This window comes from Columba livia, chromosome 1 (assembly GCF_036013475.1).
Source record: "Columba livia isolate bColLiv1 breed racing homer chromosome 1, bColLiv1.pat.W.v2, whole genome shotgun sequence".
Lineage (NCBI taxonomy): Eukaryota > Metazoa > Chordata > Aves > Columbiformes > Columbidae > Columba > Columba livia.
In genome coordinates, this window is record NC_088602.1 from 16,030,288 (window position 1) to 16,174,466 (window position 144,179).

At 39.7% G+C, this 144,179-nt stretch overlaps 2 protein-coding genes across 11 annotated transcripts; both read left to right on the top strand.

The window, feature by feature from the left end:
• Positions 1–4,342: 4,342 nt before the first annotated feature.
• CFAP300 (cilia and flagella associated protein 300) lies at positions 4,343–27,414 on the top strand. 3 transcript variants are annotated; one of them, XM_065045981.1, is made up of 7 exons: positions 4,343–4,375; positions 5,956–6,037; positions 7,688–7,760; positions 13,532–13,698; positions 15,904–16,076; positions 22,627–22,693; positions 27,008–27,414. In XM_065045981.1, exons 2-7 carry the CDS (start codon positions 5,960–5,962, stop codon positions 27,137–27,139), a joined length of 690 nt encoding a protein of 229 aa, XP_064902053.1. In that variant the 5' UTR covers positions 4,343–4,375; positions 5,956–5,959; the 3' UTR covers positions 27,140–27,414. The 3 variants fall into 3 exon arrangements, with proteins under 3 accessions (XP_064902053.1, XP_064901906.1, XP_064901982.1); XM_065045834.1 differs by lacking the exon at positions 4,343–4,375 and adding an exon at positions 5,161–5,306; XM_065045910.1 differs by lacking the exon at positions 4,343–4,375 and adding an exon at positions 5,350–5,509.
• A 1,092-nt stretch (positions 27,415–28,506) lies between these two features.
• YAP1 (Yes1 associated transcriptional regulator) lies at positions 28,507–118,839 on the top strand. Of its 8 annotated transcripts, none has more exons than XM_065045616.1 (9): positions 28,507–28,824; positions 31,724–31,971; positions 76,716–76,831; positions 84,778–84,891; positions 97,463–97,656; positions 99,156–99,203; positions 109,676–109,806; positions 114,009–114,121; positions 114,753–118,839. In XM_065045616.1, exons 1-9 carry the CDS (start codon positions 28,507–28,509, stop codon positions 114,989–114,991), a joined length of 1,521 nt encoding a protein of 506 aa, XP_064901688.1. In that variant the 3' UTR covers positions 114,992–118,839. The 8 variants fall into 8 exon arrangements, with proteins under 8 accessions (XP_064901688.1, XP_064901354.1, XP_064901422.1 ...); XM_065045282.1 differs by having other exon boundaries at positions 97,463–97,644; XM_065045350.1 differs by lacking the exon at positions 99,156–99,203.
• Positions 118,840–144,179: the final 25,340 nt, after the last annotated feature.

Sequence of the window (144,179 nt, forward strand, 5' to 3'; positions counted from 1 at the left end):
GTTGACTCTAAAGACAGTACTGAGTTGGGACTCAATTCAGATGTCTGCATACAGCCACCTAGTTCCACCTGAGACAAAGCAGAGTCTCATCTTTATGGAGCTGGCAGATATATCATTATGTAGACCCAGCCTCTAGCTGCTGTTCCACAAAGTCAGAAAAGGGGTATCTGGGGCAATCTGAAAGGTACCTTGGGGGTCTGAACTGCCCCTCTGTGCAACTAAATTGAGATCTTGATCTCCCTGATGCTAATGGAAGCCTAGATGACCTGTAAACATCTACAGATAGACAGCTAAAATTAAGTCTCTCAAGCTGAAACACACGTCCAGGTCTTAGCTCTCATCTCCAGGTATAGTGTCATTTGAAATGCCCACCTGACCCCCAGCCATCAGTCTGGAGGAGCACAGGTGTCCTTTAGGTGTTGTGTCGTATCTGACAGCCCCATTAAGATGTTCCAGTCCCTTGAGGGATCTTAAATGGTAGAAAACACCAAGTTCAAGCATCTAGAACGTCAGTCACTCTTACAAATACCTTGACCACTGTCTAGAGAAAAACGGCCCATCCTGTAGCCTGGTGCTGCTGTACTCATGCACGTAGAAGGGAACGGAACCGTTACACTTCAAAGGAATTTGTTTTCAGCACAAGAGATGTGAGCATCAGAAATTAGTGAAGTCAAACACGTCTATAGGCAAAATTCAGTTCTGTGCTGGGTCACTAACAGAACACCTTGCAGTATGTCTACACAAGTGTCTATAAATAATAAGGAAAACAAACCCTCCCCCCCGCCATTAGTCAGAATCAATAAAAAACATTTAAAATTGGATTGCCGAAGCATTTGAATGCCTAAATCCAAGATTATTTCAATATTTCATATTAGGCAGGCAGTCACTGGATTAAAGTAATAAACAGTCTTTGGCACTTGAACAGACTCCAGAGTTGCCCCTTTCTCCTAAAGGCCCTAGCCAAGAAGTTATAGAAACAAATTCATGTTTATGTTCTCCAACTACTGTAGTAAAACTTTATTTTCTACAACAGAGAAACAGTTTCTGATATACGATTATCCAGATGCCTTGTAAGCTTTTGTATGTAAACCGTGTACGAGAGGTATGTATTACGTAAGCTGCGTGTTTTTGTATTGCAGTCTTAGAAGAAAGGGAGTATATTGCTGAACTCTCAAAGTGCAGGGTGAAATTGAAACTGGGCTTCCCAGTCACTACTAGTGTATATGAACAACACAGGTATTGCTTGGAGAGAGGAACAGCAGCTCAGTAACCTTTTTCTCCTGGATTTAAAAGAAACAGCAACCTATATCTAATTCAGAGAGAGGGTGTTTAGATACCAGCCTTCAAAGGAAAGATTTAAGGCAGTGAATCTCCAGGGAAATATGTAAATTGTAACAGAGAGGTGAGACTTAAGTGCACAAATCCTCTTTGTTTCCCTCTCAGATAGGCCTGGATGGTGTCAGAAATGCTGTGTTGAGTTTCCTGGGACTCATTCTAATTCTTACTGTGCATCTCCAGGCAGCTCATGTTTCTTTTTCGAGGACCAAAGAAAGTTTAAGCTTTGTAATACTTGTTTTGATGCCCAAACTCACTTTTAGTGTTTAACCTCACATACTTTCTTTACTACAAATCTCCAAATATTTTTTATTATTCAAATTGTAAATTATCTGTTTTGGAATCACTTTTTGAATAAAACCTCATAATAGGCTGTAGCTCACATATAAAGCCATATATGACACGTCCTTCAGAGGCAGAGGTTGTTAATGAAACAGTCACTCAGATATATTGAGTTGATTAAACTGAAACAGGCAACATGGACAAACCCAGCATAAACACAACTGTCTTTCTACCACACACCATGTGTCAGGCAGCAGCAAGTGGGGGGCTGCTCTGTAAGATGGGGTGAGCTGGGAGGCGAGGGTGACAGCCAGGAGACAGGGCAGTGGCCTCCCTGACACAGTCCCGTCCCACAGCACCCCAGCCAGAACAGCAGAACAGGTCTGGTGACAGCAACCACATTCAGCCACAAGTCCAGATCACCAGGTCAGTCTGCAGGGATGTGACAGGCTGAGTCTGAGGTCAGGCTCAGGATCGATGGAAGCCATGGCCAGGCACAGACATGTTGTCCACAGTGCTCCAGCTAGGAGCAGAGACAACAGCTGGGGCTCAAGTACAGCTCCCAAGCCAAGAGGATGAGGCTCCCACCGACGTGCCTTGCAGCTCTGTCCCACCCAGCTCTTCTCCTAGCTGCCTGATTTAAGGTCACAGCAGAGCAAGATCTGACTGCAGGAAGCCACATCACTGGGAAAAAGTATTTTCTGAGTCTCTACGGGGTCCTAACACCGTGATCCAGAAATAAGCTTGATGGAACACCGTTGGGTTAACTCAGGGGACATGACACCAGCCCTGGTGGTTGAGGCACTTTAGATGTAAAAGCTGTGAGCTTGGACTTTCTGATGCCAAAAGAGGCTATAATCCCAATCACCATCTTCCTGGGCTCAAGTTGCATGGTATGAAAGTGGCCATCATGAGCCCTTCAGTTGTGTTTTTAAATAAATCCTCTGGTAGTTCTCTGCAAGCAGAGGTGTTGATCCCTGTCTTTCCCTTAGGATCCAGAGCCCAGCTCCGGAGCAGACAAGGACTCCTGCCTTGCAGCCTTGGGTTACTGAAGGACAACACTTGCGGTGGGAGGGGAGAAAAAGGGGGAATTCAGATATGCCACACTCTTTCCTATTTACTAATTTAGAGATACTTTTAATTGGCTTCTAATTGGTTTCTGTCTCTCTCGCAGACGTGAACCTGAAGTCCTTTATCAGTGCAAGGGCCTAGAATTGGACATGGATACCCCGTAAATCATAAGTGGGATCTGAGTTTCACCATAGCATACAGAGCTTTCTGTCCTGGGAGGGTCTAGTCCTCATTACAGACAAGATGCAGGACCTTTAATTTACTCTCCATCAGACTTTTCCTACAGTATTTTAACACTGGAAAGACTAACTTATTTCACAGATGTATATGATAATTATACCTTTCCTCCTCCATTTGACTAATTCATATGGCTTAACTATCTCTCAGCAATGCTGAAGATCTCTGCAGGAGGGAGGGAGGAGCTGCTCTTCAGGTTCCCCCTTGGAACCGGCTGCTGCTCCCTCACTAGCTGACCTTTGCCTTAGAGACTGATGCACTTTGCAAAGGTGCAACAGGGCTGGTCCTCTGTAATTTAGTTTTTGTTTGCTATGGAAAGGCTGGTTTGTTTGCTCAGCACTTAAGGCCCACAATTTATTCAGGACTGTTAAACTCTTCAAAATCACATATAAGTAAATACATGAAAAACAAACAATGCTGAAAATTAGTCTGGTCAAAAGTGAGGGACTACTATTGCTTAATAATATGTACTTACCAGTCTTCATTCTGCTGCAGGAAAATATATTTTCCACCCTCTGAATATCTTCTGTGAGACCATAAAATCCTTAAAAGAGTACTGTGTTTAAAAGAGTACTGTGCCTGAATTTCTACTTCAGGCTGTTGTGAATGACATCAGTGGATAATGAGGTCAGTGTTTAAACTGAAAGTCCCAGTTTAACTTTTATTACTGTAAATTGCTTAAAACTGGAAATGTTGAATTATAAAACTCTGATAGGTAGATGGCACAACATTAAAGAAGTTAATTCCATAGTTAAGAGCTTCCTGTCCTGATCCTCCTGAGCCAGTCCTGAAGTCCTTACTCATTTCCTTACTCCTGATTCATCAAAGCATTTAAACGCTCTAGATTTCAATGGGATTTAAGCGCATGCTTGTTGATTCAACAGTTTTAATCAGAGAAAATCCTCACTGAAGTCAGTAGGAATTTTTGCTGCAAAAGACCTGAAGTTTCATTATTTTTTTTAATCCTGTATTTGAGTCCGCACAACTTGAAACTGAGAATTTATGTGTTTGTTAGTTGTTGCTACGCATCACTCCCTGCCCAAACCAGTTCTTTCACTCTGGCTATTTAATCTCTGGCTAGTAATACTAGTGGCAAGAGGAATTTAACAGATGGGGTAGTGCTGGAGTAGGTAGAGATGTGCTGAGAATAAGGGTGCAATAATTTGTTTCAGGTGTCTCCTTTTTAAATTGCATTTAAATACTAAGAAGAAAGGCACACTTTTTCTTTATCCTGTCTTGAACTGTCTCTACCATTCAAACATCTTGAAACGGTAGCGTAACTTTATTTTCTATTGTTGTTTAGGTGAAGGTAAAATTTTTGGACAAAAAATGGAAGTGTGTGGGAAAACACCTGGAGAAAACATAATGGAGAAGAAATAGGGGAACGGCTCCTCAAGTGTCACGTAGGTGCTACACAATAATCTGATCTGCTGAACTGCAGCCCACTGGTGTAAGAACTCTTTTAAAATATTTAGCGCGTATGTAGCGAGCAATGAATTCTACTGAAACTATGCTAAAACAGAGCTTCTTAACAGGCTCATGGTACCTATTTATTCTGGATTCCTTTGGTACCAGGCTGTTTGATGAACATGTCTGACAAGTTAAATCTGTAGGATGTCTTTCAGAGGCCGATGAGACCAAGGAGTGCAGGTCAGGTGCATGTCAGCACTTTCAGCTTTGCTCCCCACCGCCGTGGCACACTGTATCTTTCTATTCTGCTTTCTAATCAAACCAAATGTGATTCAGCTTATTTTTTGTTGTTGTTGGTTGGTTGGAGGGTTTTTGTAACTAGAAACAAACAAAACCACTGCTAAACTTCTTAGAAATGGGTCTGTGCTGTTTAGTCCAACCAGCAGATTAATGGGAAAATGACATTTTTGGATTTTCTCAGCAAAGTGAGAACTGGTTTTGGAGGAGGGGGTGGGTTGCTAAAGGATATAGCGTGAGATGTGTCGTGGCCTTCAAGTCTCATTGCTTTTCTTGCAAAGGGCAGGAAATTCCCCACATTTTGCAAGGTGTCTCTTGCTTTACTGGACTTTTAAAAATAACTTCCTTAAGTAACAATGTACTTCCCTTGAATTTTCCACTGGGAAAAGCCTGAAAGCAGGGCCTTGCTGCTCCCCAGTGGCTCAACACCCTGGGAAGCAAGAAGCAGCCCTGATTCGTTAGAGCTTCGTAATTCATAACTTTGTGCTTTTCATAAGTGGTTCTGGCATTACGTTATTCGAGGTGGTGTTGATTAAGCCAGCAATGGTGGTTGCTGCCTTTGGAGCCGGTCTGCTCGGCCCTCCTTTGACAAGCCTGGAAGAGTTTTCCTGCTGCAAAGACACGAGCAGAGGGGAGGGGGGCGAAGACCTGTGTATAATTAGGGGATTTTATAGGTAAAAAATCAAAGAAATCCCGTCAGAAAGGGGACGGGCGTGTCTTGCGGCCCGGCCCGCGCGGCCCCGTTTCCACGGCAACCGGCAGGGAAGATGTCCGCCGGGGACCGGCGCTGCGGCCAGGCCTTCGCTTTCCGCGCCTTGCCCCAGAAAACCTTTTCCTTTCTGGAGGACAGGGAGATCGGGGACCGACTCCTCAAATGGTGGGAGGGGGAGCCGGAGGGGTGGCGGGAGGGAGAGGCAGGCGGGGCGGGGGCCGGGGCCGGGGCCGTCACCGCCCTCAGGGCTCCGCTCGGGGCGGCCGCGGGCCCGCGTCTCTCTCCCCTCTCCCCCCGAGCCGTTAGCGGGAAGTCTCCTCAGTATTTCTGAGGCACGTAACCGCTTGTTGTGGGGTGCAAGGCGCTTATCCTTGTCTTCCAGAATTAGCCTGGATCCATTTCAGATTCGCAGCGTCGTTCTGATGCTGCTTGAGCAGCGGTTGTGCCATCCCCAGCCCTCCTTGGAGGCGGCTGAGGACAAAAAAAAAAAACAACAACAAAAACGTAGATCAGTCAGAAGAGAGCTTCATGTAGTGTACCTAGGCACATTTGCAGAGTTAATAAGTATCTAGTATGTCTGCAGAATATTTAATCTCATTTCTCCATTTCAGGTCCATGCAAGGCAGGATCACAGCACAAGCGTTCGGTTTTGACCAGCCGTTTAAGCCCTATCAAAAGGATGAATTTGTTATGGTAGTTCTAAGTCCTTTATATTTTAAGTTTATTTTTTTTCCATTAAATTGTAGCTATTGGAAAACTGCATGATGGCAAACTTCGTAGCAGTGTTAACATGCTATTTGCCTGCTCACTGTCTCTTTGAAAGTGGGTGATTTGGTTGTGGTGGTGAAGTCTTACTTTGTGAGTTAACTGCCAAGTAAAAATATTTTAATCTGTGCTAATGTTGCTCTTTTTTAAGAGGCAACAATTTAGTCAACCCAGGTTCCCAAGAATCGGAATCTGAACTGGATGCTGATCTTGGCCGCCACATTTAATGCTGGGAAGTCCACCCAAGGGGAGACTTCAAATGGTGTAAATGCAGCCAGTACCCTTGCCCACAGCTATTACTGCCTTGTCACAGTAAATACACCCAGCAATTAGACATGCATATGAACCACATATCTGAAAATTCAAGATTTAAAAATTAATTGAGTACCATTGCTTTATACAGCAATTGGGGGCTATCAGCTTTTTGAGACTCAGTTCTCTTACTTATTTTGTGTCCTTCGCTTTTGTTGTCTGCAAAGTCAAATCTGTTCATCTATTTGCAGACAGGAAAAAAAATAGTAATCTGTGGTTTTAAAAGCAGTGTGGTTTTTACATCTGTTGTTTTTAAAACAACTCTTTGATTTACTATATGTCTACTTTATATTGTTATCTGGATAAAGAATTCAGCCTCCTTGCGTTTTAAAGAAATTCACACAGAAATAAACCAATATTTCATTTCCTACTGATAAACATCTCAAATGATTGAAGTTTACAAGGTATGCATTTATCGTTTCAATGCTTGTCTCTTTTCAATTAAAAACAAAAATATGACGTTATGAACTCTGAGTAACTGTGAATTAATTGAGAACAAAGGGACCGTTACATTATATAGTCTGATCTCTCTGTATCCCAGAGAGGTGGTAAAAAGATTTGGTGACACCGATACTGAAAACCCATCATTTTCTTAGCAGCTTCTCCAATGATTATTGCCTCTTCTTGTATGCACATACATAAGTGTGGGTTTCCTTAATTGGCTTATCTACTTAAACTTGTCAGCTACCAACATTACTATGCATGTCTCCTTTTTCTTAATTCATAAATCAGTAAGATTGAATACTTCAAAACTTACTGTGGATCTTCTCCATCCCTTCAATAACCCATGGATTTCTTCTGTATCTGTTTAATGTTTTTTGTGTGTCTCTACACTTCTCCAAGCTTCAAATTTATTTACAAAATGTAAATTTTACAATCATACTTAGCATTTCATTTTTTACTTCAACAACATTGCATGCAGAGATAGAATTATTTCATATCTTCTTCCATTTTCTGTACCCCCAAGGTTTTAATGCAACTTTTTTTGTGTGTTCTTGATCTAAAAAGTGCTCTATGGTAAAACCTTAATACTGCCTGTATAAATATGTACATGAAGATATCTTGAATGTATAAAAGATACTTGCTACACAAACTTCCAAACCCCTGTATTTGGTGGTGCAATATTTAGCATCCAAACTGAAAGATCATACAGAAACTACTTACTAACTGGATCCTTATAATTTGCTTTGAAAGTATCCAAAGCACTATAAATGATGATTCCTATTTCATTTTGTTAACTTGTATTCTTTTATTTGAATATTACAGGCATTTTTTAATGATCAAAATGTGAACTCCAGTTTAAGGTTGCTCTCAGCTTCAGGACAATGGACTACATTGGGTAAATTTAGAATAAATTCATCTTAAATTTAAAAGTCTGTATTGTAACAATTTTAACCTAATTTACCATTTTGTAATAATGACAGTTCATATACATGTATCTTCATCTGGTGGAAATATCTTAAAGAATGACTTATTTTACTAAATAATAACAAAATATTCTTACCCAGTTTGTTATTAAATTGTCACATTTTGCACCTTTTTTTTTTTCCTTTGACCCCTGGATCGATCTATAAATCAAGGTACTAGAAGTGTTTTTAAATGGTCTGTGACATCAGGTTGACCTAGTCATGTGTCCGGACATAACCAACTGCATTAATTGTGGAATTACAATATTACCTTATGCAGATAATATCTGGAGTAAGACACTCTTCTGTAGGTGCAACCACTTTATTTAGGACAGGTCTGATTATTGCTGTGTTACAAATGCAAGTTGAGAGAGCAGAAGATGAGAAAGAGCACACCCCTGAGCTTGTGCGACTGTGCCATCTGCCCAGCAGAAGTGATTGGGGTGTAGAAAGAGCCATATGAGAGGTTGCTCCAGTTGCAGTCACCGCACAAGGTTGACTTCTACTTTGTTGACATATCTTTAACTCCTTATAACACCCCATTATGTCTGTAGATGGAGATAAAAGACTAAAAGCAAACAGCACATGATTTTATGGCACCACTTTGAAATTGTATTTTTGATTATGTAACTGACACACAAAATTTCATGGAAATTGCATGTGACAATGTAATGGGATTTTATGTATAATGTGAACTCTGATATTGCCAAAGTGATTTTCCTTAATAGGAATATTTTAAAATGGGGTAGCGGTAAGTCCTCAGTTCTTTTGGTTTGTCTGCAAGTACTTCACTTTGTATAAATATTTAATGGAGCTTTGGGAATTTTCTAACTTTTCCATTTCAACTCTCTGGAACTGGCATAGGTTTTCCCCACTATATACAATGACACTAGACATTACCACCTTTTTTGTCAGCAAAATCCATTTTCCAAACACTGTATCCAGCTATTAAAACAATTGAAATATATAACATGCAAAAAATATATCATGTTCCTCTTCAGGTACCTCTTTTTCACTCTGGCAAGCAAGAAGAAAATAAATATATTTCAAACCATGGGTAAGCCTTCTCCTGCTTTAGGCAAGAAATATTTTAGGCTATCTGTCTAGCCCATGACTTGCCAGTCCCTGTAGCGAAGGTCAGTAGGTTACATACCTCCTGTTAGGAGTGCAGGGTCACTCGCCAAGTATCCCAGCTTAGCTCCTGATTCTGCTCAATCGTCCACAGCACAGAAGCAACACATTTTGTTCTGAGGACTGGAAGGGTTCCTTTGCTAAATCCTGAACAGCTGGTATACCCCATTTGCTCTTAAAATTTCATCTTCCCATTCTTTGCCTATTTTTGGTGAGGAATGTTGGCACATTTTTCTATACTTAGTCTTCATGTGCATTTTTTGAAAATATAGTAAGAATTAGTTTTGTGTGGGAGGAGGTAAAAAATAATCTTCTAGTATTTTCTTCTTCAGACATGCCCATATATGAATCCAGATATACCATTTACTTGTCACTGTGGAGTAACTATTTTAGAAACAAGTTCCTGTTCTTAAGAGAAAATACTGGAAATGGGCTTACTTTGCTTTTTAGAAAATGACATAATCTGGGTTGATTCAAATACTGTATTTATTCCCTTGCAAACAAAAATGTAAGGGTTTTTTTGCAGGGGGGGAGATGTTTTTGGATGCATAATGTAAGTGGGTTTAGGTAGGTTCTTAGGAACCTCCCTTCTCCTCCTCACTGTGAGCTTGGGCAGAAAGTATTTACAGACCCACAGAAAGGTGTCAGCATTATATAAAACATCAACATAATATTACTTTACGAGAGTGTTTGTTTTCACAATCCTTTTGTCCTTTTCCAAGCTGTGGTCCCCTTTTATCTTCTCACTAAGAACTTTTTTTCTTTTTATTTCAATGGGTGTGGTTTCACTTTCATATTTATTTCTACCTCCCCTCTGTTACTCGTCTGTCTCCTTTTCCTAAAATCTGTTTCTAAAAGTTATTTGTTACTTTTTTTCTCCTGTGTCTAATCTCATTTTTTTCTTCTCTTGACTGCTTTTCGTCTGCACCTTAATGTTATCAGACCTTACAGTTTTCAGTCTCCATCTGTTAGATCAAAAGGTGGTATAAAACATGCGGTCCCCAAGGAATGCGACATGTTCCTCTCTCCCCAGCTCCCCCACTTGCTGGGATTCCTGGTAGAATCCCACAATAGTACATTGTCTCAAGGGCTTCAGCTTTAAAATTGGTTAAAATATAACATTTTAGGTAAATAATGCACAAGGTTATTCTCTAGTCTCCTTCATTTGATCAGACAGATACTTAACTACCTATTCTCACATCACTGACTTTTTTGTGTTGTCGTAGGGTTATTTTTTTCCTCTTTCCCTGGCTGCATGGCAGAGTACCTGATAGTTCTGACACATGCTTTAAGTCCTCTGTTCATCTCTTACTCTCATATTTCTTAACTAGAAGCAACAAAAGGAACAAGCTTGATGCATACCAACTTATGTCTTGAGTCTTGTATTTTCAAATAGCTGCATTGAAAGCTAAATAGTAGTTTTTCCTTGGACACATTGCTGGTTTTGCACCTGTCATCAGTCTTGGGGAAGCAGGAATATATCTGCTTAAGCTCAATTAACACTTGAAAAGTTATCTTCAAAGGGATAGGATTACTGTCTTTTTTTTGTAAATAAAAATTTAGCATATGCCTAAGAAAGACTTTTGACTTGCTGTATGTACATGAAGCTCTAACAATTGCTGTCTTTGGAATGGAGTTTTAAAATCTGGAAGGTAATCTTAACAATTTGTTAGGCTACTGTCACAGGTTATCATTTGAAAAAAATTTAGATATCATTTGAACCTATAAATCATCAGCTTGCACCTTTTATTTTTGAAATACCATCTTTTTAGTACAGAGCACTGAACTTGTATTATGTACATTATATATAAATTGTTTTGTAAACAGTTAGTTACAAGAGATTTCCCTGCGATAAAAATCTTTCTTAAACTTTGAAGGAATTCTAAATATACCTAAGCTGGGGCTTATGTGCCTCATAGTAGATATGCAAGGTTTTAATTTAAAAGTATATTGGCAGCACTTTATAGATATTCCAGAGCTGGCTGCTATAAGAAGCTTAATCTGCTTCAGTACTTCTCAGCTCCTTGTTTTCCAATTGCAGAGCTGTGAGGGCATTTCTTCTTCCTATTTTATTGCTCACTTTTACAGTGTTATTAAAACTGGTCACTCTTTTCCAGGAAATTCTGAATCTCCAATTTCAAATCTCACTACTCAAGTGGAGAATGGGAGCTTCCACTATATTTAAACTTTTCCATTTATAGTTTGGTTTTCTGAACTACTGAATAGATTACAAAGCTCTTGATTTCTTTTTCAGGATGAGAGTTTTCATAAAATCTTGCTTCAGAGCAGAAGTGTGTCTCCTTTCCTCCCCCTCCCACAATAAAATCCTAACAATTCAAAGGCCTATAAATAGCTCAATTTCTTACACTTTGAGCTCAATAACCAGGAAAATATAAGATGTCTCTTTTCTCTCCAGTCATTTGACATCTGATTTTTATTAGTCTGGACTCCGTTTTTGAATCATAGGTCTTTACAAAATCATTTCTACGTTAGAGGCTGATTTAGCTCTTTTTAAATCTCTTATGAAATAAAAATTGTGTCCCTTGGAAAGGAAGCTAGACAATTAGAAGAGTCTCATGACAGGGGGGCGGGCAGGAAACATTAATAAATAAAAATCAGTTGTAGGGTTTGGTTTTGTTCTGTTGTTTTTGGTTTTTGTTTCTTTGTTTTTTTTTTTTTTTTTTTTGTGAGGGGTTTTTTTATTTGTTTTTGTGATTGTTTTTTGTTTTGTTTTTTCCTTAGTTTACGAGGCTGTAAGTCATAGGTTTTTTTGACTTATGATTTTGGTTACATAATTTGATTATTCTTTTATAGTCACTATGTGGACAGGTAGAAGAATGTCCTTAGCCTTTTTTCTTTAATAAAAGGTACCCTTTTTTATAACCATATCTGTAGATGTGAAGCGAAGCAATTAAATGCCAGGATTTTCTTTATAGCTGATTTTCTTTACATCACATTGGCCCAATAAAATAATTATAAGATTTCATTCCAGTATTTTTAGCTTCCAAGCCATCAACTTGTAACTTCTCTTTAATTTTTTTATTAGTGTTGATTAGGTAGGTGGTACTGTTTCCATGGAGTTAGATACCAAAATGCCAATCCAAATTCACCTATGAATAAATAATCTCTGTGTAATAATATATGGGAGAAGTCCCAAAGACTTTTTGGAAGTGTGGCAGCAAGAGAAATTTTAGGTTATGCTATGCTTGCAAAGATTAGGATCAGAATGAACTGATAGGTGCTCTTGGAAGCATCATGGCTCATACATCCCTTTTTGGCATGTTTCTATTCCTGAAGTCCTGTCACCTAGAGTGAAATTTGGACATCTCCTAAATGCTAGTCTTCAGTGATCCTGTGGGTCAGTTTGTCAGGACACCACTTAATTTTATCTTTAATTGTGTGGGCAGAAGCCTTTTGATATTGTGATGTTGTTGACCAGTCTCCCATCAAGGGGAACCTGCAGAGGAGAAAAGATAAGAGTAAAGTCACGGGAAGCTGGAATGCTGAGAATATGATCTCTGCCGAGATGCTTTGCCCTGGTGTTGCTTATTCGCTCTGTTCATGCTCACTCGTGGCCTCCTCCCCTCTCTAGTTCAGAAGCACTTTGAAGGGTATTCAGGGGGACTTGGAGATGAGAACACGGTGTAACATTTGGTCTGAACACTTGGACTATAGAGAACAAACAGAACTGGACTGAGTCCAAAGCTTCTTAAACATGGATTCTAATGCTATTTGAGATGCCGTAAGTTATCTAACACCATGCATACAGATTTGTAGCTGTGACACTGTATAGAGAGAAGATATGTGCCCTTATGGAAAGATACCTCACTAAGTAAAATGCTGTAGGGTATCTCAAATGGCAATAGATGTCCATGAGCAACAGGATCATCTCTTGGATATATATATATATAAAGTGCACTTAATGATTACAGAGATAATACTTCTGATTCATACAGGAACTGCTGATAGTACCTTTTTCGTCTCCTGAAATAGCTGGTTAGTAAAGCTTACAGCTCCAAAATAATTTTTCAAGAACACCAGATATAATACTTAACAAAACAAAGATTTGTCTGGGCTGTGTTCAGTTTGGTTTTCACTTTGTGGGGTGCTGCTAGCAGCTATTGACTTTTGTACTTCATCATGCCAGATTTGGTCTTTGTCCGCAGACTCTTCAAGGCTTAAGCTGTGGAATATGATTTTCTAAGGGTGTGACCTAATGTGACTTTGAGTTTCACATGGTGTTTCATGTATTACTTGTTTCAACTGATAACATTGCCAACAGAGGGAGCAAACACATGAGCCTTTATAGAAGGTAGTATTCAGATGAATTTAATGTTTTCTTTGTGCTTGTTTCTTTCTTAACTTTCTTTTATTTTGAAGGGACCGTATGATTGAGTCATACTTATGTGATCTGTATTTTTTTAAAGAATATGCCTCACACAACCATTTAGAGAAGATGAATATTTCCACACTGTATCAAATTATGAATTATTGTAAAACCCTTAGTACATGGAAATACTCCTATTTTATTTATAGCAAGAGACTTGAAGTGAAGCCTTCCTATATATTCCAGGTTCCAAAGTGATAGATATTGAAGCTACAGTGGTTCCCTGTACACAGACTTCCATGTCATTTTTCGATCGCCTATACTCTGAAGGAGTTGTTAGAGAAACTGGAGACATTGTGAAATGTTATGATGACTGTTACGATGATATTCTCATCTCTGATGAATTAAGGAAGGTCAGTACAGCAATGAATAATTTCTTACCATAAAGACATATTTTTCATGGTTGGTTTGTTTGTTTGTTTGTTTCTGACAATGCATACTTTCCATGCTAAAAATGGGCATTGATAATCATGTGATAGAAAAGACCGAGGCACTGCAGTGCCTGAATGTGTGAAATCAATGGCTGTTTTCTAGGTGGATCCTCTTTCCCTTTTGGGTGGGAGAGAAAAGTAAAATATTCTTCTGCCCACTCTTGTCTCAAGCAGCTTGTGCTTGGGGGGGCAGGGGAAATACAGCTGCTCATTTGCCCAGGAGGGGAAGACAAGTGGTGCTAATGGACACATTCCACGAAACTCAGAGCTGTGGGTCCCCACAATCTTCCAGGTAGTGGATTAAATGGAATGTACTTGTAGCTACATCCTGAAGTGTTCCTGGCCGGAATGCTGACCGTATCATATGTGAAGGCGTTTAAGTAAAAGCATCCTCATAATTTTCACTGAAACGAAGGAGAGGAAACTATGAAAAGGGAAATTAATTTTCAGTGTAACACTGGAAAAGGACTAAATATAACTCCCAAACAGGCCTGCAAGGTAAAGACTGTTTGTTATACTCCAGTGGATGTGTTAGAGTGCAGATTATTCTGAAAAAGAATCTAACAGTGACACCTTCTTAGTCAACAGATGTCTTCACTGTGTTTCTTTTGACTTCATAACCTAAACAATTTTTTTTTTTTTTTACTTACGTTTGTTTAGCATTAGCATGGTGTGGGAGAACTGGATTTTGCTCTTCCTTGTGTATATAATCACCATAAGTACTTAATAATTATAGAGTTGCACTCATTTTCACTTGGCAAAGCCTTTGAAGGCAACGTATTTGAACCAGTGACACTGGTTACGGGATGTGGCCTGAAATACTGGTCTGTCTTGTAAAGTTCTGGGAAAAGGAGAGAACTCAAGCTCATGTTTGAATTTCAGCTGTGGTTTGTAGCCTAGCAATTCAAAATACTTTGTATTTATTTATAAGTCGGGTATGTGTGAAATGTTTTCTGAAAAGTAAGTATATTGGATGTAGGAAAGTTAGAGGCAACATTTAAAATAAGCTATCATTGGAGTTTCAATCTCTTTCCATTTTCCTTCCCTTGGAAGGGATGTGTGTGTCTGCATTTACTAGTTGAAGGATTCACATTTGTTTGAAATGAACGTGATTCCTACTTGTAAGACATAACATGGCAGAAAGAACGCAGAGTGAAAATCTTCCAGGAACTGACATTAAACCAGTCAGCGCCCAGGAGGGCAGTCTGTAGGGGGCAGCAAACTGCCTGTCTCCTGTTGTCAGGAGTGGCCTTCAACCTGCACAACTCCAGGTGTCTGCCCTACCTGCCACACCTTCACTTGCTTCAACCAAGAAGGGGATTGGGATCCATATTAGCAGCTGCTGCCCAGATCCTTCTTCACTCAGGTTGTGTAGTGATGTTATAAAGAGGGCCAGAGAGCAGGAAGCTCGTGTCTAGCTTTGCCCAGTTTGCCTGGGTTGGCAACTGCAGTTCGGCTGCTGTGACTCAAACATGTTGTAGCCATACTGAGTTATGATTCCTGTCCACCCTTACAGTGGGCAGTGTCGGGACTGACCAAGCAAGTCCTCTGTGTTCACATAATATGCTTGGAGGCAGCTGGATAGCACGTCTGGTTTATCCAGGCTACAGATAAATGCTCCCTAGCGTCTGCAGTGAAGAATGGTGTGACTTTGAGTGATCTTCTCTGGGAGATCCTTGGGATTCCTTCACTAATGTGAGATACCTGTGTAAACTTAGAGTAAAAAAAAGCAAATGTAGGCAAAGTTACCAAAGACAAACTAATTGGCATTGACTGACATACCAAATATAGCTAGATTATATTCAGATTATTGATTGTTTTGTAAGTGTGATGGGCAAGTAACCAGTGAATAACAAGACTCTTCAAAAATCTTCCCTTATGTCTTGTGGACACAGATCTGTCAGTGATTCTTCTTTATATAGTATCTATAAATTTTGTACATAATTGCATCATTGGAAGAAGGATTTAGAGAGAAGTACTTACTTATTTCCATCCCTAGTTCATGTATTTTATATGGACATAAACTCTGTGTGACATATAGCAAAGTAGTTGCACTGTTTGTAGACTTAATCTCAAATAAGATATTTTCCTCTATTTGACTACTTTGTCGTTTTCTTGTTCCACAAGGTCTTGCTTCTGGAAGATTCAGACCATTATGACTTATTCAGTCAACTGGATCGCCAGGAATTTCTGTTCTGTCTTTTTAAGCATCTTTGCATTGGAGGGACTCTTTGCCAGTTTGAGGATGTAGTTGACCCGTACTTAGAAACTACAAAAGCTTTATATAAAGACTTGGTGAGGTAAGCGATTTCTGTTTTATACAATTGTATATGTATGTGCTATGTATAGATACTTTGTGTCAATTTGTTTAAATTTATTGTGCATTATTGCTTCAAACATGGAGCTGTTATTTAATCAACCTACAAGCTTATTTGTGTTCAACTATCAAAAAAACAGGTAACAATGGAAGTAGTACAATAACAAAATATAGGTAATCTTAATAATATTTTAAAATATTACATATATGAACGTCGATGTTTTGTAATTCACTCCCATTTTAAAGATTTTTGTTTCTGTAATGGAAAACATGACATGGCACTGGAACCAGAATATGTTCCCATTGCCATTGACAAAATATAAACAATTAAGTGTTGGATGTATAGTCTTGGACTACTTTCAAGCTGCTTTTGGCTTAGGATTTAAAAACTGAAATATTTAATTTGACACACATTTTTTGACAGGTCTGCTGTATGGAATTGTTTGGAATTTTGTATTTTTCTTTTCTTGAGATTAGAGGTGATTGATCAGAGGTTCTAACTCAGAGAAAAAAAAAAAGGGGGGGCAATTTTTTTCCTGGTTTTGATATTTCCATATGCTGATTCTCTGATTGACAAAATTTCTTATTTCCTGGCCAGTGGGAAATGGAATGTAGTTGTTGGTTATGCAAAGACTCATTCCTAGCTAAACTAATGGGAATATGAAGATCATAAATGAGATTACTAAAATTTTATATTATATTACACTTTGCCACTAAGTATTTGTGGGATAGTATAAAGAACAATATTAACCTAAACAATGGAAAACAATTGCAGACCTCTGACATGTGAGCTCATACAAGAAATCTCATAGAGAAGATACTAAGTCATGCACCCGAATGTACACTAGAGAGGCTTCAAATTGCTTAGTGTACAGATTGGTATTTTTCTTCCTTCTCAGCTCTATTTGGAATGCTGTGATAGCCAACTGTTATTTCATCTCCTATTTTAAGATTATACAAAAGCATATTAGGAAAAAAGTCATGTAAGATGTATTTGCCATTAAGTCTGTTCTTAAAATATTTTTGGTTAAACTTAAGAGTAAAATTTATATATCTGAACAAAGATACAGTGAAAGGATTAGACCCAGTGATTCTTGATCACCTGAATATTTCTTCACTTCTGTAGCACTTGTGTATAGCTTGCTGTATTCAAACAAAATATTTCAAATATTTGGGGGATTTTTTGTGTTCTTTTTTAATACTTAACCAAAGAAGCTTACAAAACTTTAATAACTTCTAAGCAGCTTTCAGATTTCACAGTGGTCAGTACTTTTCAGGGTCCAAGTTGATTTAGTCATAGGCTGTTTCCCAGGTTCACCTAAAATATATTATTTAAATAGGAGTAAAACAGCTTATACTTTCAGAGAAAACACTGAAACAGAGAAATTGAGCATTATCAGTTTTCCAGTAAGTTTTTTTAGAAATAGCAAACTTGGATTGCTGTATTTATTAATTTGAATATTGTGGTTAGTCACCAAAGCTTTCCATTTAGTGTAATTAGTTCTGATATTTTCATATCATACATAGATGGAGATCAAGTGGGTTCTTTAGAAACAGAGTATGATGTAAAAGGTTCTATCAGTGCTTCAACTCTACCCTCCTCTTTTTTTTAAATCGTTCTCTCTGCACTTGGAGCAAGCTGTTTGCTACCCTAATCCTTGGCTTTAGCTGACTCTGCATTGATCACAGCTGCTTCTGCTCTTGTGTTATTGAACTGACTAGGACAAAGCACAAATCCAATCAGTTCCTTCACTTCATTGCTTCCCGTTGCTGTTGTTTTCTAACAGGTTCATGTTTTGTTCTAAGCCACTCCTTTTCTTTACCTTCCTGTCTCCTTAAACCTTTCCCCTTCTTTTTCCTTTTCCTGCTGTAAAACCTGATAAGGATGTCAAGTAGTTCTTGTTAATTTTTTTTTTTTAAAAAAAAAAAGCAGCTGCCAAAATCTTCCTCACAATTTCATCCTGCTTTCAAGGTTTGCTTTTTCTATACCCTCAACCTGTTCCCTATTGGCCCTTCATATATTTTTGTGATTTTTTTTCTCTTGTATGCTACTTCTTTCCTTTACACAATATCACAGAAAGCTTTTCAAATCCATTCCTTTGTTTTTTGGTGTTTGGGTGGGGGGTTTTTGTTTGTTGTTTTGTTTTTCCCGTTGACAGCTTGCTTTGTATCCTTCAAAGTTTTAAAGTACATCTACACAGTTCATGTGATATAACTGTTCCTCAATATTTATCTACCACATGTCTCTCAATTTCCATGCTATAAATGTCTGCTGGTTTCTCACTGCCAGTGGAGCTGGCATTAACACTGACTAGCAGCTGAAAAAGAAACTCATAATTTAACTAAATCTTTTATCTTGCTTCTTTGATATTAAGTTCTCTGTTGGTCCCATGAAAAAAGCTTTTGATCTTGACCTTTCAGACTTTCTCTCCTCCTTCACAATCATGGTTATCTCCTGCTTTGCCTCATTTCTCCCTGCCCCCAGTTTCTTGAAAATGATGTTGCTGTTTTATTGCCATCTTCTTAAGAGAGAAAAAGCCAGTGAAAGGATAAGCAATGCAGCTCTGAAGAGGGACACTCAGGTCACAGTCTTGACTTTATTTCAAATTCTAGTCCATATTGTACACTGTGTTACTCCATTTTTGCACAAATTGCACCAGAAAATAAAGCAATGAAAACTGTTTACCAAACAGTTCGCCTTCAAATTCCTGTTGAAAACCAACTATTATTTAAATTATTCTTTTCTAGACTCCTGTCCTCCATCTGGTTTCTTTTTGTCTTGGATTGCAATCTCATTGATACTTTCTACTCTTTATAACGTGATACTAAAAACGTTTTGTGGGATTAAAAATTCTGTAAATGTATTCTTCTTAAGCTTTCATTTTTATGTCTTGAGGGCTCAGAAAGCTGGGTGAAAAACAAATGATTAGTACATTAATTATTAACTGCTAGCTGATATGCATTGAAAAATTAGCCCCTACAGATGAACTTAGACAAATCATTATAGAATCACAGAATGTTAGGGATTGGAAAGGACCTTAAAAGATCATCTAGTCCAATCCCCTTGCCGGAGCAGGAACACCCAGATGAGGTTACACAGGAAAGCGTCCAGGCAGGTTTTGAATGTCTCCAGAGTAGGAGACTCCACAACCTCCCTGGGCAGCCTGTTCCAGTGCTCTGGCACCCTCACTGAGAAGAAGTTTCTTCTCATATTTAAGTGGAACCTCCTGTGTTCCAGTTTAGACCCATTGCCCCTTGTCCTACCATTGGTTGTCACCAAGAAGAGCCTGGCTCCATCCTCCTGACACTCACCCTTTACATATTTATAAACATTAATGAGGTCACCCCTCAGTCTCCTCCAAGCTAAAGAGCCCCAGCTCCCTCAGCCTTTCCTCATAAGGGAGATGCTCCACTCCCTTCATCATCTTTGTTGCCCTGCGCTGGACCCTCTCCAGCAGTTCCCTGTCCTTCTTGAACTGAGGGGCCCAGAACTGGACACAATATTCCAGATGCGGTCTCACCAGGGCAGAGTAGAGGGGAAGGAGAACCTCTCTCAACCTACTAACCACCCCCCTTGTAATACACCCCAGGATGCCATTGGCCTTCGTGGCCACAAGGGCACAGTGCTGGCTCATGGTCATCCTGCTGTTGACCAGGACGTGCTTGTAGAAATATAAATCACCACTGCTTGGTCCTGTAACAGTTTTTCTCATGGAAAAGAGCCTTGGCATGAAGAGTTACACAAAGTGTCTCTAGTGCCAGAGTGACAAACCTGTTATGAGCTTTTTCCCACTTCTCTTTCTTATAGCCTTTTTTGTAGCCTTTCCTGAGTTCTAGCTCCAGGGCATTGGCAGTCAAAGTAGTTCCAAATGGTTTGAGATTTCATTTTATTACAGCATTTCCATGTACATTGCTTTATGATGAGAGAATGCAATAATCTTTTGAAATTAACCACTCTAGATATTTTACAAGCACAACTAGGAAATTCCAAGTACAACTATTTAATGGCAGACATTTTCTCCTTTGTAGAAAAGATTAATAATTACTTCCTAATGAATTCATGTACAACTTGTTGTCTTTTACTAATCCAGCAGTAATTAGTCTGTGACCAGTTAAATCCATCCAAACTGTTAGCATTGCATCATGCTGTGTAATCCAAATAATTTCAAAATCCTTGTTGTAGAATTTTTGGTTCAGTTGAAGAATACATATAACTTCTCAATACATATAACCTCTGAATCTTTGTTGATAAATCTTGTCTGTACTTAACCCTGACAGTGTCTCTCCATGGCAACAGCCACTGTAGGCTCTTATAGTCATTGTTGTGTTCTTCCTTCTGTGACATCTCCATGACTTTTCCCCCATAATAAATGAATTTATATGAAAGCCCTGAATTGTTCTTTTAATGTTTGGAAAGATTAATAAAATATTGCTAGTAAGGTTAGGATATAAACAGAACCCAAAGTGAATTGAGAGATGATAAGAAACTTTGCTCTTCATAAAAAGTGAACAGATGCACATTAAAACGATGAAGGAACTACCATATTCAATAAACAGTTTAGAAGTTAACAGTTTGAAAGAAGAAAGGGGGGTATTAGGACTGTTTGTAAGGAAGTACTATCATCTTCAAGAAGACAAGGTAGTTTTCTTCTAAAACCTTTTTTTTGGGGGAAAAAAAAAAAGAGCAAATGAAATTGTCAAAGGCAAATTCCCGGTTTCTTTCAAGTCAGGAAGGGATGAATCCCATCTGATTTTGGCAGATATATTATTTTGCCTTAGAAATGAAGAAAAGTACTAGAAATAAACACTCTGAAAAATGGCTTACAGGAAGCTAAGGACAAGAGGAAAATTTCTGAAGGGAGTGGAATAAAGAGGAAGCTTTATTTTCTGTCACCCCTTACTTTGGTATCCTAGATCTAAATCACAGAAAAATTAAGAAACCAGAAATGAAAAGTTACTGTTTTCAGACACAGGGATGTGAAGCCAGAACACAACTGCAGCTTTTGAGGGTGTTGATGTAAGGTAGAAAGTGCTGCTCCCACTGACCTTCTCTGCCTTGTTCTGCAAGCTGTCACTCTTTCAGCAGAGACAGTTAAACAGTTCCTGAACTGCTGCAGTTTACAGCCTGGTACGTTACCATAAACCCACATCTAGTTTAGTTTATCTTAATGTGCTGGTCTGTAAACTGCAGTGGTGCAGGAGCTGAGTCATGAACCAGCTGAGCTGATCCCGGTTGCGAAGGCAGTCGTTTCCAGAGGGGTGGTGAAGCAGACAACTGGGGCCAACTGGGGTTTCAGCAATGCCGCCTTAATCCCCTGTTGAGTATATCAACATGTCAGTTCAAAAAAAAAATTCCAGGAAAGCCTCATTACTGACTCACCACAGGAAAGACCAACTTCACAGTATAGACTTAATTCATACACAACTGTGTCATTACTTTACAGATGAAATCAGTTAATTGGAGACTCAATTTCTTTTATTGGATGGAGAGATTGAATCAACAAAGAGAATGTTGAGTTGATTTGGGGTTTGTTCTTATAAAAAGAAGCTCTGCAAAAGCAGCAGTAATAGGGGCGTTGCTGTGACAGACAGCTTGGAGCTGGTGCAGTGCACAGCTGGGCTTGTTTTGGACACACATCTTCCAGCAAGCTGGCTACATTGGGACCCTTCCCGGGAACAGAACCTGTCTATGACAAGGCAGGTTTTGAGCTACGAATTTTGTGGAACTGTATGATTATGGGATTTATGAGGGTCAACGGCTCCTCAGTGAGTTAATGTAAATAGGAGTCTGTGAAATTACGTAAATTAATAGAAGTGACATGACCTAATTTATGAAGAGATGTAAGTATAACTTAAAGCAGACCTGAGGAAAAGTGATACTTCAAAAATACTTAGTGTTATTAGTAATTATAATGGAAGCAATGGCAGTCTTCACAACAAACACAGTCTACAAATACAAAAATCCAGAACTAATACCATCCTAAGTTGCATAGCTATCTATATATACAACGACCCAAAGGAGGAAAAATGAACCTGAACTGTAATTATATTAATTAAAAATGAGCTAAAGTCTGCATTTCTTTACCAGTACTGTTGCTGCTTCTTGTGGTCTGTATTAAGATGCAGTTCACTTCACAGTTTTTTTTCTCAAATAATATGTGAAAAGTTTTTTACAAAATGTTTAGCTGAATAACTTTTCATAGCTATCAAAATGCAAACTTTGTGTTGGAGTCATGTAGACCTGGGTAATATTGCTCTGATTTAGTAGCTGAAAACAGTGAAACCAACTCTCATGACTAGATACATTCAACAGTTTTCAGTACAATGTCTTAGTATTCATATTCTCTAACAATGGCCAACGTACCTTTACATGGTTAATGTGGTTGATTTCAGTTTTTAACTATTAATTTGAACTTGATAATATTTGAGTGAAAACATGGTGCTTCTGTTAAAAATTTGTTTATTAAATTAAGTATTCTTATAATCACTGCCTATTGTATGTATTAAGTATGTATTATTCCCTTGTATTTCAGTGTTCGAAAGGATCCTGAAACAAAAGAAGTACATATTATTTCTACAGTCTTCAGGGTGTCTGCATATGTAAGTATGAATATTTTTTTGGTACAGGAATTTATTGGAAGCAACATGAATAACATGAAAATAGTGAATTGACATTTACACAAAGAAAGCATAATATTCCATTTTAAAGGGTTATTTTTCTATAGTTGTTGCCATTTTTTAATATGAACTCTTTCCCTGATCTCATCCTTTCTTGTCCTCTTTACTAACTCTTCATCAGCAACCACCAACTAGAGTTGGCTCACTAACAACAGGTTTACTGGATTACACTGGAAATCATAGTAGTCATCTAGACACTAGTTTATGAAAAAGACATATGTATTTGGGTCTGAATAATTCTTGGGCTTGATCTACCTGAGTTAGCACAGAGGTTTAAGAATCCCCTCTTGACTTTGTATAGTTCTGTTTTCAGCAATGTTGCTGGAGCTTTCTAAACAGTTTGTATTGCATCTGTTTCTGTAAAGACTGCAAGAAGTTTAGTGCACAACGAGGCTGGGGGGTGAGATGACTGCTAGCTGCTTTTCCCCTCCCTTGCCAAGTATCACTCCTATCTGTTTCTCTTGCAAAATCATACATTTACCATCAAGATAAGTTCGAGAACTGTCTGCATGTTTATGAGATTCAGCATATCTGTCATTTAATTGTTAGAGTAGGATGAACTACTACAAATTCTTCTTGAGTAACCAGAATATGTAATAATTAAATGTCAGATAATGTTCCCGCTTTCAAAAGAACTGGCTGATGTCATTTCAGACTGCACAAACTTCCCTGTAGGTTGCCAATAGCTCTGTTGTTCATCTGTGGGTCATCATCTAAGTACTATGAGTGATTCATAAAAGGCTTTTGAAAGGTTTTGAAAATAAGCACTTTATGGGTGTATCAAAATTTACCTTTCTACGAGGCTGCAGACTGTAATAAAAATAAAATAGAAAAGCAAAAACCTGATAACTTGGTGTTCTTCTGTTATCGCTGTTTCCTCCCTGTCTCTAAATCAAATGTGTTGATGTGAGCTTTGCAGATTTCTGTGTTTAGGTAGATGCATGATATTTAACAACTCCCATCACTGTCTCTGCCACACATTTAATAACAAGTTAAACAAACAAACAAACAAACAACCCACACACAAAAACCCAAAACAAAACAAAAAACCCCACAAACTTCAGCAGCTTTTTTGAAAACAAAAAAAATGGACGGACAAAACAAAATCCAGCATAAATACAGAGCATGCTATCCTCCCTGTAGCCTTGAGGGAAAATTGGGCTTTGCTGCACATTCTGAAAACCTGTGAGGTGAAGGAAAGTTCTGAAATTCTGGTTTCCATTTAAGAACATCCTGAAGAATATTATCTCAGAATAGAGAAAGATTTAAATGGGTATGTCTAGTACTCTTTAAACTCTACTTGGAAATTACATGAAGGGCACGTACTGGAACATAAATGTCTTGTGCTTGTGATGAAAAGTTTCTCTCAAGGAGATGACTACTGCAGTAGATTTAGCTTCTGAGTTCATTTGGTAAATAACTGTAGGGTGTGTTATTATAATGTGAATGTTGCGCTGACAACTGTAAAGCCATGTTTTCTTGGTTTGTATCTGAAAGAAACAGACATACCCGCTTAGCCTGATATAAAGTAACAAAACAAAACAGAAAAAGCTGTTATGGTAAAAGTGATGTGAAGCTGAGAAGCTGGAAGAATGCTCATTTTTGCAAGCTGGATTAATCAATGGACAAATAAATATATTTGTATATTTGCACAAGTACAAATGGCATCAGGAATTAAGAACTTTACGTAACACCATCATTTCTTTTTTGTTTGGTTTTTAAGCTGTGAGTAAGAAACCCTGGTTTTGGAAACAGTATCTGAAAAAGCACACTATCAGAGATGTAAATATTGCAAGGTATTAAGGTGTAGTTGTAAATGTTCAACATCAAAATTCAATGGATCTGGGCATTACAAGAGAAATAATTTTAAATCTTGTGACCAAGCAGTCTGTGGAACTCCCAATACCCTTGAGAACTCTGGGGCTTGCACATAATGAAACATTGTTACAGCTGAAGTATTTGGATGTCAACTGGTATTTTAGAAGTTTATTTACCTGAACCCTAAATCTGGCAGTGTTAGCAATCAGTGTAATACATAGTTTATGCAAAACCTATTTTTTAAAATGTTATTTAAATGATGTAGGTTTGAGAGGTTCATCAGTATCTTTATTTCTGTATTACACTATGCATTATTCTGTGCATGTGGACTCTTGGATCATCAGCTGATTACATGTGTTCCTACAAAGAAAAAATAAAATAATGCTACTCTAACATCAGTAAATCAATTCTTACACCCCTTGCATATCTGAACTGAAGCCCACACTGCTGATGGAATTTGTATGATTCCTAATTCATGTACATGGATCCTATTGCTCTAAAAACAGAGTATGTCTGTGCAAATCCCAGAGCCTTTATGCTTGAGTATTTTAGTGTTTTCAAGACGGCTTATACCAATTAAAATGAATTTAAGAACCCTTTTCATTTAATTAGATTATATTTATTATTTACCTTATACCAGGTTTGGTGTATTCTGGAATTTCTTGAAGCGCCTCATCTCCAGAACTTAACTCCATTTTGTTCTTGAGTTCTTGAATAATTTTTTAGCAACCTAACACTGCCTCTGCGCAGGCAAAACCTTAAATGACATTGGTTGGTTCCATAAGGACTGCTGGAGTGGGATCTCCAGTAACAATGGGAAAATAAGTTTAACCAGCAATCACATCTTGACGATGGTCTTCTCTTGCTTTTTTTTTTTGTTTTTGTGCATAAGCTTAAGTTATTTTTGGATCAAACTACAAAAGCTTTTTGATGCTGAGTACTGGAAAATCTTAAAGCTTGGTCTCCTTGCTGTAATTGCAAATCCAGTGTTTGTTATACACATATCCCTAAAACACACCTGAAGAGAGCTTGGCATCTTAATATTGGACCTACAGAACTTGTATGCTGCATTGCTTAAAATCAGAATGCTATTTTCAGCTTGTGGCATTTGGCTACCTTTGGAAAATGCTGTGAATAAACATTAACAAAACTCTACCTGTCTTAAATAAAGCTTTTATGGTGGTGCTTATCTTAATTTAAGATTTATGATCTGGAACAATCCCTCAAAGGAAGAGACAGAATATATGATATGGTGTTCATCCTCTTTGAAATAACAGGAGAAAATGGGACACTAGCAGCAGCTACTGGATAAATTCACAAATGGTCCTTGGGGTAGAAATTGGAACCCAGACCTTTTCCTTCTGATCTGCTTTAACCACTGAGAGGTGACAGGGTTTTTTGTTTCCCTGGTCCAAAAAAAAGATGGATTATTTTATGCAAATGAAGATAGCTTCAACAAAAGAATGTGAGAGATGTGCCTCTAACCTGGAGTAGTCTGTAGTCCAGGAGTTTAAAATTTTCCTGGAGAAAATGGACAATATATGCAATATAGCAATTTCCCTCAGGAAAAAATAATGGGACAGAACCTAAATCTCTTCAACTGTTGTATAAAGTGTTGGGGAGTGGGAGGAAACTGTTTTATGTTTTAAAAGAAAGGAGGTATCAGCTACGTATTTGTTGATGTAGATATAAATCAACACTCCATCTAGTATCTGGATCCCTTCTGGATTTGAAGCGTGTGTCGAGATGCACTGCTCTGGCAACACTGAAGATTTATTGACACGTGCAGACACAGGATGTCAAATTGAAGAGCCCCGTTCTTGTGTTGGTTCTTAGCTGAGCCTGTTCTTTCAGAATGAGGATTTTGGGGCTAGGTGCCCAGATTGCCCTCAAACACTTCCTGAGGATCAGCACACAAACTGTTTTCAGTAACAGCTGAAGTTGTTAATAACAGTTGTAATTAGGGTTTTCCTTAAATGCAAGTATTTAAAACTGAACAGATGCATTAGCAAAGGTTAAGTGAAAAAGAATTACTGATAGAACAGCTTTATGTATTAACATAGAATCCCTAAATGATTTTGTTTCAAAGGAAATTATTGGACCCCTGTATATTTAATCATCTGTATTTTACGCTCTAACTATGTAAACACATATGTTTAACTTTACACTTTATATTAATATTACATTTACCTCAAGGTTATTGGAACTATTCAGACAGAACTACTGTGCATTTTGTAGTGTCAGGATCCTCATGGAGACATAATGCTGCTCAAATAAACTATGACGCATTCGTTCTACTTTGCCATGAAATAAACTGATACCATTGGAACAAAATGATGCATTTCATTCAGATTTTATTACTTCTCTCATGGGTATCCAAGTTGTCTCTAATACTGGGGTTTTTTTACTTCCTTTCAGGATGATCATGGCCTGTGCTACCCATCGAGCAAAAGCCACCAACAGACTTTCGCTTACTTGATTGTGGATCCCTGCAAGCGACACGTGCACACTCTCTATCACTGCTTTGGTGGAGGCTTATTTAGTAACTAGTTACCAGCCTGGCTCTTCTCCAGTTCTATAATGGAGGCGCCCTGCTCTGTGCACGGATTCGGGCTGAAGTTTCCCGGCTCGCTCAGGAAGGACGTGCTGCTCCATCACACCCTCGGAATGGCCACACGGTCACGTAGATGTTGCGACGGGGGTAGCAATAAAAGTTTTGTGTAACTTTTCTGTATTGAAAAAGCATACTGATTGAAGCTGTTTTCCTGGCAGTTTTGTCCTCTCTTCCCTCACCCGTTTTATCTAATAAAAGGTTGTTTCTCTGATGTCTCATCCCTTTACGAATCAACTTTTCAGATCCACAACATGGTAAGTGCAGGGGCAGGCTCTCGAGTCAGTGAAATCTTTGTGGAATTGGTACAAAGCGGGTCAGGCCCCGCGCCGACCGGTCGAGCTCCATCCCTCTCCCCCGAACCCGCTCCGTCCCGCCGGTGACAGCCCCGGGAGGCCTGGAGGCCGGTGCCGCCCGGGGCGCGCCCGCCCCGCCACCGCCAGGTGAGGCGGGGGCCGACAGGCCGGGCCCGGCCTCCTCCTCGCCCCGAGCAGGGCCGGGCCCCACCGCCTCCCCACTTGGGCCGCCCTCGCTGCGGGAGGGCGCTGGCCGGAGGGAGGCGTCCCGGGCCGATCCCCCCTCACGCCCCGCGGGCGGGACGCGAGTGAGGCGCAGCCCTGCCCGGCGGCGGATCCCGCGGGGGCGCCCCCTTCCGGGCCGGGGGGGGAGGGGAGCGCGGCCGCCTGGAAGTTGGGATAGAAGTTCGGGAAGGAGAAAAAAGTTCTGGTTGGCGGCACCGCTCCCTGGCAGCCGAGGCCGGGCGGGCGGGAGTTGGGAGCGGTGCGGACGGGTGCGCAAGGAGGGGCAGTGGGGCGGCCGGCGGGCCGAGGCGTGAGGCGACTGCGGTCCGTAGCGCGGCGGGGAGCCGGGGGCGGCCGGGCAGCGCCCCTCGCGCCGGGCGCCCCTCGCGGAAGAAGTGGTGCGGGCGGGCGCGCACAGGAGAGCTGCGCGGCACAGGCTGCTTGGGTCGGATACGGTGCGGGCGGGCTCAGGAGGGGCGGAGCCGGCGGCGGAGAGTGATTCGGGCGGGCGTAACTCCGAACTTTTGTTTGGAGTGTTGTGTGAGTTAGTTTCCGCCGCCGGGACAGAGGCGCCGGCCGGGCTGGGCCGCGCTCAGGGAAGCGCCGCACGGTCAGAGTTGTTTTGCCAGTTGCTGCGGCCGGGTCGGTTTCCCTGCCGAGAAGTGAGAAGAACCGGCAACAGCAGGACGAGCCGCGGTCCGGGGAGCGGGGCATGCGGGGCTGGGAACCCGGGCTCTGAGCCGCCGAACCCCGCCAGGGAAGTGCCGGGGGGTCCCGACGGAGCCATGGATCCCGGGCAGCCTCAACCGCAGCAGCCGTCGCAGGCAGCGCAGCCCCCGGCCTCGCAGCAGCCGCAGCAGCCGCCCCCGGGCGCGGTGTCGGGGGCCCCGGCCGGCGCGGCGCAGCCCCCGGGCGCGGGGCCCCCTCCGGCGGGGCACCAGATCGTCCATGTGCGGGGCGACTCGGAGACCGACTTGGAGGCGCTCTTCAACGCCGTGATGAACCCCAAGGGCGCCAACGTGCCGCACACGCTGCCCATGCGGCTTCGGAAGCTGCCCGACTCCTTCTTCAAGCCGCCCGAGCCCAAGGCCCACTCCCGCCAGGTGAGGGGGAGGGGGCGGCCGGGCCGGGCGGGCGGGAGCGGGGGGCGGCCCGGCCGGGCGCTCGCCCTCCCTCCCCGCCGCCGCCGCCGAGCTCCTCCCGGGGGAGGCGTGTGGGGGAGGGGGCCGGGGCGGGAATCCGCCCTCCGCGGGGCTGAGCGGGGCGGGGGGCGCCCGGCCGGGGCTGCCGGGGAGGTCGGTGCCTTTCTTCCTCCCTCGCCTTGCGGGGAGGCCGCCCGCCTCCTCCTCCCTTCCCCCCGTAGTTGTTCTCCCCCGGGGGCGGGGGCACCGGGAGGCCCCTCTTCTCCGGGAGCTGAGGGGAGCCAGCGCCGCGGCGGGAGGCCGGCCGGCCCTTGTCCCCGGCGGGGCCTCGGGCTCCACATCCGCTCCTGGGCGAGACCCGCGGCCGCTTTCTCGGCTTGGCCGGGCAGGCAGCGGTGGTGGCGGGGGGAGCACTTAAAAGTTGCGTGAAAGCGTTTTCCTTGGGACACCGGGCGGATTTCTCTTTGGGGTCTAATCCTCCTGGAGCTGCCCGCCTGCTGAGGGAGTAACGAGGTTGTGCCAAACTCCCCACCCCCCCATCCCGTCCCGTCCCATCCAACAACATGGATGTGGCTCTTCCACCATTTCATCACCGCGCTGTTCCAGTGGGATCAGCGCCCCCCGCCCCCCTCGCGTTTCAGAGTTAATTCCCGAGCGGCCCTTCATGTCCCACGGCGCGGAGGGGCCGCCGAGGCGCCGCCGCCCCGGGACCCGCGGGGTGCGGCTGTCCAGGCCCGGGGATGCGGGCAGGGCCGGCCCGGGGCCTCCGGCAGCGCTCGGGCTCTCAGCAGAGTGACTTGTGTGCCAAGACCGAAGTGTTGGAGCGAATGCGACTGGAAGTTAATGTTTAGGCTGCTGTTACCAACTTTTTGGAAGGTGCCTGTGCCTACTCGAGTGTTTTATTAAGTAATGAACTTCGTTGCTAAGCTATAAAGTAGGTTTTATTATTGGCTATTGTCACTTTATCTATGCAGTCAGTAGGAGTGAAACTTGCTCTGTGCACTGGTGCCTGGTACTCCTGTTGTTAAGGGTCTGTCAACATTTCCATTATTAATCGTCCGTTTTGAAGGACTTATAACTTGGCTTCAGAAGTTCACTCCAGGCTGAACCTTGGCAAGTACTTGCTCAGCCCGGGAGTTAATTCACTTTCCAAATACTCGAAAAATCAGTCTGGCCTTCACTTTGCAAGACTGAAAAGAAAATAGAAAGGGGTGGGGCTGAGTTGCTTCTGTAGTTTTGCTCCTGACTTGCAGACCTTTAATGTCACACTGAAATCCAGCGAGGAATAAGGTTCTTATGGATAGCTTTTTCTAAACTGTGCAAATCTTACCGCGGTTCCATTGTGCACAAATATGAACTGGTATACATCCAGCTAACGTTTGGTTCTGTGTCTTGTTAAATACAGTAACTGCAGTTAAATAGCTACCGTGTTTGAAATGCACTTAACGTGTGTGAAATTCATACAACTTGTACTTTTAAGCTCAGCATTATCTAGTTTGTGTATGTTACTCTTCATCTGTAATGCTTATTTAGTTGGGTCACTGTTCCTTGTGCCAGTTGGTGGTTCCATAAACTTGAAATCCAGCCGAAGCCAGAGAATTGTTTGCTTCGATCTTGGACTTTTAAAATGAGACTGTTTTCATCTTCCTTTTTATATAGTTGTGCCATAAATATATTATTTTCCACAGAAAAGGTCTTCAGATTTATGTAATTCTTCCCAACTCTGAAGAATCAAAATCCCTCAAATTCAGTTGATTTGCAACTTGTGTATTTTACTTCAATGTAAATGTAAGGTACTTTGTTTTCTATTTAATATATGAAACTTTGCAAGTGCTCCCACACAGATGTAGTGAAACAAAGCTGTCAGTCTCCATAGAAGTATATAAGTGAGGCCTCACGTATGGTGCAATACTCTTTGTAGAGAGGTGTGGCAAGGGCTGCTACGTGCATCTTATTATAGGTGTCCATGTTTTTCTGGTGTACCTACTGAATCAATTAATTGGTAAATATATATTTAAAAGTCAGTCTGGTTTTCAGAGGTGCCTTTTCTGCTTCACGGTGGACACGTATTTACTATTGGCAAGGAAGTTCTGTGTACTTAAGACTGGTAACTCTGATGAATGGTTTTGTGAGTCATTTCTGATTGACTGGTTCAACAGTTTGCTGAAGCTTTGCTTTAGATAAAGCATGGGCAGACTCTTTATAAGCTCCCAGTACTCTGAAGTGTGGTTTGTGTGCAGATTAGGAAATTGAGTGTTCAGTCTTGTTGTAAAGGTTTTTTGGTTTTGATTTTTGGTTTGTTTTATGGTTGAGTTCAGGAGGCTTCCTCCCCTGGAGCTCGTTGCTGTTGGTTGGCATTGCTTTGTTGCTTTTCTCCTTGTGTAATCATTTATCATTCTGCAGAGGGTGTATGTGTGGGTATCCTTACATCCCCACACCCCCATTTCAAAAGGAGAGTGAGAAATTAACTCCAGCAGAAAGTGGTGGGATGCTAATGGACGGGTGCAGTCCAGTAGTGACCCATGCAATATGCTGTATGAGGTCTGCTCACTGCAGGCACTTTTTTTTTTTCTAACCCTGCACCAAGGAGTAAAAGAACTTTAGTTTTCAAAATAAAACTAAAGGCACTTAGCACATACTTACAGTTTATATTACTTGACTTATATGAGGGGTGTTGTGGTGCTATTTAACCAACCTACTTGGTGGCTCACTTGCACAGCAATAACTGGAAAATAAGCAGAACTTCACAATGACTGACTTAGTTTCTTCTGAAAGATTTATTTAAAGTGAAATGTCTTCTGACAGGTGCATTTCTGCTGAAATAAAAGAATCTTAATGGGAATAATTTCACTCCTGGCAGGCCAGCACTGATGCAGGGACAGCAGGAGCCCTGACCCCGCAGCATGTCCGAGCTCATTCCTCTCCAGCATCACTGCAGCTGGGAGCTGTTTCTCCAGGGACACTTACACCCTCTGGAGTAGTGACAGGACCTGGAGCTCCATCTTCTCAGCATCTCCGCCAGTCGTCATTTGAGATCCCTGATGATGTGCCTTTGCCACCAGGTTGGGAGATGGCTAAGACACCATCTGGACAGAGATACTTTCTTAAGTAAGTAAAAGTTGTTTTCAGTTTGTTTTGTCTCTGTGTTGTTGTTGGATTTTTAACAGTCTTTGAATTTTAGTAAGGTTTGTTGTGTTTAAAATACCTGTTTTTAAAATTATGCTTCTGTTTTTAAGTAGGAGTTCCCACTACCTCAGTATTTCTCCCATATCAACTCTCTGCTGTTTCTGAAAACTGTATGATACTCTGTTAGTATTTGCCCTATTTTAATCTTAGTTGAAGAATGATATCCATTATATTGTATGCTAAAAATCAGTGAAATCCACATAGAGATTTTCAAACAATATGACTTTTAGATTTACTGAATCTTGCCAGAGTTCTCATGCAGGTCAAAATACATTTTACCTTGTTTTTATGATACAGATGTAAAAGAGTAACTTTAGGAACTATTGTAGTGAGACTATATCAGGACTTCTTATTTTTTGAAAAAGTATAATGGTGTAAGTATGCAGTCAGAGCATTTCTGCCTACTCTCTACTCATGAGGGAAATTAATATATGTGTTTGATTGCAGTATTTGGGTCTGTACCTCTTAACTCATCTACATTCCCTGCAGTGAAAGGGAAATTGCAGAACTTTTAACATTGTTTCTTGTTCCTACAGCTGTAGCTTTTTCACACAGTGGAATTAGTATCACCTTTTCTATAACTGAAGAGAGGTTAAACATGCCAGCCATCTGACACCTAATCCATCAGGGAGCATTTTCCTTTATGCTGTGTAGTTTTCTAAAACAGCAGGAGCTTGTCATTCTTTCAGAAAGTGTGACCACCAAGGCACATAACTGGCCCTCAAATGTTTTGATTATATTTTGAGCATTTTATTTAACTGCAAGTCTCTAAATAACCCATTGTATGTCATTTTCGGGGCCAGGAGAGGGGAGAGGCAACACGGTATGTTATTTATGCAGAACTTGTTTCAGCCAAGTAAAACTTCTTTATCCCTACTTTTCTTGCTAAAACATTGTCATTAATTTGTGCATTTGATTGAAATAATAGAGTTTGTAGCTTCAGAAATGAATTTACATAGTCTGCAAGGAAAATGGAACTTGCAGAACTTCTTAAAACTGTTTCTTGTTTCTGTAGCAATGGTGTTTCCATACAATGAAATTAGCATCATGGGTTTTTTTGACCAAAAAGAGGTTACAGCAGTTGTGTGACATTATCTGAGCCAGAAGGTTACTTTTTGAAAACAATAAGTCTGTATTAAGAATGCAAAAATGAGCATTAGCTATAGATCTTGGAGATGCGAGTTTTTCTTTGGTGAAGTTTAACAAATCAGCGTATTCTAGAATGTGAACTCTTCAGGGGGCACATATAAAATATTTTTGGAACAGTGGAAGTTTATGCTACAGTTGCTCATTGGACCTTGAAGAGAGCACAGACTGAGTTTTGAAATGAAAAGCAAACTTTGTTTTGACTGTGCTAGTGAGAGCTCTTAAAGAGCAGCATACGAAGCACGAAAAATAGATATTTGATTTTTAAGTTTTACCACAAGTGTTTGTTTTCGATAATGCTGTCAATTTTACAGTAAATAGAACAGTTTAAGAGATGCAAAATATCTTCACGCTCTTATAATTGATTTTTTAAAATTATGCTCATTCGGGTGAAACGGGAGTGAAAGATTTGTTCTTGGAAGGCTTTTCTGCAGTTTCATTTTGACCACAAAATATCTTTTCCTTTTTTTTTTTCTGCAAGTTTTTTTGTCCTTTCTTGGTGTCCTGGTATCCATTTCAAAGGGTCAGGTTTCAGCAAGAACAATAAAGAGCCTGAGACTGGAAAGTACACACAAGTCTGGCAAACTCATCTGCATGAGCAAGATCGTTTGTTCTCAAGCAGACATCCAAAGTAAATGATTGAAAGAGCTGCTAGCTGTGAAGGATGTGTCTTGAAGGGGAAAGGAGTGGAAACAAACCAGGTTGTTAGGAAGAAAAATAAAGGCTGTACTTTTTGAACCTCTCCCTGCTGGGTCACATGCTGACCTTGGGAGATTTTAAACAGCTTAATGGGCTGTTTTCTTTTGGCTTTCCTTGGGTGGTGCTGTGGTATGGGAGAGTCTAATGAGGACAGTTCTGAAGGCTCCGTTCACACTTGAAGAACATTTCTTGTTCCTAAAATGTTTAATACTGTCTGCGCCAACTTCGTTTGAGTTTATGAAGGTTTGTGAAAAACATTTTAAGTACTGTCAAAATGCTGCTTTTGTATGTTTAAGAAATCCAAAGAAATGTAAGTGTTATTTTTGAGTAGCAGGTTTGTATTTGAGAAGTTTTTTTAGTGTTGAGTAAGAAGTTCTCTCTCATAGCTACATGCCTGTTAAAACTCACATTTTGTCTAGTTATACCTTAAATATTTGCTTGAAGTGTGAGTCCTAAGATTTCTGATACTAAATACATTTAACATGGTTCCTTCTAGCATATGCAATTTTAGTGTCTCTTCCAAGTATTCCGCTTTTTTGTTGGACTGGCTGCATCACTCTTTGTTTCCATTTGCTCTGTTCTGTAGTGAATCCATGAAGAGCCTGGTATTCAGGCTCTAGAAAGATCTTTGCAGAATAGGTAACAGTATTAGATTTTTTCCAGATGTCGGTAAGCCTTATGGTTATAGTTATCATAATATACTGTAGTGCAAATGGAATAATGTAAAATTAAGTACCATATTTAATACAGCCTGGAACATAGTCACTTCCACTAATGAATGGATCAAGCACTGCAAGCGTAGTAGTTTGCGCAAAGAAACAAAAATAGTGTGTAAGGGAGAGAAAATACTTGCCTATATATATTTATAGATACATGCACACAGTTATTTGGCCAGATATTTTATATACACAACACACATGTATCCATACATATTAAAAGAGGGTGAGAGTGGTAGCATAGGGTCTGAAGCAGAGCTGCTCTTGTAAATCAGTCTGTCATCTGGATAGATAGACCCCTTTATGTATGAATGCCCAACGTACGATTTTCCAGATATCCCCTCGTTAGTGTTCATCTCGCTGTTACGAGTAGGGCTTCTGAGTATAGTCCTCCATTAGTGAAAATACAGATGATTTTGGCCGGTGAGTTAAGACACACTCACTATACAGCTGGTAAAACTAATTTTTACTGAAACTGCTTCCTAAATAGAACTCATAAGTTCAGACTTGCCTGCTTAGTAAGTGGTCAGGTCTGAGTCATCGCAGCGTTTCTGTGCGGTGTGCTGGAGCCCGTTCTTCAGCGTGCAGTGAGAAAGGCTCGCTTGGTTTGTGTGGCGATGTCAACGGCATCACTTTGTAACCGCTTCCTGCTGGCCAGCTGCTGGTTGACATTTCGGTGAACTATGGGGAAAGACGGGGGATCGCTCTTGAGGCAAAAGATAATGTGCCATGGGAGAGCAGACAGCAACGTGCAGAAAGGAAAAATAAGTTTAGCTCAGTTTTAGCATTACTCTTGTATCATTTTAACTCAGTGTTATGCTTTTAGTTCTTACAAAGCTTGTGTAATACCTCATTTCATAATGTGAGGAGAAGTTAACTGATCGTCCAGCAAACAAGTCTTGTAATTATTTTTCCTACAGGAAGTAGTTCTTGCAAGCGGTTTATCAACAACTTCCTATTTTTTTTCTGCGAAGTGTTGAATGACTTCCTGAAGGAGGCCAAGGTGGTTTTCATTAGTATCTGTGGGTGTGCTTGAGGTGTTTACCCATCTGGCAGAAAGCTTAAAAATAGATTGCTGTTACACATTTCGTATGTGCTCCGTACAGAGGTATGGCTGTGGATATTGTGAAACCGAGTTGTTTTAAGATAACAGGGAAGTTTGTTGCTATGCACCTTTTTTTTCCTCATGTCACACATGAAAAATATCCAGCAATGCTGTTAAATTTCTCTCATATCCCATTTTACCCTTGTCTGGAACTGCACACTACACCAGTATCATCTCTTCTTTTCACCAGCCCGCTAAAGTAGTTGCAGTCTTCTAGGGCAGAAGATGTTTATTGGAAAAAACTACTGCCACAGTCACATATTTTATTGATTACCTTAATTTACTGGGGAAATGCATATTCAGAATCTTCAGTTAATATGAGTTCATGTGTTTAAGGGCCATATTGTTGGAAACCCCAACTACAACTGCTGCTTTTTGTGGGTTTGTCCACTTTTTTTATTTTCCATGCTTTTTATACTAAAAAGCAGTTGAAGATTTTTCTGTTTGCTAAATTATATTTGCAATGCATCAAACTAATTTAATTTTTATATTGATGATTTCTGACTGATTATGAAAATATTAATAAGATCGATGATCTACAAAGTATGACATGAAATCTGTGTAGGGGTAAATGGGCACTGTTAGTTTCAGAATGTAACTGGAGGAAAGAAATATTAGTTAAAATATTTCTAAAGTAAAATATACTGTGGTATGTTTTTGGCAACTTAAGTTTGGGTTGGTTTTCTCTTTTGGTCTTGGAAGACATGGTACTATGAAGTGTATATCTCTCCTTCTACCTTTTACTTGAAGACTCCTGTGAGAGAACAGTAATAGAGACGATTTTGAATTTGCAGTTGTACTGAAGATTCCTGTATCTTTGAAAGGGTGGAGGAAGAACAAGGGCAAACCTGTCCTAGTTGTGTTAGCACTGAGGCAGAGCTCGGAGGAGGATGAAAGTTCATCTTCAGCCCTTGGAGTATAGAGAACTTGTGGGCAGCTTGGTGGGTGGGCACCAGTGAGAGCACTGGCACACAGCACTTTTCTAATGTTTAGTTTTGTTTTGCTTAAGAAAAATTGAAAATGATGATATTCATACATTTGGTACCCCACCATACAAGGTAATTTTATAAGACTATTCCAAAACCAGTTTAGTAGATGTGATTTCAGGTTAACCAGAAATGTACCCTGAGGTTTTCACTCATATATTTTCCTTTTATTTGTAAACGTATTGGAATTTACTGTCTTCAGAAGAATATAGAACTGGGGAAAAATATAGGATCTCAACAGTTAGATGTAAGTTAAAAATTATCTCTTGAGGATTTTTTTGAAGTTGGCTGTTGATGTGTACCTTTCTTCCTCCCACAGGTTTTGCCTTTCAGTGTATCTCTCATAAAACTAATCTTTGTGCTTATAGTATATGATTTGTTGCCTATTGAAGCATTTCCATATACTCTAAGAAGTATGGGAATAAACATCTACTGAGATCTTGTAATACTGTAGGGGAGCCTGTGCCAACTGTAGAGAATATAATGTGAATATAATTATTACAAATCTATAATAGGATCTGAGTATACATGCAACAGACAGAAAGCAATGGCATACTCGAAAAAATAAGGTCATATTAACACAGTGTTCATTAAGGAGGAAAAATATGGTTGTTTCAAGTAGCAAATGTATAAAACTAAACTTTTCAAATTCCCTTATGGAATTGGTAAATTTACTTCTGGTCTAGCTGTTAAGAACACTTGTGTTGTTTTAGTTTGCTTTAAATGCCTGATACTGTTTCATAGCAATGCTTTCCTATCTCCTGAATCAAATTTGGGATCAGTGTTATCATACTGCACTCAGAAAACTGCATTATGTTAAAAGTTGTAGTTATGATGGAGATCTTTATTAACTCATCTTTTATAATGAGAAATCTTAGTCTCATTCATCAGTAATGAGAAGAGCCTCCTGATACAGGTTTAATCAGAATTTGATGTTTAAAAAAGGTGTCCTGCTTGTTAAACATTTTGTCAGGTTTTATTTGGTTAAAAGTAGTAGAGTCACTCTGTGGGATCCTTTACACCGCTATGGAACCACTTCTGTTTTCTCAGGTCTTGACCTCTTCTAAAGACAAACAAGAAATTGAGATAAATCAAGATGAGTGTCTTCTGGACTCTCTTATCCTTTTGCCTGTCTACTTCTGTATGTTGAAGATGGCAAAGAATTACAGTTGAGAATTTTTGTAGTAGTCATCTGGTTTGTAGCATAGGGTAATCTGTAACCCATCAGTCACATCATGGAAATTCCCACTTGATAGAAAACAGTGAAATAATATGAGGATGTTAATTTGAAAGTTCCCATTAAAGTGACAGGCGCTACCCCACCACTTATTGCAAAAAATATTTCTAATGGGTAAATGCAATTGAACTGATCAGTGGCATATGTCGGTAAAATCATACCTACTTTTACTAAATTTATCTCTTATCTCTCTTATCTTTCCACTTCTGTAAATGAAAAAAATCAGTAGCTTTAAAATTCCAAATATAAAATCTGCGTTTGTAGTTTGCCCCTTTTCCCTCTGCAATTTTGGCACAACAGCTGCAAATTTTTAAAAGCTGACACAGAGCAAGCAAAATTGATTTTTCACTGAGTTTATCCATTTTTAAAGTAGACTTTCAGAGAAAGTAACTAGTTAGCACTGGGAATGCTGAAATATTTAATTGCAGGACCTGATCTGGGCCACGTGTAAAATTAAAGCACAGGTCCTACTTTGTTTGGTCCCAAATAAACGTTTTAACATATCAGACATAAGCGGTTACTGGATGATACCCAGGAGAGCAAGCTGTCTTACTTGGGTTGAGATACAAGATGAACTGTTAAAACTAGTCTGATATTAACTACAAGCAATTTCTATCAGGCTCTAGATTAAGACTAGACACCTCCCCCCACAGCCACGAAAGGAAAAATACAAAGATAGCTAAACAGCTATAGAGAGTTGTCAGCCAAAACTAGAGATGTTTCTCTTCTTTTTATATGTGGCCAGACCACTGCGTGTGTTTATCTTCGTGGCTGGGAACAAATTCAGATGATGTAATTTGATTTAGTTTAAACTTTTGAAACTGATAGCTACTCAGCTCTCCTATTAATTTTGTGTCTTTATATTTTTATTAATTTCAACGTATTTGCATTTATTTTTTGTACAGTCCAAACATATATACATGGTAAAACTCATTAATGGTGAAACTCAGTGTCTTTCACTATTTCTGTAAACATTATCTGCTCTTTTAAGGTGTGGGGTTTTTTTTCTTTTTTCTTCTCTCCACCCCCCAACAAGCTGTGCATGATTACGTAAACCATAATATTGAAATGATTCAATTTTTCTTGTGAATTCCAAAGAAAATGTTACTTGGTTGAGTGCAGGAGATTTCCAGATGTCTGTGAGTGTCAGTCCCCCAGCTGGTGGCCCTTGGACATGGCCAGGATACCCTGTAGTTGACCCAAGAGAAAGACAGAATTTTCTGGGGAGGGAAATTTGACAGCCTGAGGGTTTGAATAATGTGAATACAAAATTCTTGGGAGGAGGTTGTGTATTGGAATGTGACAGATAGATGCCATGTAATTGCAGGACTTAGGAACAGCTCGCTAAACCTCATTTTGATGTAAGGCTCTATTGAGGAATTTACCAGGTAAACTATATTTGTTAAACATTTAAGTAGGGATGTAGAGCATGGGGAAACTTGTCTTTATTATGAAAATGGTACTTAATAGCTATTTTTTGGTAAATAAAATTGGACTTTTGCTTGGAGGGCAAAAGGTTTTGAAAGGTGTGACTAGGCTGTGTCGCTGTTTCATGGCCTCCTGACGTACTTCTGGAGTCTGTTTTCTGGGATTCACTGTGTTGGTGTTTTATTTGGCTTTAACTAAGTTACTTCAGGCTGTGTTTCAGACAAATATTGCTAGGTTTTCTAATTTGCTGGTAAGTCAAGATAATAATGTAAAGCTGCCTTGTAAAGTAAGACTTTTACCAGTATATTACCTGTCAGTCATGCCAGTTGCTACAGAAACAAAGCTGTCTGGAAAACAGTCTTGGACTTTGCTTTAATTTCACTAATGAGATTTTGCTGTGTCATACTGAAAGACCAGATGCTTTTCTTGAGTCTCTGGCATGCTGTTTGGTAACTTAGACCAGTGTTAGTGGTTTAGTTATTGATTATTACATTGAGGCTGTGAAGCCATTTTTTCTGCTGAACTTTTTTATAGGAGAGTCAAGTAAAGGTCATTTACTGTTTATCTCCAGTGGATTCTGATTTATGGAGAGCTTTGCTGGAAGTCTGTCTGCACTACACAAATTTATTTAAATAAATTTAAATTTAAATGCTAAGTAAACTTTTCACATTTTCTGGTTATGGTGTAAAATTAGACATTGATGATGTAATAAAACATTATCTGAAAGCAAACAAGTATAGGTTGTATAGGCAAAATGGAATTCTTTGGGTAAAGGAAAGAAGTGTAACTCAGTTATATTTTCTTGTAGGTTCTCACTTTTCAAATTTATGTTTTGATTTGCTGTTCCTGTCTGAAAAGCTTGGTTGGCAGGTCTTCTGCAATTACTTTAATTCCGATATTTATATAGTCTCTTCAGAATGGTGCAAAATGGAGTAAAAGAGAAATTTCTTTTGGTATTTACTGTGGTGATGATACAGTTAATATAGTTGGTAGACCTAAATATCCAATGCACACATTCTGTAGGGATTCACAAAACCTTTGTCAGATTAACCAGTTTTGGACAAGTTAAGGATATGAAATGAGATGTACTTAAAAAGATGTAATCTGGCGTATAAAAGGTTGTTAGAAGGTGAAAGGACTTGGATGTTCTATGTTAAACTGTGTAGACCATTTTTGTATACATATGAAAAAACATGTTCGTAGAAAAAAAAGTAATACTCTGCTTTAATTGGAGTTTAGGTGTCTATTGACTTCTGTACTGGTCAGGATGAATTATACTAGTTTAACAATAATAAGTTTTAAATACTTGCTTTAGCTGAAACCAGCTGTTTTCACAGAAAAATTGCCTATGTTCTAGTTCTTGTGTGGATAGGTTTTTGAGAGCTTTTTGTTGTGCTGCTGTCGACATAATTATAGGTATGTTAGCATCAGCAAAGAGCTGTTTCATTTTCCTACTTTCTGTCTCTAAACACATGTACACTTCATTTCCATCTGTGTATGTCACTTAAACTCTTCTAGCCAGTGAGTTTAACATTGGACTGAAGTAAGTATTCCCTTTCATAACTGGTCTTTCAGGTTTTCACTTTTTACAGGAATCTTATTCTGAAACTATTCTAAAGCAGGCCCAAGATATCGGGACCAAATAATTACCAAGTCATTTGAACCAAAAAAACAAGATAAGAACTTTCAGATTCGTAGTATTAGGAGAAATGTTATAATCTGAATGCTTGTAGGCTTTTGGTTTGGGTTGGTGTGTGGTGGGATTTTTTCCGTGTTGTTGTTTTTGTGTGTGTGTGGTGCTTTTTGTTGTTGTTTGTTGTTGTTTTTTTTTACCATAATGACTAATAACTGGAAAAAATCTATTGCATATTTCACAATATCCTAATAATTTAGTCACTGTCTAGGCAGAAGGAAGAGAAAATGTGAAACAGACCTTAGCATAAACAGTAAGTTAAGAAATAACATTTTAGCATCCCTGTTAACAAGGTCAAAGGAAGTCTTAATTATATTATTTAAAAAAATAGTTTGCAATTCAAATTTATGCCCCTTTTTTATTACAGTTAGATGGGTCTTGATGTGATCAGCTTTGTATTCTAGAGATTTCTTGAGGAACTTGGACAGTTCATTGTTTTCTTAATGAATTAAATGTCAGTTGTACATGGTAATGTCTCCAGGAAAAATGAATATTAATTCAGTTTCGTAATTGTGGTACCCATTGTCCAACTTCTGGTTTTAAGGTTGCGCTGGAATAGGGAGGGGGGAAGCAGAAGGGGACTTTTTTTTCCTTTCATTTGTGTGACTTTTGCTCAAGGCTACGGTTTGAATCCTGTTTACGCTGTGGTGGAGAGCAGCTTGGAGATTGCATGTGAACTTTAATTGTCTCCTCCGCTTCGAAGTCCTGTTAGAGTAGGAGTGTAGACCCTGGTCTGTGCCAAGCTTTGCCCTTTTAAAATGACCTCAAACGCTTGCTCTGCAAAACCGAAGGGGGAGGATTTTAAGTGCTTTCTTAAGCCAAGGTAGCAGCTAACTGACCAAAGAGTTGAGGAGTTGCAATGAAGTGAAAATTGCTGACTTTTGTAGTGCATAAGTTTTACATAAATACATTTATGGGAAGAAGTCTTTTACCCTCACAATAAGCCATTGAACTCTTGTTTTGTACATGCAGAACAAGTTCATTTGTATGGAATTTATTTGAAATACAGGAGATTCTGGTGCCGATAATTCTTTCTTTGCCAGGATCTGCACATAATTTGCCTATAGCTTTATGGAATTCTTTATATGAAAGATAGAAGCAAACTTGCAATTTTGCTAATGCATGATGGTTTTACTTAACTAGCTGAAACAGCTAGCTTATATCCAGTTTCTACAGACAAATATATTTGATCACTATTGCCCTTACCTGCAGTTGTGATACAAAGTTATGAGAGTTTAGAATACTAACCAGTCAGTTAGTTACACACCCAATGTTCATTAAAATATTCCAGCCCCACCTACCATCTGTAGGTAGATATGCGTGTTCAGGTAGCCAAACTGCAAAATACACCTTCTGTAGAAGTGGATGAACGTGTTCTTTTATTGTATAGGATGCTGTTCTGTTCTTCCAGCTGAAAATCTTTTGTCTGTTTTACAAGCTGCAGAAAAATAAATAGGGTACAAATTCTTGCATGCAATTACTTTATCAAACAGAGTCCAAGAAGAAGTTATATTAAACAAAGATATATAGGCTGCAGTAGCATCTGGTGTAGTTGCATTTTGCTTTGTGAAACAGTACTTTCGTTTGCACTTCATTAAGATGAATAGCTTTTCATTTTGGTTAATATAGCACTTGCATACCATTCAAGGCAGCATTTCTACTAAAGAAAAAACATGTATTGGTCAAAGTTATTAGACTGTTTAGCTCATGCTCCTGCCCGGTGTTTTAGATCAGCTGAGAATTTCCCAGCTGTTACCCCTCCAGTGGATCCTGCAGAGCCAGTATTGGGTTTTGGTGGACATGACAAGGCTGAACTGCAGAATCAGATGATGATGATGATGATGATGATGTGTTGTTTCATGTAAGTATCTTTTTGTGTAGTAGCTAAGGTATTCTTATAAGCTGAAGGAAAAAATCCAGAAGATGATGTGTGGTTGAAGTGGAGACACAAATTAAGAATACTGGCAGTAGGGAGGCAGTAGAAGTAGCTGTACTGTTTCCTGGAGTCTTTGTCTGCTGTTCTTGATAAGATGTTCAGTTTTAAAACCTGGCAACTGCTGGGCCCTGCCAACTTTGCTCTGGCAAGAGAGCTTGTTAGCAGTGTCTCTTTAAACTCTCTGTATTGATTCAAACCAAGTGCCTGTCTGGATCAGAATATTGTTGCCAGCAGTGGCCATAAGCAGATTTCTTAGAAGGACTAAGAACAGGGCACCATGTGTGATACTCTCTCTGAGAACTCTCCCAGCTTCCAACTGTCCTCCAAGACTTGTGCTGCCTCCCCTTGAGGCCACAGAAACTTTGAGGCTTTTAGCATCCGCTGTGGGCTTTGACAAGGAGTCTCGCTGGCTGGCTGTCCACTGCATGAAGAAACACCTTGTTCTGTTTTAAGCTTGGCTGCCATCAGCTGCATTCAAGGGGTGACCAGTTCTTATTTTGGAAGTGAAAGTGAACAGTTGATGCGTATTTGTTTTGTTCAAGATTGATACCATTTCCTCTGGAAATTATCTCTTTTGAAACTTGAAGACTCCTAACCTGCTGGGTGTTCCTGGGGTAGAAGCTTTTTTCAGTGATCTCCTCAGCCCTTCTGTAAGCCTTTTCCAATTTTTGTTATTTTTCAGATGAAAGGTTTGAATGTTTTATAACATCCACCATACCAAAACTTTCATATAAGAAAAAAAACAGTGTGTTCCTTCTGCTGCTTGTCCTTTCATGCACTTTTTTTTTTTAGTTAGTGGTTGATCAAGGGCAAATTTGTGTTGCTGAGATAAACTTTGTGATGCCACTGCTTTTTCTCTTTTTCTTTCATAGATTGCACTGTGTAGGCCCCCTGTGGAAGTTGACCAAAGGCCTACCTGTGTTGTAAAAGCTGGTGATTCCTACCTCCTGTTCAATTGTTCTTTAAATTTCTTCCTGGTAATTGTTTGTTCATGTTATATCAGGACATATCCTTATCCTATAGCTGCTTTTTCTTTGTTTAGAAAAAACAACACTTGCACTTCCTAATAAGGACTTGCAGTCATCCGTTTCTGGAACTTAATGCCTGCAATGTTTGCTGTGTCTCCAGAAATGGAGTCTTTTGAATGAATTTTGGGATGCAAATACTTCTGTTGGTGCATTCACTTTGAAAGAGAAAGGTTGTCTGCACTTGCCTTCGCCCTTATGTCTGGGAGCTGCTCCAACAAAATGGAAGTATTCTGGTGTGATAAAATGATGCTTATGTGCATTATTAAAAAAAATCGAAGTGACATTCATTTTTAGAATAAAATATCTTGTGGCTGACACTACACGTGTGTGTAGGTTTTTAATTGAATGGATATGTCATTAGAGAAGTAATGCCAGGGTATTTGGAAGATTGGTTATGTTTCTTCATATACTCAATTCCAACAGTGCTGAAAGAATGTTGATCTCAGCATTATTTTGGAACTCTTATTTCATATTCTACTTCTAAATTTAGTTACAAAATAGCTTCTGTCAATACCATGCCTGCCTTCCTAGTATCTCCATACCAGGTGCTTACACCATATTTTTCTGTCGTGCAGTATGTCTAACTATCACGACAGTTCACTAACCAAAAGAAGAGTATTTGACTCTCTAAATTTGTGAGGTTTTTAAGATTTTTCAACCAGATATAACTGATTTAGTGATAATTAATATATTGTTTCAAATGTGTTAATCAGTAAATAATTGGATAATAAGGGACAGTTGTCCAAGTCTAAAAAAATCTTGAGTGATTCAGGTGGCAGCTTTCTTTGCCCAGCAGTTAAGGCTGATTAACTCTCTGTAGGAGCTTGAGGATTGTTAGGATTTTAAGTTGACTGGAATATTCAAAAAGCCATGAATTTGCCAGGTGATCTGGACATGTCTGTGTTTTGTTGTTGGTTGGTTGGTTGTTTCTTGGTTGTTGTGTTTGTTTGTTTGTTTTCAAATTTTGCAAACACAGCGTTAGAGTCTTAATTATTATCTAGCCAACAACTGTGGATTAGCCCCAGATGCAACTGAGTACCATGTGGCCGCTTGCTCCCTCATCCCGCCCCCTCAGTGAGATGGTGAGGAGAATCAGAACAAAAAGGTAAAACTTGTGAGTTGGGTTAAAAACAGTTTAACAGAAAAGCAAAGGAAGAGATAAGCAATAACAGTAATAACAATAAAAGAATATACAAAGCTAGGGATACACAATGCAATTGCTCACCACCCGGAAAAACAATGCCCAGCCTGCTCTTGAGCAGCAGTACCTTCCCCCAACCAGCTCCACCAGTTCACATGCTGAGCATGATGTCATATGGTGTGGAGTATCCCTTTGGCTAGTTTGGGTCAGCTGTCCTGGCTGTGTCCCCTCCCAGCTTCCTGTGAAAATCAACTCTATCCAAGCCAAGCCCAGGACATGAATCTAGTATTTAGTGGAGGTTGGTCATCCATCCAACCTTCTTCTCAAAGCATGAATGTTGCTAAAGCCGAATTACATCAGAAGTGATTGTTCAGCCAAGTCTGGAAAACCTCCAAGGATGGAGATCCCACAACTTTACTTCTTCCTGTTAATACGCTGCTTCAAAAAATGGTTCTCTGCAGCAGAGCAAAACATCTAGTGTAGCTTCTCATGGACAGCTCATACCGAATGACTTTTAAAATGTGCTGGCATTTCTCTACAAGGCAAATAAATGAAACAGCTTACTTTAAGTAGGATTTTTTGAATATTAAAAAAAAAAAAAAAAAAAAGGAGGAATTAAGAAACTTGCCAAGTCTTTTTCATATGTGTAAGATAGTCAGTGTGGTGAAATCTCATGTCTAATCTTACATCAAGTAAGTTGTCCAAATGACTGTTCTATACTCTACAGTCTTGTATGTGTTCAGTAATTCATGTGGGGACTTACCTTCCTGGAGTGCCTGGTTGACGTACATCAGTTTTCTAGGTTGTTGCTTACTATACTGATCATATTTATGCAACTCCTTTTAATTTGCTTGAAGCTTTGTCAGGTAACTGGCTGTGCAATATAGTAATCACATTTAAGCTAGCACATGTCATGGCTTCTTAAATGATCTGTATGCTGTGTGTTAAGTCATAACACCAGGGAATTCTCCTCAAAATAGAAGAAATTGCTGCTTGTCTATGAAATAAATCATCCTCTGTATTTGTACTCTTGGTGTTCTGTAATTATGGGTTTCTGCAAGACAAATAGAACAGAGAAAAACATTTCCATTGGGAAAGTGTGTCTTTAATTTTGAATAGAAGTCTTAAAATGCTAAATTCATGGGTGATTCCAGTAGTGGGCATATAGTGCAAGGTAACCAGATTTATACACAGACAAGATAATTTCATCAGCAATGGTTACTTGGTCTATTTTAGATCCTAATCCCTGGTTCTTATTGTTACAGTTACTCTTTAATTTTTCCCTGCAAGTCAGTTGTAGGAGAACTTGTCATGGCACATGACATGGGAATAAGGAAACTGGTGGGAGGACAGCAGAGCATAATACAGTTAAAGATGTCCTTACATGAGGATAAGCTGGGTTTGGAGAGTGAAGGCAGGTGTAGTTATGGCATGAGCCATATACTAATTTGTTTTTTCTGCAGTGATATTGTTTTGTTTGTTTGTTTGTTTTTTAACTGCATCAGCCCTATGCTCGAGTCCATGGTGTGACTGCTTAGAGGAGGCAGTGGAGATAAATGCTGCATGAGAGTAAATTAAGCCTTGAGTCAGTGATGCCGCTGCAGAGGGATGCATGTGGGGTCATTCCATCTGACATTGATGGTTTAGTCAAAACAAGCCACTACACTGTACAGGGATGGATTTTATTATTGTTAATCTACTATTTAGTATTATAAACCCAAATATTTTATGTTATTAGAGCTTCTAAAATAATTTGTACAGTGTTGGTGATTTATCAGAACTGTGGTATATCATTTATTTATTTATCCATCCACGTCTGTAGTGATATTTTCCTAGAAGGTCAAATGAAATTTTGGAGCTATTAAACCAGTTTTGATTTGCTCTTTGGGAGGTATTGAATGTGTTTGTGTGTTTGGAGGAGGGGCTTGTTGGTTGTGTGATTTTTTTGTTGTTGTTGTTTTGGTGGGTTTTTTGTTTGTTTGTTTCTTTTTTTTGAGTTGCTTATCTTTTAGAACTACTGTGTCAATAATCTTCTCTGCAATACAACATCGTATTGTTTACCATTTCTTATTGACAAATAGGTGGATTCTATACCGCTATACCCTGGGCAGCTTCAGAAAGGATTTGGTCGACTTGTATTGACTGCAGTAAATATGTTTTAGATTTAACTGAAACCCGTTTTTATTCTTTTTTTACCCTGTGACTTAAATAATACTTTGATCAACCTTATAGTGGCTGAGTTAAATGATAAAACTGCATTTACAGAAGAGACGATGTAGATATTTTTAAAAAGCTTTATTGAAATGTTACTTTTAAATTCTTGACTCAAATTTCTAAGACACATTCTTCTGTTGCTACTTGCAAACAAATTCACTGTGGATAATAAACACTGTCATTCCAAGAGTAAGCCAGTAATAAGGCATAATATTTATTCTTGTCTTTCTTGAATACAAATTCTGTTATGAACCTCCAAAAAAAGGATCCTGTTGGTTTTCCGTTAATCTCTACCCATACCCTAGCTGCAATGGCAAATCTCAACAAAACTAGCTACTCCTATTCTAAAACTGGGAGAGCTGGTTAACTTCAGTCCTCAAGAAAATTAAAAGCATACAAAATTTCACTCTCAGAATTGTATTTTGAGACATTTGATTAAAACCAAACCAATAAATAACCATGCAGAAAAAACTTGTGTTTGAACTCCTGGAGATATGTGATCGACATCTTCTGTTGTGGAATTTGTGTTCCCGTGCTGTTTATATTGAAAGACAATCTTATACCACGTTTCAGATTACACCAGTTTCAGTGTCTTTAACAGAAAATTTCAGTCTTCTGCTAGGAATATGTGGTGCATAGATGAGGGAAGAGTGAAAATGGTATAGATAAGTTTCTGCAACAAATCATTGGTTTGGATGGGTTTTTTTGAGGGGGTGGTGGTTGTTGGGGTTTTTTGTTTGTTTTTTTAGTAATAAAACCAGGCATTAATATGAAGCTTAAAAACGTAAAAAACAGCAAATAAAATTATGGGGGAAGGCAGTTCTTAATGAAATGTATGGGTAAAAAAATATATACTAAAAAGCATTGGTGTTTGTCTGGCTTGTAAATTGAAAACTGAAGAAGTTTTATTGCAGACATGCATGTAGAGTTACAATGTGCCTGTTGCACAGAAACTGAACCAGAGTAGCACAATGGTTTTTCCAATTCTACCAATGCACATCTTAGTTACTTAAGACTGGTAATAAACATATTTTAAAAAAAGAAGAAGAAAACCTACACATAACAAAACCAAAAAACCTAAACATTAAAAAAAGATATACTTTAATGCTGTCATATATATATGTATATGTAATATATCTAATGCTGTTTTTTTTATATATATATATATACACACACACACACATACACACACATTTTAATGCTGTGGTACTCAGCTGTGGTCTGGTATGCATTCTGTAGTTGATACTCCAAGGTCTGAGCTTAGTTTTAAAAAAGTTCTAACAATATGTGTAAACTACATTGGACTGGAGTCAGCAAGGTGTGTGTGTGGTAGTTTTGTGGTTGCTTTTCTTGAGGTTGTTTTTGGGTGTTTTTTTGGTTAGGGGGTTTTGCTTTGTTTTTTTTTTTTAAATAAAAAAGCAATCATTGAGCTGTTAGCCAATATGTGTTATGCTATCGTGGACAATATGCTAATAATGCTGTTTTGAAATGAAATTTTGTTGCCTTTATATAGAATCTTTTTTTCCCCTTGTAATTTATCAGATCAAAAAACCTCTAGCTGAACTGGAAGATTGGATATACTGTGGCTTTTGGGCAGAGTGTTGAGAGGAAGACAGCCTGGATTATTGTCGCTGCATATAAGTGTGCAACTTTTAAGCTTACAGGCATTTGACAGAGTTTCAGCCTGTTCAGGCCTTTAACAGACTTTAAAAACTGCACAAAATCAACACCTTAGTGCAGACAACTTTTAATGAGGGGTCAGAATATTAATTTTAGTTTATTAACAGTGTAATAAATCTAGTAAATTTAGTTTATTAACAGTGTAAATTTTGTACATCTGGTATTCAGAAGTTACTACAAGAAAAACATACTGAGCTCACCTCATGTAAGTAATAAGGCATAACATTTATTCTTGTCTTTCTTGAATCCAAATTCTGTTATGAACCTCATGGCTGACCTGTGAGTGATTTTTACTGTTCCCACAAAACTGTTCTCAGTAACCGTTTGATCAAAGGATGCTAGATATAAAATAGGGAAAAATGCTTTTACTAAAGCAGAGTGTTTTAGATCTAAAGTGGGGAATTGGTAAATATTCTGAGTTGTTCTGTTTTAAAGTGGGATATCTAACACCAGAACTAGTGTACTTACGCAGTATAACTCTTAGATGGTTTGTTGTGACTCTGACTGTTACTGGCACAGGTAAAATCAGAATAAGTACTTGTCTGTCCTCAGAAGTTTTGTAAATACACCTGTGCAAGCAAAAATCTCTGATGATCTACATCAATAAAATAAATAATCAAAAGTACAAGCTTTGCTAACAAAGGAGTAATCGCATAGTTTTGTTCATAACTGTATCCACACCACGTTTTTTTGGGGTGGTTTTGTTGTTGTGAACAGCTTGCAAGTTCTTAAAGCACAGCTGCCAGCAACATTGAAGTGTAGAGCAAGGTACAAATTCATACAGCAGGTAATGCGAGGGAGGGCTTATAGCAGACTGAAATAGAGAGGAACTGAAAAATACTGCAGAATTGGCATTTCTTAATTTCTTTCTTGTGTTGAAGCACAGTGTATTGTGCTTTTTAGTGACAAAACTAGGATGCTACTGCTTGATTATCTGTAGTCAAGTTATGCTTGATACAGAAGCCTAGGAGGAGAGTTAGGCTTGTTTTGAGCTGTGTTTTTTGCTCAGGAAATACAGGTGGCTGGTTTGTTTGCCATAGGCAAAGCAGGATGATGAAGAACACTGCGTGTCTGACCAACAGGAGTTGATGTGGGGAAACAAGAAAACAAGAAACATGTAGGTGCAGGTCTGCTAGTCAAGGAATTTGTCATGGTTTATTCTTGGAGGAACTGATACTAACAAAGAATTCAAGCCTGTACCATTGTCTGTCTTCAGGTATTCTACTAGACATTTGAAAGTATGAATAAACTAGTATTTTACAAACTTTCTAAAGTTCAAGGCTTTAAAAAAAAATCTCCTCAGTTCCTTATGTAAATAGTTACTGCAGTTATGGTTCATCTCAAACACCAGAATGAAAAATGAAGTTGTTCCTCGCTATACACAGCTCCTTTTTGATTTACGACTTGTTCTTCCAGTTGACCAGCTTGGTTTAACTGCTGTGCTGTGCAAAACTAAAGTAAACTTTGACTGCTTTAATTAACTTTCTTATTATATAATGATAGAGCAAATGGTTTCAGCATATGTATTTGTTACAGAAAGTTGTATTCAACTCATTTGTGAACCTTTTATTCACCCATATGTATAAAATCGGATACATAAATCCAAAGGTATACAATTTTATTCTAATCAGAAGTCACAAAACACAAAAATGTGTTTTAAGAAATAAATACCATTAAAATTCTCAGTGTTAAATATAGAACTTCAATGACTGACACATCTTTGGAGTGAAAAGCTATGGTAGCATTAGATATTTTGCGTAAATCCAGGCAAGAACTTTGTATAGCATGAAATTTCTGTTCTTTCAAAGTAGAAATTATCAGCTGTGCCTGAGATCTAAGGTTGTAGTTCTGATTCTGGAAATGTTTGTGTTGGAAGTTATTTCATGTGATATTTTTTAATAGTCTTTAAAGAGTGACTTTACACAGCCCAGCCAATGCGACAAAAATCATAAAGTGACACTTCAGGTTGCGATCTATTTTTTCACTCTAGTAGCACAAGATGTGCTACTGGTGGTAATGTCACCCAGTAACAACAGTAACAAAGACAGTAAAAATTGGTGACTTTAATTTCCTTTTGTAATATTGTTCTGTATCAGGATACAAGCTTTTAGATTGTACAGCTGATTGAAACCAATTTTCAGGTTTTTAGAGGTTGAATACTTTACTGAATTATTTGGAATAATAATATTATGATTGTTTAATGGAAGTCTAGTATTTTAACTCTTTATTCAATATGCTTCTGTTTGTTGAATCCATTTTCATTCCAAGGTCATGTTTTTCTTCATTCTGAGAAACATATTTGGAACTGAATGATGCAGTTTGGCTTCTTAAAGAAAATGGGGAGGGTTGAAAGGATAATTTGTTTAATCGGTGCTTATAGCATGCTGTTGAGAGGCAAACAGTGGATTTCTCTTGATTGTGCCAATTCAACTACTTCTTATAAGGAAAGCTTGTGTGCTTAAGATCTTTATTTCTGGTTTGGCTTTGACCTCTCTGATCAAGTCCATCAGTAGTTAGTTGCTGGGCAAATATGTCAGCGCTGTAGAAGAAACTGGCGGTTAAGATTGCAAAAGCTCTAAGTTGCTGTAGGTTTGATTCTAAGAATAATGACATATACACAGCTCCATTGTGTGTGTGAGTGGTGATATGTCAGTTAAGCTGCTTAGAGTTCATACTAAATACATTTTCTGTGTTGTTGCAAGCCTTAGAGCTCTTCCACTGGTTGCTTTTGCAACTCAAAATCACAGAACTTGAAGTTCAACCTGCTGTTGTTTTTACTAGTACATCAGATTTTAGGCTGCACAAACAAGTCCAACCTGGCTGAAAAACTCAGGTGGTGTTGTTTTAGAAAGATGCACCTTCCAGCAAATGCAAGAGACGTTGGAAACAGTAGATGTGGCTATCACCTAGTTTGACCTTCTTGATTAAGGCCAGTAATGTAATCCATGAATTTCACTGTTGACAATACGTACATTTATTCTTACCAAATACTGTTCTGTTTAAATGTTTGCTTTCAGTGAAGTCTTGCGAAGATGGTGCAGGAGAAACTGAATATTGTTTCTCCATGAAATGGTGATAGGATTCTGAAATCAGTTTCTCTTTTGAGAGATTGGGCAGAATGTTGGATTTGTTTTAGAGAAACAAAGGAATAATGGAAAATAAATGGAAATAATATTTAAAAGAAGGAAAAAAAGAAAGCATGAATACTCCAGTGGAAGTGAGATTTAAATTTTTTTATACGGTCAGAGAAAATGTGGCAGATAAAAATGGGTTCCTGCAGTCTATAAAGGTAGCAGCTTGCTTATTGACTTTACTTTCCAAAGTCAGTGCAATCTACCCAAACACATTATAAAGTTGATTTTAATTCACATATAAGTATTAGTTTGAAACTTCCGACCTTCTTGTGGTGTTAATTAGTTGTGTTTTATTAATTCATAACATTTAAACCAAAAACGAGTTAGTTACTTCACAGCTGTTTGCGGTAGAGAGAGGCAGTGGGTTAAATTGGTTGCCTGGTTTTCTTGACAGGGATTTCATAACATTTCCCACACAGTACTTTACTTGTCTCAGGCTTCAGATAAATACGTGTCTAGATTTCTGCAGCTTCAGTAATGACCTGTTTACTGAAGCTCTGGTTTCTAACTTCATTTAGCGCGACTTTTCAAATCTGAGAGGTGGGTTATGCAGTGTGTTGTAAGAATAAAGGCTGCGCTTGTATTTCTTTACCCAGGTCTAGTAGTGATCAGTAAACATAATTGAAGATCAGCACCTTGTGGCGCTTTGGCAATGGTTATAACTCAGAAAGATGAAACACTAAAAGCACGTATCACCTCTTTGAAAAGAAAAAAGATGCAGGTGCCGATTCCGGAAAGTGAAACTGGGACTGATGTTTAAAAGGAAATTTGTTCTCTTGTGGTTGTGCCAGTCTGATAGGCATGTGATGTTCCTTTCTTCTCGAGGGAAGCAAAGGAAAACAATCATATGAAGACATGTTTTAACAGTGTCTTCCTAGGCACAGCTGTGTTCAGCCATGTTTTGAAGAATTCTGGCAAGTAAGACTTGGGCATTATCTGTGAGGCCGAGTGATGAGAAATTTTGAATAAATGGTGTGGAGAAATACATGCTACATACTGAAATTATTATAGAACTGATTACTGCCTGAGGGTACGCTTCACAACAAAAGCATTAATTAAAAGCAGTGTTATCCTGGCAAGTCATGGAGAACAAGATCTGTTCTTGTAACAGAAGTATAATTGCAGTCTTGTCAAAATATGATTAGACCCTGTGGCAATTGAAAGAACATATTTCCAACACGGCTTGGCTTTTTGGAGTCAGTTTTTTATGCTTTAAGTAATTTAGTAGTTTTCTATCTACAGCTTTTTAATTTTTGCAGTCAGGTTGAATAATGTTGTTTTTGTGAAGATCAGGAAAAAAGTTAAACAAATGGGACCTGATGCCCTTCAGCATGTTATTAAAGGGAGTAATACATTGTTTTTGCAAAGCTGTTTTATCCTCCTACAGTATAAACCTGATGGCTGCTTACTATGGAAAACTAGTAGCGAGAGTTGCTTTATGGAGAAACTATGTGATGGTCATTAATTTGACCCTCCTTTGTTTTAGAAGGTTATTTTCAACTTGAGGTAATGAAGCAAGAGATAGGGCAGACTATCGGAAACAGGTTTTACCAGCAGTGTGCTGGATGCAATATGCTCAGCAATGTCATTCATACTGCTGGATCCAAGAAATGTTGCATGTACTTGAGTCCATGCTTTTGAAGGCTGTCTTTACAGTGAGACATGGCTGTTTTGAAGGGGAGCACAGTTGTTGAGTGCTATCTTGTCCGGATATTAGCCGCAAAAAGAGTGAGTTCAAATACAGTCTTCTTTATTTTAGCTATAAAGGTTGAAATTGTAGGCTCATTAAACAACCAGTCTGTAAAGAATCTGTATATGGATGTGTTTAATGTTGAGCTTGACTTGTAGTCCCTGTATTTTTGGTGACTGTTGGGGTGTATTTAGTTGTGTGGATTATAGGCATTTAGATCATCATCACAGGTGGCTGGCAGCTTCTTAAAGAACTCAAGTGTCCTTACCAGAGTTGCTTGGTTGTATTATGAAGACTTCAGTTCTGCTAGTTGCTTACATCTGATAATAGTTTGAGAAGCTATAGTTTAATTATTTTTCTTCTTTATTTGTTATTTTTTTCCTAAAGCTACTCAAGAGCTTCTGAGATTTAATAGTGTTGTTCGCTAAGGTGTTTTTTTCATCAATTTTATGGGAGGCAGGACCCACCTGAAGCCTGTTATACAAGTGACTGAGCCACTTTGCTTTTTTAAATAAATGGTAATTGAATCACTTTGATTCCTAAAATCGAACAGTTATTTTGATAGTTGGTATACAAATGTTGAAAAACTTAAGTTCCCTTTCACTGCTGAATTACTTCATGAAACTTGTTTACTGTGCAAAAGTTCATATCTTCTGTTCCCTTATTTCTTCTTCCTAAATCTGCTTTTTCTCTTGAAAGCATTTTTCATGCATATGAATAAAAGGTAGTCTGCAGGAGCTGGCAGTTGAGCCTGACTGTAGGAACAAGGTAATCTTTGTTTAAATTAGTTCTTAATTGACAGCTTCTCAGACTTTAATTAGAAGTAGATTTCTTTCTTCCCAAAAACCTTATTCTTGGGGAGTAGCTTGAAACAAATATTATTAGGTGGCTTAGTCAAAATCGAGTGTGATGTGAGAACTGCTGCTCCATGGATCACATGGTGTGTATTGGTGACGTGAATCTGTTTCTAAGTGTTTTTTTCGTAAGTCCCTTCTGTATTGGATGTCTGAAATAGGAACTTAAAGAACCCACTGGCTCCCATGTTCTTTAAAGTGCTTGGACTTCCTTATGACTCAGTTTGCATATGGATATGTGAATTTTAGTGGTAGTCAGTATAGAAGCTACCCAAATACATACTCTGTGTGTGTGTGTGTGTGTGTGTGTGTGTGTGTGTATTTTGAAGTTTTCTCGTTGTGGAACTGCTAAGAAAATTAAAATATATAAAAGCTTTCATGGTTTAGAAACTGTAGCCTGTAGGAAAAGATTAGTCTTGACAATGCAGCATTGTCTATTGAGTCAATTAAGCATGTAGGTTTAGCTAGCTTGGGAACAAGTTCCAGCATGTGACATTATAAATAGCACTTTCACATAACAAATGTAGGCTTACTAAGTGGGCCATAATTTCCCCTGCCACTTTACCAGTTTTTTTTGAGTCAACTGTACTGTTGCAGAATTTGAGCCCTGATGACTGTCCTGGGGGGGTGCTACTGCTATGTGCTTGGGGGGGTGCTCTTGGATCGAAATAAGGTGAAGTTGGTCAAAGTGTTGTCTTTCCTCTTGGTTTCCTGGGCATGTGCTTTTTTAATTATTTTTTTTTCCTGTTTATCTATAGGTAGAAATGGAACCTTGTGGCCTAATGACTAAAAAAATCCTTAAAAGAGTGCTAAACTTCCAACCTGTCCCACTTCTCATTAGGTCAAACACATTCTGAATACCTAATTGTTTATTCTAGCAAAAAGTAATAACACTTAGAAGAAATAAGACCTGTATAGATTGTCATAGCTTTGTTTTCTTAACAGACCATCTCTCGGGCTAAGGTCAGCATTCTCCGAAGTGGTAGTTTTGCAAAGTGATCAATGGCTGTCTGGTCGCCCTTTAGATCACTGATGTTAAAATTGTGGCAGATGAAAAGATTTCTTTGCAGCAAGCAGCGAGTGGAGGAAACCTGGTCTTTGTAGTAGCTTGTGCCTGTGACAGACCTGGCTTCATTGCTGGCTGTGATTTTGTTTTGTCTTCTGCGTTTGGATTTGGTTTTGTACTAGAAAAACCTTTTTTCCTCCTTTCACCTCCTCTCTCAATCCTGTTGTATGTATTTGGTGGAGAACTGTTAGGACTGGACCTAATTCAGCGTGAACTCCAAGTCAGATTTTTCTTTGCGTTTATAAAAATAGGCAACAGACATTCCAGTAGCTTTCAGTGTACTCCTTATTTCAGGTAGTATTTGTAATGTGCCTAAATAGATTTCCCAGTTGGAAAAATGAAACTGTATTATCTCTTGTAAAATATTTTGCAGTGTTAAATGCTGTCAACTTGCTGTGTCTCCTCCCTGTACCACTAGAAGAAGTCTCAACAGCTTTTGGTGGAATTTAACAGGTGTGATCCCTGCTAAAAAGAAAAGTCTATTACAAACAAATCATGTATGTTTTAGCATTGATTTAAAGTATAGCTCTCATTAGCCTTTCCCATAGTTGTACAACAGACATATAAGAACAGTGTGGTCAGCTGGCATAATTTACTTTAAAAAATATTTAGTTGTTTTTTTGGCTACATTAGGGGAAATCACATTCCAAGTTTTGAAATGGAATGTCTTCCAGAGGGATGACATTTACCTTTTAGACAGTCTAAGCTGGTGGTTTCCACCGTCGGGTGCCTGCAGTTCCACGACTGTCTTAGTCCTTTGGGGTGAGGGAAGAAACTGTTCTGTGTTAATATATATATATATATATATTTAATTTATTTTATCTATAGCTCATCCTTTTTAGTTTTCTGGGTTTTGTTTATGTATCACAGTATCACAGTATGTTTGGGATTGGAAGGGACCTCAGAAGATCATCTAGTCCAATCCCCCTGCTGGAGCAGGAACGCCTAGGTGAGGTCGCACAGGAACATGTCCAGGCGGGTTTTGAATGTCTCCAGAGACGGAGACTCCACAACCTCCCTGGGCAGCCTGTTCCAGTGTCTGTCACCCTCACTGAGAAGAAGTTTTTTCTCAAATTTAAGCGGAACCTCTTGTGTTCCAGCTTGATCCCATTACCCCTTGTCCTATCATTGTTTGCCACCGAGAAGAGCCTGGCTCCATCCTCATGGCACTCACCCTTTATATATTTATAAACATTAATGAGGTCCCCTCTTAGTCTCCTCCAAACTAAAGAGACCCAGCTCTCTCAGCCTTTCTTCATAAGGGAGATGCTCCACTCCCTTAATCATCTTTGTTGCCCTACGCTGGACTCTCTCCAGCAGTTCCCTGTCCTTCTGGAACTGAGGGGCCCAGAACTGGACACGATATTCCAGATGTGGTCTCACCAGGGCACTGTGCCCTTGTGGCCAGGAAGGCCAATGGCATCCTGGGGTGTATTAAAAGGGGGGTGGCTAGTAGATCGAGAGAGGTCCTCCTTCCCCTCTACTCCGCCCTGGTTATGTTATACAATGTACCTAATAAATTATGCATGTATATTATTTCTAAATATATTTACATTGGGGGTGCATACTCAAATCTTTTACTGGTAGGGTTCGTGGTCAAAAAAGTTGGGAAACCACTGGTCTAAGCTACCTTGTAACAAGCATTTTGGCACATGCGTTTTCATTGGGTTCTCAGTCCTGCTTCCCTTTCCTATGGGAAAAACCTCTATGTTCTCTTATAACTTTATATTTAAAACATTAGGAATAAAGCATTTGGCAGTTTTGGTTTTAGTTGAACAGGTTTACCTGCATGGGTGTATGCCATGAACATTCAAAGTGTGGTAAGATTGCTTTGATTCAGTTGTTCTGGTGTAAACATTTTAGGAGTTATGTTTTTACATGATGTCAGAATTGAAATTTCCAAGAAATACTGGCTACTTTCAAACAACAGAATGTTAAGTTTACAGGTGTTTACAGGCTGAATACAAAAAATAAAGCCTGTCATAGTTTAAGCTAACTTTGGAGGTCAGATGTGATATTTGATGGGTTGAGTCATCTGTACTGCTGAACAAGAAAGTATAAAACTGGCTGATTTTGATCTGCATCATTGTTTTTGTTCTCATTCTTTTCCTATCATGGTCTGTGTCATCAATTAATGTAATTTTTTGTTAATTCAGAAATTAGGAGCTTATTGACCTCTTGGTTACATCATAAGTCATAAAAGTAAGAGAAACTGAGGTACATAATGACATGTTTAAGCTTTTTCACATACATGAAACTCCTTTCCATTCAAATTTTGAGAAAGGTGTTCAGCTCTTTTTTAGCAATTTTCCTGTAATTTTAACTTGCTCAAAAGAAGGGCAGCAGCTCTGGACATCTTTCTCCTATACAGTTTTGGGATTGATGTAGGGCACTTTGTGCTACATCCACTTGAATGATTCTTGTATTGAGTCTTGTATCCAGGAATTACTCATAATTTTCTTTAAAATATCTTTTTGAAGGGGTTTGGTTTCTAAAGCTGTTCCTCCTGCATTACATACAGCAGAAAGAAGTGACTGGTTACAGTGTGTCTGTTCCTTGGCCCAGTTGTGTCATCATTAAAGAATTACAGCAATCTGAACTTTTAACATAAAAACTTACAAAACCATAGTCCTGAACTTTAGCCTTCTCTCATGTTACAGGTTTGGGTGGAGTCTTGGTCCTGCTGCTTACAGAGGGTGTTTTTTTTGTTCATTTATTAGTGTCTTCTGTTGGTTTTGATACCCTTGGATATTTTAAGTATTTGTTCAGTTTTTGTTTTTTCATGCCCCTTAGCTGTGGTGTGTGTAAGAGTACAGGAGCTGCAGTAAGGTGATGTTGCTCCAGCTTTTCAAGATACTGAATTTAATTCCTTCAATAGGAGTGAGTTAATAGTTTTGAAGTAACAACCTCTCAGAATATGTGGTTACATCAGCAGAGCCCCCTCGTGTGGATTCAGTAGGTGACAGCTAAAGGAAGTTTGTTGCCTTCTATCGCCTGGGTAAGAAAGGCAAGGCCAGAAGTGCCTTAATCTGCACAGCATATACCATGGGAGACTTTTTGTCTGCATAGCAACATCAGCCACAAGGTTAAGAATTTTTGTCCCATACTGGTGTGGTCAAAGATGTGTCTGCCATCAAAATACGTGGTGTTGCAAAAAGATGGATCCAGTTTCAAAGACATAACGATTTCAAATTGGGCCCATCTTTTTGAAACACCCTGAAGTATGTGTTGTTGACTTTTGACTCAATTCTTTCTCCTCTTGGGTTTTATCATTGTGGCAAGTTTGAAAGATACGTGATCTGTTGGCACTGTGAATGTTTTAGGTGATCTGGTGACGGTGTCTTCTGCAAGCCGGCTTTGGTACGGAGGCTGAGAAGGCCTGGTAGGCGTTAGGTGTGCTGGCTTCTGTGGCCACCTCCAAAGAAGCTTGAGAGGTTTGGTGAGGTTTTCAGACAAGTGCTGTCTCTTATTACACCAGCTTAAAAAAAAAAAGGCACATGTTGGTTGTAAAAGCTCTCCTGCAAAAGAGGAAGAGAGGAATTTGGTATTGTGTTTTTTACAAGTGTCTCAAATATTAATGATGATCAGGTGCAGCTCCTCCCTATATACTTTTTGCTTCTGTTATGGTATGGCTGTTGTGTGGATTTCTCCCTGCCCTCCTGATGCTTCTGCATTTGAATCTGGACTTGGAGGTGAAGCAGTTCTGGAGATCCCTTGAGGAGTCTGGACTTTTTGGTATGTATTTTCATAGGTGAATAGATCAAAGTAACTGGGTCAAAAAATTCCCCTTATAATTCTATGCTTTTGTATGACTTACGCTATTATTTCTTCAATGATGTATTTTAGTGTTTTCAGCTTAGTTTCTTTAGAATTCTGGCATTGTCAGTCATTTGTTGCTGTCTCCAAATAGACAGGGTTTGCTTTTGTGAGCAAAGGTGACTGGATGGGAAGAAGCAGCCTTTTAATTCCTCCTAGGAAGAAACAGCTTCTCTGTTACTGGGCATTGTCAAATCTTGAGAGTACTTAAATAGATTGAAATATCTAGTTAGTGAGTCTGTACAACTTGACTACTTCTGGAAGTACTTTTGACTCCTGGTAACACAATGAACTCAGAACAGCTGCAGAGGTGGGTTCAGCATCAAACACACTGATGGCTGAGTTTTAATGGGTTTCACTTGTCCAAACATATGGGTGATGGCACTGGAGGCAGAACATGACACCTACAGTTGTACAGAGAGGAAAGAGCCTGGCTTGACTTTCAGGGTGGTAAGAAAACTTTTGAGCAACGCTGAGAAACTTTTATTTGTAAAGTGACGTGAAATTGGGCCTCCAAAATATGAAACCTCAAAAACCTCCTTCTTCAATATACAAAATTTATGCTGCTTTCCCCTACTTAAAGTAACATTGAATCTGTTTCCTAGGAGTAGGTGCTTTGAAGTGGCTGGGGCTTTCAGAGTATGCACCACAGGTTAAATTTTTTGTCTTGAAGAAAAACCTAAATAGTTGTGGCTCTCTGTGGATTGGTAGGTTTCAATTTATAGAAAATGGGGAGTGTATTTAATCAACCATCTGAAACATAATGATTGTTTTGCTGGGTATTCCAAGATATCTTAATTACTTAACTTTAGAACCTAAAAGTAATTGGGGTCTGCTTATAAATAAGCTTTCATATATTCTGTAAGATTTTTAAAATGTCTCTGGTGTGATACTGCTCAGGAGCTGGAAGGTGCTACAGATCTGAGTCCTGATTAGTTGGCTTCATATCAGTCTTCATTAAGAGGGTGTAACCTGTGGGTTCCAGTTGATTAAATCCAGGGATGGGGCAAGTAAACATCTTAAGAAATAACTTCTTCCAAACCAAGGCAGACCAGTGTGCATTGGTTTGTATTCTAAGAAAAAGCAACCTTTTTTTTCCCTTTTGAATTTTTAATAGGAGAGTGTACGCTGAAATTGAGGTTTTTTCCAGAAGGAAATGTAATGGTTTAGAATGCTAGATTTTCAGGCTGCTCGAACAAGCAAAACTTGGAGTGTTTTTGAACTGCATCTCCATAGAAATTCTTGCCTCCCCCACCACGTTCTTTCATATTTAGTTTCCATAACCAGTGCACTATTGTGAAGGAGGGGAAATGCAGGGTAAGTGCAGGGAAGGCAGCCAAGCCCTCCAGCACCAGAACAGGCTCCAGGGCTTGTGGAGTGACCTCTGTGACCCTCACAAGGGGCCTCTCCGAGGAGAGCCATTTTTCCTGCCTTGTAATGGTAGAGAAAAAACTTGGCAACTCCTTTGATCAGCAAAGCAAAAACAAGGGGAGCAAGGAGCAAATGGGCAGCTTTGTGCACAAAACTGCTAAGTCAGTGCTGGCTTTCTCTGCACTGAGAGCAGCGTTACCACCTTACATGGAATAAATGCACATTTCTATAGGGTCTTGGGATATTTGCGCGATTTTAGAAAATCCTTACTTTCAAAACTAAGGGGAAATCTTGGTTGTTATCAGTTACGGTGAAGTGAAAGTGTTTAATTTGCAATGTGAGAGTGAGGGAGATTTTCCTTTTTTTTTGAGGTGGAGGGGGCAAGATTTTCAAGAGATAGGAAGGCAACTGCACAGCACTTTAAATAATTCTAGCATTGAGAAGTGGACATTTCTTCTATGCAGCTGGCCTGTATTTCTCACTGTAAAACTTAGTGTTTTGCTGCTTTTGATGATTTTTTTCTTCTGCTTGTCAGTTGATGCCTACAATGCATTTCAGATGCTATATAGAAGGAACAGTTGTTTTGCTTTGCAAGTATGTAAAGTTTTATTTTGACTTGTACGGATTTAGAAACAAACAAATCTGTTCTTATACTGGAAAAAATTGTATCAGCTTTTAGCTTCTTTACTCCTTCATTGTGTTCTTTTTTTACTGTTCTTCAGCTGCTGATGTTCAAATACAGCTGTATCCTTCTGTTACAGTTCCTAGTCTCTCTTGATAAGTTGTGTTCCTCCTCTGTGATAGTTTTCTGCTCGGTAAATTGACTTAATTCTTCCACCTGAGCTGAAGTGCTCTGTGTTCTTCCTCTGCCTCAAAGTAGGGGGGGTTCATGGTGATTTTATTCAGTACTTCCTTCCATCCCTGTGAGTCTGCCTCCAAGTTTAATCTCCCAGACTGATATATTTCTGTCCAGTGAACTCACAGTTGGTTCATTCTAGGCAAGAATTCTTCCTGTGGTTTGTAAACTTGCAGATTTCAGACTCCTTCCCTGGCTACTTCAGCTTCCCTTCATGAAGCTTGGCTCCTTAGGAGCTGTTGATATTACCGGATTGCCAGATTCCTCTGCAAGTCATGTTTCCTCTTTTAGACTTGAGCTATTCACTTTCTTTTGATGTTTCATCCTTTCCTCTGCCACTCCCTAATTAATCACCCCTAGTGCTTTGTTGAAGTGTTTCACAGTGATTTTTCTTCTCTCTTACGTGACTGAAAATAAATAATAAGCTCCACAGCTATGGAGCCAGGTAAGCTGTGTTTTCAGATCTGTGTTGTTCTGGAGTAGTGCCCTTCAGTTTTATGAAAATGCAGAAATTTTAGTGAGTTCCATTATCTCACATAATAGCTACAAGTTTTCAGTAACTAAACACAGTTCTGCACAGTTCTGGATAGGATGCACATTAATTTTCTGTGGATATGATTTATTTTGTGCAAACTCTTCTTCAGCAGCTTTTACCTGCGGGATAGCTGTTACTCCAACATATACAGTGATTTTTCAGATATGATACTTGGCATCTGATAAAGGTGTCCGGAGAACTGATTTGCCTGAAGTCCCTTATCACTTATTTCTAAACTGTAGCAGAGTGGCTCCATCAGCAGATCCATTTGTCTTGTGTGTACCGAGAGTGTGATATGATCTCACTGCAGTTACTTTATTTAAAGGACAAACCCAACATTTGCCTACCACCCCTTGTGTTGATAGCATTGACAGTATCAGCAAAGAGCAGTTCCTGGCTGGTTCTGTGAGCAGCAATGTGCTGAGCCTCCAGGTCCTTCTCCTCTTCCTCCTCCTCCTCCTCCTCCTCTCTGAAGGTGGTATTGGGCTGCCTGAATGATGTTTGCTGTCCAAGCAGCTGTTCCCTGTAGTAGAGTACCGATACTCCGTGAAGTACCAGGTAGAACGCCAGATTACAGGACTAGGACAATCAAGGTTCCTTTAATCCTGAAGAGCTCAGAATATAAGTAGTAAAGTCAGAGAGATGAAGAGGATTGGGGACTAAGAAATAGAGCCACTCAACTCCACTTTCTCAGTTTCATACTGGATGTTTTGTCTGTATTCTGCAGCATATTCTCTGCCCTTTTAATGCTGTTGTATTTTGTTCTTGATATACATGAAAATGTAAGTAGGCTTCTTGTAGAGAAGAACATGGTATTGTCAGATCTGTAACAGTCCTTTTCAATACTCGTTTGAACATAAATATTTTGTAACAATTTTCTGAAGAAGTAGGTTTCTGAAAATATATTAAAAGGATAACAAGGTATCAGAGAAGAATGACTAGAAGGTGTAATGTGCCAATTTTTAGAACTAGAGTCACTGTATCTAGAAATAGATTTATTTCTTCTTAATGTACAGTTTACTTTTAAAAGGTTTTGAGATAAAGTTGAAAATTATGACCTGTGTAGTGATATAATGTGATTGCAGAATAAATCTTGAAGATAACACTAAACAGTGCATGTTTGCTACTGAACTTTGAGTGATAAATGCTGGAAGGAAGTTGCCGGTTAAGTACCTGGAGGTATAAAGTGTTAAACCACAGCTCAGAAAGCATTAGCCAGGTAAATGTTTACTTTTTTTGGTTTATTCAAGCCTCTGAGTTCAAAACTAAGAAACTGAGAGCTGAAGAGCAGAGCGATTTGTTTTCTTCTTCTGTAATTCTTAATACAAAATTCATGTGAAAAAAATGATGAATTTTTTTAAAAGCTCTCAGTACGTGGTGACTAGAAGCAATTGATTCATATAACTAAATACAGATCAGACGTTTTATGAGAACACTAGAAATTACTGGAGCAGGGCAGACCAAAGGGATTATATTAGCTCAGCATTAGGTTTTAGCAGGTTAATTGTGGATGACTATGAAAGAATACTAATTAGAAAAAGAATTGGGAGTTTCATTCTCCTCTCTATATATCCTCCTATTTTTTTTTTTGCCTGCAGGTACTGATTTGCATCTCCTTCTGATCTGAAGATTACAATCTAGTTTACTAAGTTTAAAGAGCAAGAGCGGATATGTTCTGCAGTTTGCAGTGACAGGGAGTCCCTGTGATGGAGCCATGTCGTAGCTGTGTGTTTGATAGCAGTTCCCACAGCTCGTCCCAGCAGGTGTACATGGGGTAGCCTATGTAAGGGCCCTGATTGTGAGAAGCTGTCGTATAATTGGGATGTATATTGTTCCATTAACTCTGTTCTGCAATTTACTGCTTGAAATTCATAAGAGCTGTGTCCTGTTACTCAGCTGTGTACATATTGGCACTCCTGAGGTCAGTAGGAGCGTATCTTCCAAACACAGGTTATGAAACAAATATGTTTTGTCTCTGGAACTTTATATGTGAGCTGCTGAGTGAGCCAAACTCAAGCAAACACAAAAAATCTAAACAACCTTCAGAGCTTGTGCTTACAATTGTGTTTAAATTGAAGGGTTTAAAACGGTTTTTGGCTGCCTGGTTGATGGGCAAAACCCAGAAGAATGGTGGTAAGACAATGTCTGGCTATAGAAAACCTGTCTTCTAAAAGAGATTCAAAGAGCTCGGTTTGTCCAGGAGTTCAAACTGACTTAATACTGATTGAAAAAAGCTTGTTCGCCATCAAGGGAATCTCTGAGATGGTTTGTGAGTTTTGCAGGCAAAAAAGGAAAAGCTGGAAGTTGATAATGGCAGCACGTGGAACTGAAAGGGACTGGAGGAAAGGGATGGGTCACAGGGAAGTGCTGACTGACCGTCAGCAAACAGGGTGAGCAAGTTCCTGTGTTAAGAGCTGGCCTCAATTCCTAAAAGGAAAATAAACCCCATACTGTTCCAGTGTAAAGGGTTGGTTGAGGAAGTCTGAGCTGGAGGGACTATGCTGGAAAGAGCTTGATTATAATGGTGTTGTTAGCCATCAATAGACACACAACTAACTTCTGGTGTGACCGGTGTTCTGATCTTGTGTGGGTTGAATGTATTCATATTTTTATTTTATTAGCGAGGCCTGCTACTAGTAAGCTTGGATTTTAAATGCTAGACATATATTTTATGAGGACATGTTTTTCAAAAAAAAGTATGCCAATAATATGAAGTTCTTCCCCTTCTCCCACTGCAGCAATACCTCCCCCCCCGCAGATTTTGATTAGTAGGAGATGAAGACTACAGGGATTCTTAATTTTGAATTAACTTATACTAAGTTAAGGTGATAATTATAAGTTATTTAGGATTTATTGGAATCTTTAGCTCTTATTATAAATCTGCTGAAATCTAGTGCAACTTTGAGATCTGTGATTTTTATTTAGTGATCTGTTTTACATCTCAGGATAGGGCAGTTTCTAAATACGTAGTTCATTGTTTATTGATGAAACATGGTAGTCACTGATTTTGGCAAAGACTAAGCTGTTACATATCTCTAAATGAAATTTGTACTTTAACAACTGTTAGTAATTTAAGTGATGTGCTTTTAAACCAAGTCCTGTGCTTAACACGTAGTCACTATTTTAAATTCCCTCTATACCAAAAGATACTCAGAAAGCAAATCAAATACATAAAAGCTGATGCATTGATATTTATTGTATTGATTTAATGAAATAAATAAAAACTTAGGACCTCTTTTAAATAATAGATGGGTCTTTATTTGTTATTTATAGAAAGTAGAGTTTGTTTTGCTGCTGGTGATTTCACTGTCAAACTTTAATTTTGTCTGTTACTTCCTCAAATTCCTAATAGTAAAACAAAATAGAAATGAATTTCCATTTGATAACTTCCGAAACTTGCAATGAAATTTGAGTTCAAAATTAGGTTTATTTTGCATTATTTATTTAACAATTGGCTTCTGAAATACTTTTTAGACCGATGCTCTTAAAACTCTGGCTGGTGAAGAGAAATGTAGAACCTGAAACCTGAAAATTCTCAGGTTGAAAACATTTTCAGGTCACTTGAAAAAAACAAATACAGTAGTTATTATATTTAAGTATACTATACCTTTAATTATTACATTTGTCATTTTAAATTATATAATCTAAGTGGCTTAATCTCGTTTCCTGCTTTTACGATCTATTGACTTTGCCACCCAAGTTAAATGGGTAAATAAGAATAACTCTTCAAAGCGTAGCCTTTAGACAACGTGCTGTATCTGGGTGCCGAGAAATCTGTTGCTTGTGGTGCAATGCAACGTGTGAAACCTGTCTCCGGGGGGCTGAAGCGTGGGGGGAGATAAAGAATAATTTGCTGGCGAAAAAGACAGCATGCAGGATTGCCCAGAGTGGGCTGAGCAGGTTGCTCGCAAGTACGGACTCAGGCAGCAACTTGTTGTTGGAAGATTTTGGTCTTTGTTTTATGGCAATGTGCAAAGTCGTCAGGGACAGGAATAATTGCCTCCAATCTCAGCAGCACGGAGTGGGTGTCTGAATTGTAAAAGTAAAAAGCTTTTCCTGAGATGTGTTCATAAGGAGGAGTTGAAAAAGTGATGTAAAAAGCTGTAATACAGGAAGTGGAAGTGTAAAAAAGGAGAGAAGACATTTATGTATAAGGAAAGGAAGTAGGTGATTTGGTTTTTGGTTAAGCTACAGTCTCTCAAATGAGGGAGAAGACTGTATAACTAAAACTGAGAGCATCTAAACAGCTGATTGATTTAAGGTGAGAAGTGTCAGTTCTGAAGCATACATTAAAATAGTTATCGATATTGATGATTGTAATGGCAAGAAAAACAGGTTCACTTACTCCTTGTAGCAGAAAACTATGCTCTCATTTCCAGTAGGTCCTACCTAATGATTTCTTAGCGTCAGCCTGTCCTGTCAAGGCCATCTGGGAGTGATCATTGCCCGAACACTCAAGGAACCAGTCTGAACTGCCCTCTGAGACTTCCTACTTAGAGCAATAAGGAAACAACCTAAAGCATCTTTTTATCTTAATATTTTGTTTTCCTTGGTGGTGGTTAGCCTCAGGGTTACTCAACAGGATTGCTAGGAACCCCCTTCAGATACTAAGGCAGCTGGCTATATCAGCTTTTATTGCAGCATGCTTAGGCAGGCCCCTCTGACTTGAAAACCTTCAGGCAACCAAAACCAGGGTATATAAAAAGGGCTGTAAAATTGCCTGGCTCCTGTTCATGCAAGAAAGCATTTGATTTCTCTCTTGCTTCCTTTGTCTCCTTTTAAGAGCTAACTAGGGAGAGAGAAACGAGATAGAATCTCAGAGATAAAAGGGCAAGAAAGTGATAAAGGATTCCATGGCCCATCACTTCAGAAAATCATCTGCCCTTCTCTTAATAATGTGAAAGTTAGTGTTGTTTAATCTTCAGTGTTAGAGAAGACAGAATGGTTGCATTTGAGAAGGTCTACTGTGTTTGCTAAGCAGGGGCGAAAGTTAAACAAATGCAGTAGTGTCATATGAAATAGCAGTAGAAACAGTTCTCCCTTTAGATTTGCCCTCCTTGGTGAAATATCTTTATTTCTTTCATTTAAAATTAAGGAGAGAATAAAAGCTGAATTCTGAAGATACTGAGTGATAGGGAAGCAAACTTGTCAACTTTGGGGGCAGGGTGAAGAGAAGGGGGAGGCTTTAATTAAATACAGCAGCTTTTTCAGCTGTGGAACCAAGAGAACAAGCTTAAAATTAAATAAACCTGGTAGTATAGAAAAGTGATCACAGCATTTAGTCCATTACAGAGTTTGGGGAAGGATTGAACTGGTACAAGGACTCTAAGAGCAAGAACTTTCCTTCTTGGTCTCTGCAACACTGCTGTTTCTTACAGTTTTCGAAGTAATGAAAAGGACTCTGGAAATGAAAATGCTCTCATACTCTTTTTTTTGTTGTTGCTTTTAAACTTAGAGAATTATTTTATTTGGGAAATCCACAGAGGAATCCAGGAGCCATATTTTTGAGAATCAATTTAAATACTGCTCAGTGTTGTGATACTAGCCCTATTTTTTAAGATCATGTCCTTGAGTGAAGGGTGGGAAGATGAACAGAAGGAATAATAAATGCAAAATAAGCATGTTATTACTTCTGTTTCTCCTTTGACAAGTGGCACGTGTTTAAAGAGTACATCATAAGCAAAGTGGTAATACCCTGGCAAACGTTTGAACATCGTATCACGTCTTCATCTCATGTATTAGTCATGCATGTGTGGTTCGACTGCCTGCTGCCCGCCATCCATTTCAGCACAATGCACTCTGGAGCGGGGACCTTTCCGAGCACTTTGCCAAGACGGGCAGTGCTGTTCTGCAACTCCAAACCAGCAAGGTGTTTAGAATCAGAACAGTAAGCTTAGTATTAAGTTCTTGATGTATGCATTGTGCACTGTCTGCATGCAGGCCAGCGCTAATGAAGGCTGCCTTTGATTGCCTTAAATGCTGTATTTTATGTATCTGTAAAAATTATTTCGTGTGTCAGTGTCCATGGCTTTATGGGCCGTGCTTTCCAGAATTTCTGGTAGCTCTTAGCGACTTGCAAGCTGCATCTGCTTTAGGAATAAATTCCAGAGGGATTTGTAGAAGAACTTGCCTGATTCTTAGTGCAAAATCTATTTCTGCACCAATTAGACTTTAGTCAGAGACATTTAAGGCATTTCAGTTCCTCTTACTGCTTTGTTCTAGTTCAGATTCAAACTGCTAAATTGCTGAATGAATTAGTGCTGCCTAAGACTGTGATTATGTGGGATAGCTTATATGGTTCTAGTTCAGACTTCGATTAAGGGGCTAAAGCTCTGCCAGACTCTCTTCCCACCTGGCCAACAGGATGTTCGTGCACACCATTCTCATGTATTTTCCTTGTGTTCTTTCTCAAAGTTAATGAAATCACAGCTGTGGCACAACACATGGAGACACACTGCAGCTGCATGTAGATTTTAAGGTGTGCTTTTGCAAGCTGTTGTCACATCACCAGTGTGCTCTCTGTCATCGTGTGCCTGTGGGATATGGTTTGGTGAGGACATCATCAGTAGCTGGTGATGTCCAACACCAGCTTTGTTTAGTTAATGCATACAGACCTATCAAGCAGAAGAAAGAATATGGAAAATTAAAAAATACAACCATAGTATGTGTTGCAGCAGTATTCAGAAACTTTTATCTATGTTTCTGTTTCTTTGAAGCAATTAGGCCATGGCTGGAGAACATGACTGTCCTTAAGAGGCAAACTGTGCTACAAATTTTAGGCGTTATTTTTCTGATATTTTTGGGAAACAGTATGAGAGGCTGTGAATTTTACTGCTATGTGCTTTTATATATATTAGGCTGTAATAATCCTGAAACCTAAGGAAATATTGCAAGTTAATATGGAGAGGACAAGTGGAAACACAGTGCGTTCCCAAGCAATGGGTAGAATATAATCTCTCAGCAGGGGAGATTTTCGTTGCTGTGTCACCAACAGCTTTTCCTTTTGTTGGATATGTTATTTACAAAGACAGCTGAAAATTCCTTAAAAGATCTTGGGCCATTTTAAGTGTGTCTCCTTGTCTAATAGTGGTGCAAATGTAGGGCAGTGTTTATGGAGGACTGAACTGGGGGTACAGATACTGGCTAACAGAGCTGTCTTATTCCCCTTCAGGCTTTTTTCTCTGCTGTTGCTGCTTGGAATCAAAATTTGTGTCATCTCAAACAATGTATTAATGCTATTAAGGTATAAGTCTGTAACTTTGTTACACCATTGGCAAAGAAATGTACTTCACTTTAAAGTCAGCAACACCTAATTAAAAATGGCCCATGTTGCTGAAGACTCGGTTTCATGTTTTAGTCTTTTCCAGTTCTTGAAATGGCCTGAATAGTCTAGAAAAAAGGGCACACAAAGAATGTCACAGCTTCTACCCTCAGGCAAGGCTGAATCCACCCCATTGTGTGTAATATCCTAAGAGCATCATCAGCTGTAACTCAGAAATCTCTGTGTGATACACCCCAGTTTTTAGAGTGGTAATTGGAGCAGTTCATGCCAAGGCTGTTTCTACTCTGAACTTTTTCTTTCATCCCATGTCTAAACTGAACCGTGGGAAATTCACCTGTGGGGTCCCCCAGCCCACCTGCCATGTTAGACTGACATTGGCCTTCTAGCTATTGCCAGCCCTTACAGGGATTTCCATCTAGCTCTGTTCTTTAGTAGGTGCTTTTGTAACTGCCCTATGGTCACACCACCACGTTTCTGGTTCTCCTGTAGGGGTTCGGCCTCTGCAGAAGTAGGTATTCTGGTTTCTTCTCTGCCTGCTAGAATGATACGTGGGTGGATATAGTGCAGGTAGCTTACACTGCCTATGCACTTTATATAAGATTTTGTTGTTGTTATTGTTTTGTGGTGGTTTTGTTTGGTTTTTAGACAATTTATGGTAGTTTCAAGAGCAGAAATACTTTCTCCACACGTCACCTCTAATTTTCAGTTTATATATCAAGTCCCGATGTACTAAAGTGTCCTGGCGATAGCCCTAGAATAATTCAGTAATGGCATTTATGAGGAGAAATTTACTCTGGTCGTGATTCATCTAGTCTTTAAAGTTTGCAGATGGAAAGAAGTAAAAAGGGAAAACTTTTCAGAAAGTTATGCATTATATGGATTGGGGAAATCAGCTGGTTAGGAAGACAAAGGAAAAATGAAAGAATAGGATCTGTAGCTCAGTCATTTAAGGTAGAACAGAATCAGATATGACATACTTGTTGATGGAGCAGTTCATGTTTGGGATATAACTAAAGGTCAAAATTTCACACCAAGTTTAGAAGATCATTAGGTTTAGTGTCGTTTGTGCACTTGCTTGTGTTACACAGAGACTTTCCTACACATCCCCAATACCAGAAGTGTACAACGCCAAGTCAACAGCTTGGTAGGTCTGTCATGATGTGGTCAGTGGTGTGTGTTTGTGTTTTGCTTTTAATAAAATAGGTTTTCCAGTGAATTCCTAAATTAGTCCCAAAAATCTGAAAACCAAAATCCAAGTTAGTCATCTCTAACTTCATTAGAGACTGGAAAAAATTTTTTCACAGAAGTGAAATGTAAAGCTTATCTACGTTGTAAAACACAAGCTTTACTTTATTGAGAGGTGCTTATATAGTTTTTTATGGCGATGCTTTATACTGAAGAACAACTCGTCTTTCTAAACTTTTGTGACTCTTTTTTTCAAATATACTATTATGAAGAATCATGTCCGAACATAAAGGGAAACGACAGGTGATTTATTCTGCCTTATTTGTATTCTTTTATGTGTAGATGAGATTTCTTCAGGTTTTTGTTGTTGCAGACATTTTATATAGTATGTTCATCTGGTACTGAAGCTTAAATTGTCTGTTCACTATCTTTTGCTTCCTAATAGTACATTTATGTCACCCATTTAACAAAATAACCTGGTAATTGCTGATCTGCTTATGATGATAGTATCTCTTCTGAGAAGATCTTTCTTGTGAAAGGAAAGTTCTCACTACAAATGACACAGCAGATGTGCAGCATATATAAGGTGTCTTTATGCTAAAGGCAAAAAAAAGGAGGAAGAAAGCATCATGGTTTTTGTAATGACTGACAATTCTATTCTATTAATGGAGTCCTCGGCATAACCTTGACAAGCTTACCTACCGACAGGGGCACCGCAGTTGCAATAAATACTACAGAATATCAGAACTGAAGGGCTCCCAGCTAAGCCTTTCTCAAAGGATTTAAGTCACTTTGTGAGTGTCCTTTGTATGCCGATTTCTGCTATGGCTTTCAGTAATACAGGTCATGTCTTCAGTGCAGCAATGGGAGTACAAATGAGGAGGCATATCACACCTTGTGCAAAGGCAGATCAGTTCTCTCCTTTTAGGACTGATTTAATTTTATTAATCCGTTAGCATCTGAAGCTTGTTTTCGATAAAAAAGATACAAATGCAATTTTTTTCTTTTTGCCTCTGGATTTCCTGCTGCTTTTCCAATGTAGTTTAAAAAACAACCAACCAACCCCCCCTCCAACAACAACAGCAACAACAAAAACAACAACCACAAACTACCAGCTCTTTAAAATTAGGTTAGAAATTGAATCTGACAAATCTTCTGGCACGTGATAGTGTTTAATGGCAATAAAGATTTCTTTCAGTTAGAAATTCCAGTTCTTAATAACTACAGAAGTGCTCTTTGAGTGCATAAAATGAGAACATTTTTATTTTCTTTAGAGTTGTTCTTGTCAATGTGTAAATAACTTGTGTATGACTGTGAAACTTGGGGTGGGTGGGGAGAGGCATCTTGATTCTCTTCGTACTGCAGAGCACTTTGAAAGCGCTTTTTGCTGGGCAGTGGTGTGGCTTGGGACGGTCACTCCTCTTGATACAAGAATTGATATAAGTTTGCTAAGAAGTATTTAGCATGTTCAGGGTGTTTTAGCTTTGTTTTTCTAAGGCCTGTTACCATAGACCTATGTGGTACCTAATGGTACAGTCGAAGTTGATTTCCTTAGTTTATACAACATTTGTCTGATTCTACAAGGATTTGCATCACCTAGACATCAATGAACAATAATAGATAGCACCAGATAGCTAGATGCTGGATTCCAGAATTTATTCTGTGTAGTAAAATGTCTTATGTTCCTTGATTGTCCTAGAGATGGTGGTTTTAATTCCAAGACTGTTTACTCATTTTGTTCTATGCACACAATTCAGAACTGTGGTTCTTGTTCACGAGTAGGTGGAATTTAAGTTTCACTTAATAGTACTGTAATAAATATAATGACTGAGGTATGGGTTTCATTGATTTGATGTAATTTGCTATAATTTTTTTTGAGGATGAAAGTAGTGCTTTATCATGATGTGCCCCAAGTCATGTAAAATAGAAGATGTAAGGACTGGGGCAGTTGTCATGTAATGCAGCTACTGTGGAAAAGTGCGGGGAAAGATATTGTGGTGTTGGTGTCAGAATTCCTGTGATGTCCACTTAGACCTTTCCTGCACTACTGCTCAAAACAGGGCGAAAGATCTCTACCTGTGGAGAATGTCCTGTTTCCATACTTAAACTGATAATGAGAAATACGTAGTGTTTATAGTAGGTTACTCTGGTGCACATGCTGCAGATATTGAAGAAAATGAAGACCTATGTTCCTTCTTGTAGCACTAGGATTTATTTAACATTTCATCCGTGTGAGTGGAGGTTTGCCTGCTTTGTATTCTGTAAGCTGATGAGCATGATCTGGAAGTTGTGGCAAGGAACTGATCTGTTGTGACATGTTTTGGGTGATTTCTTAGTACATGGTGTTCAGAAACGCAGGACGTGGAGCAGGTGAGATCTGTGTAAGGGCTGTGGTTTGAGGGAGGCTGAAGAGAAAGGTGTTGAGGGAAATGGATATGTAGGTCAGGAGCACAGAGCTGAGGGAGGGGTGACAAAGAGCTTGTCTTACTGAGCTAGTAATCTAATCATACTGCTTATGATTAGTATGATTTTAATGGCACCAGCCTGCTTAAACTGAGAATTTTATTCTGTGGCTCTTTGTTCTAAGACGATGACTGGTTGGAGTCGAGTTGGTAAAGTAAGGAACATGCTGACTTCTCTCAAGTGATACTCAGCTGGGGAAAAGCTGGAAGCTGCTGCTGCCTAGAATAGCTATTTATGTTAACAACTCCCTGTCAATGGGAGCCCTTCTGCAGGGCAGGCTTAAGCATTCTTGAGGAACCCATAGTGCTGTCCCTGTGCTCAGAACTGGAGGTGCTTTAGAATTGCTTCTTCCACAGTCCGTTCATCTATCCCATATTCAGATAGGTTTGGAAAAGTTGCTGAATGTTGTTTCAGTGTGCTCCAACAGTTAACTGCAAAAATGGTTCTGTAATGTAGTGAGGCAACTTTTTTCCTCTGTTTCTTACTCTACATTCCAATAGCATATAAAAACAAACGCTAAAAAATATGTACCTTACGTAGATGTGCGTTCATAGTGTTACATGCATTTTTATAGGAGTTAAATAGAAATAAACGAACGTGTTATCATGGGTGCAGTTTTGTTTTCCCCGTTCCCACTGTTCCCAGAACTGAGTGGAGCCAATATAACAAATCAGAAATAGAGGGGAGGAGTAGCACGTGCTGGTACTGTACTTTAAACACAGAGTCTGTGAAACATTACCGTGCAGTTGTTTTTACATCTGTATTATCTTTACCTTCTTTCCTTGCTTTGCAAAATTGACTAGCAGAAAAGTGAAAAAAAATAGTTCTCAATGTAGAGATTTATGTGTAGTCCGGTATATATTATGTAGGTCAGTCTTTACTATGTTGTGCCCTGTTTTGTAAATAAATAGGCTAAAAAGGAAGTAAAGAAGTCTTTCTGCATGTGGCATGTTTCTCAGTGGAGCTGAATACTGGAAAAGAGGTGAACCAAAGACACAGTGTGCTTAATAGTACCTGTGTTAAATGAGCTGTCTTGTGGAAACTAACGTGGCAGGGACACCATTTTAATTGACACTCTAGTAATGAGGGGTTTCCTGTACACAAGGGAAAACTGGTAGTAGTTGCCACATACGCACAAAGTACAGCTTTGTTTACTATTATATTTTTGTACAGATAACTTTCCTGCCTATTTTGTGACCCTGCTAGAGCATGTCTGTAACTCTGTGACCTGGAACTGTTTGTGTGCATGTTTAGAGAGGGTAAAATGTACATAACTTAAAGCCTTTTTAAAAAGCCACTCTGATACCTTCTACCTTATAACACCACAGTCCCTTCAATTATTAGAATGTGATACATAATTCTCCATAAGTAATTATCTTGGAGACTACTACCCCATTTTATGATCTTCTCAATTTGCATCTATTCATTCTCACTTGTTTGAATGATGAGGTAGTTACAAAATTTAGTATTTTGGGGAAAATACCAACTTTTTGAACACCGAAGAACATGTCATAATGTTTATTAATTCAGTGAAGTCCAGTTTTATTAATTGGAGTCAAGGGTTTCGTTGGTAAGTTTCTAGGCATAGCAATTAGTTGCTTATGGCAGGGAGAAAATACTATTCTGTTTTGTTTGTCCAGTTTGACCTATGATTAGGTCTTAATTTATGACCAGAGCTTTTGGATGTTGTGGTCATGCAAATACGTAAACAAAGTTAGGATTCATCTCTTCTAATGTCAGTGTGTTTGACCTGGTTAACTTAGGTTCTCTTCTTCAAGGAGAAAATAGGCCTGATTCACCTTCAGTATGTTCCTTGAAATGATCAAATGAATTATATCCTAATGGTGTGGATTTAGGTCCCTTTCTTATTGATGGAGAGCAGGGTGGCAAGGTCAGATGTCAGTGTCCACAAAGATGCTGATCTTGAGGTGACCCAATCTGTACTATTTATACCTTTAGAATGTCTGAAATAACACAGTACCAGCTCCTAAACTCAAATATACTTAAACAAACAAACAAACAAAACCCAACAAAATAATCTGTGAATTAGGAACAATTGCTGCACAATTATTATTTAATCGTAATAAAAAGATGGAAAACTTACAGCGTGATTGATATTTCAACACAGATACATGTTGATCCAACAAAATACATAAAAAACACAGGGAAAGACATGGATACAAAGCAGAGGTATGAGTTGGAGTTCATAGTTTTGAACAGAGATCACCGGAATAATTTATATTGCAGCTTTAAATGTGATTCTGCTGAAGTAAATTAAAATGGGCATTCCATGTAATCCAGAAAAAAGTAATCTTTTAATGATTATTAATATAAGGAAAGAATGGTACCAAGTTAGCGATGCGTTGGATTCTAATTGATAACAATACTATTTGAACGTGAGCATTAATTGTTACCACTTCTAAGTGAATCAATAACAAGCTTTGTTGTCAAAGTTCAGTGTGCGTTATTAGTCTTATTTTTGTCCACATGTACTTCTTGGAGCAGCGTTGCTTAATGGCATCAAGATACAGTTGGTGCTTGCTATGATTAGCTTGCATTTGTTATTCATTAGCAAAGCATGCTAATCACATACTCTGAAGGTGAAGTAATCATTCATTGCACTTTTGTATTTTCAGTGAATTGAATACTTTTGTGAATGACAGTGCTGCTTGTACTTTCCAGTTTTTTCAAGACCAATAAATCTACGCTCCTGAAGTTTTGTAGTTAGGGTCTGCAGAGGGCTGGTGGAGCTACTTGACAGTCCAGCTGCCCTCAGCTTTTCACATGAAGTTGAGAGGCAGCTGCACATCACTGATATTACCGCTCTAGTGACTGGTTACTTAAATTACCATGGAGAGAAGATGGTACAGTTGTCAGTGGTGAGGGGAGCAGTCCCTGAAATAATGTGAGGATGTGGTCAGTGCACAGACACTTGGGGAAGACTAACGATTACTCACCAGCCAGTTCATCGCAACTCCGAGGCGCTGAATATGAACTCACCATACCAAGTTACGGGACTGTGCTTGAGATTCCAGACATAACTGGCTTGGCCTGAAAGACTCTGGCATTTTTAAATGTGACTTCAAGTAACTAATCAGCTAGCAAAGGAAGAGAAAATTTTGTTTATAGTTATGGTCTAGATTACGATATTCATGTTGAGCCTTATCTCACCATTGCTCCAGCTCTAATTGCTACAGCTGTTTGTTGGGAAAGTGGTTGTGGCCAGAGGAAAGGTTTGATAATCTGGCATCCCCTGATGCTTGGAAAGAATCCAAACAGCTCTTGCTTGGTTTTGAATGTGGCTGTTGTTGGCAGGCTTAACCTTTTGTTGTTAAAACTTTCTGTGCTAGCCGGTCATTGTTGTGAATATGTGGTTGTCCTAACTCTTGCTTTGTTTTGTCTTAGTCACATTGATCAAACGACAACATGGCAAGACCCTAGGAAGGCCATGCTTTCCCAGATGAATGTTACAGCTCCCACCAGTCCTTCTGTGCAGCAGAACATTATGAACTCGGCATCAGGTAAGCAAAATTTGTATTTATGAAAATAAGTCATACCAATGAAGATAACCACGAGATATTTTAACTGGGGAGAGTGAGTCCAAATCTCACAATTGTCCTTCTAGTTATCCTGGTGTAAACAGGACAGCAGTAAAGTGTGTTTTTTCTTGCTGTAGAATCTGCTGTGTGCTTTCAGAGCTCTGTTGTCCTGGTGGTGCAGAGAGCAAGCAGCTGAACGCGGTGCCACGCTAGTCTGCTGCGCTCTTCCCTGTGCTTTGTCACCTTCTGTCTGTCGCTGAAGTTCATGTTTTATTTATTTTGTCACAGTCTGATTGTATTTTGTGTATGTCTGCTGTTCCTGTATCACAGAGGTTATTCTCTGGTGCTGCTTTTTGTTGTCCGTTTAGACAACTTTGTTTCATGCCGCAATTCATGCTGTAGACAATACAAGAGATTAGGAGGCATGACCAAACTGTGCTGTTCATGACTCAGTATTAGAGGGGAAGCTAATCAAACTTTTTGCTGGCTAGGCCACGACGTTGGATTATTCTGAAACAAATGAGAGTCCTGTTCAAGTAGCCATGATTCAAATCAATTAAGGTCTCGGGCTGTGATGTGAAAATACAATATCTTCTGAAAAGATATCCCTAGAAACCTGCGGCAATAGAGATGACATGTTTTTGCAGAGACTCTTCTGAAGAAAAGGGAATAGGAGAAAGGAAACAGTTCCCTTGGTCTAGCTTGTCTTTTGGCTTGTCTTACTTGTGCTAAAACTAGGTGCTTATTGTTTGAATATTGACATAAATTCTGTGCTTTAAGTTAACCCCTCAAACTTTCAGTTGTACCAAGAATTAACAGGAAGAATTATTGACAGTGAAGTAGGTTTCATTTTGTGTACTGGGAAAGAAATGAAGGGTCATTAGCAAAAAAATGAACTGGTTAGCTCTAAGGGGTAAAAATCTAAAAGAGAATCTAGCAATCATTGTACAAGGATTATTTTTAAAAGAAAATCAAGTATTTACATGTAATTCACTGATGTGTGTGAGCAAGTTATCCCACATAAATATTGTTACTCATGCCATAGAGTTGAGATTTTAAGTGGCTTGTCTTGCATCTTGAGAAAGCACTTGTTTGAATACAAATTCATCGAACATTTAATTTTACCGATGAAATTTCACCCCAGTGCTCTGAATTTGATAAAGTGCATGAAGAAATCTGAACTCCTGTGTACGCTGAGTTATGTGTTTGTGGCATTGCTTTTTTAAAGCTTAAATCAGTTGAGGTAATATGACTTGGAACTGGCTCTTTGGGTGCACCTGCTTGCCCTTAACATAATTGCATTTAACAAAATTCTGGTTTTAATTAAATAATACTTACCCTGCATTTATTGGATGTGATTCTGTTTCCGATACCTGATTTGGCAAATCTTTCTGTATTAACTATAATTATGATTTTGTATTTGTTTTTACTGAAGTCTCTTCTGTCTGGTTCTGTTACTTGTTACTACTGAGTTCATGGGAACTTCTGCTTCCTTGGTGGCCTTATAAAGAATCTTTGAGAGAAATGGAAAAATCAAGTCCCTATGTACCACTTCAGCACAGTGGAACTCAAATCATGATTGGTAATGTCTTATATTTAAGACTACTTCATGTTCTAATTTGGATATTCATCCTCAAGAACAGTGAAATAAAGTTGAGATCTATAAGACAAATTTTCCGTCATGAACTATTGCTGGCGATGAAACATGCCCGAGTGCTTTGGGAGCCTTTCATGAAAGATACTGGGAAAAGCCAAGTGTAAGTATTGTGACAGCTGGAGGTCACTGGCTTGCAAAAAAAAAATCTGAAATTCCACAAGGGAGAATGTTTTCCTTTCTGTACAGTGCGCCCTTGTATAGTGCTCATTAGTTCTAGCCCTTAATCAGAAGTTAGTGTCCAATTTTTAGTTTATTTAATTACAGTCTGCCATAGGGCCTTGAGAATGAAGTTTTGTGGTAAAATGTAAGAGAAGATTTTTAGGACCTGTGTTGAAAGCCATTAGAATCTTTAGCTGTTTGGCCAGAGTTAGAATTCTAGCCATTACCTTGAAGTGGAAACAGGAAAACAAAGCAAAAAGGGAGACAGAGAACAGAAAGCTGCTGTCTGCATATTGAAGGGAAACCTGCTGTCTTTTCTGCCTAGATAGAATAAGTGAAACCCGGGGAAAACGTGAAGAAAGCAAAACTAGAGGGTGTGGTAATGGTGAAGGCAAGTCAAAAGATTATTTAAAAGAAAAACAGAGAGGATGTAATTTAGTATGAGGTTGAGATTTTTAGGTGTTTTTTCTTAAGAAAACCCACCTCTTGAAGCAGCTATGCCTGGATGATGATCCAGGTATCTTGCTGCAAGTTACGTTTCTTAGATGGAATTAATAGGCATCTGAACCAGCTTCTTCTGTTCCTAGGATGATTTAGTGAATGAACTCTTGCGAGTGTTGGTTGGCGTAACTCCTTTACAGGAGGGCATCAGAATGTGAAAAGTGAGGAATTTCTATCGCCCCGCTTGTGTTGGTTCTTTGATTTTTATTGTTTTTTTTTTCCTCAGTCTTGCTGAACTTAGCTCACTGCATGTAATCAACTAAAGTAGTTTGGGTCATATGTGTACAGAGAGACACAGGAGGCATTTGTTGGTTAATCCTCTGTGAAGCAGGATTGCATCTTCACATCAATAATGGAAAGGAAATATCGTGTTATTTCTAAATATGCAACATATATATAAAAATCAATTTTGACTGTTCTGATTGTGTGTGTGTTTCTAACTATTTTTCTCTAAAGGTGTTACAGGAAAAACTATATTCTTCTGTCTTGCTTTAAAAAAAAAAAGATAAGGTAGTAATAAAGAGTATGTTGTTCTTCTGAGGAGCCTGTCCTATACATTTCTTACTGAGGTAAAGTTATAAACTTGAAAGTAGATAATGTCTGGTTTTTATACAGTTACAGTTGATATAACAGATGGGGGAATAATTGTATTTATATACTTCCATTCCTGAACCACGCTTGACAGCTCTGCTTATTTTAACTCTTCTGCTTGCACATAGATATAAGATAATTCACTCTGGAGCAGATGACCTGTCTGTGTCTTCTTTCGTGTTCCCTCTTATATTGAAGTTTTGAATAGAGCTTCCTGGTCAAAGTTTGTAGACTTAATATTCATTCTGTTGCCTCTTAGGGTAAGGCTGTAGTGCCATGTTGAAGGTTGGTAGGAAAATGGACACTTGAATTCCTAACCGTTGAGATTTTTTTTCCCCCTTGGGGGGTGGGGGAAAAGGGAGGAATATGCCAATAACTAAAACAACTTCTAGCTCTTCTGTTAGATTCTTGGTCACTTCAGTTGCAGATTTCTATGTAACCAGTCATACTATAAATCCTTCTTTGCATACAGTCAACGCTACATATGATCTATTAGGAAACTCGAGTTTCTAAGTATCAGCATGACAGTGGTTCTTATTTCTTGCTTCATCAGCGTAAATTGCCCCTTTTTTAATAGTAACTCTTTGGAAGTTCTATGGATTCAACATAATAAAGGTGGACTCTTGCTCTGTGCAACTACCTGAAATGAGGTTGTAGCATGGAGGGTGTTGGTCTCTTCTCCCAAGTAACAAATGACAGGATGAGAGGAAATGGTCTCAAGTTGCACCAGGGAAGGTTTAACTAGGATATTAGGAAAAATTTCTTCTTGGAAAGGGTTGTGAAGCATTGGGACTGCCCAGGGAAGTGGTGGAGTCACCAGCTCTGGGCTTGTTTAAAAGATGCATAGACAAGGATCTTAAGGATGTGTTTCAGTGCCAGAGTTGGGTTAATGGTTAGACTCAATGATTTTGGAGTTCTCTTCCAACCACAATGATTCTATGATTTTATTCTATGGCTTTGGATAAATTTTGTAGACTTTGATACTATTTTAAAAATTTTGGAATCACAGTGACAGTGATTGAAGGGAAAAATTTCATCTTTCCCAGAGAAAGATCAGGAAGGTTCTTAAAGATGACTGTTTGCATTATGTGAAGGTGATTCCTGCTGTTGAAAATAGGTGGTCCACTTCCTAGGTTGTCCATGTATATTCTTTTAATATCTAGATACAGATGCCCTCCAGTATCCATTAACTCTGTGATAAAATACAGCTGTATTTAGATTTGTTTCACAATTAAATATTAGAAACTGCAGGGACTTGCAAGATTTACTTTGTATCCCAGCATAGCTTGAATCTGTACTATTTTTTTGCTTTTGTTACTCTTTCTGTTGCTTTTTAGCTGCCAGCAGTGAGCTCTGCTTTGCATTCAAGACTCTGCATTCGATGGCAAAAATGATATATCGAGAAGTAAAAACTCAAAAAAATGGAGGCATGCGCCAAATAGAGACACGCACACAGACTTTTAAATTACATGTATTTGTGTTGAGCTACAGCATTATATAAATATTTAGTTACAGAGGTAGGCCTTATGAGTAGTTCTGTAAGGAAGGCTTACATTTAGAAATTGGAATCTAATTTTGTGATAACCTTGCCTTTAAAAGTACCACAGTAAATGATGAGTTCCCTAGAAGGGTTGTTTTTCCTTGTGCAGATAACTTCATAGGATTGTGAGCTTGTGGTTGTGATTGTGTTCAGTCGACTAGGAGGCATCAAACAGACCTAGTAGGAGACCAGGTCAAAGGGATATTGTTGGTACTAAATGTTTACAAAGGTTTCAAGGGGAGACTGTAAAAGTACTTGAAAGAGAGATCCTTTGGCACCCAGTAAGTAGAGAGAATCTGGCTCAAGAGGTGGCACCTGAGGTACTTGGAGGCCAACTGACTATTCATAGCCACCATACTTCTAGGGTCTATGTGTGTATTCAGTGCTTTATTTAAAAGTTTATAGAGTGTGACAGTCACTAAACAGACTGCTTTCAGCAGTAAGATCTGTCCATCACCCCCGGCCAGGTGCTTGGGCTAAATGGACTTTTGGTTGGACCCACCATGGCTGTTTTTGTACAGCATGGGCTGCAGTAACTAAAAAAAAAATTTAGAGAGAAGGTCTGAAGAGCAGCAACATAAATTAAGTCACTTAAAAACATAAGCTAATGTTGGGAATTCTTTTCCTGTTGAGCCTTTTTGGGGAAAAAAAGACATGTAATTGCACAGAAATTTTCCTAGATGCTCTGAGTGAATATGTCTGCTATTCTTCACCATGGTTTTCCATTTTTACTCCATTACCTGTAACACAGAGTTTGTTGGACAGCCAGTTACAAAATCAGACTTGAGAGACTTCTGGTTTCACAACTGCTCACAAAACCAAATAAGAATTACAGAAAGCAGTACTAATCGATTTTTGAGCTACCATTTCAACACATAGATGAGACAGCAGAAACACAAGAACACTTCTCTGGTCAGGGAAGAAAGCAACATCATGATTAACGCCAAAAGTTTCTGGAGAGAAGAGTTCTGTTTCTGCAGCCATCGATGGCACTTGGCAAGGAAGACTTGTTGCTGTGATAGCCAAGTAATCAGACAGACCTTTCCTGTCCTGTCCACAGCTGTGCATTTCATGTAGAAAGAGAACCTTGCCCAGCTTTGTCTCTAGTAAGCTAGTACTCATCAGATCACTGAATCTAATAAGCATGTTCTTCTACCAGGTAGGTGGACGGCTCAGCTCCTGGCATCCTGCTTCAAAGGCTCTTTTTCTTATTTACTACACAGGAACATGCTGGACCGGTATACACTTTACTGAATGTTCAGCAGGACTGTCACCCCAAGGCTAGTTCTGTTTTTCCTAGAGCCAGCTGGGTTTTTGGGCTTTGCAGTTCAAAAGAGAATTTCTTGCTGAGTTTCGTCTCTGAGGGATGTGTGGCTCAGGGCTCTGAGGAGAACAGTAGCGAAGGTCTGCCCACACAGCCAGGGTGTGGGCTGAGCAGCCAAGGAACATTCTTGGTTCTTCGTTGACTTCTGCACTTGGGTGATGTGGGACATGTCAATGTGCTCCTGTGTCCCAGTTTTATAAAACCAGCATCTCACTGATCAGCTGGCTGGTCTTTAAATATGGTAACAAAGTACAGGGTTCTGTGCACTTGAGCTTTCACTTCAGCATCAAAGTCCTGTTACACTGTGAATATGTTAGCGTTTATGAATGTTTTGCAGCGTTGTTGCTCTTTCTTGCCTGTTCTGTTTGCTAGCCTCTGATAAAAGCTGAGGTACTCTTGTTTCTTATATACAGCATTTAAAGCTTGTGAGTGTTAATGTTGGGAAGGAAACGTCAAATGGTTGTATCACTGTTTTTCCTCATGTGAAAACCTGTATCTCTAGTGGTGGAGTAGTGAGGTTGCTAGAAAAAGGCATAGCTTTTGGAGCCAAAATGAAAGAGTTTAGATTAGAAATGTAGTTTGCAGGGGATCTTCATAGACCACAGCAAGAAATTCTTGTCCTGGTTGTGCCTTGGGATATTAGTGGAATGCAATCGAATGGTTATTTTACTCTTTTTGACGTTGCTCCAAGAAAATCTTCTGAAATGAAGGAAACAAATCTGTCCTTCCCCCTCCAGCTTTAGACAACAAATTCTTCAACGGGAGCGTGACTTTGGGACAAAATGACAGGCAAAGAGCTAAGGTAGTTGGAACACGGATACAGTAGGTACTTCAGGCATTTATCAGGTATACACACATTTTCAGGGATATATGGGAGTCTCATGTGAAATTATGATGTTTACACATACTTACATATGATGTATCTTACATCATACAGAATGGTCTGTTAGTCCAACTCTAACAGCCAGATATGGCTTTTGCTAGTGTATTACTGTATTATGCTGAGGAAGAGTGGAAGAAGAGGTTGAAATTTGATGGCTTCCTGCAGCAGGTCTTGCTCTAATTTCTTTTACATTCTTAACATTTGTAGTGGATCTTTTGCCATATCATCTTAGGATTTTACTTAGATGTAAAGAAATACAAGTAAGATCTTCCTGAATCTAATTGAGACATCTTTAAAAGTCCATGCCTATGTGAGTATAAGAATTTTAAAAGGTACATTTGTAAAGCATCTGCCAGGTGAGATCAGATGAATTTTACTTTAAGTATAGTTTTCTGTCTAAGCAAAATACAGATGAACGTACGTGATCCTGTAGGGATGGGAATGAGTGGTTTATGAACTGTATAGTGACAAAAGGTGGTTTTCTTGAAAGCCACTGTTTGGAACATGAGGGAAACACACCTCAAGACTTTGTGTTCAGACACTGGCTCTGGAGTCCAGAACACCATCACCTCCCTCCTTTTTACTGTTCCCTGAGTGCCGGTGTCCCCGCCTGTGCCCCCCGCTCGCAGGGCCGTAGCGCTGCTGCTGTGGCACCGTGTCTGTGTCTGCTCCTGGTGTGCTCTTACCTTTGCTTTTTCGTTGCTTGTTCACCTCCTGTTCTTCAGGTCTGCATTTTTGCTTGCTTAAGCCTTTAATGCTTTCACAGAAAGTTACGGTATGAGATAAATGGAAAATTAGTTTTGTCACTTTTTGAATTGTTTGTGAAAGGCAAAGGAGTGTTTCAGTACCTTGTGTTACCTGGTTGCTGCTGCTGGGCCTTAACCACCAGATGAACTTGCCTGTGAAAGGTAGATTATCTCTGCTTTCATTCTTTTTCCTGGTGCTCATGCTGGTTTCATTCTGGCAGGCTTGACTTATTGCTGGTTTCATACTATAGCGCTATAGCAAAAGAAGGTGTCAAAAGCATATGAAAGCATGCAAACAAGTTATGAAATTAAACTCCAAATCCTGAAGCAAAATTATAGAAGTGCTTTCTGTTCTTTGATTTCCCACCCACCACTTCTTTGCCCTTATCCCAGAAATGTTAGACATGAGCTTGAAACTCTTCTGTTTCATGTACTGTTATATATGTAAAATGTTGGAATTTTTTTTAGATCAATTTCAGCTGGAGCAAACAAGAGCCCGCCATCAACTCCTTCCTTCTATATTGCAGGCCCACTCCCCGATGGATGGGAACAAGCTATGACCCAGGATGGAGAAATTTACTACATAAACCATAAGAACAAGACCACATCTTGGCTAGACCCAAGGCTTGACCCACGCTTTGGTAAAAGTTCATCTCGCTTCAGAATTTTTGATCCGCTTCAGTTCAATCAGCTTTAATTTTGCAGGCATATTTTGAACACTTTTTGTAGTACAATTAAAATATATTTTAATTTGAATTATAGAGACCTTATTTAAATAATTATTTAAAGGATTAGCATATAGCCTGTAGAAGTGTTTGCCACTGAAGTTTCTAATGCGAGGGGTTGGGATTTTGCCATGTGATCCATACAGTTCCAAAAATTGATGGCGTTCAGGAATCTGGAGACAGTTTCAGCCAAGCTCACTCTTCCCTTTAAAATTGCACAACTTTACAACAGAAGAATCTTTACATTCCCAAGCAAATATTTACTTTCCTTCGCACTTTCCGAAAGAAGGCATTGGCAAATGATAATTAATGCTGCTTAAATGCACTTGAAACTTATACCAGCTTATAATTCCAGCTTGTCACAGTGATGATCATGACAAAACTGTATGTTCTAAACGATATGGAGAGAAAGGATTAGCTTTATTGTTTCTATTTTAATAATCTATCTGTGGGGTAAAGACTATGTAATATTGGAAACAGAGATAGTAACTTAAATCAGTGATCCCAAGATCTAATGTAAAAATATAACAAAATAGAACTCTATCTCGTGTTTTGTAGTGGTTTTGAGCTATATGAAAAGCAGAACTGCAAACATTGCAATAAAACATTGGCACTGGTGACTATGAATAGCAATAGCGTATAATATTAAGAGACTCCAAACTAGTTTTAGATTGTCCAAGTGATTGTTCTCATGTATTTAAGGTGACATTACAACTTCAGTTTCTGTATAAAGCCATGACCCGTGTGTGAAAGCTTTATTAGCTGTATTAATTTGCCCTTGATTTGTTTTCCCAATAACTTGCTGTTTTCAGCTCCTTTGGATTTCAGTTATTTTTCCAAAGCCGTGGAAAAAACAGTAGAAGTGGGGAAAAAAAAAAAAAAAAAAAAAAAAAAAAAAAAAAAAAAAAAAGAAAAAAAAGAAGAGATCATTGTGGTTTTCAGGCTTTAGTTTTGGACTTGGTGCAACTAAATGAAAACAGTGTGCAGATCACTGAGTAGGTCAGGCTGAGGGGATACAAAGCCTTTGAAGCTTTACAGGGGTTGACCTAACAACAACTGTGGGCCCCTTTTGGGAGAGGCATTAACTCCATGAATGCCATGTAAACACAGAGCTGCGGAACTCAACAGCCGCTTGTTCTGTTTTGTTTTTCCGGAATGGCTGTTAGAAATTTCGGCATTTTTGTTTTGTAGGCTTGAGTGCCTACTTAAAACTTCTCTTTGCTCTTACGCAGAGCACCAGGTTGTCACACTTTGTTTATAAACCGCTCACCAGTTTGTAGACAGGTCGAACCACTGTGCAGCTCGAGCCCAAAGGTGGGGCGTATATTGAAGGTTGTCAGCCCTGGCAGATGTCCATGCTGGCTTTGGCACCAGCCAGAGCTGCAGACCTGTTTGCCTGTTGCAAGAGGAGTGTGTGGGTAATTTGCAACCTCACAATTACTTAATATGTGAATAAGGCTGAAAAGGAAGCAGTCATTTGGAAAACCAGTGTTGCCTTTTGCAGTTAAAAGGGGCAGGTCAATTATATTTACTGAAGTAATCTTTCAGGGTATGTATTTTTCTTTTCTTCATATTACTTTATAGTTTCCAATGATAAGCTGGAATTAAAAAGGTGTGGAAATGACAGAGGTTATGAGTGAGATGAATCTTGTTTTTCTCAGAACTGTGGTACTCCTGTAACTAGTATGGTCTAACTGTAAGGGCAAAAGCTACGTGCCCTGTGCATACTGAAGCTTCATCAATTGTTAAAGCTGTGCATTTAAACTGAAAGAAGTTAGAAATGTCAAAAAGGCTGCATAAGGGTTTCTTGCTGCATAGCTTCCCTTTTTGGGCCCACTGCGTATGTGTATCCCAGACAGGCTTGAGTACATGCCAAGGCTCTTTATTTTGTGGTTGGACTTTTAATCTGTTCCAGACCTTTTCAGTCAAAGAGCTCAAGTGTAACTGAAAGGGGCAGGAAAGGAAAAAAAAAGAGGCATGTGGACTCTTCTGATCTAGAGTGACGGCAAATAGAGACAAGCTGCTAGCTGCTGTGGAGCTTGACGGAGTTTTCCTTGAAATCTTAAATTGTGCGCGTTGTATTGTGGTTTATGTTTTCATCATTTGAGCCAAGAAAATACAGAATCTTATTCCTGTTGCTTTCTCACTTGTGACCTCCTTAAGTCACTCCAGGAAAGAAGAAAATCTGTTTGACAGAGCTAAATTACTGAGTCTTGCATTTATTTATCATGTGGAGATCCTCAACAAATACATGCTGTGCCCCTAAATAGCATGTGAATGACTCAGAAGTTTACCTTTCTGTGCTTAATATAGGCTGAAAATCCTGTTGGTTTGGGGGTTTTTTTGTGGTTCTCCCTCCACCCCGAGGATCACCATATGCTTTTCTATCACTGTGTTTTAATAAAAGGGCTTGGTTTTCACTATCTTTCGACTGCTAACACTTTCGCAAGCAATGCTATGTGAATTCATCTTTTGATTATTACAGTGATACTAATATTGCTTGAAAACGAAGGAGAAATTAATTTCTTCCTTGATAGTGCCACTTCCACCAATCTGAAGAGCCATTGAAACGGTTGAATGGTATGTGCAAACATACTCTTCTGTTCCAGTGTTCAGAAACAGAAGGTTTGAAGGGTCTTTGTCATTATTGCTTCTGACTTCCCAGCTTCCAGGGAGACAGCCCTTAAGTCTCTGTCTGTTCCTCATCAGATGGAAGCTTTGCATTCATCTTTATTTTCTCTAGTAGGTGTGCATATACCTTGGTTTGTTTTTTTGTCTGTAAGTAGTGCTGGGAATTTTCCATGAATGTGGCTAGAAAAGAAAGAGGAAGGAAGATCAGTTTGAAGAAATTGTTTTAGGCGGCAGACCTACTGACTGACCTGGTAATGGGAATTTGGGTATTGCATTCTTGCTATTAGACAAAAAATAAAAGGGGGCTTTTAATATGGATTCTTTCTTGAAGCAGACTTTTAAGACTAATGCATCAGATAGGGGCCCCTGTTAAAATACCCAGCTTGGTGTAGACTGGGTCTAAAACCTGAGTGCTCCAAATTGAAGATAAAAACTTTCTTCCATGACTCAGATCTAACATCTTTATAGTGGCTTTGAGGTCTTCAGCTACACAACTTAAACAACAGTGAAGTCATCTTGTGCCTCAGATATTGATCCTCCAAGTTTACATATTTGACTTCAGAATAGTTTTGCGTTACAATAATTCACAGACTTTAAAATCTAGGAAAGAACTAACTATGAAAGGAGGGTCTTTTCATGCACAGGAAATAGGGGGATCCTTAGGCCTGTGTCAGCAGGATCCTTTGTCTAGCAGAGCATCTGGTACAAACATGCTGTCCTACCTTCTTAGTGCCTTTGCAGACCTTGGAATAAGGGGCTTCAAATTACTTTTGAATTTATTAAGGTTATTTCTTTACAAGAATTGAACTGTCAGGTTGAGCTTGTGTGTTTTCAACTGTTTTATGCTTTACCAGTTTCTGCTATTGTCCATTGGTCATTCTTCACAAATCTTACTGGTTTTCTTAAGCCTTGCAGATAAGTTAATATGTTTTCTTGATTGTCAAAGACTGTCTGGGTAGGAAACAGGTCAGCTATGCATTCTAAGTGGCTGCAGTTAGTGAAGTAGAACAACATCTGCTTTTGCTATAAAATTAAATTTCCTAGAACCAATTGAAGCTTGGAATTGTTCAGCTTTATTGCTACAAGTTTCCAAGAATTGGCTTTTGTATCAAATACCATTAAAGGGATTTTGACTCTTATTTAAGTTTGCAGATGATATGACTTGTTTTTGAAATGCAACTTAAAATAACTTGCCTTTTGAGGATACTTGATTTGTTAAATTCGGGGAAGGCACAGTGGACTGGAAGTGGGAAAATACCAGAAACTGGCAGCCGCTGGATGTCTGTGTGTCTGTTGGGTTAATGTAAGTCTTGTGTTTAAACCAAAGTACTCCATTAGAGTAGTCAGACAAGTCTGTCTGCAGGAATTGGAGTAAAACAAGATACTGTTTCAGCTTTCTTGCTATTTTATGCCAGACTTCAGTTTTACAGGTTTGTTACTAGTGATCATACCAGTGCTACACACACCCGGCATTTTTCCTTTTGTTCTTTCAAGTGTCGGAGCTGCCATATGGGATATGAAGTGAAAGATGTGACCTCAGATTGAAATCTTTGCCATGACTTCATTTTTATGACTCCCACTTAGAGATTATATTAACTTTTTTATTTAAGTTCTGTGTGAGTTTTGGATGAGAGGGAAAGCAAGGCAAGACTGGGTTTCATTTGTTACGGAAAGTGCCATAGGGGCTCTGTGCACAGTAGCTGCTTCAACTACACAAGCAGGAAAAGGAATAAAAGTGATGATAACAGTAGGAGTATAGAGGATGAACATCAGGATTTTCTGCTTCCTTTATTTTGTAATGTTAAGATAATTTTACCTTTGAAATAATGAAAAGGGCTTGTTTAGAAATACTGAAGTAAAATGCACCTGTAGACCTCATTGAAACATGTATTTATTATTTCCATTAAGAACAACAACAAAACACAACAACGACAATGCCAACCTTACAACAAACTTGAAATGCACTTAAAAGCTTAAGCTTCAGAGAGTCTGCTAATTTTTAAGTATTGGAAGTGAAAAGGCAGCATTCCGTAGTGTTGTTTTCTTATCCCTTACCTATCTAGCACTTTGTTTAATTTGAGTTCTTTCAAATTAATTTGTAGGAGCCTTGCCAGAAGCAGATTTGTGAAAGAGATAGAACTAGAACCCAAGACTGGAAAATGGGGTTTTTTGACCTTTGTCTGGTCAAAAAAAAGCCCAGGCCTTGTGTCTGGCCACAATGACATTTCAGATGGTGTTAAGTTCCAGATCTGCCTTCCATTTTTGCACAAAAGCAGGACATGAATCACAGTTGGTTTTGATCTCCAGATTCAATGGCATATCCTCTTTACATGCTCTCTAAACCAAAGTGGATTTGACTTATCTGAAAGGTCTCTTGGTACTGGATTTTTCATTTACTTGTCTCTGTTTTTCCAGAACAGTTTCAGGAGGTCACTCAGGATGGGGAAGAGACTTCTGTATTTGGGTATGTGTGTAGGTGGAGCAGCATCAGTTTTCAGTGAACCACTGACTTGTGTCAGGGTGAGCTCATTGCAAAACTGCAAAGGCAGATGAAATTTCCTTGGTGGGCATCCTTTTGTAATAGGGGATGCTGCCCTTAAGGTATAAATATCAGTGAGTGAAATCTTGTTTTGTTCGAAAGAAGGATGTATTTAGACCTCTTTACTATACAGCATTCACTGAAGAAATCATTAGATCTCTCCATAAGTATTGTGTAAGGATGCAGTTATCTGCTCAACGTAGAGTGTGTATATACTTATAAAAAGGTGGAAAAAAACACTTTTATTAAGAGCTCATCAAGACAGTAGGTTTGTGTGAGTTTATACCTGTTTTGGGTTTTGTTTTGTTTTCAGAATAATTTAATCCTGTTCAAGACAGGAGATTTGTGGGTAGTGGTGTCTTTATGCCAGTAAAAACAACGTGTTCTTCCAGTGTTGTGCTAGAACAGCTGCGACCCAAAGAAAACTGCGCTCCTAATAGGGTTATTTTTTCCACCATAACCTTCTAACACCACGGTTTGCATGTCTCTGTTAATGGGCTTACTACGTTAAAAATTGAAGGTGCGTAATTTTGAATATATAGTTAATTATCTGTAATCTAAACATAGGTGTACACACAATAATTATACACTGTATATCTAGTAATATATAATCTAAAATTCAAAGAAGCGTCAGCTTTTTTCCTTCTTGAATTCAATCGTGTCAAGCCTTGATTTCAGTTGCCTATATAGGAAAAACAATTTTGCTCTGTTGCTTGCAATATACTGTTGATTTTATTTTCGTTTTTTGTAATTCCATGGGCTTATGACAGACTAAAAAAAAATGCAGATGAGCACATGTGTATAGACAAGGTTTGTTCCCCCAAAATAAATTGAAAAAAAAAAAAAAATTGAAATTGAAAATGCATTTAAAAAAAAAAAAAGCTTTTGTATTATTTTATAAGAAATTATACAGAAGCTTGTGTTTTGGCCTAATTAACCCAGGAAGTATTATGGGGTTATCAAGCAGTGACACTGTTTGCAGCTAATACCCTTATGTACAGTGTTTGCTGATTAAACTTTGGTCTAAAATGTGGACTAGCTTTGATTAAATGTATTTTTCCAGATATTGGGTGGACAGACATGGGGCCTTGATGAGCTCAGAGTCCTGCTCTTTCTGTAGTCTTCGGTGTTTCATAGATACCATTTAGACTTAGATTACATTAATTGAGGTTTCTTCTTATAATCTGTCCTATGCAGTGTGAGCTACATAGTTCTCCTGTAGTACTAAGACTTACGCTGTCAGTTCCATTCTGTATGAAGATTTAAAAATAAGTTAAATATTTAAGAAAATGTTTAGACTTCCAAAATTAAAATTGGTTTCTCTTTAAAGAATGGAACATGCATTGTTTTATAGACATGCACTGAGCAGAAGTTTCTTTTATAGCTATGTTACTGCTGAATCTCTTTTCTATTTGCTTTTCTGGCTGGCCAGAATATTTCAGTTCTTCTGAAACTGGCTCACATTGAGCGAAAATGCTCTCTGAATATTGCTATTGACTTGTATGAAGACAAAAGTCAGATCCATGAACAACTGCAACAGAATTTTATTCCAGTTTAATTTCTGATGTGTTAAGTGTCTGTCTGGGGACAGTATAGAGTCTTAGTGGTGGTCGATCAATCCAGCTATTGCGCCTTTGCATTTTAGGATACAGAGCAACTACTAAAAGCAATGACAGCTTTATCAAAGACAGCAAAAAAACTGTTTCATTTATGTTGCTTGAACCAATAGGTACCATAGTGATAGAATAACAAAAAGAAAAATATTAATTTCATTTGAAATCAAGTAACTGAGAAATGCAGAGTAATCAATCTGTAGTTTGGACATGCTTCTGTAATCATTGGATATATCTTGTTTTAACCAAGAGTCCAGGTCAGGAGCGTGGGAATATTTCTTTTACCTGACTTAAGATGCTAAGATTGGTTTGTACACTTAGGACAGCGAAATGAGCCCAGGGAACAGTCTGTTTCAGGTTTCCCCCTCACTTTTAAGCTCCAGGATTCTCAGAGTAACCAGAGGCTGAAACCAGTGGAATATTTATTGTCCTAATTTTTAGGTTCTTTTATAGGAGCAGCATTATTAAACTGCATCTGGGATTTTGTTAACGTAGTATAGCAATGCATTATAAAGAATGCACTCCAGAAGCATGACATGTATCCCGGTTAAACAACAAATTGTTGTACCAAGCCTCTCTAAAAAAGCCACTTGGAACAAGTTTTTATTACTTCCGAGACTCATTCTTTCAAATCGTGCTGGTAAGTTTTTTTTTTTTCTTCACAGCTCTTTTCAATTTAATCAAAGAGGATTTTTGCCTTTGTTGCCATGCTGCAAACAGGCACCATTCAGAAACCTGGCCATAGCCAAAAATGGTGCACAAAAACCAACGAGTTTACAAATGAAGCTGAAGGGAACAAGTATTCTTTTTCAATACCCTCGGTGAAAACATTGATTGTTATTGTTAAGAGCAGTAAGTTCAAGCAGTAAGTATGTTCAGATCCTGAGCTTTTTTTGTTGTAGTTTGAACATAAAAATAACATCTTTAAATTTGCAGATGAGAATTAGTTCTGAAGGCTGAAATGATGACTGCAGAACTGTCAGACGTGGAGCTGTGTCTGTTGCTCGTTGGAGCGCTGCTCTGCGGCTCCGTGCAGGGAGAGCTGCCCTGGGCCCATCGCATCCTGGCAGGGAATTCGCCTTGGATGTTCGAATTGTTAACAATCTGCTGGCCTTTTCTCTCCAGCACCCATGGTTGGCTTGTTGTTAGTTGGTTTTTTCCTTATTTTTTACCTTAAAGCAGTCTAAACTATTTTTTAGACATCAGTCTAAACCTTTTTCAGAAACTGTTACCTGCTATGGTACAAAACAGGGATTTTGCTCTTGGGTTTGGACAGTAGAAAATTCAATACGTAATATTTGAAGACCACTAATTCTTTATTCTCAAAAGCATATTGCAGCTATTATAATTGACCGTACTCTGCCGATTGTGAAGCTAAGCCATATTATAGGACAGCAAGATCTTTTTTACTGTGTTAAGTTGCCCGTGTTTTTTAACTTGTCTGCCCCTCCTCCTCCTCCCTCAAATCCCCTCTTCTAGAAACAAAGACGTGTTTGTTCCTTCTCTGCCTGTGAGGTCTCTGCAGCCTCCTCTGTGTGGGTGCAGAGCCCCTTATTTAAACGCTTTCCATACCCGTGGAAGGTAAAGCACGGGATGCATCAGAAAACTGATAAGTCACAACTCTAATAGGTAAATGAAGCTCTTTGCCTTTGAATTCAAAGTGCTTTGAAGGAGCTGTGCATGTCAGGATCATCACAAACTCATGAGGTGTGGGGAAAAATAAAATACGCTTATCTGAGATCACACTGATAAGCATATTCTTTAGAGTGCAGATTTCTGTCATCATGTCCTCAGTAAAGTAATGGAGAATTGAGAATAAAACTTTTAAATCCTCTTTTTTTCCTGTCACTCGAAACAAGATGTGTTTTCCCTCTTTTCATTAAATATTGTGTTGGAAAATATAGAAAATGTCATTTTTCTGCTTCCCTTGAAGATAGCACACTTGTATAATCAGCCAAGATGGCTGAAAATCATTCAGTGTTATACTGTTGGGTTTTTTTTTTTCATTGGTTCTTCACTGGGGGATGTTGTTCAATCAGTAAAATTCAGTTAGCAACATCATCTTTGAATGTGCAAACTTCTAGTTTAAACAGTTAGAAGGAGTTTCCTTACATGAAAAGCATCTCCATGATCTGTTTTGAGGACAGTTTAAAATCTTGTTTGAAGTCTTTTGCACTTGCATTCTTGAAATAGTAAAAATGCTCAGAAAAATCCTTTAAATGGATTCCTGAATAAGAATTTAGAATCTAGGTTTTTTGGTTCAGTTTCTGAAGAGTTACCAAACCATATAATTACATTTCCCCCCCCTATACTCATTGGTGAATGTTAAGTATGCACTGAAGTCTCAGTATCTTACAATATTCCTGTTTTAGATACACTTTCAGTTAGAAACATTGTTTTCAAAATTGACATTAGAAGTCATTTTAGAGGGATCTAGTTTGGTGGAATGACATGGAAAACATCAGACAAACATGAGTTGTTTCTTACAGTTTTAATTGCTAAGTCAGGAGATGGAAAGAGCAAAGCAAACTGTGATCAGAGAGAAAGGGGATAATAAAAGCAGCTGTCAGAAAGATACAGGTATATAAAATATAAGGAACTTGGCATGAGAGGGAAAGTATTTTCAAAGCTGCATAGTAGTGGAAAAGGGGCCTAGGGAAGTATTACTTGTATGGTGCATGCAGGAAAAACAATTTCATAATATGTTAATAATATGAAAGTGTGTTAGTGATATTGCACTTAAGTGTTTAACTAAGGTTAGAAATTGTTCAATGTCTACGAGGTTGTCTGCAATGTAACTTGGCTCTGAGCTGCTGAGACAGGGACTCCGAAACCATGATTGTACCATTGGAGACTAGACCACAGATGTGGCCTTTTTAACCTAAAGAAATTGACATTCTTCAGCTTTGGGTACTTAGTTTTTACAAGCTAGATATTTTGCTTTTAACTGAGCTGTGTTTCTTGCAGGTGATGGTAATTTTCTAACCTTTGTCCCTTTTTACTCTCCACTGTAAGTAACCTTCCGTCTTGTTTAATAGCAGGGTTTGGGCCCTGGAACTTCGGAAGGGTAGCACGGACTTTTGCTTGAGTTGCAGAATTAGCCAGCAGCAGGAGAAGGTGGTTGTTTCTGTTGTCCCCTAGTAACTCCTTCATTGTCTGCTTTTAAGGTGAAAGAGAGTGAGATAATAAAAGCAAAAGGTATGGTCCTGGTTACAGCCTTAATAGGATTCTGGGTAAAAAGAGATAAAGCAGGAGATATGTTCCCCAGTCCAGCAGTGTCACGTCTGGCTGGGCCGCTGCCTTTTTGCATTGCCCTCTCTAGCTTCAGCTCCACCTGGTTCCATAAATGCAGGTAATCTAATGGCTGTCAGTCTGCCAGCAGAGGTTGTCCAGTGGAGGCCCTGGAGCTTGTCACTACAGATCACTGCTCACATCACCTTATTGTGTGGCCTTTCAGTACTTAGAAGGGGCCTGTAAGAAAAATGGGAACACACTTTAGCAGGACCTGTTGTGACAGGACAAGGGGTGATGGTTTTAAACTAGAAGAGGGGAGATTCAGGCTAGACATGAGGAAGAAATTTTTTTGTGATGGGGGTGGTAAAACCCTGGCGTGGGTTTCCCGGAGAGGTGGTGGATGAACCATCCCTGGAGACATCCCAGGCCAGGCAGGACGGGGCTCTGAGCAACCTGATCTGGTTGAAGAGGTTCCTGCTCATTGCAGGAGGTTGGACCAGATGAGCTTTGAAGGTCCCTTCCAACCCAAACTGTTCTGTGATTCTATGATCAGCTGTTTGATTTTAAGCTTTAATCCACAGCAGTGTCATCTTCTCACCATTTTTTCCCCACTGGGTCAGGATGGGACTTGCAGGTTGGAGTTGAACCTCCAGTCCTTTTTATTCACCCTGTTTCTATTTGGTATTGGGATTCAGTTTCTATTCCTACTTCACCTGTTCACTTACCATTACAGGAAGTTTTATCTTATTTGTAATTGCATGTATGAAGCTCTCTCATGAGTAACTATATAAAAGACTATTTCAAATTACTTCAAGTTGTTTGATGCTTCATCCTATATTGACGTGACTCATGAAAATGGGACCCACCTGTCCAATTAGACTGTTGACTCTGTGCAGGACCTATGGAGTAGTTGAAAGGTAGACCAGAGAGTTGAGTCTGTAACTGCTTTTGACTTGTTTGTTTTCTATTCTAACTCCAGTGAGCATATGGTGTTTCTTCTTCATATGTTACCTCTCAGTGGAAAGATGAGCTGTGGCAAGGTGAAAAGGGAGCAAGGCTGTGAAGCACCAGCCATTTTTACTGCTGTTATGAGATAAATATATTTAGGCTTTCTTGGAATAGAAGAAAAGCACTACTTTACCTCAAGGTGAACATTCGAAAGACAGTAGAGATGGAAAGGCTTTTCAGAGAATAGATGATATAGATACTTTATGACATAACTCTCCTTTTGTGTGATAGTTAAAGTGTTAGTGTTCCAGGGATCTTCTACACATGACGAAAATATTAATTTGTACTAATACAACGGGTGATTTTCTTTGCACCAAATCAGCCTGTCATCCTATAAGAAGCTCACTCCTTTTGTTTTTTCTTCTTTGTTCCCATAAACCATAATCTTCATTCCCAGAAAAAAAAATAATAATAAAAAATCCCTCCCACTCTCCCATCGCTGCTTCGGCAAATGCATTTGGCAGCATACTGTGAATGCTGATAGATTCAGGATGCTCCAGACAACAAGATGGGGAGCTAATTCCGAAACTGAAAGCCTCTGAAAATAGTGCCCTTGTAATCCATTCAGCCTTTCCCAGCCCTCCCTTTCACTATGGGAACTCCAGTGCCTCTGCTGACTTTAACCATACTGGTCTCATGTTGGGGAACAGTCAGGCCTGTCAGGTAGATGCATCCTAGTCATGCATGATTTTATAAAATAAGATTGTCTTGGGTGTTGCTTTTATGGGGGAAGGGAAGATGGGTTCTCATTGTGCATTAGGCACACAAGTTGACAACGCTTACTTCTCCATGCCTCAGCAAAGATGTATCATATACTTCTGTGGGGTAAAAGCTAACAAAGCACTAGTGAAATATTTCCGATGTTGATGGCAGCATTTTTGGCTGTATAATTTATCTGCCATTTCTGTACCAGCTCTAATTTTGCATGTCAAGATGTCCTAAATGGAGCCTGTGACACTCAAAACGTGATGTGACAGGATTGTTGCATGACCTGCACCACAATGGGAAAACCGGTAGCCTTTAACCAAATGTAGATTGTTATAAGCGAGATGATCTGCTTTGTCATTCTATGTGTTTTCGAGTTTATTGATTCTCAGATTTCACATGAATAAGAAAAGTGATTTTGTATTATTTGTGTCTAAATTGAGAATGTTTTATTAGGAAGAAAGAGAGATCCTACTAATTAAACTTGAAATATTTTAATACCACCAACTTACACGTTTAACTGTTTTCATAAGCTTCTGGAACAAGTATGTATTCTTGAACATGAGATTCTTTCATTGACTTCACAGGAATAACAGCATACATTTCATATTGTGCACATCAGTGTAGCTGCGTGTTTTATACTGCCATGGCTTGTAATTTTTTGAAGGTTTTAATATATGCCTTCTAAGGATAACACTTACCTTGTGTGCATTTGTTTGAATTTCATTTTTAAATGTGTATTGTTTTGGTTCCTTAGCCATGAATCAGCGAATCAGCCAAAGTGCTCCAGTGAAGCAGCCACCCCCTCTGGCTCCCCAGAGTCCCCAGGGTGGTCTGATGGGTGGGAGCAGCTCCAATCAGCAACAGCAGATGAGACTTCAGCAGCTGCAGATGGAGAAGGAAAGGCTGAGACTGAAGCACCAAGAACTGCTTCGGCAGGTGAGGCCACAGGTTAGACACCTACTTCCACTATTTCTTTTGTATGTTGTGTTTTGTTTTGGCTAAGCTGTTGTTCCAGTAAGTCTTAAAAACCGGTGACTGTACAAAAAGCTTTGAAACTAAAAAAGCCTAAATTCATTCTGTTACTGATACCAGCTTGGTAGCGAAAACATCTGATTTATCAGACTGAAGGATTTGGCTTTCCTCCCTCATTCCTCTCTCTAATAAAACTCACGAAGAGGCTTCTTTACGATTAGGATGACATCATGGACTGTTGATCTGATTGGATATTCCTCTTGAGAACTTATTTCTTATTCATTGAGTTCTGAGTCACGCAAAAAGACAAGAAGTTGGTTCCCACAGCTGCTTTAATTCTCCCTTTTAAGTGGAGGAAAGTCTTTCCCTTTTAGAACCAGTCACGGTCTGTAGGATTTCAAAATACTTGTGAAGTTTCTACAAGATACATTGAGGAGACACCTTATCTGTTGAACAGTGGAGTGGAGCATGGAACAACTGAACAATGAACAAGTCGTGCTGCATTTTCAACTTGTGGTTTTCTTATGCTGAAGAATTTCAGTCTTCACAATTAGGCTGCAAATTGTTCTTTTCAGTATTTTGCTACTATATGAATATATCTGTAGCAAATGTTAAAGTGTAGGATCGGACACTGGAATATCTGGATTTTGAATTTGGGCTCAACATCCTTTTGACTCTAAGCCTGCTGCTTCAGTTTTTCCATCTGAATGTTTTAAGAGTTACTACCATCTGTGCTAGATACTTAGGGTGTTCTTTGGTTCTTCTTGGCACTGCCAGAGAAAGCACTAATCTTTTCTTTGAGGAAAACCTTCTAAAATCTTACCCTGTTCCCTTTTCACTTTGGGTGATGGGCCTTGTGTCAGGAGAGGATAATATCTTTCTGTCCTCAAAGACAGCTTTTCTCTTTCTTCATCACCTCTGTCCTGAAATCTGACTCCCATTATCCCCTTTGTAGTCAAGGACTGTTCTGTAGGAATCTTCAGCATCTCTTGGTGTAAGATGGGTCATCTTTACAGCCATTACTTTTTATATAGTACTCTAGGTAAGAATACTTTGCAAAGGTGGCATCAGGACTCTCTCTCCGCTTAAGCACCTGGGCTTCTGCTGTTCCTGCTTTGCAATTAATCCACCAACAAACATTTTACCCTGTGCTAGCATGCTTCTAGGTAGGCCTTCTAATCATCTTCTTGCCTCAGTTGTCATTGAGAACCTGACTAACTTGGGACCAGGTGACAGCCAATTTCCTTGGTGGTGTTCTCCCTGGTCGTTAAGCTTGTCTGTCATATACACATCCTTGGTAAATCTGTGAGTTCTGTTTCACTGTGTCATGATTTTCATAGTATCTTAACTCCCTTATCCTGTCTCATCTGGCCTGTCTTGGGGGCTTGATACTACAAGATGGTGTTTATAAGACAGCCTGCAGAGGCAAACCATGCAGCTAAAGTAATTTTTATCCATCTTATTTTTACTCTTAGGCATTGCGGAATATCAATCCCAGCACAGCAAATTCTCCAAAACATCAGGTAGGCTCTTAACTGATGTTTCAGCATAATTAGAAAAAATGAAAGCATTAAATTAGACTAGTAGGGGAACTTTTTGCTTTTTGAAGGCATTCAAGAAAAGAAAAACAAACAAACAAAACCAAGCTCTGCCATACACATTTTGGAACCACTTTTCTGGTCACAAACCTAATGTTGTTTTTAAGAGTGCTGCATTACCCCAACTTTATATCAATATTTAAGAGCAAATGAGGAATTCATTGCACATTTTTTCTGCGTTGAAAAAACCTTCTTGTTTAGCATTCTTGAGGATATTGTAGTTCCAGTCCTGGTGTCATCAAGATGGGTATTTAAATCAAACCTCCCATTATATCTAAGGTAGTAGTTTGTGACTTCTAAGTACTGTTCATATGAATGTTCTTATCAGTTTGTTTAAACAGGTATGATCTTAAAGAAGGATATCTGTAATCAGTTAATAAAAAGTCACTTGAAATATTTATGATTTTTAAGCATATAGGGTGTAACAGAATAGTTTATAATAGATTAGACTAACAAAATAGCTGCTGTGGGGATATAATATGTAATCAGTCCATTTTGACATTTAACAGGCTCCTGCAGAGATGTATTTTCTGTATAGGAAACAACAGTTCTGAAAAGTTTCTCAAGACCAAAAGGAAATTGGTCGAAATGTAAAGCATAATAAACAGTTTAATGCGGACTTCTTTTAGGCTCTTAAAAAGTCTAATATGGAATGAATCTCTGAAAGGGTGGATTTATGGATCTATTCAGAGAGCTTCTTGCTTGCTATTGCTAACAGTGTTCTTAATCTACTGGTTCTTAGCATAATATTTACATTGGCTTGTATTGTACTTTGTGTTTCTAAGAAAAAACATGATATGCACTAGGCAAGAAAAACAGAATAAAAGAAAGTATCTTGTGTTTGGAAGCCATGAGTACTGGTGTACTGTTGCATTCTGAAGAGTACTGCAGAATTTGTATGCTACCAGTTCCCCTGAGAATATAATCTTTAAAATAGGAACCTCAGACCTTAGAAACAGTACTGATACCCTGGAAAAAAATATGTTCTTGTTTGGCAATATTAGTGCCACTCTGAAGTGGAAGCATTTTAATTGAAATTTAATAAATTGATTCAGTTACAGAGCGGGAACCACATAGTGATCTTGTCGATCAATATTAGATCCTACTATGCAGGGGAAAAAAATTCCTGGTATACAAGGGAATAAACAGAGCAGCACACTCCTCCACATCAGTTGGAAACACCTTATCTGCTGCCACAATGAGGTTATTCAGAAGGGATGTTTTCCTTACTGAATGTCAGAAGTGTATTCTGTGTTTTCTTGTGTGGCTGAAGCCCTGTCATAGAATTGTTTGCTCTTCCACAGTAACTTCTTCCTGTTGCACACTCAGAAACATGCAGCAAATGGAGAACGCTGCGGTCAGTTTCATACTTTGAGAAGTTCCAAAAATCTGATCTTATAAAATTCTGGCTTAAAACAGTAAAAAGCTGAAAAAAACCTCAAAGGGACCTTACTGATAATTCATTAAATGTGTATGTAGTGGTCATTCTGCTTTGTTTGGGATGGGAAATCATGAAAGCATTTATGCAAAAGTCAGGTTTCCAGTCGCATTTAAACTGTTTTTACCAGGCTTACCTGGGTACTCACCTGCCTGGGTTCAGTTTTATTAGTCTGCACTTGCTGATGGGTCAAACTGTCTGAGGGATCTGGCGGATACAAAAGTAGGCTATCCTGTCAACTTAGAAGTTCCATAGTACTAGATTGTTTGTGTTGTATCATCTACATGTACTATTTGTGGTTTTGTGTGTCACTTCAGTAATGTGGTGAGCAGCCACATGTGGAAGAAGGTGCTCAGAGAACTGCTTCTGGAAATTGTTCTCCAAATACTTCTCGAGGCCTTGTACTGAAGAAGCAAATGTTGTCTGTCTTCTCCAATGATGCCGTTACCGAAGTCCCAATTTGTACATCCTATCAGCTCATAGTCAACCTAGCAAATCTGTGAAAAATCCGTAGAAACGATGCAAATCTTTTTGGTCAGCTTTTTCTTTCTGACAGATCCTTTCTTTGTGAATAAAATTAATGAAGTTTAGAGGAATTATTTGCTTTCATGATGATAAAGCTGTGCTTGGGAGAAGAATAATAGCTTATCTTGATAAATTTTAGATGTTCTTTTAAGGAATACTGAAAATAAAACCTTCATATGTTCAGCGATCTTAGTTCTGGAAGACTAAGTCTGTCTGAGAATGTCAAAGTCTTTGTAAGGAAATGATATGACACAAGCATTCTTGAAGATGGCCTCTAATGAAGTATCTTTCTTATATGGATAAAAGAACCTAAGAAATGTTCCTTAACTTTTAACTGGATCTCTGAGCTTTTCTTAATCGCAGAATCAGAGGTTGGAATGGGCTGGTGGAAGTCTAGTCCAACATCCTGCATTCAGCTCAGCCTCCTTTTCTTTCTTGGCATTTTTGTCCACATACCCTGGAAACAGTGTCATGGTTGTATTGATGTCTTTGGTCAGGTTTTTTTGGTGCTCAGTGAATATTTTATTTTATCTCTCTGCCATGATACTGTGGTATCCTGTAGTGACATGAACACTTCAAGTGTTACGTATGGAGGCCTTAGTATTTGAATACCTCCTGGAAAGACTGAAATTGCTCAGCTATATCTTTTGTTGCAAGTACTGTAAAACACTCTTCTTGTTTAAATGAGGATTTGTTTTATTGTAATTCTAAAAATGTCAAAGGTTTTTGAAACAAAAATTACTGCTTCCATATTTATGGTGTGTAAACAAGAGCTATGGATACATCCAGGGAATTTGAAAACACCAAGTGTCTGTCCAGTGACTTACCCTCATCATCATCAGTTTCTGTGAACACCTGACAGATGCCTCCCTGTCTTAGTTAAAAGGTTGAGTGACTTGACTTCGTCTCCATCCCCAGTAGCTCTCCTTCCATTTTCCTGCAGTTTAGCATCTGCTTGTCAACGTCTCACCTAAAATAGATGTTAGTCAGCTTCTGCATGAATGATAAAATTGGCTACATGTTAGGTGACAGATTTCCCACCTTCCAGTATACAATGAAGAGACATTAAGGCAAATAATGTTGAGGCTCTGAAGACATTATTCTTGAATGTTGTGCAGGCTACTTTCTTGTGCTAAGACTGGAAGATTCTTATTTGCTGCTAATATTAGGGTATTTGCTAGTAAGATGAGCATATTACACAGCCATTTACGTGGTAGGTTCTTCTGTGTGTGCTTGCTCATTCCGTATCCGCTGCTTGTTTCTAGCGCTGCATGGAGATCCCTGTCTGGGAATGAGGTGCAGCTCTGCTTCCTTGCCGCACTGCTCCCTTGTGCTTTCCCATTTACCTTTCTCTCGTCTCTGTGCTGCTTTCTTGGTGGTTCTGCACACCTGGAATGTGCTCCCTGCTCATCATTGCCATTCTGTCATCCTTTATCCTTTATGAGGTACCTCTCATGTTCTCTGTCCTGTTGTCCCGGACTTATTTCTTATCAACTTTTGACATTCTGGAAATTCCCATACTCGGTGAAGAATCTACAAAGACATGACCAGTCTGTCCTTGTTTGCTCAATCGCTTGGTTTTGGTTTTTTTGGTTTTGAATATATTTGCTCTTATTCATAAAATACAAGCTCTTGCAGTACTGAATAGTTACAGTGTTCGACATATTGTTTGTTTCCTATGACTCCTTTTTTTTAAAGAAAGTTCCTCTTGGTTGGTGTTTGACACCTTTCATCAGCTTAGTCAAGAAGATTTCCAGTCTTCCGGGAAATCATTAATTTCTTAGGACACTATTACTATTTTTCAATAAAAGATTTCTTCATTCACTTTGCATGTACACCAATACAAAGCTGTGTTACTGTCAAATTTGTGATGTTTTCTAGAAACAAGTCCAGTCTTGAATTCTGTGCTATTGAACTTCCATGAAATTAGTGAAGCTGGAAGTTTTACTGAGGACTTAGGTTTTGATTTGTTCCTGTCCTCTCCTTCTCTTGCCTGTCATATGTCTTTAATAACAAGATATACTTTTGTTCAGATCTTTGTGGAAATGGTGGGTTATTTTAGTTTCTTAGTGAATCCCGGTGTTGTCCCTTGAATCTCTCGTTCTCCTGAAGCTTATTGCTTGATGTTTGATAGAGAAGATGGTCTGTGATATCTCTTATTCTGAAAAGATCCATTATGTGAGAAGTTTTGAGGATGACTCGCTAAGACCCAGTGAAGAGTCCTTCCAACAAAGTTTTTTTCCTGTTTAAAATTTTTACTGCTGTTTTATTTTTTAATCAATAGTCACAGATAATACCCAAAACTTCTCATTTTAGTGGAAGTAATTTTTTTTTGCAGTGTTTTAGTGACTTAACTCTTATTGCTAATACTAAATTTTGCTTTGTGCCTCGTGGTTTAAGTTTTCTGCTAGGTGTTTCTTTTGCAAAATGAACAGAAATTGGATTTGATTTCTTATTCTCCAAAATCAATAACAAAATATTGCTGGAGAACTGTCACACAGATAAAGGAGCTGAGCAGCATATATGATATTGTAAGTAACTTGAAGATTCCAAGTAGGCAGAAAATGAAGTGATTTTGTATGCATTTATCTCAGTTTTCGTTGAACTGTTGATATATTATTGCTAGCAGGAATATTTTACTTCATTAGGTAACAAACCATTGTTATTCACTGGACAACCTTCCAGAAATCTTTGTAATTAATGAACTGACTTCTTTAGTCTGTGGCAGTAAATTTGGCACATAAATTTTAGCACATTGCCTCTATAGTCATCTGTTTAGAATCACAGAATCATTTCAGTTGGAAGAGACCCTCAGGATCATCGAGTCCAACCATAACCTAACTCTGGCTCTAAACCGTGTCTCTAAGAACCTCATCTAAACACCTTTTAAACACCTCCAGGGGTGGTGGCTCCACCACTTCCCTGGGCAGCCTGTTCAATGCCTGACAACGCTTTCCAGGAAGAATTTTTTCCTGATATCCAGTATAAACCTCCCCTGGTGTAACTTGAGCTCCAGGCCCCTCACCAGCTTCATTGCCCTTCTCTGAACTCCAGCACTTCAATGTCTGTCTTATGATGAGGGACCCAAAACTGAACACAGGATTCAAGGTGAGGCCTCACCAGTGTTGAGTACAGTGGCACAATCACTTCTCTAAAAAAAGGAAAAGGAAGGAAAGCATTTGGATTTTAGGTAGCTAAAAGTTAGTTCAGATAATCTCCCAAGTACCTGCTGTTTACTCTGCATCAGTTGCACAGAGCTTTGTTGTCGAGCACCATGAGGCTCACAGGTAAGGCAGCATACGTGTGCAGTGCCGTGACTTTAGAAATTAATTCAGAAAATACAGCCATCTCTCTAGGGCCATCCGGAGCTGGGGCTGACGACTGCAGCTGGGCAGGTGTGTGGTATATTTTTTTAAGGAGAATATTTGCTCTTAATAAAATGACCTCTGACTGAGAGTCTGGTAGACATGCTCTGGCAGACTGAACTGCAGCAGTTTGAGACATTAAACCCAGCTGTCTTGGCAGAGATTGCCGTATTTATAAGGCAGCAGGATGTGTCTAATGTTTTTTCATAATCCAGTAGCCGAAGCATCAGTGTGGCTACACTGCAAGACACATCAGACACCTGATCGATCAGACAAATTACTTTTCAGCTAGGTCTGTTTTCTGACTTGTCTTGGTGTGTGACCATACCAATGCGAATTCCTGCTGAAGGGAAGGGTAAGAAAATGTAGTCAGAGGCCATCCATAGCAATAAGTAAAAAGTCACTTTGGAACCAGTGGGTTGTGACCCTTGGTGATTAAGAAATTGAGACGCAAATTCCTCTGCCCTGACCAACAAACTCTGCTGCTTCTAAACACTGCTAAATAAAACACAAGGTTTTGTCAAAGCATCAGGAATTTCAGCTCAGAGTTGGATTTTCTGTAGAAGTTGTAGGGATGTTGCTTGACCTAATTATTATTTAAGTCTTTGGTATTTCTGATGAGCAGTGCACTAAGGTAGTACTTTAAAGACTGCTTGATTGGACATCAGTAGGAAGCACTATTGAGGAGTCCTGTTTGGCTGGATTTAGGGAGTGTGAAGGGTATGTTGGCTCCCATCAAAATATAAAAAATGTGGAATTCAACCAGTTATGCTGCAACCGTAACACTGATGATGTTCAGTCATCTTGGGAACTAAGTGCTTTAAATATTCCTTGGCTTCTGAAATAGTATAGCTTCATTTCTTGTTGAAAACCATAGACCTAAGTGAAACATCAGTTTGTCTGGCAAGAGGTGTAGAATTTGTTTCACACTTGGTTAAAGTGGGAAATGCTGAGCATAGATGGGTAGAAGATACACAGTAGGAAAGATACTTGTATATGAGTAATTAGAGAATTCAGAAGCTGTGATGCCAGTTGCAGCACCTGAGCTTTACAGATTAACAAAATAATTTTATTGCTAGTTTGTGAATGTAGATCCTTATAGATAGATACTCTAAAAGTCTAGAGAGTGAATGAGATCTGTGCTCCTTGCCTTTGTCTGTTTGTTATGCCCTCAGCTGCTTCAGGACACATTGTGTCCGTACGAGCTGTAGCTCACTGCAGCACATTTGAGTCCTTGCTGCTGCTTGTGTTTGCAAATCTGAATCACAGAAGCGCTGCCAAAGCAACCGGTCAGCAGAAGGCGCGAGTCACGTTGTCCTGAGTACGAGATGGCCGTGAAGAGCAGCATTTGCTGGAACCAAACACAAATTGGTGGAGGGGCTGGTCGGGGCATGTACCTGCCCAATGGTGCTCTGAGAACCCCAGCTGGGCCAGGGGCAGCGAGAGGAGGATGAAACGGTGGCTCAGCAAAGGGCTGCAAAACCAGACGAGAAGCCAGACTTTACCAACAAATGTCTTTTCAAATTTATGCTGCCTTATCTGTGCTTGCAATGCTCTGCATAGCACTGTGATTTTTGCGAAATGTATACAATATTATTAATTGTCACTCTATCAGCATCACCTCTTAAATTAATTTTGCTGGTTTTCATGATTGCCACACTGAATGATGTATATGTTTCTCCGTTACTCTTCACTAATTGCATAACTCCTCATTGCTGAATTCGTTTGTCTTCATCTGTCCATGTGTTTTCGCTGTGTGTTTTGTACATACGCTCTAACTTTCTGGCCCTCAAACAAGAAGGTAAATACTTAATCTGAAGAAATAACTGGTGCTGAAACTGCCCGTAAGTGTCGTGGTCTCCTCTTCGCCCTCACGCTTCTCTCGCATCCTGGCATAGCCTGTGGATTGTGGGATAGCTGAGCAGTGTTTGGGGGCAGAAATGTTACAATTGGCCCTTTATGAAGTAAATTTACCAATTGAACTGATATATCCTTGTATTTTTTTTTTTTTAAGTTGAGTAGCATATCTTATGCTTAACGCAGTAAGAATATGATACATGAGTTGCACGATGGAGACTTTTAACCTTTCCTCAACAGCATGATGAAGATACAAATGTTCTGCAAAGAGTAATTTTATGAAGTTAATTTGGACATGGTATGAATGACCTGGAACTTTGTGTAAAACTTAATGTATATGCAATCATAAAAAGCAAACAAACAAACAACAACGGTCAGGCAGATAACTTACACACTGCTGACCTTATTTTAAAAATTCCTTTGCTTAAGGAGGTGACAGACCATTTTGGTCATTTGTGCAATAACCATGATACCAAAATTCAGCTTTTGTGTTAATAGGAATGCTAAGCTTTTATTTTTCCAGAGATACTTAAAAAAAAGTGTGACATTCAAAAATAGGATAAGATCAAGTTACAGAAATCTAAGCCAGGATTTTGTCATGGTTTTATTTTTGCCTCCAGACTTTAAATACTTCTAATAAAGAGTATATTTTAAAGAGTGAACTAAAAACCTAGAGTTCACATTGTTCTCTTTGGAGCTGGGAGAGGCTTGTACACTCCCATACATTCTTTATTAAGTATAGAAAGCACATAATGTTTTTATTGACAATGAGTTTTATAAGGAAGAAGAAACAAAAGGATCATTCTTCAAGCAACACAATTTTAGTTTCCATTGCATGCACCTTTTGGGAAAAATAGTCTTAATACACTCTGTAGGGTTTGTAAAACCTTTGTTTATCTTATGGAATGGTTAAAAATTGCTCTCTATTTGTTTCTGAATAGCTCGTCTCTTTTGGTAATTCCTTTTCTTTCGGGCTTCCAGATTGACGTGAATTTATTACTTGAATGAGTAATGAAATAACATTCTTTCTAGGGGGAGGTGCTGTAGTTCTGCCTCCTCAATAACGATCATTAGTGCTACATACAAATAGTTACAAATAGTTGTCGCTTTGCACTTTTAGCACTGTTGTTGTTGAAACAAGGATCAAAGTAGTACTAGTATCAAAAATATCCTTTTTCACTGTGTTTTGCATGCCAAAGAGTAGGCAAAATAAAATTCTCTTTCCTGGTTTAATACATTTCTTTTGAATGGGCCTTCAGTGAAGTGTGATTTTTCTTATTTAGCTGGCTAGTATCTGAGCTAAATTTATCTTTACTACACTTACATACTTACTTATATTCATAAAGTGATGAAACTTGAATCTCACCTACTTTCTAAGAATCTAGAAAACACAAAGGTAACTCCCATTCTTCCACATTGGTTATTTTCTTCACGTATGGAAGAGAAAGTGGTGGTGTTTTTTTTTTTTTTTTTTGTAGCTTTTCAACAGGGAACCCAGAGGGATTTTTATTCTCTTTTTTTTCTCCCTATTGCATTTGTTTTGTTTTCTCCTGCATGTGTATCAGCCGCCTTGTGTGAAGGCTGATGTGACTGACAGATGTTTGTAAAATTATCTGTGGGGCAAGACCTCGTTGTATAGTCTTTGCCCTTGGTTTTATTACATAAGCAAATGAAAATCATGTGGATAAGCCTATAGAAATGATTAAAAGGTGCCTATAATCCTGTGATCTGAAAATGGGGAGGAGTATTATTACTGTTTATTAGAACAGTGGCCAAGTGAGTGGCGGTGAGCAGAGGACTGGATTTACTTGGAGCAGGCAGTTGGGTGTGACGAACACAAAAACCAGTGGTATGCTTGTGCGCTTCCTGCAAAGGTCTAATCAACTAGAATGAGAAAACCTTATAGTACAAGACGGTACTAAAAACGGTATTAAGGGAATATGCAGCATAGTAACCCACAGGAATGGGAGTGAAGCATATGCTGATTAGAAAAGGAAAAAAACCAGGTGATAGGGAAGCATTCAAGATACGGTGCAATCTGCTGTAAAATAAAATAACCTTAGATATTTTTTGAAAGAAAATAACTTTGAAGAAGAATTGGAAAAGGACTGGTTTTTGTATATTATAAGTCTACAGTAGTCCTTAAGCTCATAACTGAGAATGGATGAAGACCCCATATTATACAAGTGAGAATTATTGAGTATTGTCAAGACTGACCAGATTTGTTTTGCCTGAGATGAGCTTCCCAGGCACAGCCTGGAAATCACGCACTGCTAATAATGGTAACAAGAGGCAGTAGATTTCGTTACCAGTCTCAACATTAACAGAGCACAGACTTGGTGAGCCACTGATGATGTTTTAAGAGAGTTGCTTGAAGCAAATTATTGTATTTTTCACATGTGTAACTCATGTTTAAAAAGAGAGAGAGGAAGCACTGGAAATTACATAAAATGCTGCTTATTTCCACCCACCTTTAATTTTCTGTATTTCACGTTAAAACTTATTTTCATTAAATAGTAGTTACAAGCTTTATGGATGGATTGCTCAAGTTGGTACACAGGCAGATATGTAAAATATGAATGTAATCTAGGTTTGTAATTTCAGAAGTGCGGTGTCTTAGTTTTACTAAGGAATTTACTGGGGATTTGAAGAGCCTTAAGATTTACGTGTGAGACAAATCGCTCATCTGATCTATCGGAAATTTCAAAATACGTGACTCAAACAGGAAGAGTGAATGGGAACTTGTAGGGAAAGACTTGACACTTTGCTGAATGAAGCAGCAAGGTGAAAAGGAAACCAAGGACTTACACAGAACTTAAAAGAGATGGGGAAAAAGTGCTGATCAGCAGAGCTAGACAGATGTATCTTAGGGGTCAGATAATGTTAACAATTCTTTTTTTGGTCTTAAGAACAGACTTAGCAAAAGGATATTGAAGCAAACTAGAAAAGATTTATGTAAACATACAGATATTTATATCCATAAATACATTTACAGTGAAGTCTCTGTAGTACTGGGCCTGACTGGTGGAAAATTCATTGTCACTGAAGCCAGTAAAAATTCTTGCTTTGTCTTCAGAAACTTAATTTCACTTAAATCTTGTAACTGGAAGCAGTAAAAGCATCAATTACCTGTAATGTTATGTGTTCATGTGTCTGAAAAGTGCATTCAAATGCCTAACATGATCTTTCTTTCTCCCCCTCCCCTGTTGTAGGAATTGGCTCTCCGTAGCCAGCTTCCCACAATGGAACAAGATGGTGGATCTCAAAATCCCGTGTCATCTCCTGGAATGTCTCAGGAACTGAGAACAATGACTACGAATAGTTCTGATCCCTTTCTTAACAGGTTTGTAGGGGTAGCTACTAGAGGGGGAAGAAACTGATTTAAAATTCTGTTTGGTACATGTAATAGTTTATTTTGAACATCTGTCTGTGCCAAAAGCCACAGCTGTAAATGAATCTTTCCTTAAATGGCAAGTCTAGTAAAAGTTGAGGATTAAAAGCTGTCTCCTGTGGGAGGAAGTAGTCTGTTCAGACTTGTAGGAAGGTTTTTATTCAAAGTCATAACATGTTTGCCTCTGCATAATCTGTTGACTAACAGTCATTTCAAATTACTGACTCAGAAGAATTTGTGAATAGCTTTCTATGAGATCAAATGGACTGTGAGGCCCATTCAGGACTACACCTTGAGGTTCATTTTAAGGTTTCTCCATTCACCCCTCCCCTCCACTTCAGGTATTTAATTTCACAGTATTTTTACTCTGTTAATGTTAGATCTGCAAACAGTGGCATGTTTCATTTTAAATGCTGTATTAGTTTTAAAGTGAGCCTTTTCATTCAGGATTTAGAATTTTGCAGTATAGACTGGTCTTTTTCATATAATGTTTTCCTTAATCCCTCTGAGTTGGAGTGTTTGTTTTGTTGGAAATACTGTTCTAATTTCAGCTTGCAAATGCTCCACATAAACCATTATAACTTTGGAGAAACTGCTGCATCTTGAAAGAAGTCATATCTGTATTTTTTGCTTAGCGTGCTGGAAAGACAATGTGGAAACAGTAAAACAGTCAAATCTCCAAGCCGTGTAAACTTTCAATTAACGGAGTAAAAATCTTCTATTGTTTCAGTACCATTAAGTAGTTGATCTTAAGTCAGAGGAGTTAATTTTGTAGTTCTTCATTGGAAGAACTTCATGACATCTGCATTCTAGGCTGATATCAACTCAGTATCCCCTACCATAAAAGAGAAAAATTATTCTGTCAGAGTTCATCAATACTTTTCTGCCTTACCTTGAAATGTTAGTCTAACTTTAGGGTGCTTACTCTAAGTGTTCATGAAGTATTACAACACACTCATCTTTTTCTTTAATGATACATTATATACTTGTAGAAAACCCCATAAAATTAATCTTAATTCTTTCAATGTAAGTCTTAACTGCCATGGTTTTTGCCACCAATACAGTTTCAAACGTGCTCATCAAGTAAGAAGTCCACATCATGTCAAAACTGGCATGATTGTGGAGTAGGGCAAGTTTAAATACCTGCTGTAATTCTAGAGACTGAAAACTGTTAAAATCTTTGTAAACCTTTGCTGCAATTATAAATCCTTTCCCATATTCTTTTAAAAAAAACTTGATGTTGCTGATCTCTTACACTTAGGTTCTTCATCCATAAAGATGTACTGGCATTGTATGTAACTTTTCCAGTTATTGATATATCAGCTTAGCCTACATTTGTTTCGTTTTCTGCCTTTTCCAGCAGACTTCTCCATCATTTCATATACTCTATCCTCACTGTATTTCTCAAAATTAGTAAAGTTCAGTGGATGTGAAGGGTATGTTCTTGCACCATCTTGCCAGTGGAACCTGTTATCATGCATATAGCTTAGGTGATGTAAATAACATCTGTTGCTCTTAGATTTTTTTTCTCCCTCTGCATGAAGTATTGTCTGTGCTTTCAAGGTACACAGTGCTTTTTACATATATGTGTGTGTGTATATATATACTCTTCCTAAGGATGTAAGTGGTGTTTCCATGTCTTGGGCCAGCCCTTCAGGAAGACTTATCTCCTACACAGACAAATCTGATTAGAAAAGTTTTTTGTTAGAGGGAGGGATTTTCCTCCATGGAATTCATGCTGGAATCTGGTGTGAGCCTTAACTGTGCTGGCTCTGTCCCAAGGAATAAGGACAAGAAATCTTAAAACTGACCTGCTGTCCTATGAGAAGCTTGTGTTGATAGAAAATGGCCTTGATGTGTTATAATACCATAGCTTAGAATACTCTTGCCGTCATATGTTTAGCACAGCTATATTTTGAAATTTGTTCTTAAGTGGTGTGGTATTTTCCCATCTTCAAAACCTGTTTTCTGACCTGAAAGAAATGCATCTTCAGGTTTCAAATGGCCATGGCAGTGGGCTAATGCAGTTTGTCCTTTGTGTATCTACACACATGAAATGATGCATCTTTACCTTGAATTAGAAACAGGAAAAAAGCTAGAAAGGACAAATTCATGGTTGTAATTTTTGGCAGGTTGAGAATTAGCAAGGGCTGTTTACAGTAAAATACAAAAAGTTACTGTTTGCTCTGTTGCAAATAGGTTTAACTGTACTTTTTTGTAGCACTTGCTTCAGGCAAACCTGTACCTCACTTGAGTTCAGAATATCTTACTTTCCATTTTGATCTGAGCTTTGTCGCCTTCTAGGTAATTTTATGTACATCACTGCATTTAATTCTGGCATGTGTTAAACAGCCTATAAAAGAGGGCACTTTGCTATTTCTGAATTAGATACAGCAGTCCAATGGATTTGCCATAAAGATCTCCTTTATGTCCCTTACGTTAAAGTTCAGACTTAAAGAAATGCTTCTTTCTGGTTTTACAGAATATATAAAGTTCCTGGTGAGACAGTCCTCCTAACTTTAGGTACCAAAGTTAGATATCTGGAGTTTACATAGCAAATATTTTCCACTACATAATCAGAACTTCCAAAAAGTCTCGGAAAACAATGCTATATTGGAGCAATTTGAGGAAAAAGTGCAGTGGTGTTTTCATTTACATAGTCAATCTTCTGCTTGCTGTCTTCAGTACTTACCATCGTTGTGCTATGTTTTATTTTTTAAATGGGACATGCAGCAATGCAGACTTTAGTAAGTTATTTCAGCTTTTGGTTTGCCACTCTGTTTATATATTTTTCTCTATTAGATTTATCTTGGTAGTGATGGTAATTCTCTGTTTAACTCCTAAATATGGATTTCTTCTTTTGTATGCACATATTTTAACAAGTAGTTGTTGAAGAAGCATCCTCTCTATTTTGGGTAATGCAATTCAATTGCATGCAGTAATTTTGGGTGATGTGACTACCAGATGAAGAAATCCATGTTGAAGAAAAGAGGAAATGTGTGTTAAGGAGTGATTTGAAGAGAAGAGCTGGACATTCCAAGTGTGAGAGCAGCAGCCAAAAAGCCTTCTCAACTAGAGTGATTTAGTTCAGCGTAGTCTCAGTTCTGTTTTTTGCATATTGTCCCACAAAGTAAACCAGCATTTTTTTCACAGAAGTTTTAAATAGCTTAATTATTAGGATTGTTGTCACATGTGTGGTGATACTATTTTAAAATCAATCTAGAAGAAGATAAATATTTATGATTTAACTATAAAGAAATGTCGTGTCTTTCTTGGATGGCAAAGATGTCTTTGTGAGACCTAATTGATGGCGTTCTATTTGCATCCGATGTTGAATAGCTGTTCAGCCTTCATCAGTTTGGTTCTTCATACTTGACAAAAAGGCATTTGCTATGTATTTCCTGAGCACACTGTTTTGAAGGATCAGTTTGTCTTCAAGTGCAAATTTGAACAGTAAGTCAAGTTGATCTTCATTCAGCATTCAAGCTGGAAAATCAGTAAGGATTCTCAGTGAATGCTGCCACAACCTGAAGAAGTACAGATTTTTGAAAATATTTTGCAAAGTTTGTATATTAAGAGAGGCAGTGGGGGCAGGGAATGGTCTGTTTCCACAGCTGCTCATGTAGGCCGCGGCTCCTGCCAGCAAACCTGCTTGGGCTCCTCCCACGGGCCACAGCTCCAGCTATAGGGTAGTTCCAACTATAGCTCAGATCTGTAACAGTAGTGACCTAAAAGTAGACTTCAGTGGTTGAGGAAATGAGGAGAAATGTTTAGAAATGTTTTTCTGATCCTTATAGAAGTGTGAAAGGGTACGCCATTATCATCTTTATAATCATTAGAGACTGACATGCTTCTAATTTTTTTTTATCTATAAGTACATGTGAAAAGTTTAAAACAACACAGAACACAGGTAGGCAGTTTTTAAGCTGCTTAAGTATGCTCTCATCAAGTTAAATTGAATCTAAATAATATAGTTTTAACTGGAAAAGGTCTGCATAAAATAAAACCTGGGTGTCTCACAAAGGTTTCAGATTTTTATTAGAGCATTTCTCGTGACAGCGATGTTTTCAAAGCCTGTGAATTGGTTCAAAAACAAGCATTTATTTGAATTTCTTCAGTATCCCACCCTCATTTTTTCATCCCTTCTATGACAGTGGAACATATCACTCCAGAGATGAAAGCACAGACAGTGGACTCAGCATGAGCAGCTATAGTGTACCCAGAACCCCCGATGACTTCCTGAACAGCGTTGATGAGATGGATACAGGTTTGTTTCTGTTTACATCCTTAGTGCATGTTTTCCAAGTATACTCGCGTCCATCAAATGCTCAGCCGCTTTGCAATGAAAAGAAGAAACTCCGAGAAACTGTAATACTTTTCACATTGTCGTTCTACCTTCTGTTTCTATAATAGAGATATTATAGTTAGATTTGTGCAAAGCATACTTGAAATCAACTCTGTTGGGAGGATGGGAGCTTGCTCATATATAGCATCACTCCTGATGTTATATGGAATTTGAGTGTCCCTTTGCTTTGTTAAGTAATGTTGTTTGTTCAGAGTTTGTTCAGAATAGTACCTCACGCAGTGTTGCTAATATTGCTCCAAAACAATATTTGACTCAGTATTGTCTTGTAAGCCTAAAAATTAAAATATACTAAATGACATCAAAGATCTGCGGAGATATGGGTCAGTAGGTGAAAAGGTTGAAATGAAGGCATGCTCTTTGTACTTCTGCATGCAGTCAAATCATCCTCGGGTTTTGTAATGGATTTCTATGAATCATGTTGCTTGTGTGATGCAAGAGATTCAGAATTAACCTTTAACCAGTTGTCCTGGTAAAATGTGGGTTTGGTACTTCAAGCATATTGAATATCCGTCTTGCTTTGTGTTATAACTAGGTGACAGTATCAGCCAAAGCAACATACCGTCCCATCAGAACCGTTTCCCAGACTACCTTGAAGCCATTCCAGGGACAAATGTGGACCTTGGGACACTGGAAGGAGATGGGATGAATATAGAAGGAGAAGAACTGATGCCAAGTCTGCAAGAGGCTTTGAGCTCTGACATCCTTAATGACATGGAATCTGTCTTGGCAGCCACCAAGCTAGATAAAGAGAGTTTTCTTACTTGGTTATAGGGGCCTCAGGGAGACTGAATTCTAAATCTGTGAAGGATCTAAGGAGAATAGGACATCTGTATCTGAAGTTCAGAACAAGCCAGTGTGGCACACTTTGGCTTGTGTTCAGAAAAAGTAAATGAACAAATATTCAACAAGATTATTTCATTTTGCTCTTCCTTGTCCATCGCTGCTGTTATATATTGCTGACTTTTTTCCACAGTTGACTCTGAAGAACAGACATCTTGATCTTTTTCTATTGCTGTTGCAACTACTGTTCGAGGGGGGTGGGGAGGGATGATGAGCCTACTTGGATGACGAATGCCATTCCTTTTGTCCTAGTGTGCGCTTGCGTATCATTTTATCTAAATACTCAGATTTGAGAGTTAATTTCTGCATGTCACTGCTTGTAGTTTGCTCAGCTAGTTGTCTCCTGCTGTCTGTGGCAAGTGGTAAAACACGACATACCGAGGTGACAAGCCAAAAATGATGTATCTGGTCAAAAGAAGTCAATACGGATTTGGAGAAATGACTTAAAGGAGGGCTGAAGACTGTTTGGCATTAAGTGTTTCTACTAGTAGCTCTTTCATTAGTCACAAAGTGCTCTTGTTCATATTTTATGTTATAGTAAATCATGAGTCATTTTACATAGAAACATATATGAACTTTGTTGCCACATATTCTAGCCTAACTTTTGTTTGTCAAAAATAGTTTGATTATTTTTGTTAGTTGGTTTAACTGTAGCTGTAGGATGGGAGGTAATTATAGGTGTTCTTTTTTTAAAAAACAATAGTGAAATCTAAGGGTTTTTTTCTGATTTCACATAGTCTTATTTAAATCTGAATTATCTGCTTTTTTATACTTAAAACATGCCTATTGTAGCCTGATAAGCTAGTGAGTACATAAACCAGTATGTTTTGCCTGTAACTTTTTTATGTTTTTAAAGGCTAGCTTTGAATGTAATCCTTAGAATTCATGACCAGTGGCTTATTTTTCATGTTTATTTGCAAGATTTTGAATTAGAATCTGATTGCAGCAATGTAAACTTTAGAATCCTAACTGTCGTATGGACAATTGTGAAATGCATTTTAAAGTAGCAGAAACCATTTGAAAATGACAGATGCATTTAATCTCTCTTCTGGTTTTCAGTTTTGATAACTAAGCAAGTTTTGATTTTAAAATCCTTAATGGGGAAAAAAAGCTTTTGAAAACTTTCTCTTAAGTTAACATGGAAAAAGTCTGAACTATTAATACTGCTCTAAGTGGCAATGAAAAGGCTAGAACACCAAAAAAATCCTCAAGAACAAACTCATAAGTATAATAGTTATCAAGTTCTGTTTGGTGAAAAATAAGCCCTGGACACTATACGTAGAAGAATGTAAAGATATGTGTTAGATGGTGACATGAGCAGGTAATGAAGTGTATATTAGTAGTAGAGCTTAGCATGGGGTAGAGGTGACTATGAATTATCTGTATTTTAACAGGAAAAGGTGTATCACTAAGTTGTCTGCAGGAGTTGACACAGTTTCCAAAGAGTATTTTTAAATGAACAAAATGAGCATGAATCAAACTTTCAGTATAAGCTATGAAGTTTTGTCAGGCTCTGATGAAAAATAGTGTCACCGGTTAACACCTCTATAATGAAGGGCCTGTCACCATTCTCAACGTGAGCCTTTATTTTCAAGGGTGTATAACATGACTATAAAGACACTGTAAGTGTGAAACTTGGTTTTGAAAAAAAATCTCAGCTAGCAGGGACTTCTCCTGGGGAGAGATTTTTGGAGGATTTTTTTGTGGGTTTTTTTAAGACATTGATTATTTTTCAAGTTAGGAATGAATCAGCAAAATGAAAAAACCCATATTATTATTATTATTATTATTATTTGGATTTTTTTTATTCTTCAGAAATAGTTTTGTTTTAGGATAAAGAATGAAAACTCTGAACCAAGTCTCATTTTAAAAACTGAAGCAGCAGAGGCAGAGATCTGAAATTTGCCACTATAAATGCACATTTACTACTTTATGTAAGGATATTAGTGTTTGAAATACACAATTTTTTTTCGTGGCTTGTTATGGAATACAGGCAGGTTTTAAAAATCAATTTTCAGAACGTATCCATAATAACAAATATATTCTGCTACACCAATAATTCCACGATTAATAGGCCACTTATATTGTGCAATGACACAGTAGCTCCTAAAGCGGTATATTGTGTCCAAGATAGGGATTTTTAGTAGCATTTTTACAATTTCATTATGAATTCTTCTCCCTTCTTCCCTTCAGGAAAAGAAGACACTAAGTTGTTATAACTTGAATGGTCTGACATAAAACCACAACAGCAAGGAAATTCCGAGCTGGTTGCAGTGTAGTTCTTCCGCGGTTGTATCCAGGCGTGACAGCACACCCGATGCACTGAGTGCAAACCCCTGACATGCTGTACCTTGCTACAACAGGGATGAGTACAGAACAAATTTTCTTTCCTTGCTTTTGTGTGTTTGTCACAGCTTTAATATTTGAATGTTTTCTTCTCATTGTAGAAACACTACATGGTTTATACTGTATTTGGGTAGCACTGCTTAGGGTAGATACTGACAAACTGGGAATTCTTGAACTGCTCTAACATGAATTACGTTTTGTGATACTTATTTTAATTACTGATTTTAATACATTTCCGTTCTCTCATTTATTAGGAAACATACCATAGTGATGCTGTACTGTTGGCAATCAACATTAATTTGGAATTTTTTTTTTTTTAATTCTGCAAATGCATTGTTTGATGAAGTGGTTAAAATTGTTTGAAATGCAAAAGCGTTTGGGGTAGTATTTTATACTGATGTATATATTGAAACGGAAATCATTGTAATAATTGTAATAGCTTTTAGTTATAAATACACTACATGCAGACAGATGGGGCTGGACAGTTGTGTGCTGCTCAGCACCCGGGCCGGGCTGCTGCTTGGAAACAGGGGGCAGCGTCAGCAACCACACGGATCAAATGTTGTACCATTCAGTGTTGGCGCTCACCAATGCAAAAGGAGAAGAGACGATTTCAACGTGATTAACGCTACATAGCTTTCACACGTCTGGTAAATTAGTACTAAAGTGACCTTTTCACTTACAAGCATGGGGTTTTTTATACAAATTAACAGGTGTGCCTGTGTAAAATAATTTGTTTTCTGTATCTTGGAAAAAATACTCTCCACATTTAGAATGTTGTGTGTTAGAGAACTCTTAAATGCACCCTTGTCAAAAATTATATATATTAGTTACCAATGTTACTTTTAGATATGAGCATGACTGTAAGTTAGGTACTTAAGTACAATCTGTTACATTATTTTTCTTTATGTAATACTTTTTCAGTTGTTTTATTTGGTATAAATATATACTTTGTGCTTAAACATCTTTGTTTGTTTTTAACATTCAGTAGTATGTAAAGATACCAGTTTCCTTCAGTAACATGGATGCCTTGAATTGCTGGAATTGCTGTTGTAGTATGTCTGTTCTCGTCCCCCTTGTCACAGCTTTTGTAGTCACAAACTCCGCTCCTGCAAACGTTGTGTACAAGCTCACCCGAGAGACAGAGGAGTCCCACCAAAGTCAGTGAAGGCTTAAAGTGACCATATGCATCTCTATGTGTTTGCAGTAACCAAGAGACAGTGACTCTACTGAGCCTTGTACAGTTCGTGTAAAACAATATTCTAATTGTGCATGGCACTATAGTGAGAGCTGCTCTAAGAAAGCATCACTTTTTGCAGATGTGCTTGCATTGTTCAGGATCTTCCCATGTAGCAAATACATTTTTGGCTAACTAAGTTTATACAATAATTTGTGGCAGAATATCAATAAAGACACACTATTTTCATTTTCAAGTTTTGACTTATGAATTGTGAAATACGCAGTGGCATACCTTGAAAGTGTCTGAAGGTTTTAGCTTAAGAAATCTGTCAGGATTCATTAATTTTGACCTTCTGTATTCTGAAAGGTGTGTTTTTAATGTAATGCCATTGGTGATGGCTCAAGTCATACACTAGTTGCATTTTAGCAGTTCCAGAGTTACTACTGTTCAGCACTGAAACGCCTCAACCCTGTAAAATTCATTGCAGTTGTATGTTTTCTTAGTTACAGGTCCAGGGCTCAATGCTTCTATCAGTTTATCTTTTGCTCGTGAGTTCATAGTCAGGATTAGTTCATAGTCACTCAGATCCTTTAAATTTAAACCTAACATCACACCTTGCACCTGGAGGCAGAAAGCCAGCGCGTGACAAGGCACCGCTTCCATTTGCTGGTATCACTCTCCCATTTATGAGGTGGTGACACGTTGCAATAGTTGAAGTCCGAGTGACCTTCTGAGGCAGCCCTAAATAGACCGTTACAGCACAGCAGGAGATCTGGTCCAGGTGTTCAGGCTCGCTTGGCGATTCTTTTTGAAATATTTTCAACACTTAGTTAAAAATAAGAACTATTAGTTTCAGAGAGCTAGAAACAGCATTCTCCCAGGGAAGCTTTGAGTCGTCCCCATGCTGATGTGCAAGTTACCGGCTAAAAAAGCGTTTTTCACCTAGGGTCATTAACAAAATAATTATTTGGGGTCAGGCTATGATTTAACTTCTCCTGTTCTGAAGATGCATTTGGAGGTAAAGCAGGGACATCGATTTTATTTACAGCATCAGCACCTGTAGTTTATATGTTCCTGTTGAAGAGTAAGGGTGTGCATCTTGCCCCTTGTCACCCCTTTTTATTGCTAACAATAGTTATCCGCACCTCAGAATTTAGATGTCATCAAAATAGGATGACATCTGTGCAGCATGGGAAATCTTGGTTGATGTGGAACGGTAAAACCAACATTGAGGTACCACATTGTCTTTAGAAATAGGGTAGAGCTTTGTACCAGCAACCACATCTAGTACTTAATGGCTCTTAAACAAAAAAGCCAGTATGTTTAAAGAAAAAAAAAATTGAGGAAGCATGTTGATTAAAACACATATAAATACGAATACATCTGACAAATCTCCCTAATGGATTTTGTAGAAAACTCACCATTTTTACTTCTGACATAACTCCTCTCTCTTTAATGCAGCAGTTGTAACAGTGAGTGCTACAGATGGAGGCTGTTATTGACAGGTATTATTTTCTCTATATGATAATGAAGTTAGTCACTCTGATTATAGTGTTTTCAATATTAAACTGGCTTGTATTAGAACATGAAAGGCAAAGTAATTTTATTGGATTTTTCTGTCCTGTTATTAGCAAGTGAATTAAAAAAAGGGGGCAGAGGGGAGAATCTAGAGCAGCCCAATAGTTCTTCAATGTTATGCAGCAACAAAATTGAGGTACATAAAAATTGAAATGCCTGAAATGCCCTTTCTCCTCCCTTATATGTTATTTCTGAGCTACTCTAGTGTGTTTTAAATTATTATTTACCATCTGTGACTTTTGCTTGCCCTAAAGAGGGGCAGCAGCACTAGGTGCTGTTGGTCCCGGAAGGAGAGCAGAGTTCCTCCTCTCCAGAATTCAGCTGCCGTCCTGTTTACAGTCTGTGATATTGTGCAGGAATCACAGTCCGACTCCAAACGAGCCACACAACCGCTGTCACAGGATGGTTATTGGCAAACACAATTTTCTGAAGGATGGTAGGTCCCCGAGACGGGAGAAGTTCAGCTTTTCTGTTGCGCTACTTTGATTTCTGCAGCCACTGCCCTGGCAGGGGCACAGAGTCCTCCCCGTGCCACCCGGCCTGCTGGGTTTATTTCTTCTTAAGCTGACAGTTTTACTCAGTGTTTCATTCATAGTTTCACTGTTAGGCATGCAAATACAATTGTCTCAGCTCCATTGACTGACATGTGACCCTTTTCAGACATCACCAGGCGATATAATCCTTTCATACCCATCATCTGCCGTTGAAGAAGCATGACCCAGAGGCTTCAGAGAGGTCTGGCTGTAGTTCTGAGCCTTCAGAGTCCACAGTTAAAATAAGATACTGGTTATGTGGGTGTATGACTAAACCCCAGACCCACACTTCTAAGAACCTGCCTGATTCAAGTGGTGATATCTCACTGCAAATGGTAGGAACTGTGAGATGCCTTCAGTTAGACCCGTGTTATCTGGTCTGCAGGGGCTGTGGACGGCTGCTTAGTCCAAGAAGTTGCTGGCAAAGGCCAAGCCAGTGTGGCAGCCTTGTGCTTGGTGCAGGAGAGATACAGACAGCTGCTCAGAACAGGTTCAGTGTCTGCGAAAGGTGACAACTTGAAGTTCCACTGCTGCTGCAGCCTGGACCTGCCACCACCTTCATCCCAGGTACCTCTGAACAGCTGCTTTAAAGCCCTGGCTTCTAGATTTATATACACTGGTATGTAAAACTGTGGCTTCCTCTATATCTTAATTTTGGGTTTTCACTTAAGACATGACTCTCCTTTTAAAGGTCTTTGTTCCTGTTAATGGCCTTTCAAGATCTTTCTTGAGTGCAAGATTAAAATAGCCTTTTGAGCATGAAGAAATGTTCAAGGGAAATCTGAGCTAACAAGGAGAAACACCCCAGAGTTTTCCCTAAAAGCATGTTCATTGTTAGACACTGAAACATGTACCTGGTTCCAGTTCAAAATAGCGAGAGAGAGGTAGATCATTCCTCTTTGCATTCTCAGCATTCCTATTCAAGTAGCAAGGAGTTTGACCCCCAGGCATTTAGCTCAGTCCCTAGAGGCACTTGATGAATTAAATCTGGAAATCCTTATACAGATATAGATTCCTCTAAGAATTATCTGAATGTGAAATGCACCAACAGATCACTGAGAAATAGAAATTTCTTCTTGCAGCTTAGTGTCAAGAATGTTAGAAAACCTGTCAGCCAAACAGTAATATCAGTGTATGAGTTCCTCTTACCTGCGTGCTGGCCCTGACTCAGAAAATAAGCTGGTTTTACATGAAAATGCATGGCTGGAATAAGGCCCAGGTTCCTTACAACTGTGATCTCTGTTGGTGAAGTTTACTGTTGTGGTGTGTGGATTTTGCTTTTATCGTCACCTTATAAACGCAGCAGTGAAGGGTGGTGAGGTCCGTGAGCAGAGGACAGAAGCCGGTCTGTACGGCTGCTGTGAGGCTGGAGTCTCTCGGCTGCTTCTGGAGATGTCTGGCTTCTAACAAAGATGTTTGGTAGACTTGTCTCTTGTGGTGACTGGCTTCACATTTGCTTGCACTTTATTTTCAATGTGGCTGCCATCTAACAGATGACCACGTTATTGAAGTGAGTGCATTGGTGACAACTGAAACGAAGGATAAAGGTGTTTTTTAAAACGCAGGCAGGGACACCCCAGCGGGCGGGCACTGCCCTGGGTGACGAGCACTGCCCCCCCTTGCAGTGGCACAGCCGACTTTGCGTTGCCTTCAAGCGAGGTGTTTTGTCATTTCCCAGGAAAGCTGTGTGGCACCGTTTTACTGGTGTCCTGGGAGCACTGGACGGTTAATGCCTGCAAAATGCTTTGAGGGTAAAGCATTATTTAACTGCTTCCTATTTGTTCTCAAACTGTGCTGTTCCGGGGGTCTTTTACTGAGTGACCTCACCACGCAGGAATGTAATTTTTGCAATGTAGTATAAGGTGCGCATCTGATTCTACTAGCTGAAGCCCACATATGCATTACAGAAAGGTAGTACATTAATGCACATCAAATGATAATTTTTACTGGCATGTAGACACTCAATCGGAAGAGTGAGCTGACTCAAGGCACCCTCTGCTCACCACATAACTTGCGTTACCTGATGTTTGGTGGAAGACAAGAGTGTATGGTTGCCACTGACAGATTAATGTGCACCAGTTCTTCCTTCTCTGAAAACTTCTGTGCCTAAGTCCTTAGGTTTTGTATGGGAATGTAGTGGAAGATTTGGCAAGGAGGTTAGTTAAATGTAAATACGCTCAAGTGACTTGCAGCTGTTAGTAGAAAATGCACATGCATCGCACTAATTGTTTTGCTGACCTTGTGAGCTTGATGAGTAGCACCTCTATGTTAGATAACATAGGCCTGTGAGAAACTCTAGGCACCTTATCACTATGTCTGAGGTTCCTGCTTTGTTGTGAGATAGAGCAGGAGGCTGCGCCTGCCTGAATCCTTGAAATACAGGCGAGCTCAGCAGGCCGGTGATCTTCCAGCAGGGCTGAACTGACCAGCGCCTGCGTCCCCACCTGTGTTACCTGACACTTGGGAGCTCAGGTGCCACTTTGGAGATCCCCCAGTAGAGAGGTAACTAAAATAAAACTTGCTCTTTGCAATGCATTCGTGGCCTCTGGCTCTTCTTGTGACGTGCGTGCGTATGTGTTCACAGGTTTTTAGCTATTTTTCAGATTCAACTTTCCTATTGAGCTTTATCTGGTTTTCTTTATGGAAAGCCAAAGTAATCTTTTAGGTGTAAAATTATGTTGATTAATTATCACAGAATCATAGAACAGTTTGGGTTGGAAGGGACCTTCAAAGCTCATCTGGTCCAACCTCCTGCCATGAGCAGGGACATCTTCAACCAGATCAGGTTGCTCAGAGCCCCATCCAGCCTGGCCTGGGATGTCTCCAGGGATGGGGCATCCACCACCTCTCTGGGCAACCTGGGCCAGGGTTTCACACCCGCGTTGTAGAAAATTTCTTCCTCGTGTTGAGTCTGATTATGAGTGGGAGGGTGGAAAATCTTGCATCATTATAAATATATATATATGCATAAGGGTAATGCTGCATGCATTTGTGTGTGTGTCTGCATATAGATGCACTATATATAAACACTGATTTCCTGCCTAAAGATAACTGGGGTTCTCATGAGCATTATGATGTTTACTCTGGGCTCATAAGGAAAAAAAGTGCCATCCCAGTTATAAAGTCTGCATGGTTGTTGTTTATTTTTAAATCTACAGAGGTTTAGGTGTGATGTAGGACCATTTCAATCAGAAAACCAAAATGAAGAACAAAATAATGTGAATGTATATGTGCTGCCTCTCAAAAAACCAATCTTGCGTAGTCATAGCACACCATGTGTGAGTTAGTTCAGCTTTTTGAGACATAAAGGCACCTTGCACACACACACACACACACACACACACACACACACACACACAAAACCACACCAAAAAATGCCAGAACTAAAGAGAAGATGGGATGCCATACCCTCCTCTCCTGTGAGTGTTTCTGTTGTGTTTCAGCTGGGCCAGAAGGGAGGTTGGCTTCAGGTAAGATCTGTCTGCTGAAGTTTACCTTCAAGTTTAATGCAGAATCCACGCTGAATCCTAGTACGTGCACATTCTGTAACTGCACAGTCACGTATGTGCACACACAAAGGTGGGTGTGTGTGACTAAGGAGATAGAGATCTGGTATATTACAGAGCAAAATGTTTAGTCACGCAGCAATTAAACTCCTAATGGTGCCTAATACAACTGAGTGCCATGTTGCACTGATACACAGCACATACTGTGCTACTTGCTGGAGTTATTCTTCTAAGCAGAGATTAAGATGTTTTTGGATTACTTCCTCATCCCCAGGATCCCATGACAGTTGCTGGGGTTTCTTTTGTTTTTGAGGATTTAAGCTGCCTCCATGGGTGGGCCTAGACTGTTTGCAAACGTGTTAACATGTGGATTTATTCCACACTCGAGTGTAACTATTTCTGTGCTATGACTTTGTTGCGAGCTATTTCTTTGGTAGAACAGTAGCACTGGAACATAAGATGACGAGCTGGTATCTAGGCATCTGAAGCCAATTCAGGGTGCTTTTGAAGTCAGAAGTCTTTGACCTTAGGTTTTGCATCAGCTCTTTGGATTGTATGTTGTGCTTGCGTAGGACCAAGTCTGCTACTGGAATGAAGAGAAGATTTTTATATCCCATAATAGCCAAAACTGAGTGCTCTAGCTGCTTCTAGCACTGACTCCAGTGGCCACTCTATTAGTCTCTTAGGGTTTCTTTTCTTTTTTTTTTCCATTGTGCCATTTGTGAAAATGTACAATGTAATTTCCATGCTACTCAAATACTCAGATCTGGTCAGGGATGTTTGCATGATATGCATTTATATATATATTAATACATTTGCATGTGTTTGTGAATTGTGTATAGAATAAACATACAAAATTTGGAGGGTCTGTGAGTGTGCTGTAAGATAAAACCAGACAGTGTAGTGTTTGAAGAAAAAGCAAAGGCAAACCAATAAAAACAGGTACATGAGTAAGCACTCAGGTAGAAACAGTCACCTCTGAGAACTGAAGAATAGGAGCTGGTTGCGCAGTAGATAAAATTTCTTTTATGACTCAGGAGAACTTGTGAAAATTGGTTAATCTGTCCATTTTTTGCTGTTATAAAAATGCATAAGCTCGTGAGTTGCACGAATGTGAATAGGACAAAGTAATTCTGTGTCGGTTTGTATCAGTGAGCAGCAGAAGCTGGGCAGCTTTTGGGGCACAGCAATTGATGAAAGACATGGACTGAGGACACTGCAGAGGAGAGTGCTGATGATGAGGGACATGCCAGAAGAAGAGTATGGTAGCTCGGCTGTTTATCAGGAGAAAAACTGGTTAAATAGTTGAAGCTGATCCTCAAGCAAAAAGCAACTGCTACTAAGAATGTATTATCCATGGTGTGCAGGACAAGAAATCATCAGGTTACACCGCAGTAGGTAAACCTAGGTTAGGAAAAGCTTCTGCTCTCCTGGGTGCTTTGTTGGGTGCCTGGGGAGGTTGTAGTAGCTGTGTCATGGAAGAATTCAAAGATGAGGTTAGATGAGCATCTCATGGATGGGACAGAGCTGAGTGGCTGGGAGGTCTAGCCGACCACCGACATCCACTCCTGGGCACCATCTCAAAGAATTTGGGCCTGTTAGACCTAAAGCACTCGTTAGAAAATGCAGGATCCTAGAGATTCAGAGCAGCTGACCCCTTCCATCTGTGCTTCAACTGGTAACCCTTCTTGCCCTTGTAATTTGTTGTTAGCTAAGGTAAACACCTCAGAAAGGTGCGGTTTTGACTGTACCACTTCATCTGGTAATTCCTGACAACGGATGATCACACTAATGATGTAAAAATGGAAAAAACAACAAAACAAACAAATTGCTGTGTATGTTTGTCCAGGTTTGGTTTCCAAACGCTGGTTCATTCTTTGCTTAAGAAGTCCTTTAGTACCTGCTCTTTTCTCATATTGAAAATATTTACCTGTTTTAATTAAGCTCAACTGCTTTAATGAACTGGACAAAACGTTTCCAGTGTGGTAAAGGACACTTTAGTGCTATCTGTCTTCTAACTAAATGTACTGCGTGTGTTCAATTAGTCTGTGAATTAAGCCAGCTAGTTGAGTTTAAGTGTGGCTAAGATACAATAGATTGAGCACAGCTCCCACTTAGTAGGAGAAAAACCTCCTGCGGAGAAGTAAACTCATCCTGAAAATCATCCAGCCTTTGTAGAAAAGATGTATTTTTGGCTGAAACTCTAAGGGAACTACTGATGATCTTGAAGCTAAGCCCAGATACCAGTCTTGGCAAAAACAAAAGCATCAAACTGGGTAAGAGGGGAAAAAATCCAGCCGAAGAAGTGTGTGGTCTTTTCTAATGGAACAGTCTCTTGCACGTTCTCTGGTGCAGAGCACTGTGGTAAAAATGATGGCCTGCAGACTTATACATCATTTGTTTACTAGTATATATTTCCCGTAAGGGAGTGGCACATTTCCCACCCCCTTCACCTCAAAACTTTCTCTTTACAATATATATTTTTTTCCCCGCTGAGGAAAGTCTTCCTTGTAGTCGAATTTCTGCTGTTTGCAATTCTGCCCTTAAATAAATAAGCGTAATGAGACTTGAAAGAGATTTTTTTAATATAAATCTGTTTGGGACTCTGAAGAAATTTCAGTAAGTTAAGATAAAATGCTCTGTGTTTGGCTCAGAGTCATTAAATAATTCACTGTACTTACTGCCAAGCAAGAACTATTTCATACGCTGCTATCCTGGCTAAATTCCAATCTGGCTAATTCATGTGCCCACCTAAATTCCTCCTGCGTGTTTGAGTAGAGGAGATGATAGTCTTCACTTGCCTCTTTAAAACGCTTGAGCCCCATCTGGCTCGTGCCACCTGCCTTCCACAGGTGCCTGTTTCATAGCTGGGTAGGCGATAACCCCGATTATGTAAAATATTTCAGGCTCTCTCAGGATGAAAGGTGCTAAATGTATGCAAGTCATTTATTATTTTGCTCAGAGGCAGCTCGTTCTGCCTGAGCTGGAGACATGCACGACTTGTTCTAACTTTTCCAAAGCAGGTTTTAATGTGCACTAAACCCATTTGCCAGCCCTGCTGCGCTGCCTTTTGTTTCTAAATTTACCCTGTTGCACAGCTGATTAGGGAGACAGGAAGCAATATATCTTGAAGCTTTCAGGACACAGCCCCTCCCTGAAGATGTACTTTAGTGAACTAAATCTACATTGAACAACATGCAAGAGGTGGAGTTTCGAGCCCAGGCATGCCGGTTCAGGCGATACCATCAAAGAGTTTGTCGCTTCCTTCAGAAGTTCACTAGCATTCTTTTTCCCCCCTTGAATGATTTTATTCTAAAACGCGGACAAGACGGCATTGCTGCCTCTCCCCTCCCTGCATTGACCGGGAGTTTGGGATCAGCGATGTCAGCACTGGAGCAGGCGAAGCAGTGTTTTGGTAGCTTAGATGAGAGCTGTGGAGCTGGGAGTGGCTTTTGTTCGTCTCCCTTATCATTCTGGCACATGCCTGCAGAAGTATTGTCTCTCCCTCTTCTATTTTTGGATAGAGGGATGGGAACACTTTGTTCCCTTCAAGAAGTGTTTGAGTCCGGTTAGCAGAGAACTCCTCAGCACACCGTCCCGCTGAGGTCGTTAACTGTGTGGTGCCCGGCCTGCACCTGATGCCAGCAAACAAGATGCCTGATCTACAAAACGCACGAATTCTCTCCATTCCTTGATACAGAAAATAAAGAGATTGAAAATACAGTCACTTTTATACAAGCAAGCTTTTCTGGTTTGCTTTGCGTGGAAAGGCAAGCAGCAAACTCGGTCACTTGATGCTTCTGACTAGTGACATGGTCACCGGTGAGTGGATGGGTGGGGGTATCGCGCAGGATCACGAGCCAAACCCTGGTCTGTCACAGAGCCCAGACTTAGGCAAACCTCCTCACCTGTGAAACGGGTACAGTTAATTTGTTCTGTCTAGCGAGATGAGGGACACAGAAATCTGTAAGTCAGTCTCAGTACCGAAGAAAATGATCGTGAAGGTGTAAGCAAGCATGTAGTCATGCCCCATACAATTACTTCAATAAGAGCACAGTCATTCATCTGTTATTTCCCATGAGTTTTACTAATCCTGTAAAGTGGCCTTAAAATGATTTTGCTGAAAGGTAAGTTGCTTGATTCATCCATTTGGTAGGTGTGTGGAGTCTCTACATCACTTCCAAAAGTATCATTACATTATCTTTGCCGTGACTCTTCAGTGGAGGGTGTGATGGCCAGGTGTCAGAAATATACTGAAATCCCGTTCCCAGGGCGTAGGCCAATTATCAAAGCGTGATCATACTTAACACTTAAAGAACACTGAATTAAGTGCATCCTTCCAGAATATGGACAGGTAAAAGCAAGCATAGAGCCAGCTAAGCCAGCATCCTTCTGGATAGCTGTTGCTATACCATAAACTGCAAATTAATAATGCATTTATTAATTTTCTATTTAATTTTCTATTTAATTTCTATTTAATTTTCTGTCTGGAGAAAAAAAAATTACTTTGAAGCGTAGCTGAGGGGGCAGAAGGAGGTGCAGCCTCTGAAAGCGATTTCTCCATTTTGCTGGATTTTATTTTCCCTGATTCATAGTAGGAATTCATTTAAGTCTATTACCTTCAGGTCGCTCCTTGGTTTGGGATTTAAATAACGTAAGAGAATAGGTGAGGTTGATAGCAGCAGAGCCCCTCAGCAGAACTCAAGCTGTCCCCATGCCAGCACAGGCCACAGGTTTTCGTGTGGCTGAGTGAATCACCCTGATCGTAAACACGCAAATTATACTTGTCTGCTACAATTTTAAATAAGCTTGAGCTCTGCACAACATAATTAAGAGCTGTGACAGGGAACTCTAAACGTTGCTTCCAGCCTAAAGTAAATCACAGATCTGCGTATGGGACCTCCAACAAACTGAGCCCAGTTTTGCTTGATGAATACTTCTATGTTTTTAACCTTCCCTTTGCAGTGTAAATTCCTCCTTTGCCTTAGAAGATCTGGGAGGAACTGAAAAGTAAGCTGAATGCTTTGAACCACCCGTGTTCCTGCCAGGGAGACAGATACTCCAACAGCCTCAGTGCCTTGTACTCCTCTCAGCGGAGACCCCCAAAAACATAGGGGACTACATGTAAAACCTGGGATCTCCAGTCCCACCAGTGATTCGGTGACTCAGGTCCCAGCATCTTGTCTGAGAAAGTCCTCGGAAACTCAGGTGTCTGAAAGATCCTGTGCTGATGGGATTAACCCATTAAATCCAGTAACAACAGGGGTGCCCCCAGAGAAAGGCAGTGAAACTAATGAAGGGTCTGGAGCACAAGTGTGATGAGGAGCAGCTGAGGGAACTGGGGCTGTTCAGCCTGGAGAAAAGGAGGCTGAGGGGAGACCTTATTGCTGTCTACAACTGCCTGAAAGGAGGGTGTAGCATGGAGGGTGTTGGTCTCTTCTCCCAAGTGACAAGTGATAGGACAAGAGGAAATGGCCTCAAGTTGTATCAGGGAAGCTTTAGACTGGATATTAGGAAACATTTCTTCATCTAAAGGGTTGTCAGGCATTGAACAGGCTGCCCAGGGAAGTGGTGGAGCCACCATCCCTGGAGGTGTTTAAAAGACGCATAGATGAGGTTCTTAGGGACGTGGTTTAGTGGTGGACTTGAAAGTGTGAGGTTAATGGCTGGACTTGTTTTTAAAGGTCTATGAATCTATGATTAAAAAGCTGGTCTTCTGTGGCAGGGTTATGTCTGGGCAAGTGAACTTTTTTTTTTATTATTTTTAAGATACCCATATAGTTATAGGAAGGTCTGAAAAGAAGCGTGTGTGGACAGACTTGACGTGTTTGGAGAAATTACCAACTAACTCCTGCTGGTGAGATGGTCCTTGTGACATCAGTGCTGAAGAAACTGGCTACGAGGGTGGTTGCTCTCCAGCTGAAGCTGATTTGCATTATTTTGTAGCATTTGTGTGAGTAGCAGCTTTTAAGTTCATAGATGTCTGGGGAGAGAGTTCATAAACACCAGACTTGGGGTGAACTGCACTGTTACCAGCTGGGATAATCTCAGTTACTCCCTCAAGGACAGAAGAAGCTAGGACTTTATCTCTTCTCCTTCACAATAAATGACCACTCTAAAACTTATAACTATTGGTTTTGGTTTGTGCTTTTTGGCCCTTCCCACTCTTTTTCTGGCCTAGCTCTGGTAATTTTTCCAAACCCAAGGAATCTGAAATGGATGCAGTCAGTCCTATCCTAAACAATAGCCTTTACCCTCCTTCTCCCAAACAGAATGGCCCCCTCAACCCATTATTATGGAAAACTGAGATAAATAAAACTGTCTCCCAGGAAAGAAGAAAATTCTTGACAACTAATATTTAAAGAGATGGAGTTTGCACCAGCTGCTTACATAAAAAAGGAAATGGATCCTACGCAGCAGTGTTAGGTGACGCATCCACCAAACCATGGACCCCCAGGTGAATAAGATACCCCAACAGCAGTTCAGAAACTTCGGGGCTTTTCGGAGGAGTGTTGGTAGCAACAACACTAATTATGAAAAGAAAATACATTCAGCATGGACTCAAAATGTACAACCTGAATATCCTCTTGCTGATGTTTTGAAAACCAGAAGAGATTCTCATGAAAGATTACATTTAATGGTGTGCTTAAGTGATATTTTTACCAAGTATGAAGAAAAAGGCAGTATATGTTTCTTGGTTCTGTTTAAAAATGTCATTATTCAACCAAAATTCTCTTATGCAGAGCAGTGCTCAACTTTTGAATTGATTATGTCTTAAATTGAAGAATTTCATTTGCCCTCAGTCCTTTGCCTCCTAAAAAATAATCTAGCAATAACAGTCAGTTGGGAATATTAATTTCTAAATACATAATTGCTTCATGAATGCCCAGTGTTACACACGTGTAAAGGTCAGATTCTCAAACAGAAGAAAATACATAGATAAGACATTAAAAAAAATCCCAGCTCAGTATAAATCCAAACAGTGTTCATGATCCTGAAATAACTTTCTAAAGAGTCAGAGCAAAGTGTTGGTTTTGTGTATATTTTAGGTTTTTTGTTTGTTTGTTTGCTTTTAGTTTAAGATTTCCTGGATCTTAATATATTTGATTTCTGTTAAATTTAACTTTAGCCTCATTATTTTTAGGTTGTGTTTGCTTTGGAAGGATTCTACCATCCTAAACTACTTTTATTTTATTCATGGTGCGTACTTAAAAATTTAATGTGGTTGCTTTAGCTTTTTTTTTTTAACTTAAAACGTCCATGCCACTTGTGTTGAAATAGCAAAAGGATGTGTCATTTGTAGTGATGGAAAGAGAAGGCTTTTTTTTTTTAATTATAGATTTACCAAATCCTTGGTAATTGTTTTGTTTTTCAGTAGTAGCAAATAAAGAAGAAATCTCCCTGGCAGGTTAAACTGGATTTTCAGCTGCTGCAGCCCCAGGAGCGGGCTCAGTTTTCTCCTTCCCTCCCTCTGTTTACTTGTATATGAAGAAGAAGGAGGGAATGAATGGCTGGAGAGGATTAGGAGACCCACTACCCTCCCAGCTCCCAGGCCAACCACTGCCTGCCCATGTACGAAGGGAAGTAAAAGCCTTTAAATCACCTTGCAAGACAGCTGATGTGCGCTGAGCAGTAATGTTCCTCTATTACGAGTCGATGCTGAGATGCCATGAAGAGTGACCGTGCTTGGTGTTGCTGGAGATGGACATGAGGGAAACCTGCAGAGCCCTGGCGTTCAGGTGATGCTTTTGCACAGGGACCTTCAGGCTCTTGGCTACATTACATGCTCATTGCTGCTCTCCTTGGGCACCATGTCACCTGCCAAAGCACCAGGCTGAAAGAGAATGGCTCAGGAGATGAGAATCAGAATCACAGAATCGACTGGGTTGGAAAAGACCTCAGAGATCATCGAGTCCAACCCTTGGTCCAGCTCTAGTCCGTTTACTAGATCATGGCACTAAGTGCCATGTCCAATCTCAGTTTAAAAACCTCTAGGGACGGCGAGTCCACTACCTCCCTGGGCAGCCATTCCAATGCCTGACCACTCTCTCTGTAAAGAATTTCTTTCTAATATCCAGCCTAAATTTCCCCTGGCAGAGTTGAAGCCCATGCCCCCTTGTCCTGTTGCTGACTGCCTGGGAGAAGAGACCAATCCCCACCTGGCTATAACTTCCTTCAGGTAGTTATAGAGAGTGATGAGGTCACCTCTAAGCCTCCTCTTCTCCAGACTAAACAACCCCAGCTCCCTCAGCCTCTCCCTATAGGTCTTGTGTTCAAGGTCCTCTGTCAGCCTCAGTGCACCTCAACAGCCTCATCTCCCTGTGGAAATTTTGAGGAGACATTGAAAAGTTTCAATGGTTGTTGATATTTTTGTGGAAAACACTGCCCCGGTGATCACAAGAGATGGGACAGCTCCATTTTAAACTAAACAAAGAAGATTTGCAGTATGAAAAAACATATTGACTGAAACTTCAGCACTCTGACAGCACTTGGGACTTGGATGGAATTGAAAAATAAATACATTCGGTACCATGTAGGCAATGAAAGCCTTACCTTGGGTTTATTTGGTTTATAATTTGTCCCACACAAAGAGCTATGTTAAGGTTGCCAAGTCAGCGGTCATGGGAATGACAGGTTGAAGGCTGCCAGGCAATCCTACCCTGCCTTCTCATATACATTATTTATTCCTATTCATTGTAATATAGTCTTCAAATAAATATGGCTACAAATCATCTTTCCTACAGAAGCACATAATGAAAATATTCAGTGAATGAGCAACAAACCTATACTATGTAAAAGGAGCTCGCAGCCAAAATTAATTTTTGAAAGAGGCTGTAACTTCAGATTTTCTTATTTCAATGAACAAGAAAAAAAAATAATTTTTAGTTTTTCTACTGTGAAACTTCAAAAACAACTCTTCAGGATCAACTGAAAAATATCTTAGATATATTTATCTCTATCTTTGCACACTGTATTTTTGTTTCTGAATCTTGTTTCATACTTACGCACTATTTGTTTCCCTAGGAAGATCTCCGCTTCCTGGAGCAAGGCTCTGCCAAGGCAGCTGCCCCATCGCCAGCCACGGCCAACAGCAGAGAGGCTGTGAGCACAGGAGGATGCACGTGTGTGCAGATCTGTTTGAAGTCCGGAGTGCTGCACTCTGTGAGTAGGGTGTAGAAGCCCTGAATGCTCTCCTGACAGGTGGTAAGCATTTCGGTATTCACTGTGTGATACGGCAGAGTTACGCTGTTCTTTGCCCAATTAATGGTTGTGCAAACAGCCATCACATCTTACTTGTCTTAAACTTGGTCCCTGCTAATTTCATTTCATGTCATCTGATTTTTGTAACAGAAGAGAGGGTGAGGAGTAGTTTCCTGTTGACTTTCTTCCTATTTATCTTTCATCTTTTTCTCCTTAGTCCTCTCTATTTTTGAGATGAAAAACTGTAGCTTGTTCAAGTTCTCCCTGTGTGAAATTGGTTCCAAACCTCTATGCCTTTGTAGACCTCCTTGGGGCCTTCCCATTTCTATAGTATCATTTTCAATGGAGAAAACTGCACAGAGATTTCCAGACATGAATGAGCCTACCCTGGATTTCTCCACTGTGTAATGTTGTAATCTCCTCCATTCTCCAGTCTCTATAATTTTCAACCCATTCTGGTCAAGCTGATCAAACTGGAACATACTGATCTTAACAACAGATATCACTTAAATGTATTCTAAACAATGCCCAGCTGAAAACAGCACTTTGTGTGAACAACGATGGAAATGATGGAAAAATTATTCCTGGAACTTTCCTTTATTCCTACTTTTCAATAACACTCAATGTCCTGGCATTTCTGTGCCCAACTGTGTTATGGATTTTTTTCTACACCATGCTTTGACATCCAAACTCTTACCACTAGGTGGTGTGGTACAGTACGGTATGGTACCGTACAGTATGGTACGGTATGGTATGGTATGGTTGTGTGCTCATGACTGCTGTTTATTGTCACCCCTCCTCGCTGGGCAAACTCATAACACAAGACACTCACCTGGAAACTTGAAATGCTATTTTGAAGGAAAATAAAGATCATTGCTGAGCATGAATTAAGAAATAAGGGTAATCACGCAATGTTGTTTGGGGTGCAGTCATCTCAACTAATATCTAAACTGATCTAATCCTGTCTCCACTTACAGTGATTAGAGAGATAATGGTGCTTTTGGGGCAGCAAAAGTAAATGTCTAAACTGAGTTAGATCAATGGTGTTCTAACAGTGTCCAATTATCTCCATTCACTGTGGAGGAAACTGATGCTCACTTGGTTGGATGTGGGTCTTTAAGGTCAGCTGGGAGGAACCCCAACTCTCAGGAATGAGTCAACTGTATCTAGAAGAGACAAGAAAGCATTGTGCTATTTTGCCGGTGAGGTTTGTGTCCAGGTCCCCTCACATGGAGAGAAGGAGGCAGGTGGAGATGACAGGAGCGTAAGGGTGTAGAGGCCACTGAATAACAGGGTTTAATGCAAGAACTAGAGGGGCTCTAGGGTGCTGTCACTGGGGTTGAGTTATCAGAAGGATGCTGGGATATTCAGATGATGCTGGGGCTAAGAGGCCTGAGGGATAACAGTCACTGGGGGCAATGGTTTGGGTTGGAAGAGACCTTAAAAATCATCTAGTTCCAAACACCCTGTAACGAGAAGAAACACCTTCCACTAGACCAGGTTGCTCAAAGCCCTGTCCAACCTGGCCCTGAACACTTTCAGGGATGGAGCATCCACAGCTTCTCTGAGAAACCTGTTCCAATGTGTGGCAGAATGCAACCCCCCCTCTCTCCCCCTCCCTCCTTCAGTATGGAAGGAGTGGGCACATCTCCCTCTCTCTTTGCTACTCGAGGCTAACAGCTTCTTTTGTTTGGCCCCAGAGCACCCTGGCCAGGGCCATTAGGAGAAGGGAGTGCCAAGGCACACTGAGCTATGCCCAGCGTGGGGGATGTTTGGAGGCTTCAGGGGCACCCACACCCAGTGTGGGGGTGCAGAGAAGCTCCTAGAGTGCCTACAGTCAGATCTGATCAGCCAGTATAAAAATGGGATTCTTGTTGAGACTTGGCCCATTGTCGCGGGTCTCTTGGAGCACGAGCAAGATGCTGCTGCTGAGAGCCCCCCTCCCCGGGATGGGGACTGCGCTTGCCTTGCTGCCACGTGTGTAAGTAAAACTCGCAGGACTGCGAGTATATTTATACTTTTCATGCACATATGCACGTATAACTTTCCGTGCACATTTGCACGCGTACTTTACATTATTTCCTCGCACAATCGCGAGTGTATTTTCCTCCCGTGCCCATATGCACGCGTAATTTTCCGTGCACATTTGCACGCATACTTTAAATTATTTCCTCGCACAATCACGAGTGTATTTTCCTTCCGTGCACACTTGCACGCGTAACTTTCCGTGCCCAATACGAGCACGTGTATAAATTATTTCCTCGCACAATCACAAGTGGCGGCTGAGAGCCCCTCGCACAATCGTGAGTGTATTTTCCTCCCGTGCTTCCACATAAGCACGTGTAGGATTCCGTGCACATTTGCACGTGTAAGTAAAATAACTCTCGCAGGATTGCGGGTGTATTATAAATTTACCCTTGCGGAATCGCGAGTGTACACTTCCCGTACTCACTACGAGTGCGTGTATCTCTTAAAAAATAATCCCACACCGTGTATAGGCAAGTGTGTATTTCTCCGGGACTCAGGGACGGCTCCGGCATTGTTTTGGGTGAAGCCACGTGCATGCACACTGTGGACCGCCTGTTGTATTAGTGGCTGCCTCAATAATTTTCCTCAACTGATATCTGAACCTGTATTTAAGTCACTTTTGGAGTGCTAAAACCCTGTTTCTCACCGGTTCAATAAAAGTTGTTTTTGGACCTTGTTGTCCCTTAAATTAACCTACGGGGTGCCTCCATGACACAATGCCTTACTGCCCTCATTGTGAAGAATTTATTCCTTACCTAATCTAAATCTACCCTCCATCAGTTTAAAGCCATTACCGCTTGTCCTATCATTACACACTTATGTAAAAAGTTCCTCTCCAGCTCTCAATGGTACTGGGAAAATGCCGAGGTGCAGAATGAGGACACACTGGTATCACTGTGGCAGAGGTTTAGTTATGTGGGGATTGAAAATATTGGGGTGAGCAGCTGGTGGGTGTGTGAGGGGAGACTGGCTGTTTACTTGCGGAATAAACAGATCATTAGGACATAGGAGTACGGGTATGGTTAATGGCCATTCCTTTTCACCTTTCTTCAAGTTCTTCCTCTGTAACTGCTCTGTGTTATGCTTCAGAGCCTGCAGCAACACATCGTATCAGGGCCTTTTATCATTCCCCTGCAGCCCAGCATGGCAACAGCTGCTCTTTCTTCCCCCCAAGCAGCAAGGAAGGGAGCACAGACAGCTCGTCTGGCCGCGCACCACGTCTTGCTTCTCATCTCTCCCGCAGCATTAGCGGAGAGTCTGCATGACAGATGACAGAGGAGTCAGCCTTGATCCCAAGCTGAGGTGCTCCACCGAGGAGAACTGCCAGTGCACCTCCTGCCTGGAGGATCAAAGCCTGTGACACAACCAAGGCACAGGAGTGACAGACTTTCAGGCAGGGCAGGAAGCCCCTGCAAGTAGGAATAACTGCACGTGCCAGTCAAAGTTCAGATTTCTGCTGGTAAAAGAAGAAGGGGGTGACCTCAGCTCTTCTCTGGGCTCTGGAAAGGATGTGGTAGCAATCACCATGATATTTTTCTTCCTTCTTCTTTCCATTCTACTTTCTCCTCCTCCTTAGCACCCTGCTCCTCTTGTCCTGCCAGTCACCCCGCTTCAAGCCCTGGGCTCCTTGCCAAGTTGGGGCGCTAGCATTTACCTTTCCAGTTCCTCATGTCATCCCAGTTTTATTCTCCCCAGTTTGTAACCAAGTGCCCTTTCACCTTGCTGCCTCAGCCCCATTCCCTGCCCACATGCACCCCCAGCCCTGAGACCCCTGGCAGCGGCAGCACCGGGTGCCGGCAGAGTCCAGGGCCGCTGCCCACCGGCGACACTCCAGTCCTGCCCGCCGGGGACAGTCCTGCCTATCAGGGACAGTCTTGCCTGCCGGGGACAGTCCTGCCTATCAGGGACAGTCTCGCCTGCCAGGGACAGTCCTGCCTGCCGGGGACAGTCCTGCCCGGGCCTGGGAGCTGGCAGGGGAGCAGTGTGCCCTGTGCTGACACAGCCCTTTGCAAATTCATCTGCCAGGCTGACAAGTCTCTGCTAAAGTACATGAGCTGAGACTCTCAAAACACATTTATAACTTGGCTACGTCTTCTGGCATCAGGGTGACCTCCCCTCTCTTTTGCCAAATTTCAAGCTCTTGCTCAAATAAACAGTTGCCTAATCTTGCCTTGAAAACCACAGAACCATTTTTACTGAAACTGCCCTTCCCTTTCCTCCCCCTAAAAGAAAATGGAGGGGAAAAGAATCAGCCTGAGGCCAAGTGTTGGCAGAAGACATTTCAGCCTCGATGAGTAACATCTAACAAACTTATGAGCAACCAAAAGCAGGATCTTATAATGAGAACTGTCAGGCGGTGGTAATTACAAGCAGCGCTACCAACTCCATCGGCAATGTGCATCACTCAGAAAAGGATGGAAGTGCATAAATGGAAAAGATAATTTTACATAAACTGAAGAATTGGATGCATGCCTCTGAGTGTCTGTTTCTCATCCTACTTCATCTATCATCAGCTTCCCTTCGATGCTTCTCGCAGTCGTGCTCTTCCTCCTCTGCAGTTCCTGCCATCTGGAACAGTGTTCCTGTATTCTTCTATCAACTCTCTAACATCAGCTTTTGGTTAAATACATATCTGGGATCCCTTGACTTTGCTTTTACTTTTCTCCATATTCTACTAGTATTTATCTCTGAAATGGTTTACTCAGAATCTTTGAGGTTTATTTTAAAAAGAATTATAAAAAGGAGGAAAAATCTACAAATACATGTGATCGTGGATTCATTAACATTTCTGATACTGACTTTCACTGGGCAATTTATGTAAAGCTATTTCCTGACCATGAAGCATTATTTAAATTAGAAGGAGACAAAAAAATCAGTGGGAAAAAGCTGTGGGTATCTTAGATTAGATTAGCTCCATCTTAAAAAGACACCAATAGTAAAATCTAGTCTGGTCCCAAAATCAGAAGTATTGATAGATGCTTATTTTTTTAAATGCTGATGCTGAAAGAAATCTCCATGTGAGAAGCAAGAAAGAAGCATTAACTTACAATTTATCATAAGAATGAGCTTTAGATAAAGCCAACCAAAAAAAAGAAAGAAAAAAAGAGTCTATAACCTCCATCTGTGAACACTGAATCTCATTTATAGATTCATTCATGCAATCTCCAGATATAACATTAAAAATAAGCTAGTAGATATGAGTGACACACCTAGGAGAGTATGTGGCTCACCAGCCACACAGGATAAACTATCCCCATGTCAGCTGGCTCAGCCAGCTCTTGCTTGGATTACCAAGGGGTTAAAACTCTGCCCAGTTGTAGGGAGGATTCAGCCCTTTCACAGCTGTAAATCCAGGAGACAGGTTTGTTATCTGATCTGACATCTTGCATAACACAGGCTGTGGGGCTTCCCTGGATTGATGGTTTCTCAACTAGACTATAATCTTATTGGAAAAGCAATACCCAGGCACAATTTTATGGTACCTCTAGGTACTTCACACACTGATGGCCCAGTTATGAGCTCCCAGGTTTTATGTCTGTAATGCTTCAGACCAAAGTTAACTACAGGTGTAACTTGTGAGCACTTAAAGTTACCTAAATAGTTAGTGCCTTCTTGATGGTGATGAATCCCTGTGATGAGGAATTACCCAACTGCTGGGTAATACCAGCATTTAGTCACAGTCATACTGATAGACATCTCTACTACCCAACAGGAAAACGTGTTCCTCACTGGGATGAGAACTGTTCCACCAGCTGCAGATGTTAAAAAGAAACATTTGTTTTGAAAATAGTGTATCGCATTTCAACAGCAGGCTTGCTTACATAATTAGCTCTTAAACTAACTTGCAATCTACTAATCAATGCAATTGCCTGGGTTTTCTGTTAGTGAAAAATCTCTTTCTCCACTGCCTTGGAGCAAAGGGAGCACACTGCACTAAGGAGGTGTTTGCCTTTGCACAGCTGTGGAATCCTGCTCTGGAGATGTTTGCAGACGTCATCAGAAAGGCGACTGAGAATGATCAGAATTGCAGGAAATTCACATTTTTCTTTATCTCTTTACACGCTTTACCTTTCTGGTTTCTTCATTCACTGTCTTCTGGAGAATGCACGTGAAATTGGGTGGTCTGGTAGGTGGCACCGTGGGCTAGAGAGATGTGGTGTGATGCGCAGGGGGTGTGGGGAGCTGGGTCTCGTCCTGTTCCCTTTCCAGGTCTGCTTTCTGTTACCCAATTATTCAATGGTGCTTGTGAGAAAACAGCTCAGAAGGAGAATGGTTAATTGCTCCTCTGGGGAGGATCAGAGCCCAGAGAGTGTCAGGAGGGGACAGGGTGACAAACCAGAGGCAGGGACAGGGCAGGGAGACAGTGGGTGCTGCTGAGCCAGCCGGGTTTAGCTCTCCAGGCTGTATTTCCATCGAAGTTCAGCTGGGAAATAAAACACGTTGCTACATCTCTGAAAAGCACTGCAGAGGGTAAGTCAGCCCGAGGGCTTGAGCCAGCCCCATGGCAAGAGGGGTAAAAGAGACTCGAGCAATACACCGTAACTGCGCTTTTTAGACCCTTTGTACTCCTAGTAAGAAAATCATAGCACAACCTCTTCAGTTTCCTTAATATCGTTGCCACAGCTGGACAAGCTGGAACAATATCTTCATTGTATTCAAATGAATATGTGGTCCTACATTTCTGTATCCTTTTTCTCATTACTGTGAGGTACTGGGACAGCTGTGAGGTAGTAAAGCTCTCCTTTAATCAGCCTGAGGGAAGCCTGAGAATGGCAAGGTCACAAATTCTGGCTTGTGAAACTGTTGAATGAATCAGGCAGGAGCAGGTTTGTTTACACAGAAAGCTGGTACACAAACAGCTGGGCAACGCAGGATGAGGAGAGACGAAATGCAGACGTTCTGCTCTGGCCAGAACTGAGATCAAATGTACTTTCTAAACAAGCTTGGTAATACATCTGCCAGATGCTGAGAACCAGATGTGAAATATTATTTATGTGCTTACAAGTTGAAGGTTGCAAAGCTGGACTTTAAGGAGCTTCCTGTGTGGAATGGACACTGTACCCTCTGTTAGGCACTCACCTTTCCTGCATGCAAAATTGAGGAGGACTCAGGTGATCTCAAAGGGATCCAAACAACCAACATGTAAAGCAAGAGCTACCTGATACTAAGCTGTTATGTGGGAAGCTACTAAGCCTGAACCAGCAAGAAGTTTGTGGACAAGCAGAGATTAAAATTTTGCCTTTCAGGGTTTTCATTGCCTTGCTTTACTTAGGGTCCAGAGCTCAGAGGCTTCCCTTGCACCCAGCTGTCTTCGCAATTCATTTATTTTATGGGAGAAAGACTCAAACTCATTTTAGAAGAGATAAGGTGGTAGAAGTTGTGACAGGGCATATTGTATGGGATCTAACCAGCTTATTCCATATGCCTACTGGTTTTGAGTAATTTCTGTGTCCCTATGTGTTCAGGTCTTCAGTGCCAAGAACTGCTGCACTGCCCATGTACAAGCAAGAGGTTGTGCTCTAGTGACTGCAAATCCGTGCCACCAGCTGAAGGAGGCGACCCAGCCCTGGCACCTGGGCCATCACACTGGCCCACATGATCTAATTAACTGGCTGCACACCTCATGTGCCCAAGATGTGGGGGACCTGTTGTGAATTCCCTCCTTACTCTAGAGGGTTAAACCAGTACAACCAACATGTTGGTTTATAGATAACTTGGAATAACACCATCATTTACCAATATTGCTATCAATGCTTGCCTATGGAGCAGCCAAGGACCAGAGAGTGCTGGGCTGAAGATGTGAGTGCCTCGGCAGGTGTAGATGAGTGGCAGGCAGGAGGTAAGTTCTTCCAGACCAGCTTAATATCAAACACAGGAACAACCATCAGGTACAACAGAAATGGTCATGAGGGCAGGGACTGGAATTCAGGCCTCCAAGATAAATTTTGAAAATATTAGGCTAAATAACAAGCAAAATGGTAGCCAGGCTCGTTCTTGCTTTCTTTAGACCCATGATTAGTTGTCCTTGGTGACTGCACTATTTTGGACTTAGGTGCTCTGGTGTCTTATAAACAGCTGAGAAAGCTGCCAGACCTGGCTCTGAGCATTCCCTCGACCTTCAGAGGCATGTGGGTGGGGTGAAGGAAGAGAAATACAGAACAAAGGGTAGCAATAACTAGTATTAGTAGCCTTTGATTCTTTGAAAGGGATGTTTTCCTCCTTCATTCTGAAAGGGACTGAAGGGAGACTTCATCAAGGTCTACAGCTTCCTCACAAGGTGAGGAGGAGGGGCAGGTGCTGATCTCTTCTCTTTGGCGACCAATAACAGAACCTGAGTGAATGGCAGGAAGATGTGCCAGGGGAGGTTTAGGTTGGACATTAGGAAAAGGTTCTTCACCCAGAGGGTGCTGGACACTGGAACAGGCTCCCCAGGGAGGTGTCACAGCCCCAAGCCTGACAGTGTTCAAGAAGAGACTGGACATGATACACGGTGTGAACTGTGGGGTTGTCATGTGCAGGGACAGGAGCTGGACTCTGTGATCCTTGTGGATCCCTTCCAACTCAGGACATTCTATATTAAGCAGGCTGTATGTGATAAGCAAGCAGCAAACATGCTGTTAAACATGGAATCGGCAGAAAGGGTGTGTGTAGTCCACCCTGCGCTGGTTCCAGGAGAGCTCTGTTGGCTGCAGAGGTGCTGTCAGGGATCCCAAGTGACAATCAGCAGTCATCCAAGTTTACATCTTTTATAGGATGTATTTCTCCTGGTCTCCTACACCAGCACGCAGATCCTCTTTTGGAAAGGAGCCATCTCTGCCCGCTTTCCACCAGCTTGGTGTGTGAGGACACCAAGGCCCCGTGCAGGGCGCAGGCCATGGCGGTGGCCCTGCTGCAGAGCTGCTGCGGCAGCGGCCTGTGCTGTCCTCTTCTCCCCAGCTTATCTCTGTTGACGGTAAATGCTTCAGTACAGAGATGGCATGTGCATTTGTGGAGCAGCACAAAGGGCTCTCTATGCTGCAGTGTAATCCAAATAATAGATCCATAACAGCTAAGTCACAGGAGACAGAGCTGGCCCAATCTTAGGCAGAAGTATGCCAGTAAAGTATAGAGAATATAGCTGGGGAGTGACCGTGCTTTTACCTAGTTCAACAAACTGTCTTATCTGGTGCTGGGCAAAACAGTGCTTATGTAGCTACAGCTGCTACATATCATATATCTTCTGTGAACGGCATCAAAAGCCGTTCAAATCCAGCCACCCACAAGAGTTACTGTTCAAAAGCCCCACAAAACAGTTGGGCTATAAGAAACACTGAAACACTACATTAAAGATTTTGGGTTTTTTTCCTGTGATTTAGGGAACCCAACAGGGCATTGATTTCAAGGGAGGCAGAGAACTGGCAGAAAATACTGATAAGTGTCTGAGTTATTGCTGGGGCAACTGAAATTCTGTATTACAAATTACAGATTTTGTTTGGGTTTTATGTTACAGTTATATTTATTACAGGTATTACATTCATATTGACAAATCTAATGTTTTCTGGAGTGATTTTCTATCCTCTGAGTCCCTGTGAGGGTGACAAAAAAGCTTGATTTGCTGACAAGGTGTATGAAAGCTTCCTGAGATACCTGTCAACAAGAACATGGGTGATGATGAGGGGTTTGGGGCTCCAAGGTGGGACCTGGGCCTGCTCAGGTCACCCGCACATCCAGGCTCAAAAAAAAGCTTTTTTTCCCTTATTTGTCCACTCGGTGGTGCTAAAACAACACCAGCCCTTTTTGGGCATTTTTCTCACCGCCTGTGTCAGGCAGACCATGTCTGTGCTCTTTGGGGGATGTTCATGTCACTGATTTAAAGAACTACCTCTGCAAAGCCAATAACCAGGAAACCTAATTAGCTCTCCGGCTCTCTGCTGTGTACCTTGGCTCTTCAATTCCAATGGAATAGAGATAAGCCACACAAAAGACTTGTCGTGCCTAATTTCATAGGGAAAGATTAGCAAGCCCATGATATTTTTCTCTAATGTTGATTATAATTTAATTAATTCAGGATTCTGTGCTGTTTTCAGAGAAAAAGTGAAGGGGGTAACATCATTACCAAAACTACTTTTGTTTTCAACAATTGCTGACTGAGAAGAATTGACACTGCTAGGCAAGGTCTGTTGGAAAAATACTTTTTTCTGTCAAACAACTGATAAGAAAAAGATGGGTGAAAAAAACCCTAAAATTTAATCTGAAACACACAACTCTCTATGGGTTCAATTACTTTTAAGCTAGTGTGTATCACTAAAGGAGATGTCCCGCTGGGAAAGGCTGTGTGTTTGGAGTGGTATGAAAGTACCTCCAGTTCCAGATGAACTGGCTGTGGGGGTTCTATCCCCTTCTCTGGGCAGAGTAACTGCCCATGGAGCAGCTTGGACAAGGGATGCAGTGGTGCCAACCTCACTGAAAGGGTCTTCACAACAACGGGTTGAGGTTTTACATTTACTTGAATGCCAGTGCTGTGTCCAGGCTTCTAGGTCAGGACTCAGGCACCCAGATGGGAATTCACAGTATCACAGTATGTTTGGGATTGGAAGGGACCTCAAAAGATCATCTAGTCCAATCCCCCTGCCAGAGCAGGAACGCCTAGGTGAGGTCGCACAGGAACATGTCCAGGCAGGTTTTGAATGTCTCCAGGGAAGGAGACTCCACAACCCCCCTGGCCAGCCTGTTCCAGTGGTCTGGCACCCTCACTGAGAAGTTTTTTC

Bases quoted from the DNA above. Each gene is read 5' to 3' on its own strand.
- CFAP300 (XM_065045834.1), top strand. From the start codon at position 5,176: ATGGTGGTTGCTGCCTTTGGAGCCGGTCTGCTCGGCCCTCCTTTGACA. The intron at 7,761-13,531 runs GTAAATTTAGAA...TATATATTCCAG, and splicing joins AGGACAATGGACTACATTGG to GTTCCAAAGTGATAGATATT. The intron at 13,699-15,903 runs GTCAGTACAGCA...TTGTTCCACAAG, and splicing joins TCTCTGATGAATTAAGGAAG to GTCTTGCTTCTGGAAGATTC.
- YAP1 (XM_065045616.1), top strand. From the start codon at position 28,507: ATGGATCCCGGGCAGCCTCAACCGCAGCAGCCGTCGCAGGCAGCGCAG. The intron at 28,825-31,723 runs GTGAGGGGGAGG...CACTCCTGGCAG, and splicing joins CCAAGGCCCACTCCCGCCAG to GCCAGCACTGATGCAGGGAC. The intron at 31,972-76,715 runs GTAAGTAAAAGT...GTTTTGTCTTAG, and splicing joins GGACAGAGATACTTTCTTAA to TCACATTGATCAAACGACAA.